The sequence below is a fragment of the Gossypium arboreum genome, chromosome 5, assembly GCF_025698485.1.
Source record: "Gossypium arboreum isolate Shixiya-1 chromosome 5, ASM2569848v2, whole genome shotgun sequence".
Lineage (NCBI taxonomy): Eukaryota > Viridiplantae > Streptophyta > Magnoliopsida > Malvales > Malvaceae > Gossypium > Gossypium arboreum.
The window spans coordinates 23279393-23421488 of record NC_069074.1 but is presented as its reverse complement, the minus strand read 5'-3'; the positions used below and the strand labels follow the sequence as shown (position 1 = coordinate 23421488).

General features: G+C 31.5%; 17 protein-coding genes across 31 annotated transcripts in view; 8 read left to right on the top strand and 9 right to left on the bottom strand.

Annotated features, from left to right (window-relative positions):
- LOC108478044 (laccase-15-like) overlaps positions 1-2223 on the top strand; it is a 2652-nt gene extending 429 nt beyond the window's left edge. The window contains exons 2-5 of the mRNA XM_017780479.2: positions 3-154; positions 263-636; positions 722-1684; positions 1778-2223. Coding sequence (XP_017635968.1) covers positions 3-154; positions 263-636; positions 722-1684; positions 1778-1908 — 1620 coding nt within the window. The 3' untranslated portion in view covers positions 1909-2223. The remainder of the gene's footprint in view (positions 1-2; positions 155-262; positions 637-721; positions 1685-1777) is intronic.
- Positions 2224-6007: 3784 nt separating this feature from the next.
- Positions 6008-7609, bottom strand: LOC108478283 (uncharacterized oxidoreductase At4g09670-like). Its single transcript, XM_017780722.2, has 2 exons — positions 7025-7609; positions 6008-6828 (listed from the first exon to the last, which is right to left on the bottom strand). The coding sequence occupies exons 1-2, from the start codon at positions 7484-7486 to the stop codon at positions 6208-6210; spliced, it is 1083 nt and encodes a 360-aa protein (XP_017636211.1). The 5' UTR covers positions 7487-7609; the 3' UTR covers positions 6008-6207.
- Positions 7610-26786: 19177 nt separating this feature from the next.
- Positions 26787-27288, top strand: LOC108478045 (peroxidase 15-like). Its single transcript, XM_017780480.1, has 2 exons — positions 26787-26793; positions 26897-27288. Exons 1-2 carry the CDS (start codon positions 26787-26789, stop codon positions 27286-27288), a joined length of 399 nt encoding a protein of 132 aa, XP_017635969.1.
- A 1164-nt stretch (positions 27289-28452) lies between these two features.
- On the bottom strand, positions 28453-35439 carry LOC108479834 (cleavage stimulating factor 64). 2 transcript variants are annotated; one of them, XM_017782650.2, is made up of 11 exons: positions 35020-35439; positions 34750-34828; positions 34077-34251; positions 33033-33066; positions 32717-32949; positions 32558-32635; positions 31887-31922; positions 31678-31788; positions 31300-31578; positions 30481-30729; positions 28453-29007 (listed from the first exon to the last, which is right to left on the bottom strand). In XM_017782650.2, the coding sequence occupies exons 1-11, from the start codon at positions 35048-35050 to the stop codon at positions 28855-28857; spliced, it is 1458 nt and encodes a 485-aa protein (XP_017638139.2). In that variant the 5' UTR covers positions 35051-35439; the 3' UTR covers positions 28453-28854. The 2 variants fall into 2 exon arrangements, with proteins under 2 accessions (XP_017638139.2, XP_017638138.2); XM_017782649.2 differs by having other exon boundaries at positions 31300-31788.
- Positions 35440-36503: 1064 nt separating this feature from the next.
- Positions 36504-38708, bottom strand: LOC108478767 (GDSL esterase/lipase At3g27950-like). Its single transcript, XM_017781229.2, has 6 exons — positions 38607-38708; positions 38032-38313; positions 37651-37854; positions 37285-37460; positions 36924-37194; positions 36504-36834 (listed from the first exon to the last, which is right to left on the bottom strand). Exons 2-6 carry the CDS (start codon positions 38282-38284, stop codon positions 36587-36589), a joined length of 1152 nt encoding a protein of 383 aa, XP_017636718.1. The 5' UTR covers positions 38285-38313; positions 38607-38708; the 3' UTR covers positions 36504-36586.
- Positions 38709-40461: 1753 nt separating this feature from the next.
- On the bottom strand, positions 40462-44110 carry LOC108479598 (NAC domain-containing protein 17-like). 2 transcript variants are annotated; one of them, XM_017782309.2, is made up of 5 exons: positions 43570-44110; positions 42685-42962; positions 41688-42590; positions 41459-41612; positions 40462-41113 (listed from the first exon to the last, which is right to left on the bottom strand). In XM_017782309.2, exons 1-5 carry the CDS (start codon positions 43766-43768, stop codon positions 40767-40769), a joined length of 1881 nt encoding a protein of 626 aa, XP_017637798.1. In that variant the 5' UTR covers positions 43769-44110; the 3' UTR covers positions 40462-40766. The 2 variants fall into 2 exon arrangements, with proteins under 2 accessions (XP_017637798.1, XP_017637797.1); XM_017782308.2 differs by having other exon boundaries at positions 41459-42590.
- A 4994-nt stretch (positions 44111-49104) lies between these two features.
- LOC108479626 (co-chaperone protein p23-1-like) lies at positions 49105-51525 on the top strand. The gene is made up of 6 exons (XM_017782340.2): positions 49105-49219; positions 50388-50574; positions 50668-50833; positions 50941-50978; positions 51066-51117; positions 51242-51525. Exons 1-6 carry the CDS (start codon positions 49215-49217, stop codon positions 51340-51342), a joined length of 549 nt encoding a protein of 182 aa, XP_017637829.1. The 5' UTR covers positions 49105-49214; the 3' UTR covers positions 51343-51525.
- A 137-nt stretch (positions 51526-51662) lies between these two features.
- Positions 51663-56951, bottom strand: LOC108479625 (probable F-actin-capping protein subunit beta). Its single transcript, XM_017782339.2, has 8 exons — positions 56536-56951; positions 54878-54948; positions 53968-54081; positions 53672-53754; positions 53518-53591; positions 53214-53330; positions 52123-52218; positions 51663-51942 (listed from the first exon to the last, which is right to left on the bottom strand). Exons 1-8 carry the CDS (start codon positions 56662-56664, stop codon positions 51859-51861), a joined length of 768 nt encoding a protein of 255 aa, XP_017637828.1. The 5' UTR covers positions 56665-56951; the 3' UTR covers positions 51663-51858.
- A 1276-nt stretch (positions 56952-58227) lies between these two features.
- LOC108476933 (uncharacterized) lies at positions 58228-61569 on the top strand. Its single transcript, XM_017779306.2, has 2 exons — positions 58228-58674; positions 60923-61569. Exons 1-2 carry the CDS (start codon positions 58306-58308, stop codon positions 61133-61135), a joined length of 582 nt encoding a protein of 193 aa, XP_017634795.1. The 5' UTR covers positions 58228-58305; the 3' UTR covers positions 61136-61569.
- A 4322-nt stretch (positions 61570-65891) lies between these two features.
- Positions 65892-67528, bottom strand: LOC108479108 (WRKY transcription factor 71-like). Its single transcript, XM_017781520.2, has 3 exons — positions 67217-67528; positions 66929-67084; positions 65892-66348 (listed from the first exon to the last, which is right to left on the bottom strand). The coding sequence occupies exons 1-3, from the start codon at positions 67405-67407 to the stop codon at positions 66180-66182; spliced, it is 516 nt and encodes a 171-aa protein (XP_017637009.1). The 5' UTR covers positions 67408-67528; the 3' UTR covers positions 65892-66179.
- Positions 67529-77546: 10018 nt separating this feature from the next.
- LOC108450191 (ras-related protein Rab7) lies at positions 77547-83377 on the top strand. The gene is made up of 7 exons (XM_017747706.2): positions 77547-77941; positions 78030-78056; positions 78270-78369; positions 78484-78630; positions 81603-81683; positions 81767-81912; positions 83025-83377. The coding sequence occupies exons 1-7, from the start codon at positions 77889-77891 to the stop codon at positions 83086-83088; spliced, it is 618 nt and encodes a 205-aa protein (XP_017603195.1). The 5' UTR covers positions 77547-77888; the 3' UTR covers positions 83089-83377.
- A 1164-nt stretch (positions 83378-84541) lies between these two features.
- LOC108450402 (uncharacterized) lies at positions 84542-87139 on the bottom strand. The gene is made up of 5 exons (XM_017748009.2): positions 86885-87139; positions 86146-86217; positions 85674-85840; positions 85267-85378; positions 84542-85077 (listed from the first exon to the last, which is right to left on the bottom strand). Exons 1-5 carry the CDS (start codon positions 86927-86929, stop codon positions 84859-84861), a joined length of 615 nt encoding a protein of 204 aa, XP_017603498.1. The 5' UTR covers positions 86930-87139; the 3' UTR covers positions 84542-84858.
- Positions 87140-87764: 625 nt separating this feature from the next.
- Positions 87765-94596, bottom strand: LOC108489853 (sister chromatid cohesion 1 protein 2). Of its 4 annotated transcripts, none has more exons than XM_053028170.1 (13): positions 94283-94596; positions 93276-93540; positions 93156-93193; positions 93031-93077; positions 92387-92436; positions 91091-92256; positions 90636-90747; positions 89689-89822; positions 89132-89613; positions 88756-88792; positions 88618-88642; positions 88371-88503; positions 87765-88135 (listed from the first exon to the last, which is right to left on the bottom strand). In XM_053028170.1, exons 1-13 carry the CDS (start codon positions 94404-94406, stop codon positions 88016-88018), a joined length of 2733 nt encoding a protein of 910 aa, XP_052884130.1. In that variant the 5' UTR covers positions 94407-94596; the 3' UTR covers positions 87765-88015. The 4 variants fall into 4 exon arrangements, with proteins under 4 accessions (XP_052884130.1, XP_017650023.1, XP_017650022.1 ...); XM_017794534.2 differs by having other exon boundaries at positions 88618-88639; positions 91091-92253; XM_017794533.2 differs by having other exon boundaries at positions 88618-88639; positions 94283-94590.
- A 2292-nt stretch (positions 94597-96888) lies between these two features.
- Positions 96889-100382, bottom strand: LOC108451919 (probable choline kinase 1). 5 transcript variants are annotated; one of them, XM_053028920.1, is made up of 9 exons: positions 99903-100332; positions 99662-99726; positions 99071-99455; positions 98856-98977; positions 98568-98763; positions 97678-97795; positions 97529-97576; positions 97357-97457; positions 96889-97267 (listed from the first exon to the last, which is right to left on the bottom strand). In XM_053028920.1, the coding sequence occupies exons 3-9, from the start codon at positions 99419-99421 to the stop codon at positions 97163-97165; spliced, it is 1041 nt and encodes a 346-aa protein (XP_052884880.1). In that variant the 5' UTR covers positions 99422-99455; positions 99662-99726; positions 99903-100332; the 3' UTR covers positions 96889-97162. The 5 variants fall into 5 exon arrangements, 2 of the variants coding, with proteins under 2 accessions (XP_052884880.1, XP_017605116.1); XM_017749627.2 differs by lacking the exon at positions 99662-99726 and having other exon boundaries at positions 99903-100134; XR_008283339.1 differs by lacking the exons at positions 96889-97267; positions 97357-97457; positions 97529-97576; positions 99662-99726 and adding an exon at positions 98130-98261 and having other exon boundaries at positions 97702-97795; positions 99903-100382.
- A 10678-nt stretch (positions 100383-111060) lies between these two features.
- On the top strand, positions 111061-116757 carry LOC108450455 (probable S-adenosylmethionine carrier 2, chloroplastic). Its single transcript, XM_017748091.2, has 12 exons — positions 111061-111257; positions 111580-111687; positions 112843-112925; positions 113226-113302; positions 113422-113512; positions 114081-114134; positions 114200-114295; positions 114602-114691; positions 115551-115602; positions 115992-116053; positions 116143-116223; positions 116432-116757. The coding sequence occupies exons 1-12, from the start codon at positions 111203-111205 to the stop codon at positions 116561-116563; spliced, it is 981 nt and encodes a 326-aa protein (XP_017603580.1). The 5' UTR covers positions 111061-111202; the 3' UTR covers positions 116564-116757.
- Positions 116758-125611: 8854 nt separating this feature from the next.
- On the top strand, positions 125612-138524 carry LOC108453051 (protein GIGANTEA-like). Of its 6 annotated transcripts, none has more exons than XM_017750940.2 (16): positions 125612-126059; positions 126481-126637; positions 126756-126934; positions 127908-127979; positions 128131-128185; positions 128291-128433; positions 128621-128898; positions 130632-130687; positions 131825-132065; positions 132798-132948; positions 133968-134177; positions 134336-135871; positions 136332-136400; positions 136704-136922; positions 137481-137573; positions 137763-138524. In XM_017750940.2, the coding sequence occupies exons 3-16, from the start codon at positions 126848-126850 to the stop codon at positions 138057-138059; spliced, it is 3507 nt and encodes a 1168-aa protein (XP_017606429.1). In that variant the 5' UTR covers positions 125612-126059; positions 126481-126637; positions 126756-126847; the 3' UTR covers positions 138060-138524. The 6 variants fall into 6 exon arrangements, with proteins under 6 accessions (XP_017606429.1, XP_017606427.1, XP_017606430.1 ...); XM_017750938.2 differs by having other exon boundaries at positions 126750-126934; XM_053027940.1 differs by lacking the exon at positions 125612-126059 and adding an exon at positions 126103-126333 and having other exon boundaries at positions 126750-126934.
- A 1009-nt stretch (positions 138525-139533) lies between these two features.
- LOC108450107 (40S ribosomal protein S18) lies at positions 139534-141759 on the top strand. The gene is made up of 4 exons (XM_017747575.2): positions 139534-139687; positions 139967-140127; positions 140398-140586; positions 141435-141759. The coding sequence occupies exons 1-4, from the start codon at positions 139685-139687 to the stop codon at positions 141538-141540; spliced, it is 459 nt and encodes a 152-aa protein (XP_017603064.1). The 5' UTR covers positions 139534-139684; the 3' UTR covers positions 141541-141759.
- Positions 141760-142096: the final 337 nt, after the last annotated feature.

The following is a 142096-nucleotide window of genomic DNA, read 5'->3' as shown; positions in this document are numbered from 1 at the left end:
AGGTGAAAGAAGCTACATACACAAGATTGTGCAGTACAAAGAAGATTTTAACTGTAAATGGACAATTTCCAGGGCCGACTATAGAAGCTCAGCATGGAGATACAATTTATGTCAACGTTTATAACCAAGGCAAACAAAACATCACCATTCACTGGTATGTCTCCACTTGATCACCAATTCAATGAATATATATGTGTATATATATCCTTGTTGCTAGAGAATGTTGGAGCAAATCATTGTGTTTATGTAAATCCTGGGACAGGCATGGAGTTCTACAGCCGAGGTATCCATGGGCAGATGGACCGGAATACATCACACAATGCCCTATCAAACCTGGAGGAAGATTCAGGCAAAAGATTATATTTTCAACCGAGGAAGGGACCCTATGGTGGCATGCTCACAGTGACTGGTCAAGGGCTACTGTTTATGGAGCTATTATCATCCACCCAAAGGTTGGAACTAGGTACCCTTTCCCTAAACCCGATGCAGAAGTGCCCATAATATTAGGTGAATGGTGGAAAGAAGATATAACAAAGGTTCTCCAGCAAATGCATGACGCTGGAGGGGACCCTAATATCTCTGATGCCTTTACTATCAATGGTCAGCCTGGTGATCTTTACCCTTGCTCTAAACAAGGTACCTTTTTTTCCTTTTCGGGTTTGTATTTAATGCATTTGTTAAAAGAGTATAAATCACAATGTCACCTCGCTTATTGCTGCAGGTACATTCAAGCTAACGGTGGATCGAGGCAAAACTTATCTACTTCGCTTGATAAATGCTGCAATGAACATCATTTTGTTCTTTGCCATAAAAAAACATAATCTCACAGTTGTGGGCGTAGATGCAGGCTACACCAAGTCACTCAGCAGTGAATATGTTACCATTTCTCCTGGACAGACCATAGATGCCTTGTTATCTGCCAACCAAAAACCCGACCGATATTACATGGTTGCTAGGGCTTATTCTACTGGTTCCAATCATCATTTCGATAACACTACGACCACTGCCATCGTTCAATACAAAGGAAAATACAGCAATCCAACTTCTTCTTCTTCTTCTTCTTCTTCGTTGCCATCTCTTCCTTTCTACAATGATACAAATGCGGCCTTTTCTTTTCTTGGTGGTCTCAAGAGCTTAGCCGATAAAAAACATCCAATTGATGTCCCATTACACATCAGAAATCGAATTTTCACCACGATTTCCGTTAACTCTTTCCCTTGCCGAGACAATAACACTTGTGCTGGTCCTAATGGAACTAGGTTTGCTGCTAGCATGAACAACATAAGCTTTGTTAATCCATCGACTGCTTTGCTCCAAGCTTACTATCAGCACACCAATGGGGTGTATGGGGATAATTTTCCCGACATGCCACCATTTTTATTCAATTTCACTGACATATTTCTTCCCTTGAACTTAGAAACTCCGAAACGAGGGACCGAGGTGATGGTGTTGGACTATAACACCACGGTGGAGATTGTTCTTCAAGGGACGGCATTGATGGGCGGGATTGATCATCCTATTCATCTGCATGGTTACAACTTTTACATTGTTGGATTTGGGTTAGGGAATTTCGACATATACAAGGATCCTTTGAAGTACAACCTCAAAGATCCCCCGCTTCGAAACACGGTGAGTGTACCCATCAATGGCTGGGTCACCGTGAGATTCAAGGCAGACAACCCTGGTAAATTATTGCTTTAGCCTTTCTCCATTATCATAATTATAATAACTACATGTGATTGATGTTACTAATTTGATTAAAGGGTGGATATTGTAGGAGTTTGGTTACTGCATTGCCATATAGACCGGCATATGACTTGGGGGATGAAGACTGTTTTCATAGTAAAAGACGGAGACCAGCCCGAAGAGAGGTTACTGCCTCCGCCACCGGATATGCCACGGTGCTGATAAATCTCTGCTGAAATTTCATCTTTATAATTGTTATAATTATTATTATTTTTTTAAAATTGTAATGCTTTTTGGGCTAGGTCATGGTTTAAATTCAAAATTGTTGTTCGAACTATGGTCATATACGCCGTTAAATAACTCTTGGTTGACAGGCACAGTTAAACTTAAATGAGCATTAATTCAGTTGATTAATTCAATGGACGAAGGTAAAAAAATTGATAATATAATTTTGTGTGTGTGTGTGAAATAAGTAAAATTAGATTTAAATTTTGAGATTATCTCACATTATTATTTAAAATTAAAAATTTATATAAATTTTCAAGTAATGACATGGTATAATTTTAAAGTGTCGCATACAGTTTTTTAATAATCGAATTAGTGGTTGAATCGATCAAAACACTGGTTCTCAATTCAATCGATTTGATTGGTTCAAATGCTAGGACAACAATAATTAAATAAATAATTTAAAACTATTAAGATTAAAAAAGAAAGAATTTTATTAAACTAGTCCAACCTTTTCAACTACTTATTTTTGTTCTAGTTTTCGATGTTTATTAATTCCATGCACTTTCTAATTCAATTTGTTCAACCCATTTGTTTAGACCAATATACCAATTGATTCCTAGTTCAACTGGTCCAATCAATCAATCTAGTCATGCTCCAAGAACACTGGTCACATTATCAAATCTTGAAGAAATCAAAGTTAAACTATCCCTAAAAATTACTAGATCATGATGGGAAGATATATATATATATATAAATATATTTATAAAAACTTATACTAAAATTAAATGAGATTTTGGTTGAAATTGGTAAAGTTGATTTTATAATAGTAATATTTTATTAAAAATATAGAAAGATAAAATTACCCTTATATTAATATCGATTACTTTGTAAAAGTAAGTTGCTTTTAAGTATTTCCTAACTAATTAGCGTTAGGTTAATTCGTGACATAAATTCAATCAAGAACTTAAATAATAATATAAAAATTATAAAATAAAAATATAAAATAGAGATAATTAGGCTTCATTTGGTTTTAGAAAATAGAGATTGATTTTGTTTTCATGGAAAATGGATGATACTGAACAATGTATTTGATTCAAAATTTAAAAAAATATTTTTAAAAAATAAAAATATGTGAAAATAGAAAACAACATTAAACAAATGTTTTCATTCACTAAAAATATTTAGTAAAATTGAATAAAAACAAAAGCCATTGTTTTCATTTTGAAATGAATTGACTTTAATTCAAAGTAATATAAATACAAAAATATTTTTTTTTTTCCAACAATTTTTAACTTACCCAATAAGTTATATATAAATGTAGGAATTTTATTTTATTTCTACTGTTTTTATAATATGTTTACAAACATTTTTTTAATAAAAATTAAAAATATTTTTAAATTTTATATAATACTTTTAATAAAAATTAATTACTTTTAAGATATTAGTCCATTTATCTAACATAACTATTCACTTGTCATAAAACTAATGGAAATTATAATAAAATGAGATAAAAGGAAGACGAATAATTCTTTCTTTTTTAAACATAGATACCATAAGTTTATGCATGCCATTTATACATATGCATAATTAAAAAATTAAGGTACCCTATATTCTTTAGGGATGGTAAGAAAATAAGTTTTAGGGTTATGAGAGTTGAAAAATATTCATTTATGAAAATATGTATAACACTCTGCTTTGGATATTTATAAATAAAAATGTGTATTGTTAAAATTTTATTAGGAATTTTAATTTGTATGAAGTGGTGGTTAGCTCTTGCCGAACACTCATTTGGCACCGGGTCAAACCACTCCCACCCATATATTATATAAATAAAAACCTTATTTATATAAAAAAAAAACCTATGGAATAAAAATATAATGAAGGAAAAAAAAGTATAAAATATCTCATTATAAGTTGTCTCGTTAAAAACCTTTACGAAAAACGCTAGTAGGACAAAATCTTGGTTAAAGGAAAAGAATATAACATATTTCAAACTTCCTCTAATAGCAATATCACATTATATCTTTGAGTTGATATATTTTAATATTTCAATTATTTTAATTATTTCAAACTAATTAATGTTTGTTTTGTTGAACACTTGGATATGGTAGTACCTCCACATATATATAAATATCTTATTTGATATTGACATTTACGTAGATTTAATAATATCTAACATTAGCATAGCTAGTTTATAGAGATGAATCACTTGAATAAAATAACCACATATCAATGGTTTCTTTGAGATATTTAAATATATGTTTAATTACATTCTAATATCTACGTGTTAGAAAAGAGCTAAATTTTACTAACAAGTTTACAATAAATACCATATCAAATCGAATGTTATTTGCAAGATACATCAATGTTCATATAACTCTTAGATATGGTACTTCAGTAACTAAGAAACTTTTCACCATTATCATAAAGTGAAATAGATCTTTATTTCCATCTAATGATCTTACAACCATTAAGATACTATGCTATTGATAATGAACAATGAAATTTATGAGATGCAGTTTCGTATGTTCCTATAGTAGTAGTGATATCGATTGTCAAAGTTGATAAAAATGAGTAATGAAAGGTCACAGTTTTGTCATCTTCTCACTCTAGTGAAGCTCTACACTCTATGTTTATCTTTGCTTCGTGATCAACAAAACTTCTCTAAATAAGGTTTAAATATTACTATTAGAGTTGTTCATAAATTAGGTGACTCATTGAGTCCAATTAGCTCGATTAGATCCCACTTGAATTTAAATAAAATGAATTTTTTTAAAAAATTATTTAATTTTAATTATAAAATTATATTTATATTAATACAAAAATATATATTATAATATCATTATTTGTTAAAATAGTAATGTAAGCTTTTTGGACAGGTTAAGCTCATGCTCAAGTCTTGGAATTTTCTTAAAATCAAGTCTTGTTCAGTCCAACCAAATCCATGAACAACTCTAAAGGTTACACATCTTTTTTTGTAAATATCTATTTTTTTTTTGTTATTTTACTATACTCAAAAGGGTATTTGCCACCCATTTGCTCTAATTTTTTAAACTCCACTAATTGTGTATGAAACAAATTTTCTAAATTATAAAATAATTTTTAATCATAAAATTACAAACAATTAATCAAAAAATGACATGAAGCAATATGATGTGGTTGGGTTTGGCTCGGCTCTTTTACTTTTTCATTCATTATTATTTAATGCATGTTTAATCACCATTCACATATTGATTTTCATATTTAATAGATGAGTCCTATATAAATACTATAGACTTAAATGATGATGATCATTGTATTTTACATTTATTAATTATAGATGTAACCTATGTTCATAATAGAACTATTTATGGATCAGATCGTAGCTTGATTCAACAAAAATTCAAGTTCAAACAATCCGACCAACTCACTCATTTTACAATTTAAATATCAATAATTATTAAATATATAATTTTATATTAATAATTACATATTTTTATAATTAAATTTTAAAGTAAAAATTGAATTTATAGTAGTTGGAAATATGAAAATTTTATGTAAGCTTGGACAAGACTAATTGATAGAGGTGAATGTTAGTAAGCACTCTACTAGTTTCATCACCAAATCCTCTTAAATTTTGAGCGAGCGTTCAGGTCTGAACGGGTAGCTCAACCTATGAACAATATCCCTATTTTTCACGTTTTAAAGTTCAAAGAAATGAGATTGATTTTTAAAAGAATAAAAACAAGTACCAATTAAATTAGTTTCTACAACAATGAAATTAGGTATTGTAGTGTTGAAATTAAAATCAATCATAGATTATAAAGATAATAAAATAACAAGTGATCATAAAGTGATTAATTTAAATTATTATTTTATATTACATGAAAAAGTAATTTAAATATATTTTATATAAATTAACAAGAGTTAAAATGTAAAAGATTTGAAAGTTTTTAAGCTTAGGTTTGAGAATATGGATTTGAAAACTTAGATTTGAATTTCATTATTATATAAATGGTAAAAATAAAATGTATAAATTAATTGTAAAATCAATATAATGCAAATATAAAACTATGAATTTATCGAATTTAAAAGTACTCGAAGCATTAACAAATTCATAAAATTAAGCTACATTTCTTAAATAGTTTATTATCAAAATCCATAATTCCAACCTGGCATTCTGAGGTTGTCCTCTGGTTTATTATTGCACAAACCAAAATAGTTTGGAGTTACCCACTGAATGAAGTTCACGTTTGGTGCAAAACTCTCACTCTCAGGATACAAGAAAATTGAAAAATGATAGATTATACCACATTAATTGACAATTTCAACAGGTTCAAAACCTTTCTCAATGGATGCCTTGACAGCATCCAAAACCAATTGTGTCTTCCTGCTGATCGTAGGCCACTTCATATCCGGCTTCGCGCCCTTCTTTTTAATGTTTTGAACCAAGGTAGCAAACTCCCTCACCATGCATACTTCCTGGGGCAGATCGACGGTAACCGTATGCTCGCTCGGAAGCGGCTCCCATCCTGTTACGAGTTCGTTGAATCCGGGTTTCGCGGATGCAGTATAAGAGGCCTCCTGCTCTTGGTAAGGAATGACGAAATCCGTGAGGTGCAAGGTTCCATGTGTTCCTATAGCAGTGATATTCATTGTCAAACTAGTTAAGAAAGAGCAATGGAAGGTTGCTTTTTTGCCATCCTCCCAGTGCATTGAAGCCCCACAATCTAGTATCACCCCTGCTTCGTTAAGAACAGCTCCTCGCAAGGCTGTTACGGTCTTGGGCAGCTCGTAGTCGGCTGCCCACAGGATCGACCTGATCCCGTACCACCCCGCATCACCGAGAGCACCAAGTGCGTCGAGATCGGGCTTCACACGGATGTCGTTCTTGAGAAAATCGAGGTCGGTAAAGAATGTGAAGCAGCTGTTCACCTGAGGAAGGCCAAGGTTATTAAAATAACATTGTCAGTCCATCATAAGATAAGTCATACACTGCAGCAAAAAGGAATTAGATGTCAATCTGAGTAAACTTAAGTTATGAACAGAAATGGTAAATGCATAACAAAAAAGTTATGAACAGAAATGGTAAATGCATAACAAAAAAGAAGGTTATGAAAGAGAAGTTTACAGTTTTAAGTTGACCAAAGCGCTGCTTATCTTGTAAAAACTCCTCCATTTTGCGGGTCCTTGGATGATGCATCCACATGGTCCCATCCATAATCTGAACCCCGTTTTCCTTACAAGCCCTTAGTATCTCATCAAACTCTGCCACATTGAGAGCCACGGGCTTCTCGGTTAGCAAATGCTTCTTCTTCTGAGCTATCAATACAGCCCACTTGAGGTGAAGGGTTGTGGGTAAGGGCATATAAACGGCGTCAATGTCAGGATCGCCCAAAAGGGATTCGTAAGAGCCGTAGATCTTGGCTTCAGGGGGGAAGCCATTGGACTTGGCGAAATCGGCGGCTTTGTGGAGGGAGCGGCTGGCGACGGCAGAGAGAGTGGCGTTGGGTGCACGTAGGATGGCTTGGGAGACTTTGCGGGCTATCCCGGCGCAGCCAATGATTCCAAACCTGATTGGAGTGTGAGTCATTGTCGGGGGGAGGAAGAGAGATAAGTGATATAATTGATGAACGGACACTATTGCTTTGCTTTGTTTGATGAAGTCAGACAGAAGACTGACGTAAATGAATCAGATAAGACAACATCTTTTACTTACTTTTTACGGGGCATTTCATTTCTATTTTTTACAGATAATTCTACACTTTGCTATAGATATATTTTGGGTAAAATTCCCAAATAATCTCTCTAAAATTACCTCCTCTCTATTTAGGTCACTTTAAAATTATTTTTTTCAATTTAAGCACTGCGGTTAGAAACTTTGAGCATTTTGTTCACTCCTCCATTAAACTCCAAACAAAATGTTGACTGTACCTCTATGGAATGCTGACCGTCCTACCACGTGTGAATTTATATTTACATGCCATTGAATTAATTTCCCAGAAAAGGGCAATTTCTTATATTCATCTCTTCATCATTTCCATTTCTCTCTTGTAATTTCAAAAGCTTAACTGGAATTGGAGCTAGTAGTTGATCTTTTAACCCTTCAATCGCAATAAGAATCGGGTGTTATCCACTTAAACAATAAAACCATCTCAAAATTCATCAAGCCCTCTCAAACCTCTCACCTTTTATAATTATTTAATTTTTAGTGGTATCAGAAAAATCAGTTTTAGAACTCATTTCCATAAACTGAATCTGTAAATATTAAATAAAAATATTTACGGAGTTGGTATAAAATTTTATTAATGTTTGATCCTTCAATTTTACCTATTAATTATTTAACTAGGATATAAAGACTAAATTGTAAAAGTCTTATCGTTATACCTTTTAAATTGGTCAAAGATTTAAAGACTTAAATTGCAATTAGTTAAAAGTCCAAAATGACAATTAAACCAAACTATAATGTGCTAGTGGGAAATGATGGAAGATTCCACTTATTTTAATCAATGATGATTAAATTTAGTTAATTAAGTTTAATTAAGATAATTAAGTAATTAATTAGTTATAAACTAAGTATGAGAGCCAAAAATTAATTAAAGTTTTTCATCTTCTTCCTTTCATTTTTGCTTGCCAGAAAACCAAAGAAAGAAAAAACCTTTTGAAGCTTTAGTATTCAGTCCTAAATTGTAAGGTAATTCCTCTTATAATTATTACGTTTTTGAGGTCATGGGAGCTTAATTTAGCTAGCCCATGTATTAATTTATAAATCTGTTAAAACTTTTGAAAGTTTTTATTGATGATTTTTTGAAAAAATTGATATTAAATTGATAGATTTTAAGCTTAGATGTGAAAAAGAACTAGATTGTAAAGTTTAATAATTAGTTTTGTTTAAAAGGACCATAGTGAATAAAATGTGAAATTTATATGAAATTTCAATAATAATATATAGTAGAGGGTCTCTAAAGGATGTAATTGAGATCGGTTTTAAAATCAAGGCTCAAAATTGAAAGATATTGTTATTTCGGTTTCAGAGACTAAATTAAATAAAATGTAAAACCTAAGGGACATTCAAAAAATAGAATTAAATCGGTTCATGCATATCATGGAATGATATAGAAATATTTGGTATTGACGAAATGTCTAAAATAATTGTTGAGATCAAGAATTGGATTAAATCGGGGATAATCGGGGGAAAGTAAAAAATTGTCAAATAGTCCTTGAAGATTCGACTTGTTTGTTATTTTTTCAGGTAAGTTCATATGGTATAATTGTGCTTAAATTATTATGTATTTTATTTGTGTATTTATGCTTGATTGTGAGTTGATTGTGGTAAGTTGATATAAAAGGTGAGAGTTGGACTAAATTGTAAATAAATGTTTAAATGTATTAAAAGCTGCCCGGGTGAATTTAGTAAATGTTAGGATATGATTGGAATACCAATAGGGCCTTGTTCACACTTGTATGGACTGACTTTAGATGATTACTGAGATCCATCATTTGTTACGGACTCAAAGATACACGTGACACAGGTTTAGCCTAGATTGGTAACCTGATTCGTTTTAAAGGTTTAGCTCGAACATGTAAATTGACAAGTATAATTTCAGCTTGGATAAGCAAACTGATGAGTCATTATAAAGATTTAGTTTGGACTGGTAACCTAACACAAGTATACTTAGCTCGAACGAGCAACTAGTGTATCAAAGATACTTGTGTATCTGAGTCCGTTTACTAGGGTTCATCGGACGAAACGTGCTAAATGAAACAAGAAATTGAAATGAGATGAGATGAATTAAGCCTGATATTCAAATGAAAGATTATTGAACGATTTGAGTACAAATCCTTGATATATATATGTGTGTGTACGATTACACTACTTTTGGATTGAATGAGATTTGAGTTTGTTACTTGTTATGACACGAAATGACATTTTAAATACTTGTGATATTACATGGTTTGATTATATTTTTAAACTCACCTTGTTGATGTCATGAATTGTCATGTCTAGCCAAATAATGTCAAGCTTAGCAGCTTATTGTGTTTAATTGGAAGTTAAGGTAAGTTGTTGTTTAATACCTATGAATTTACTAAGTATCGTATATGCTTACCCCTTTTATTTTCCCTTTTCCTGTAGATCGTCACCTTGCGGAATGCGTCAAGCTAGATCGTTCGAAGCTCTTACTGTCCTATCATTGAACTGATAGATGTTTGATCATTTTAAAACCTAAGGTTGTGGCATATATATAAGTGTCTTGATGAATATAAGTCTTTGTGATTTGAGTAACTTATTAAACTTGGTATATAGATGTGATCTATTTGTTGGTTTTACAAATAGTTTAAAAATGCATGATTTGACATTTGTGATGCCTAGTTGAATGGATATACTTTGACTATTATGTTTAAGGTATGTATGGCATATAAATTGGCATGTTTTAGAATGGTTTGGTATAGGTAAATGTTAGGTATTTGGATAATTGATAGAGATGTATGCCATGGAAATGAAATGCTTAAACTTAATTGGTGAAATTGAGTTGAATGTTTAAACTTGTTTGGTATGGTTTTTGGGTATGTTTTGGACTAATTGAATTTGGTATTTGATGTATAAAATGTTAGGTATGGTTGGAAGCATTAAAATAGGTACCAAATGGTTCATTTTTACAAAAAAATAGAGTCCTCGTCTTGATGATCACTCTTCGTCGTCGTAACGCCGACTGATAGTAACTAACATCGTGACGTCAAGTAGCCTGTTATTGTGACATGAGATACTATTTTGGTAATATCTCGATGTGGAATTGATGGTGTCACAACATTGACTCTGAACTTTTAAAACTTTACAATTTGGTCCTATTTCGTACTCGAGTCAATAAAGAGCTTTCGTAATCTCGATTGAGACCTAGAAATGATTGTTTATCATATTTTGGGTATGATTAACACTCGATAACATGTATAAATGCATGTATGTTGACTGGATGACTGTAATTGCTTCGACAATGACTGTAGCATCCCATAGCTCAAATCCGACAATTGGGTCGAGCGAGAGGTGTTACACCCTTACTCCTATCTCATCGTCTTTGACACCATCCAACTCTATGATAAAACCAACCTCAGCCTCCGTGAGCTCATTAAGTACTTCGCCCTTGTCGCCTTTTCTTTCATCGCCAACCACAATGGCTCTAACACCAAGCTGTTGTTCTACGACTTTAAGTTCTGCGAATCCCAATTCTTATTCAAACTCTTCGGCATCAATTCCCTTCCCAACATCTACCTCGTCAGCCTTGAGGCAGAATCCCTTAAAGACAACTTGGAACAAATGGGCCATGGCAGTTTCACTAGACTGACCGAGTCGCGGATCAAGTTCATCAAGGCCAAGACTCAACTCACCGTGGGTGTAACGACCCAAATTTAAGTAGTGTCAGAAAATACAGTTTCAGAACCTTATTTTTATAAATCAAGTCCGTAATGATGAAATATAAAGATTAATGAAGTTATTAATAAAATATGTTAAAGTTTGGTTAAGTAATTTAACCGAGAAAATAATTAATTAAAGCTCATGAACTAAATTGTAGAAGTTCAACCGCTGTTGAGTTTTAATCTAAAAATGCTTGAGAACCTAGATAGCAATTATCCAAAGGACCAAAATGATTATTTAACTATTGAGTAACATGAATAATGGGTGATGATGATGATGGATTCCACTTAGTTTAATTAAGAATTAAATTATGTATAATAATGGCTAAATTAATTAATTAAACAAGGTTAATTAAACATTAATTAATATATATGCTAGTTAGTGGAATGAAAGATGAAAACATTCTTATCTTCTTCATTCTATCGTCTAGCGTTGAAGAAAAGAAAGGAAAATCTTAAGTTTAGTCCAAGCATTCAACCAACCAACTGAACAAGGTAACTAAGCTATTTTCTTGAAATTTTTATAGATTTATGATCATGGGAACTTGAATTAGCTAGCCCATGTATCAACTTGTTCAATTGTCAAGTTTTTGAAATTCATGAATTAGGCTTAAACTTGAAGAATTTGATAGTTAGTAAGCTTAGATTATGATAATGACTAAATTAAAAAGTAAATTGAACTTGTTAGTTAACTTTGATTAGGGGCTAAATTTAATAAATTGAAAATTATCTTGAAATTATGCTATAGATAGAAAACATAAGGTTCTTAATGAAAGAATATGAAATTAGATTTTGATTCGATGTTAGACATTGAAAAATACGAGTATCTTAGATATAGGGCCTAAATTGAATAAAATGTGAAATATGAGTGGCTATGCATTTGAATATGAATTGGATGTAAACTGATTTTTTTTTATTGAATTATCGAATCTAGTTAAAGACGACGTCAGGCCATCACTAAAGAAGGGAAAGGCTAGAGTTTTAAACAAATAGCAGAACACTTAATTGCTTTATACTTTTATGATTCGAGCTCAATACATAAATATATACATATAAATATGCATATATACATACATGTGATTGTTGCAAATATATCGATTGAGGAAAGTGTATTACTATCGCATGATTTTGTTTATACATGATGATATTGAATGTCGAGAACTGGACTAAATTGAATATAATAGAAACAAGTATGTTATAACTTGTTAAATGATTTGTAATATGAATTGATGATGGAAATGGTATGGAATTATGATCTTGAATATGTAATGATATGTAATGATATGTAATCGGATCATTGGTACCTTATTAACTATTTTAGGTGTTGTGAATTGGTACCATATGGACCTTATGAAAATAGTTAGTCATGTCACGACGTTGGGTCCTTAACTTCATGACGAGGAATGGACAATGAGTGGCATCGCGACCTGGAACCCCCAAAGTTGCAACATCAACCCAATAGTTTTAAAAACTTACAAGTTAGTCCTCAACTGACCTCGGGTTATTGAAAGAGTTTTCATAAGCTCGATTTAATCCTAGAATTGTTTATATAGCATGTTGTAATGATGTAATGAACTTAATAGTATGTATAAATTGTCGAATTTAACTGCAATTGAAATCGTAGCTGCTCCAGCAACAAATATGGCATCTCATAGTTTGAACCTAACAATCGGGTTAAGTATGGGGTGTTATAGTGGGTCTCATCCATCATCCACCCATCATTTTGAAGAAGCAAATAATTCTAATGGTTGGGTTTTTGTTTATTTGGTCCCCTTTTGCTGCCAAAAAGATCTTTGCTGACGTAACCCTGTTTCACAATCCCAAAATTTAGCTTTCTGATGCCATATTCATTTATTTCTTCAACATCTCGGGGAAATCAATTTAACTTTTTTGAGAAATTAATTTAGTTATGTGTAAAAATAAATACACACGTGGCAGCACAATTAACATTCTGTTTGAAATGGATCTTCTTATTGTTGCTTTCATGCTTCCACTAAGATTTTTTTAAATATAATGTCCTTTAATTTTTGTTAAAAAAAATTATAATTTTTTTTGTTAATAATCAAGTAACATAACTTTAGTAATAAGAGACATAACTCATAACTTTTAAATAGTGACAACTCTTGATTAGTAACCACTGCAGCAAAATTGATTTTTAGTGGCTTTTTTAAGGTCTTTAGCGACGCTTAAAAGCGCCGCTAAAACTATTAGCGACGCTTGTAAAAGCGCCGCTAAAAACGCCGCTATAGACGGCGCCACTAAAGTTTGCGGCGTTTATTTGAAAAAACGCCGCTAAAAGTCATGAAATTCAAAAAAATATATTACAAAATATTATAAAAGTCATGAAAAATATAAAAATTTAAAATTCATTATCAAATTAAATTTTCTATTAAAATTTTAACTTTAAAACTAAATACAAAAATTAATGAATTTAAATTTAGAATTTAAATTTAGAATTTAAAATAATAAATTAATAACACAATTAAAATCCAAAAGTATATGCAAAATAAAAATAATTAATAATAAATTTTCTTCTTTCAACTCAAATAAAAATAAAATGTTGAAACAAAACAATTAAATAAAAATTAGAATAATTAGTTGACACGAGATTATTATTAAGTATATGCAAATATGCAAGTAGACGATTACAAAATAGGGTATAGCTTTTGATCAACTAATTAGTTGATCCTCCCGCAGTTCTATCTATAATCTTAACTAACATACAAACATAAGACACTCTAATACTTTTTACACATAAAATATCTAAAAGTCACACCGAATTCGGATTCATAGCACATACGGTGTCAACTGCATGTTATCATCCTTATTCGCTCTCGCAATGCCTCCCACAAGCATTCGTAGAGGTAGGAGCTAGTCATTATGTGCCTCCCGCAAATTGTTCTTGGACCGCAAAGTGTAGTTGGTTTTCCTATTCCATTTGCCACCAGTCAAAACATAAAAGAGCTATTGCCACACAAAAGTAATCATCAAAACGATATCCGAAAAACAATATACGCTTAAATTATGAGAATGCAAAATACAAAACGATACACTGTGAGTATATCCATGTAAGCTTTCGTGTTTTGTTTTTGTTTCATAGAACCCTTTGAAAACTTCTACACACTTGACTGAAACAATGATGTTAAATATAAATAATGATTCTAAACACACAAAGGAGAAATAAAGTTAGTCCCGTCATCAAGGAATATCATCTTCAATCATTACCATCTTGGCGGGGAGATTGAGGTCAAATGATTTATAACTTGGCGTAATCCTTGTAGAGAACAATCAACGCCAAATCAATCCCAAGATGTGCAAATGAGTTTAGATATTAGAACAGTCATTGTCAAATCACCAGGATGTTTTAGATGAAATCATTGAACACGATCCTTATTAAAATTTAGATATTAGAACACAAACCTTGTGGAGGAGAGTATGGTTTTGAAAACAATGGTCACATATGCCATATACTTGTCGTGCGACTTGATTATTTTCCTTATAAGGACCTGATGAGTAGAAGATAATCAACATCCATAGTGATTTCAAGAAAATCCATAGCTGTAAAAGTTGGGATGTTTACCTATTCCCGCACACCCGAGCATTTGAAGCCCGTGTAAATGAGTGAATATCGATTACTTAGAACCGTAAGGTTAATATTAGAAACAATTAAATTATGCAGATTATCATCTATTCCATCAAGGGTTGGGAAAATCATAGTCTAAAGTAGTTGGTGCATCAAAGGCATATCAAACTTAACAGTTAGGAGAACGCACAAGCACAACAATAATGATGATAAATAAACACCTTGCCGACTTGAAATGCTTAAATACTACTTTGCACCCATTTTGTTAGTTTAAGAAAAATATTCCACCCCTCAATAAATTGCTATCCAAGAAGAACCTTCATGACTTAGTTTAGCAAAGAAAAAAAACCAATAAACGTATCCACCATAGTTACTCAGGACAAAATGTTATAGGCTACTCCATTTTAAAATCTGCAAGAATGAAAACTAATTTAAAATGATATACGGTGCTATTATTTGAGGAGACAAATTCGACTATTAATCGGGACAAAATGTTTTTCAAATTAAAAATATATATATTACAACTATAAATTGCAGTACAAATAATACATAATTAACCATCCAAATTTAATTTGGAATCAATTTAGATTAGAAATTAAAAAAGTAACCAAACTCGAAAATGGCTCAAAACTCATTCAATTTTGAAACTTCCATTAATTAAAAAATAGCAAATGATGTAATTTGCCAACTTTTGAAGATAAATATCATAAAAATTCAAAGTGTGAATGTAAGAAGATTCTTTGAGAGCAACCCTAATGGTTTAGATAACACCAAGACATTAATAGTTATTGTAATAAAAAACCTAAAAACAATAACCCACTTGATGATGTAAATTAATTAATTATTATGAATCTTCTTTTTAAGTATATAACCATTGAACTGTGGTGCTAACATGTTGACAACATTTATTTATTTATTCCAAACACTTCTTTGTTTCTTCCAAACACAATGAAATGCATGAAAAGTGAAATCATGAGCATGGTTTTAAAATAGATAAGACTATTTTTAGAGAACACTCCATGGGGGAAAAAAAAAAGAGTGCATAGCAATGAAATACTTACACCTTATCAAAGAGATAAGCCTTTCCATGCCCACAGTGGAAAGACTGAAACACAAGTTAAGGATGGGGTTAGTATGAAGAGAAAGATCAGACAGAAAATGCACTTGGTAACATAAGTGGCTTTGCTCCTAGACTATGCAAGAAGCCCTCTATGAACGCTGGAACCAGTCACTGCATCCACAATAACATTGATGATAATAGTCCCGAAAAAAATAGGGGTAGGTGGTTTTTCAATATATGATACTGATGTAAAACTAAACATGATAGGCTGACATACAACCTACTTATTTTACTCTTCCTTATGTCTCAACTCTTAAATTCCAACTTCACAAATATCAAACAATATCTTAGGCTTAGACAAAAAATAACCTCCAATTGAACCAGCCATTGTTTATTAATCCTACTACTATTTCAGAAATAGCAAGCCCAAAGCATACTGAAATCAACATAAAAGCTGGAAGCTTGTCTTCTACATCAAAATTTTCACCTTTTCTACAAAGCACACTGCACCTATGAGCAGTTATACGAGTAAACTAAAGGTGCATAATTTTTAACATAATCATTAAGTTAATGAGATACGTTATGAGACAAAAAAGTAAAAACAATTTACAAAAACATTCTTCTAAGAAAGGAAAGATCAACTTCGACTAGTAAGATCTACAATAAAATACATTTCCAATGAAAATCAATTCATATATAAATAATAGTATAAATTTTTGATTCATGAGGCCAATAAAAGAATACTTTAATGCTATGTTTCTTTTAGCTTAAACATTAATGAGAAAAGGCTACAACTATATACAAAAATAAAATGAAAACTCCAGTAACTCAACATGAACCTATCAACCTTAGAAGTTAAAAGAGAAGTTCTCTTATTCAAACAGAGGTATCCATCAAAGATGAATATGCAAGTATTTTCTCTTAAAAGATTTTCAATTATTTTGAATTTAAAAGATGGATTTAGACCCAGCCAGCATGGCAAGGAGGAGAGAATAACCTGGCCTCGGGTATAGACACCCATCTCCAATACCATGGGGTGTCGACACTTCATCTAATGGTAAGGTCCCTAGGTGACAGCATGTAACATTTCTTCCCACTCCCTCTTTCTAGCTAAAAACTCTGTTTCATCAATATTAACTAAATTATATGTAAAGAACAAAAGAACTAAAAATAGATATAAACAACATAGGAATTGTTAAGAAAAAGATTCAGGCAACAATGGCATAGTTCGTAATTAATATGTCAAAAGCTTCTCCAAAGTACTTTCTAAGCTTCTTACTTCTCTTAGTTGCCCTTTTTTTCTCTCTCTTTTTGGTGAATCGAAGTAAATCCCCAACAACAAACACCATTAGATAAAAGCAAACATATAAGGGAAATATTAGACAAAATTTCCATATAAATTAAAATAATATATCTTAATAATTCAATTATTTAAATTTATTCTTGTTTTATCCCAATACTGTGACAGCCCAAAATTGACCCTAGTCGGGATGTGGTTTTGAGACCACAAAACCGAGGCATAAAAATAATTTAAAATTTATTTTGATGCCTATGATATGTGTTAAATTGTGTGTGACATTTTTGATGATTTGATTTAGTGTTATAAATGTGAATTTCACTAGAAAGGACCTAGTAGTAAACTTTGAAAGTATGATGGGGAAATGTGTGATGACTAGTTGATAATGCATGCAAAAATAAGGGATTTGCATGTCAATTTTCCCCCCTAACATGAAGTGGCCGGCCATGGCAAGAGAGGATGGGCAAAACATGTCATAAACATGTTTTGTTGGAGCATTAGGGAGAAATAATAAACAAAGGTGCATGGGTAAGAAAAGAATGAAAAAAAAATGTGTGTGAGTATGGTATCCCCCCCCATTGCCGTGAGTTGTAGAGAAAGAAAGAAAAAAATTTGTTCATCCTTTCTTTGAGCCAAAACTAAGGAAGAAGGAGGGATTTTTGCTTCATTTTTTTTGGTTTAGAAGAGATCTAGAAGGAGATTTGGCTATACTTGCATCAAGATTAAGGTATGTATGAGGTTGTGTCATGAGATTCATGCATGTTTTAGTTGCTAACTTGATGTTCATGTTAGCCATGGTTCAAATCCTTGTTATGCCATGGAAATGGTATTTGGCCAAGGTTGGTATTGTGTTGAAGCCATTGCATGTTAAATGTGAAGCTTGCTAATGATGCATGTAATGATGGATTGACCACTCTTGAAATTTCTTTTTAGTACTCTTGAGTAGGACATTGAGTCCTTTGTTTAACCATGACCAAAAAATTAATAGGAGCATGGTGTGTGAGGTATTCGCCATGGTATGCTCATGAGAATGGTTTATGCTTCTTGCATGATAGTTAAAATTGTGTTTTGGATGGTTGTGAACACCTTGAGAATTCGGCCTTGCACCTATATGTGTATATATGTTTGCACATGATGTTTTGGTTATGAAGTAAGTGATAAATATGTTTGTTTAAAGAAGAAAATGTTGAAGAATGTTTGTGAAATTGCAAGTACATTCGCCTAGTACACATATGATGTGAAAATCTTGGAATTTATTGTTGATTTGGTGTAAGTATGACTAAGTATAATCGGCCATATGAGTGCTTGATGCTATATTATAAGTATTGAGCTACAATATGTAAAGCATTAGCTAGTAAAATGTGTGCCATTCATGTGTGGTGTTAAACATGTAATTGGCCTCAACATCAACATGCATAATCGGCCATGAATGAGTGCCTAAGAGGTTGTGTTGTTCGCCATGAGTAAGCATGTTGAAGGCTTTGTGTGTTGAGTCGATTCATGAATTCCGTACTTATGTGACTTTAATGTCTAGTGAATATATGTGGGCTAAGTGCCTTGAGTTCCTCTTTTCGATACTCAAATGATTGAATCAAATTATTTGTTAAATTAAGCTCAAGAGCAAAGGGGGACCAAATCCGATAAAGGGAAGGAAAAAGTAGTCGAATAGCCATCGGAATCGTTCGACAACATCCAAGGTAAATTTTCGAGTATCGAAACTTAGATTTTGATTCGATTGAACGAAGTAATAAGCAATCGAAATTGTGCCCTTGTATGTGGCCATTGAGCCGAAATGATATTCTTGATTAAGTAAATTGTGCATAAAAGTTTGTTATGAAATTGAAACAAAGATGTGTATGAATGTACGAATTGTGATATCCGGGCTAAGCCCGAAGGCAATTGTGCGAGTTGTGATATCCGGGTTAAGTCCCGAAGGCATTTGTGCGGGTTACCATAACCGGGCTATGTCCCGAAGGCGTTTGAACGAGTAGCTATATCCGGTTAAACTCCGAAGGTATGTGATTTGAAAATTATAAGCTTGCTGTAAAATTTTCAGTTAATGCACTTGTGAAGTTCCCAACAACAAGGTATGTTTTGTGTGTGCTTTGCACACTATGAGTAAGTGCGTATGAATATTCGCTCCAATGATAAATGAGCTATCGGCATTAACTAAGCCGTTATTTGTGTATGAACATGAGAGTTGGGATTGTGAAGTAAGCATGTCTTTGAGAAATTGTGCATATGAATTATTGTTTAGCTACTTGAATGCTATGCTTTGGTTGTGTGTATATTATGGCTCAAACTTACTAAGCATAAATTGCTTACTCCGTTTCTTTGTTTCTCTGTTTATAGATTTTGCTCGTTAGCGATCGGATTCGGGATCATAGAAGTTGAAGTCAACCACACTATCAAAGCCCTTTTTGGTACTCCTTTAGTTGAGTTTTGGATATGGCATGTATAGGACTACCCTCGGTTGTTTTAAGTACTTTGTGATGTATATGTGTGCGGCCATGCGAAAATGGTTCGTAAAAGTGGAGTATGGAATTTGACCATATGTGGTTTGTAATTATATTTGGTTTCATGATGTGATTATGGTTTGAATGAGAGAGTTGGTCACATGATCAGCCATTGGAATGGCTAAATATGATCATATGTGGACCTAAGTATGACTAGACTATAGTTGGTCCATGGGAACTACAATATAGGTAAAGCCTACCTTAAAAACAGATGCTGCCAGCTGCAGTGACGTGGATGTGAAAAATCACCAAAATTTGTAGGAATGGTGTTAAATAGTGAATAAATTATGCGATCGAACCTTGACGAGTCTATTTTCATATGAAAGTAACGAAACGATCATATGAACAGTATACCGAGAGATATTAAAGTTCTCGTGAAACAGGACCAGAACAGTTTCTGGGTCCCCTGTCGCGAATTTGAAAATTTACCATAAATTATCCAGAATGAATTAGAAGTCATGCATTACATGTGCAGATTCCTTTTTGAGTCTAGTTTCATTAGAAATAAACAGAATCAGTATTGAAACCCTGAACAGAGAGATATTCAAGTTGTAACGCGCGAAGGTCAGTGTAGTCGACCCCTGTAACATGGGTGACTTTAACTAATAAACTGTACCAATTGGCCTGACCAAAAATTCTAGAAATAAATCCATGGATGGATATATGACTCTAAATTCAGGGAAAATTTACGGAATCAGTTTCCGAGTCGTGAAACTCGAGATATGATTTTTAAGGCGACAGCGATGCAGTTTTCCAGCTTGCCTAGGAATGTCAAATTGGTCGGTGCCATAAGTGGTTTTGGCTTGTTAACCCCTCGTGTCCGACACCGGCAACGGTCTCGGGTTCGGGGTGTTACAAATACAGTTTTTGCCTTCAAAAATCAAAAGAAAAAGAAAAACCAGATAAAATTCCTTGCTGTTTTTTCCCATGTAAGGGAAACAAGCCATATTCAGATCAAAGGAAAATAATATTTCAAGAACTTAAAATTCACAATAATAATATGATTGGACAAAACAACATGTGATATTAATAGGATTATAATGATTTTGCTTTCAAAAAATGAAGCATCCAAAAGCTAAATATGACTCTTAGATTTTCAGATTTTTAACTTGTAAACCCTAAATGGACATTAAATTATATAACAATGCTAGGGAAATTTTTATTACAACTTGAAAGAGAAAGGATGAAATTACCTTTCGTCCAGCTTCAATGAGAAGGGGATTTTCACAGAGGCTAAGATAAAGTTGTTTCTTGGACGAGAAAGAGAGCGATGAGGGAATTAATGCCTGGTATTGGGATGGCAAGAAGCTTTCCCAAACAGCATCGGATTCAGTAGCCGAATTAAAAGCAGTTGAAACAAGCGACAATCTACAGGCATCTCGAGGGGAGGTAAAGGAAATAATGAGGGTGATACAATCTAGTGGGAGAGCACTCAGGTCGAGAGTGTCGCACATGATCTTTCCCTTTCCTTTTCTTTCTTCCATTTCAGAAACCTCGGTTTTCATGAGATCCGAAATATCGATTTGTAGTAAGCGAGATACCAAGTATACATAAATATCAATTTAGTATGTAAGTATGCATAGAAAGTATGTAAGAAATAATACTAAGAAAGAAAAAGAAGAAGAAAAGGAGTAGCTATGGTGGGTGAATTTAGTGCAGTGAAATGAAAAAGAAAAAGGAAATTTGGGGGCAAATTTTGAGAGTAGAAGGGAAAAAGAAATTTGGGGGATTTGGTTAACGAACGGGTAACCAAAAAATAACTTTTGAGAGTCAGTGGTGTTTTGCATTTTTTTATAAAAAAAATAATGTCCTTTTGCGGCGTTTCTTAAAAAAACGCTGGTAATTCATAAATTTTATTATTTTTTAATTTAATTTTTTTTATTTTTAACATATTTTTTCTATTTTTCTTTCAAAATTTTTATGTTGAGATTATCATTTTTTGAATTTTTTTCATTTTGAATATTAAATTTTTAATTGAAATATAGACTAAAATTTTAAATATTAAATTTTAAGTTTTTATTTTTGATTTAATCATAGACATTTTAAAAATAAATACATCAATATATTTTTATATTGAATAAATATAAATATTTATGTATGCAATATAAATATAAAGTAGTGTTATATCAATAATTGTGTTAATAATTTACAAAAACTAGATCAAATTAAAATTCATATATACAATTGCACCCGATCCCTATATTTATCCCTAAACACTAAAAATTAAACCCTAAACCATACACACTAAACTATAAACCCTAAACTATAATGATAATTAATTCAATATTTTAAAATTAATATTAATATTATTAATATAATTACTGATATAGCATCATTTTATATTTATATATTGCAAACACAAATAACTATATCGCTTTTTAACATATTTTATTTGAGACATTCTATTTAATCTAAATATATTTAAACAAAAAAACAGATAAAAATACACTCTATTATTTATACAAAGTTACATAACTTTAATAAAACAATTTCTCTATTGGAACACTCTAGTTATAATGTCCACTCTGTAAGATATTTCTATGTTATATAAACTTGGAAATTATACATAGTTCAACAAATGCTGATTAATATTTAAGCTTGCCACAATCAAAATCACCCTTTCTTAATAGCATCCTAGGTAAGAATCTGGAAAGGAAATTATCTCTTAAGAAGTTAATAATTGTCCCATTGTAAACTTCAACCCTAACCTTAATTTAAACCCTAAATCATAATCCCTAAACCCATAATTCATCATAAACCTTAAAATACTAGCTAACTCTTAAATCCTAAACCCTAAACCGTATATCTTAAACCATAGTTAACTCATAAACCTGTTTAAACTCTAAACCATATATCTTAAACCATAAACCTTAAACTATAATGATAATTAATTCAATATTTTAAATTCAATACTATATCTTTTACGATTATATAAGAAAATATTTAATATATTGTATAACCATAAATTTTAATAATTATTATTTTAGGGTTATAGATTAGTGTTTATGATTTTTTTGGGGCTTAGGGGTTATATAACTTTTAGCGGCATTTTACCAAAAGCGCCGCTAATGCTCCGGTCTTTAGCGGCGTTTTACCAAAGGCGCCGCTAATGCTCCGGTCTTTAACGGCATTTTTTACTAAAACGCCGCTGTTGCTCTGTTTTTAGCGGCGTTTCTGTATTTTAAAATTTCTGCAGCGTTTTATGATAAAACGCCGCTAAAGCCCTATTTTCCTGTAGTGAACCAACTGTTAGAGGTACTATATATATTTTGAAAATGTTCTAAGAATCCCCCCTCATTGTCAAAATATTCTAGACTTTGATAATCTTAAAAATCAAATGCATAAATAATGTGTCTTATGATTGAACATTCACATAATGAAAACATGTTAAAGTTAATCGAAATTACATGGTAACGATCTCATTTGATTAATCAATCAAACACATCTCATAGAACAATTTCAATGCCAGCAAATGCTTAGTATTTAGAGACACTATTATAGTCGTGTCTATAACTTCTTTTCATGAGTGTTGTTAGAGCCAAACCTTTAAGCTCCTAAAAACGACAACAATTCATACTTGTATTGATAGATCCCATTAAAAGTATTTTCGTAATTTTAACACTCTAACATATTTATGTTATGGATCTACTAAGATATGTTACTCATTCGCTCCCTTATCATTATGATTACCTAACATTTTTTACCCTAAGATGATACATATTATATTATTTTATAATGTTAGCACTTTTTACTCATCCACCAAACTTGCTTGCATAGGAGGGCCTTTTTCAACAAATCAGCTCATCCGATTCTAAGCTCACCCTTCTCCCAGTGAGCAATAACATATCCCAACTACACGTGTAATTTTCTTTTATTCGGGTCCTCGCCCCACCAGAAGTTCCGAATAATTTGATCAATTTTATCCAAGACATTTTTTGGAGTCCTGAAGCTAAACAGCACATAATTTATGCAAGAACAAACTTTAGTAGTGTGTCTTCCACTCGCTGATAAACATTCTGAATTCCAAATAGCAGGTTTATTTTGTAATTTTTCAATCAATGGTTGGAATAAACTTTGCTTATCTCGAAAACATCTTGAATGCCTAGATATCTCCTTGGATTGTCTACTTTTTTCATTCCCAAAATACTTGAAATCCAATGTTTTTGTTACTACGTCCTATACGGCTTAGTAACAATTCAAATTAGGGTCAACCTAAAAAAAATTTAAGGCGAAATTAAGTTATAAATTTTGATAACAGTTAAAATAAATTAATTTTATAATTTTATTAGTTAATATATTTATATTTTTAAAAGATTAAATTAAAATTTTATCATTTTTCAGAGGTTAAAATGTAATTTCGTAATTATTATTTTATAATTTTATACATTTTAAAGGGGAAAAAAATCAAATTTCTGCCCTTGAATTCAAATTTATTGATGTCGATCAAAAGGCCACACAACACACATTACCTCTTTATAATCCAGTTGATAGCTCTAGCTGAGTGTACATTGGCATTAAAAAATAGAAAACTATCATATGTGAATAAGAGATGGGAGACTGTCAAATCTTTCCGATCCATATGCCTTGAATTTCCTAAACTGCCTCTACTTGTAAAAGCTATTTAGACATGGCACAGTGATAATAAATGTCTTTTGACGAAGCCCAGATTTGGACTTAAATGGTTGGGTAGCAATACGAATGGTATATCATGTTGCATTAAGGTATGCGATATCTTTAATGTGGAAGTAGACTAATTTTTTTACTTTCAAATATGACTACTTATTATTTCTTAACTTATTAGATTCCATTAATTTTACGGTTTGGAATGTAGAAAGCATCAAAACTTCTTTTGAATTCATTCAAGATATAATAATATAATATTTATAATAAATTGATTTGAGAGAATATTTTACGTTGATTACCATATAATCATCGAGATTTTTCTAATATAGTTATTGATGATTCTTTTCTTGAATTCATCAATTTGTGCTCGAAGCTGGCCTTGACGAAATATTGATCGTGAACATATCTAAAGTAAGGTACTTCACACTGGTTCCAAGTCTTGATGTTTATGATCTATCTTTGCAGAAGAAATAGATTTGAAATATATATCATTATAAACACAGTCGTTACTATTTGATGGGAAGCATATGAGGTTCAAAGTCTATATCTTCATCACTTTAAATTTGGTTTGAAGTTCATGTTTTCCACTTTCCACTTTCAAAGAATATCATATCATTATTATTACTGCTAAATATATCAATGCTTAATTTCAAATGTGTAGGCAACGAATATATATTGTGTCCACATTTTATTTATTAATGTATTAAGGTCCTTATGAGTTATGTCTCCTTCTTCTTTTCTACTTTCATCATTTAAATAGAAAGGAAATTTCATAAGCACTATTAGTAATAAAAAAAAACTCAAGGATCATTCAATATATTTAACATTTTTCAAATATAAAATATATATTTTTTAAATTTTTAAGGTATTTAATGGAATGAGTCAAATAATTAGTCAATCATATTCTATAAATATGATGATTATGAATTTTAAAACTGCTCCATAAAATTAATATATATGCCAAATTTTCATATTTAATAAGAAGAATTTGTAAAAGTGAGAAATGTTCTAGTCTATTGCTCTTAGAAAGTAAGGTGTAGGGCAATCAGCATTAATTGAGAAGTGTAGAATATTAGATCCTCTGATCAATATTGAGAATCAAATTTCTGCTTAAAAAAAAGTAAACATAGAAAGTTCATGTGTTTAGCACATCAGCCCTCCAGGTATGATATAGTCACCTGCCAAGTTGCATCAAACAACAGTCTAACTAATACCTCTAATTTTATTCGTGGTACCTTTACCCTTAGCACCTTCAAATTTAATTTGATTAAAAAAAATCGAATTTTAAGTTAATTGTATTGAGTTATTCGAGTCAACTCGAATAAGTAATTTGAGTTTCAAGTTCAAGTCCAGTTGAATTTTACAATTAGAATAATTCAAATAACACATTAGTGTAAATATCCCTTTAATCCCTTTCAATTTTGAAAATGAGCAAATTGATCTCTCTCAACAAAATTACAAAAAAAAAGAAGTTCAAAATAATTTTAAAATTCAAATTTTTATAAAAATTCTAAAATTTATATTTTTTAAAATATTATAAAAAATTAAAAAATCTAAAGAATATATAGAGAAATTTTAATTTTTTAAATTAATAATTTTGGACCTATATAAGTTAATTAATTATTCAAGTTTTTTTTTTTTTATTTTGCTTTGAAAAAGTTTTCAAATATATATAGTTTTAAATTTATGGGCTATAACATGGAATTAATTATACTATACCAAAATTTTAATTTGACATGTTTAATTTTTATTTTAACTCGAATAATTTTGCTCGATTCGATTCAACTCGACTCAGATTCCATTTCACTCGACTCAATTCAAAAAAAAATTCAAATCAAGTTAAAATAATAAAATAGGACTCGTCAACTTGATTAACTCAAATTTTTTTCATTCAATTCGATCGAACCCTCACCCCTAATTGCATGTTTAGTCTTTATATTTTAATTTGATCATATTTTTAATCTATATAGTTTTCAAATTTTGAAATTTTAGTCTTAATCCAAAAGGTAGCATTATTTGCAAAATATCATGCAACAAACATATTATTATATGTTTAATGTCATGTTAACTTATTATTTCAAAGTCGCATTATTTTAGTTAATAGATTTAAAGTTACGGTTTACGTCAAGATTCAAAATTTCAAAATTCGATATAAGACTAAAATTGATAAAATTAGAAAATAAAGATTAGATCCACAACTTAAACATAGTGTGAGACTAATAACAACATTTGACCTGTCAAATTTAACTGTTATCGTTTAGTTCAAAACTAAAATTTAAAAATTTAAAAAGTATAAAAACTAAAATTGATCAAGTTAGAGCACAAGAACTAAACCTATAACTTACTAATAGTATAAGGACTAATAGCAAAATTTGACAGAATTAATATCTCTATAAAAAGGTCGTCATGCAACGTAACATGATATCTCTCACTCGCAAATAATACGATATAGAAGTTCAGCTTTATCAGCAGTCGAATGATGCCTTCATTCCGAATAATTAGCTAATTATTCTCAGGTGCACATACATTTGGCCGTGCTCGATGCCAAACTTTCAACCGTCGTATCGGCACGGATCCGACTTTGGACCCGACGTTTTCCGACGTACTTGCACAAATATGTCCCCAAGGAGGGAACGGTAATGCTTTGGCAAATCTTGATTCATCAACTGCTGATGACTTTGACAACAACTACTACACAAACCTACAGAACAACCGCGGCCTTCTCCAAACTGATCAGTCATTGTTCTCGACCACCAACGCAAGCATCGTGGCCATTGTCAACAGGTTTGCTGGTAGCCAACGCGACTTCTTCGACGCCTTTGTTCAATCCATGATCAATATGGGAAACATAAGCCCATTGACAGGAAGCAATGGAGAGATCAGGACGAACTGCAGAAGGATCAACTAGAAGGATTCGGTTGAAGTATACAAGTTATCTATTAAGGGTATAATGACTTAATATTTCCCAAATATTTCGTCAATTGTTTTGTGTAATAAGGGGAATGGACAGTTTTGCTGAAGTCTAGCCAAGTAATACTTATTTTATTTTTTCAATTTTAAGAGTGATTAAATCATGTTTAAATATACTTGTGGAAGAATTGATCATACACGTTTTTATTTAAGAAATGCTGACTTGAATGCTTATGTGAAACTTTTTATCATTTTGACATGAATAAATAATTTTATTTAATATTTTATTTATAGTATATACAATGTAGTTAATACTCATGAGTCAACTCGATCAAAAAATTAGCTACAAGTCTTTTTTAATAAAGGATTGAATATTAGTATAATGATGTTTCCTCTTTTATATAATATATATAAATAAAACAATTAAAAAGTAATAATATCTAAAGATAGTTTATTCATAAACACTACCCTTTTATCTATAATCCAGTTGTTGATTAATTTCTTTATAAGGTTTTCTTTCTCCCCATTGTAGGTGTCGATAATAGAATCGATTATGTTTTTCAAAGCAATTTTTTTTAATCATTAGAAATTTCTGAAGTTTAAATTCAATTTAAAAATAGAAGAGTTTGCTATTTAAAAACAGACATATAGGTAGGTTAAGTTAAGTTTTTAACGAAGATTAAAAACTGTTTTATTTTATTTTGATTCCAAATTTAGGGTAATGCCTATACTACCTCCTTTAAATTTTACCAATTCACCCGATCAACACCATGAATTTGAAACTTGAAATACGATACCAATTTTTACTTCTCTATTATATTGTTATATTGTTCAATACGTTCACGGAAGATATTATTAATTTTATCGGCTTTACTACATGCTTTATTTTTAAATAGGTTATTATTGTTATAATTATTATGAAGGAAAGAAAGAGAAAAGAGGTGAAAAAAAAAAAGGAGCGAATACATATTCATGTTACATTCATATTTTCTTTTCATGTCATAATCATATTTTATATGTTAATAATCAATTTTGTATATAAATTATTCTGGAAGGGTTAAATTACCAAGACTGCATATCATTGCTAACATAGCTTAACAAGAGAGACACTCAAACACATGCATCCAACATAATCCAAGAATGAAAATGAAATTCAGAAAAATTTTATCAAATCCCAAGTTTATCTTTCCAGGCTATAAAAAGAAGTTAAAAGAGAAGAAATCGCCTGTCCCCATGTAAACCACAGGCCAAGTTGAAGGCAAATAATACATCACTAACACTAACAAGTACTCCAGGGGCATAGAATGAGAAGATAAGACAAAATTTTCATTTCCTTTTTTTTCTTTTCCTTTTTCCTCTCACCGATTCTTTCATGTATTCAAGTAACAAGCTCATAATGTGACATCAATGAGACACGCCATTTTCTAAACGTATCTAGAATAAATGGTAATTTTACAAGCACCGAGAATTTGAATGAACCCATAGCAGAGCACTTCTTCCAGAAAGTTTAAAAAATGATGGAAGATGACACTGTTGACAATAGTTGGTGTTGGAAGCCTACCTGCTATGATGGCTGCTGCATATGCTCTTGCCGAAGTGCCTGTTGGAGTTGAATGACCTGTTGGCGTTGTTCAGGTGGCAATGAACTCAGCTGTTCTGGTGTTAAGTTTAACACCTGCTGCAGTAAGACGGACTCAACATCAGGTGCGAGCTGTGGCTGACATACAAACAATGGTGTGAATCGTGAGTTTCAAAATTATTATCAAATCAACCACAAATTGCACAAAATATTCCAAAATTTTAAATAAATAAATAATGCTAAAGATTTCTCCTATAGGTAAGCAAAGAGTTTCACATTGGCCACTGTTGTGGTCAAAAGCTATATTGACATTAACAGAGAACTGGCAGAGAGATTGCATAAGCTTGTAAAGCCATGCACCACGATTATAATAACTTGGTTATAGAAACTTACTGCAGGATTTTTTAAATGTCTACCAAACCAAATCATATACCAGATGTCCATAACTGCCCCCCAATCAATTTGGTTTGTCAAGCAATTAAGCACGCATTTGGCTATTTATCACCGTACAAAGTAGTTTCAAGAAAGTATTATTTGAACCACACTACAAGGATAGGTACCTTCAGATTTTTGAGAATTGATGATCTAGGAATCAATTCCATTGTCCTTTAAACTAAAACTTACATCTAAGCTCTCACGCCACTACTATAGAAAATTTTCAAGTGCCAAAGATCAACTAGAGACTACTAATTTTTACCTTCCAAATAACTGGATTGGTGTTCACCTGACAGTCAACTATAACATGTACCAGTGATCAGCCATTATGTATCCAATCACTCGCAAAGATACACATTACAGTGAAAAACTACTGGAAAAACCCTATTGTCTCAATCCAATCATACTCAAAATATCAGATGTGCACAACTAAACAGTTAAACTTACTCTTGAAGAAGACTGCAAGCATTTACAAAGTCCTCCAGACCTAACTATAACCTTTAAATGTATTTCGGTAAAGATAATGAGACAAATCTTATCTCTGTTATTTGGTCAATAGTGAAAAGAAGAGAAGACAGAAGAAAATACCAACAACGTTTTTCCTTAACATGGAGACTTAGGTTTAAAGGAAATTAAAGATCAGATTTGCATTTGATAACTAGACAAAGCACTAAACTTGATGGTATTAAATGCTACAAGTACCTCAAAAACTATACATTCAATAGCAGGTTGAACTTTAATACGCTTTACTTCCCCATTCATTAGACACAACTAAAGCAGTACACATTCAAGTTTTTGGAACAATGAGATCAAAGAAAATAGCTTAACATAGGATGACATCTAAATTACAACCCAGCCATTTTCTAAGTAAATCATTAGCAAGATGATATTCACTTCTCAATCAAGATGACTGGGATGTGTAATTTTTTATCACTGTTTCATATTAATATTTCTGGGAATTGCCAAAATGATTAAATAGATATCAGGAACTAAATCAATAAAAGATCATTTCAGGAACTATATTTCTTTTGCATGAAACCTATCTAATCCCTGCCATTGAAACTCTGAGAATGATCTTTCTGCTGTTAAGGCTGAAGCAATGATGCATGAGAAAATGAGCTCACAGCAAAGTATTATATAATTTAAAATGTGATATTACCAAGTATACTACAGTACCTGAGAAATCTGCTTTTCAGCATATTGCACCTCTTGTGCTCTAGGCATTTGATTAACAGGAGCTGAATCAACACCAAATGTTTGCAATGTTTTAGATCCACTTACATTGGTCACATTCAACCCAACTGAGGAAGAACCGCTCTTTCCCCCATCTAATTTCACCATTTTTGCTGGCTGACTTATTGCTTCAGAATGATTTTGAACAATGTTTGATTTCTCCGCGATGCCAGGTGTTATTGAGGGACCAGGCTGTTTTTTTTTTTTTCAAAAAAGAAGTTAATATGAAATACTAGGACATTGAAAGAAATAAAAACCAGTGTTCTACTAATTTGAGAAAGATACAGTCTACTGCAACAAACTCAAAAAGATCACAAGAGAGAACTGGAGTTTGTTTGCAGAAAGGGAGGGCAAAGAAGGGGGCAAGGATCCATCGATATGTTTTCAACAATAGGAAATAGAAAATATGTGTTCAATGGAGACCACTCACCATCTTTTCAGTAATTTTTTTTCACATGTGCATAAGAGAGATTTTCTTAAAACCTAACTTGAACTTAATATCTCTTGGAAGGATTTGACTGATTGAATTTCAAAACAATGGAACTAACAATGTTTTATTATTAAATATTCAAAAGGGAACCTAAAAATACATGTGGCACTGTTAAATTATTAAACTTTTAAATTTAATAATTTGATGGTTTCTCCAAAAAAAAATTATATTAAAACAAATCAGAACACAATCTAAAGACGCATGCTTGTAGTTAACATAAACCATTGCTAAAACTTCTCTAGTGGCATGTACTGTGAAAGAAGCTTTTGCACCTGGAAGCTGGTATCTGATAAGGAAGGATAAGGCAGAGGAGCTGATTGCATGACAACATTTGGCGAGACCATCCGACTGCTGTGACTTAAATTAGCAGTTGCAAGCTGTCCTGAGTGCAGCAATGATGGCTGCGATTGCTGGTTCAAAGATGAAGAATTTGCTACCTGAATTTGTGGTCTAACAGAGGTGTTTAAAGAAGGAATTTTGGGAACTCCAGAATGTGCAGCGGCTGGTGGTAGATCATAATTGCTGGAATGTTGTGGAAGCTGTGTCCGAGGCTGCAAAGTTGATTGTAGGGTAGCAGAAACTTGGTTGCGAGCTAAAGAATTAAGAGGCACAGAAGCTATTTGACTTTGTACTTTAGGAACCAAGCCAACCTGAACCATTGGAGAAAGAGTCTGTGCTGTTGGCTGCAGACTATGCTGGCCATCCTGTAATGGAATCTGTGCAGGTTGACCAAGAGGCTGTCTTATGTTTGGCATCTGCAACTGCAAAATTCAAAATAAAATTTTCTTTATGCAACAAAATTTCAAAGCACTGAACAAACAGCTATCTTTTTTTCTTTTTTTGAGATAATGAAACAAACCACTTGAGGGGTAACCATTCCAAGCATAATTTGAGCCTGAAAAGCAAAAGCAAAGGCAAAGAAGTAAGACCAAATCTATATCTTTATCAAATAAAAGTGTCTTAAAACGTGTAAAACTTCTGTGAAGACAAAGAACACCTTTCTATTTTGATAGATTTTCTAACATCTAGAGTTTCATTGTTATAAAAATAAAGGGCATAATTCAAGACCATGTGATGAACTATCAACATTATTACATTTTGTAGACTAAATTATCATTTTCTTAACAAAAATACTTTGATTTTCTTATATATTTGATAGTTCAATAAAAATGATCTCAACACAGTTTGTGAAAAAATGAAAACTAAATTGCATAATAGTCATATGTAAAATGAACATGTCAGAAAACTAGCAGTAATAAATGATAACTTGAATGCTATGAAAAAATACATAACATATACTCACAAAACACATTAGATGCATTCAAGAACTCTCTTCATGCAGCTTATAAACATAAAAGGTTTGAATTTATTACAATAAACTCATTTCCTTTTTGGAATTTGGAGTGTTTAAAGGACCATTTTTAATTAAGGGACACTAGATGAAAATATATGAGATAGATATTAAATGTCTAAGATAAATATTATCTCTTCATAGTTTCTTTTAAAGAAACACCAAACAATGAAAAATACCTGAAAAATAGCTTTCAGCAACTGAGGTTTTGAAAGCAATAGCTCACGAGCTAGTTCCTTATTTTGTGTAGCCATTTTCTGTTGAGAGAAGACATGAAAGAATACAATTAATTAAAGGAGCAAAGCTCCTTATAACAGTATGTATTGCTCAAAGCTTACCTTCAGCTCAGACATAATTTCATTCAGCTGGTTCCTAGACATTCTGGCAAGATGAAGTGTTAGTGGGTCACTGGTTGGTACTGGCTGACTCGGCAAAGCATTTTGATTTTGCTGCACACCACCAAGAGCTTCAGCCATGAGAGCAGCAGCAGTTATAGCTGAATGCAGACCAATAGGCTGCAGGTGAAAAGATTCGCCGTGGACTGCTTGGCCTCCTAGTTGTTTTTGAGGGTCTGTGATGTGTCAGTTAAAAAGGGGCAAATCAGCTTTTATTCCTCAAAAAAGAATATATTCTGAAAGAAACATAACTACTAACCAAAGTTTGTTGCCAGTCCAGGTCCACCACGGCCCTGCAATAAAACAAAATTCACTGTTTAAGCTTATAAATAAAATCTAATTTTGAAAAACCAAAATATCAAACCAAACAGAAGGAAGAAAACCATTATATTGAAGAAATATAATCCAAAGCAGTAGGATAGTGCATGTACATGGGCTTTTGTTGCATTGGAATAAACCTCAGTTACCACCAAGGTTATAGACCAGAGAGTTAGATTGTCAGTATGAAGCATGATAGTAGATCTATCATCCAATAGAATGGTTCAAGCCAAATAGCAAACTTTAAAAGTCTCTGAAATATTTAGCAAACATATCCTTGCAAGCACATCACAACTATGCGTTTACATAAGCATAAATAACTTTATCACAATTTGAATTTTCCTATAATTTCTGCGATGACAGTCTAATATAGAAGGCTGAAGGCTTGTCCTAGATTTAATGATTAATCTCTCTTTCTTTCAGCAGGGATGTGAATGTGGAGGCATTAGTCCATGACATCAAGTTCATTGCAGCTTTTTTGTCCTTTCTATCACTTTTTTTAAGAACTAGAATATATTACCTGATAAAATAATAAACATACAGGAATTCAAAAATTAAAAACCTTATAAGCGTAACCTGAAGCACCAAGTAATACATACACAAAAGCAAACATCTTTTTATATCATCCAACAGATCAAAGTAAATTTCATGCATGAGAGCCTAGGCATTAGCATAAAAATTGCATAGACCATCCATTAGCCCCAATTCAGATGTATAGATATCACATAGGAAACATACTCTGCCAAGGTAACTGAAATTACACTTTAAAATACAGATATAAACAGTTTGGAATGGAGGGAAATTGGGTATTTGTGGGCTTAAATTAAATTAATCAATACTAAATAGCCACCTACACTGCCTTTGTCATCAAAACCAGTGTTCATATAATCACATCTAACCAATGTCACTGTGAGAAGAGAAACTATGACGGTGCTAAATTATCACCCTGATGAAAAAAATAAAAGATGCAGAAAAAAGGGTACACCTGTTCTCGATTTCGATCAGAGCCTTTGTCATTTTCAGCAAAATCAACTCGCAACTGCCGGCCATTGATCTCATAACCTTGAAGATTCCTTCGTGCACTTAGAGCTGTCTCCTCATCCTTGTATTCACAGAACCCATAACCTTTTGGTTTACCAGTTTCTCTATCAATAACCAATCTGAAATTAAGAGGGTTAATTAGAAATGAAGAACATTAATATATATATCTTCCAAAAAGAAATTTCATCTCAAATTAAGTTAACAAAGATTCTTAATGAAGATATTTTGTAGTGCATGCACCCAAACTAGTTTGCAAAGGGAGCTAGTATATATCAATGTTTCTATCTGCATGTTTAGTGAATGAGTGTGTAGGTTTTTTTTCCCATATTCCTCAATAACTTAGATCCCACCATATCTGTCAAGTTCAAAAGGTTTTAAATTTTCAACTATCATATCCTCATAACTACGTAGCCGTTGTACTATTCCCAATCATCATAATCAAATATGAAAACTAAGCAGTTAAAACAATCAGGGATTTGCATTCAATAACAGGTACCGGTTCTTTTCTGGCATAGTTACAAACCTAAAAGATTTGAACTTAAAGAGAAATTGAAGCCGAATCCCTTTAAGCAAATTGATTTTCAAATGTTGAAATATTAAAAATGAAAATTCCAAACCTGAAAGAAACAACCGGGCCAACCTCCCTGCAGATTTCTATAAGCTGTTCCTCAGTAGCATCATATGGTATATTCCCAACTGCCAACCAAAAAAACAAACACCAAATTTCACTAAATTCATTAAGAGGGGAAAAAAAAAAGCCTTCCAAATAACATCAATTAAAAAATGAAAACAAAAATAAAATCATGTGATTAGTTGTTAAAAAATTTCTCAGCAATTAAACAGAAAAGCAATCTAAAAAACCAGAAGCAAATCAGAGAGAGATTGACCGAAAACGCAGCGATGCTGAGAAGAGGCCATGAAGAGGGGGCTGGAAATCAATAGGAGAAGAAGGTGAAGCGGCGCTGCGGCTTCATCTTCTTCTTCCTTCACATCGCTCTTTCTCCTCCGCCTCTTTTTGAATTCAATGGGCGGACGCTAAATTGGTTTCTCCAAAGATTTGGCTTTCGTTTTCTCTGTATTTTTCAGTCACGAGAAAGTGAAGAAAAATGAAAAAAGAACTTGATTTCTTCTTCCCTCTGTGAAATCTGAACGACAAAATTTTCAGCCAAAAGGAAATGAAGGCAGGCTGCTGCTTAATCACCTTTTCAGTAATTTTCGTTTTTTCAATTTTTGGAGGCTTTGCCTACTTTTTATTTGTTTTCTGTTTTTTTCTCCTAAAACGATAATGATTGTTTAATCATAAATAGTATTGGTATTTAAATGCAAAAAGTAAATGGAATATAATTACGAGGAAGAATTTTTTTCAATAATCTCGTTATACATTTTTATTATTAAACAATCAGATTACAACATGTTTTAGCTTACGCAAACCTAAATTTTCTTACATTACAAATAATATTATATCAATCCAGTAAAAATTAAATCAATAATTACAAAAAAAAATAATTAGATAGAATAATTTTATATTATGGTTATAAAATACAAATATTCTATGGCATGTTTATTAGAATAGAAATTAGATATTTAGAATACAAGTTTATATTTAAAATAAATCATACCTATAGTTATTTAATTATTAAAAAAAATATTTTAGGCGTCCAAAATAAAAGTTAACAATTTAAGTAAATAATTCGGTCACCCTCGTTAAAATCACAAATGACAGTTAAAAATAATATAATAATAAATTAAACTCTCAAATTTTACATATTATATCGATTTAGTTATAATTTAAAAATGTTAACCCTCAAAATTTATAAATATTCTCAATTTAATCTTAATTTTAAAAATTCAAAGAAATATAGAAAAATACATAAATATTTTCAAAACAATATAATAATAAATTTAAAAAGTATATAAAAATAAAAACATGATTGTTGACAAAATTAATATATAAAATTTTAAAATATATAAAAAGATAATAATAAATTTAAATTTTATATTAATATTAATATTAAATAAAATAAAAAATATTTTGCTCTCTCTCACACTATTCAAATTATATTTAGTTTAACTTTGATATTCCTTTAAATTTATAATATCTATTCCTTTGAAGCAAACATAATAATACATTTACAACACTTATTCTATTTCACTAAACCAAACTAACATTATACTCATCCTATTTTAAACGGCTTTATTTCAATATCATATAATAATATTTTGTTATATTCTTATTCTATTATAGCGCAAAAACATATCATAAAAGCACGGAAAAACTATAATCGCTTCACAATTATTCAACAATATTAATAGTAAACGAAGGCACTTATTTCTCAAAAAGAAAAATACAAGAGTTTGATAATAACGCATATTAAGAGAAATATTTTTTTATTTTGATTTTGTAAGACAACTACAGTTAAAATATTTAATTTGAAGCCTATTTTTAGCAACAACCTATAGTTGTGGCCGATGACAAGCCTTGTCGATAGAAACCGGGGGATCGGAGAAAAAGCCATTAAGTGTGCGATTTGCAACCCACAAGTTGGCTGCCTCTGTGAAGTGTATTCCATCCCAACTAATGTGCCTTGATGGGTACCTACATGAACTCCCATAAACTGTTCCATTAACTTTCTTCCCGCAATCAACATGGTGACCATGGTGTTCGTAGCTGCCACAGCAAAACGTTCGAGGATCTACGAACCCTGCAATCACCAAAACCATGGCAGTTAGACCACCATCCCATTGCCAACCACTTTGATCGGTGTGAGTGTGACAACTTTCGGACAGTTACCTTGTTGTTTGGCGTTGCTAATTAGAGCATATTTGGCTGAATAGACATCGACGTAAGTGAAAGCCGCTGAAGGAAGTTGTGTCCTCAGCTGGGACACTTTGTCCTTAAGCTGCCTGTTGAACTCTTTAGCCATCTCATTTTGAGGCATCACACACCCGTTTCGGTCCACATTGTGAGCCTTTGGTTGGTACATCATAACACTGAAAGGCAAGCACCCCATTGGATCCATGTTATGTATCCAAAATATCCTAGCCCCTTCACTGTACAATACCTGGAACATAGACAAATGTAAGTAAATACTACTACTACTACAAACCGTACATTTTTTGCAAGCCCCAAGAAGCATTCCATTTTTTCTTACATGGACTGCTTGGGAAAACAGGGTAAGCATATTGGGAATGGAAGCTCGAATTCTTCCTTCGGCTCGATGTTGAAGATAACCATACGCTAGGTCATTATGTCCAATATCCAATGTGTATATAGATTTTGAGAAGTCATCAGGTCTTGGAAGATCAATACAGTGTGCTGGTATCTTTCCTGTATACCAACGTTCACAAATTCAAATATTTCATTTCTTAGAGATACCAACCTCTCCATCATGACTCTGCCAGCTACCCCGTCCCCAAGGGTTTCGCGTGAATGGTCACCCTGCATACCTCACCTGTTCTCTACTATCTTCTATATGATAAAGTGCTTTATGTACAAAAATGCAGAGAAGAAGACTCACGGTTGAGGCAGAGTTGGTTGTAGAGGGCAGTTGTGCGAGCTTTGAAGTGTATGAATTGAGAAACTTGCGTTGCAAGGTTGAAGGGGCTATATCCACATGCAGGTTGAATGCAAGACCCACCTGTTGCAAAATTAGCACCATGCCTGAAATTTGTCCCAATTGAGTCCAGGTAGGCACTCAGGTATGGTAATCCCAAATTCTCAGCTGCACAAGGTAATATAATAAGAAACTGTCAGTAATATATGAATTGACTAGTTCTACTTCTAATATAAGCTGCAAAGAGCCTAGCACTAGCCAACTGAGTTCGGGCCGATTCTTAGAAAAATTCAGGGATAATGTCCATTTGCATAGTAGTGGGAATATAATCAGCAAACTACTAACCTAAAAAATCAATGATGAGACGACCATCAGAAGCTCGTCCTGAAGGTTGCTTGAAGAAGGTTTGGCGATATGGTGACGGAATCTCAGCCACTGCCGCATTACAAGCCCCAGTGTCTGAATTAGAGTCCCCAAAGTTGTATATTGCTGGAAATCTGCATCTTTGCCAACCGCTCCCAATACTCGCCGGTATCATTAGTGCCACGAGTGGCAAAACAAAAAGGCCAGACATAGAAAATAACCTCATAGACTCCATACTTGCCTTGCCAATAGCACCTTTACAATCTTATTATATTATAGAGTAAAAGCGGGATGTATGAGGCGTAGACTATATAAATTGAAAGATGAGGAATTTATTCTTTAAGGAAGTTAAATTAGAAGTTGAGAAGTTTTATCTAGAGATATATATTATTGAGAGAACTCATTAAAGTAAGCATTGAAATGGGGGGATAGAGAGGCATCCATAACGGATAATTCCAAGGTGCCTGCCTCATCTCTTCCCTTCGTAAGCTGTGAAACGGGCTTAATTTAAGCAACTCTATTGAGTGGGAAATGCACCAAAATATTAAAACTTTTACCTGCATCATGATACGTTAGTCAGACCTAATCAGGTCCTTTGCCCTATGTTGATTTAAATGCTTTCTTTTGTCTGTTTTTTTGCTCTGCTAAAATGTGTTTCCTTCTTTCTAAGTTATTTTTGGAACAAAAAAATATGATATGCCACATAGCTTTGGAGTTATAATTACCGGCGATTTCCGCGGATCAAAAGCAAGAACCCAAGGACTATAACTTACAAGATTTATTCAAGAACCAAGATATACGTCTCAATAAATTATTTAAAATGAGCCCACACATCTAGAAATATTTTCATGGAACAGATCAAATAGAAGTGTGTCATTTTATGCCCAAACCTTAATTACCTTTATTATTATCGTTATCATCATTTAAAAGTTATTTATATTAATATTTTTATAATTTAAAATCAAATTAAAATAAATTTTATTATTGGATTACAGTTCGAGTTAAATCAGACCCATCCAAATCAAAACAAGACCTTTACAGGTAAAACCAACTATCCAACCTAAACCAAACATAATATCTCCTATATTTCTCAAGACAGTACACCAGATCTCTATCAATTACAGACCATTAATATTAAGGGTGAGCAAAACTCGATTCGACTTGAAAAAATTAAAAAAAATTTAAATTTCGAGTTAAACAAATCGAGTTATTCGAGTTATTCGAGTCAACTCGAATTTTTTTTCAAATTTCGAGTTCGAATCGAGTTGAGTTTTCAAATTCGAATAATTCGAATATCAAACTATAATATTTTATATTTTTACCCCAAACTTCCAAACTTTTTTACTTTTCCCTCAAAACTTTTACTCCTCATTTTCTCCTAAAATATTTACTCTCATTCCATCCCAAACCCCCCAACCTACCCATAATCCATTTCCCACCAAAATTTTACTATCCCAATTACTTTTTCTCAAAATTTTATTTCTAAAAACCCTCAAAACTTTTTATTTTCTCCCAAAATTTTTACTCCCACTTTCTCCCTAAAATTTTTACTTCTTTCCCATCCCACCTCCCATCTACCCAAACCCATCCCTCCCCTAATTTTTTTAATATTTTTCTCCAAAATTTTACGCCCCTATTTATTTATTTTCCTCAAATTTTAATCCTCAAATTTTTTATTTTTCCCTAAACTTTTACTTCTCACCCTTTCAAATAAAAAATTAAAATTATCCAAAAAATCACTAGACATCAATAGTAATAATTTTATTTATATCTACTATTTATATTATTAAATTAAATTTCACATTTTATATTATTTATATTATTGAATTGTTTAGTCATATTGAATATTTATATTAAAATTAAATTATTAATTATGTCATTAAATATTCATGTTAAAATTTTATATTGATATTAATTTCACATTTTATCTTTAAAATAACTTTTATTAAAAATCACATTTTATATTTAATATATTTTTAATTCCAAAATATATGATGACAAGAATTTAAAGATAATTGAAACAACTAAGCAAGCAAAAAACTAACTCATATATAAAAGTTTAATAAATAAATTATGAGGTGATGAAAATTAATAAAATTTTGATTAAGGTGGACGAATTTTATTACAATGAATGACAATAGTTGCAAGGACCTAAAATTATTTTTTAAAATTTAACTCAAACAAATATATTCGATTTTATTTAAATTTCATCTCATTCGACTCGATTCAAGAAAATTTCAAATCAAATTAAAATGATAAAATATGATTCGTCAACTCGATTAACTCGAAATTTTTTCATTCAATTCAATTCGATCGAACGCTCACCCCTAAATTTAACACCTCTTCCCCAAGGATGCCATGCCATATCCAAACAATTTAATTACCAGTGTTAAAGATAAAGATGGTGTATCATAGTAGTTAACTGGCCGCGCATGGCAGCTAAATTTGCTTGACTGACTGCTTCAGTTCATATTTGTCAAAAACAGAGAAGAGGTTTCAACATGATAACTACATATAAATACGGTATTTACGACACACAAGAACGCCTACTAGAAAGAAATTTCAAGGTACCTATTATGCTTTCCTTCTACTAACACTTCTTCCTGAGACATTAAAAACTTTTTAATTTAATGACAAATTTGGACTTCACTATGCAACAATTTCACCAACTTCCCAGTAGAACATAACTAACAAAACTTCCCACTTACATTATATCTTCATGAGGAGATCGAACTCCTTACGACCCTAACCATCCCTATCAGAAACCATAATATAGCGCACAATGCACCTAAAATAGAAAATAAAAAGAACCCCTTATTCCTGCTTCTCCTCCGAGCAGTTGTGACACCATTGACTGTCAACGCATTGGTGTTTCTAACATTCATTCTCAACCTACTGAAGCTAGACATTCGCTCAAAGGCTCGGTTTACCAAAGGACTCTCAGATGCAGAAGCAGGAGTAGTAGGTATTGAATCCACAAATGACCACAGTGCAGTAGAAAATCGGCTTGCACCCTCGCCCTTTTTGTCACCTTCATCTTGATTATTACCATTGTACACCAAACCTAAAGATAACCAAAATAACCATATATAAGCAAAATTTTACAGTAAAGCAGTAAAGGAGTGACTAGCTTTTCCAATGACAAAAAAGTAGTTGAATATTAGCATTCTAGTCACTATAAGTAACTATAAATGAAAATAGTCGTATCAGAAGAAGCGGGCTCAAATTTCATTTTTAAGAAAGGTTTTTTGCCACGTGGACTTTTGGCATGTCTACCAAACCAACCATTTCATCAAGAACTTTGCAAGGAAAGGCTAAGACAACAACTTTGTCCAAAACAAATAAACAGTTCAGTGAATGCAAGATAATTTCACAAATGAATGCACGTTGATTTCCGCACGTGTTCTACCTGAACTTGAAGAGGCATTCCCAAGATTCGATCCTGATGGAGTAAAGACATCACCACTCTGATCATTTGTCCAAATTGAACCATTGATCTGATCCGCTTGGAGCTGTCGCTCCATCTCATTTCCAAAAGACTGGAACGGCAACTGGTAATCCACCTGATCCACAGTTGAATTGGGTACCAATTGCTGATCCATCATGTTATTTGTAGAGGAATGAAATTGATAACCAACCTGATTTAATATACCATCCTCGAAGGCATTCAATTGAGGCTGATTATCACTGATTGTATTCAATTGAGACTGCACCTGTTGATTATTCCCAAAGGCATTCGGTTGAAGCTGCAACTGCTTATCAACACCAGTGGCATTCAATTGGAACTGTAGTTCTTGATCCATATGATTGGTATTTGACTGGTGTTGCAATTGCGGTTCCAATGGGTAACTTACCTGATTTATCATATTTTCAGTATATGAGAATGGAACTATTCCTTGTTCAATAGGTCCAATGTCCTGTAGAAACATTGCTGCATCACAGTAGAGATCAAATTCACACAGTCCATCCCAGTCATTGAACTGCAGCCCATTCTCCACAGGTTTCTCAACATTGGAGGTGAGATCATCAATTTCCAGGAAGTCCTCTTCACATATTTGTGGAATTTGTTCAAACTGATCAGAAACAGAAGTGACCTCAGGTGCCTCTTGCAACTGCAAACGAGATGTAGGTGACTGGGAGAGTTCAAAGCTTGCATGGTCATGTACAACCTCAAGTGGCTTAGGAAGGAGTACATCCCTCGGAGATGTGTCCAGCAAAGTACTTTGTATCTCTTCTTCACCAGCAAGCCGAGGCAATATATTGTCAAAATGAGCTTGTGCCTGGGGAAGTGCAGGCTCAGCAGTGAATTGCCTCATAAACTCTTCAATATCATTCAATGGCGATTGAATTTGATTTTTAGCTTTTACGATGTCATCAGGAATGGCCTCATTTGGTTGTTTGACAGGGGTGATTACATCTACTGCTTTACTAGCATATTCCTCATCTGCCCATTCTTCCTCTTTAAATGGTGCCCCATACTGCTCTCCGTTTTTAGGGCCAGGTCCACTTTTTTTGTACAACTTATAAAGAGCATAATAGTCCTGAAATGCAAAAGAGAAACAGAGAAATAATAAAAAGAAAATATACAGGACTAAAACTAGAAAAGTTTCTGGGCAAACTTCTTCAGCCGCATACCTTTACGTTCTGGCATCTCTTGAGCTCCTCTTCATCAAGGGTATACTCATGCATCACCCAATCAGTTCGCTCACCAATAGGTGCACGCCCTCTGTAGAAAACCAACGTTTTCTTGACTCCAACTGTCCGAGAATTACAGGTAACAGTACGATCCTTTCCTGTTGCCTTCCAATACCCGTGTCCAGTTGCCCTGTTTGACCTTGCTGCATTAGGATATTTCCTGTCTCTTGGACTGAAGAAGAACCATTGTCTATCTCCAGACTTCAGAATTGATTGTGCTGTATAACATATTTTTCGCTCATTAGAAAGCCGCTAATACAACAAATAAAGCAAAATCGGAAAGTAGGAACCAACAAACGTTAGCTACTGCTTGAAGTTTTTCAAACAAGCAGTCCATCTAAAAGACAAATAGAATCAAGAGCCTCGAATAGGAACAAAAAACAAACCACTGTTCTAACGAATCATTGAGACATCTGAAAACCCCATTGGTTAATCTGATTTAAGGACTATGGAGCCTGAATAAATCATTTAGGCCAATAGTTCCATCATAAAAATTCATACAAACAAACAGTAGAATTATTGCACAAACCCAAGTCAACGTAATCCAAGGATGTTCTAAAATGAATAAGAAAAAAAATGAAGAGATAAAAACAGCAATTTCAACATACAAAAACGAATAGCCCACATATTCTTCACAATACAAACCCATACGATAAACAAAACAATAACAAATAAAATCAAAACAAACCCACAAAAAAAGAAAAAGCAATCTAATAAAAGGGAAACGAAGTCAACGGATATATTTGCTCAATTATCAGTTAAACTAAACATGTAGCCAAGAATCAAATAATAATTTGAGGGTTAGAAAAAGAGAGAAGAATTTACCAGGCAACTCCTCAGGATCCCACTTGTAAACATCAGTTTCCCTTATGATATCAAGCTTGAGCTTTCTTCTACAGATCTTTCTCTTTAAATAATAAAGAACCAGCTCCTCGTCAGTTGGGTGAAACCTAAACCCCGGTGGCCACACTTGATCCTCGCCAAAACATGAATCAGTCGTCGCAGCTTTCGCCGCCACTGTCATCTCTCTTGATGATAAAAAAATTCTCTTTTTTTTTTTTCTTTATGATTGAAAAAAAAAAAGCTTTCTCAACAAGAAAGCAAAAATTGATCACAAAACAAACTTTATTTCACATGATTTAGAATTAGAGAAAAATATATATTATATTAAAAAAAGAACTGGAGCAAATTTGGGGGTTGGGTAGAAAAAATAAAAGAGAGAGTGGCAGTCAAAGAAGAAAATTCGAAGGAGACTTAATGGACCAAGGCGTTTTCCATAAGAAAAAGAAGAGATTAGGTTACAAAAAAACCGGACTAATACTACTTCGAACTTCCTTACCTGGAAACTTCCTTCCATTGAAAATATAATATGTGACGTAATGGTGCGTGAATTAAGTTTACATGTTAAAAAAATTATTACTAGTAAATTACGATTAAGTGCATCCAATCCAACTATCGTTGAAAATTGTAATTTTTAGAATTGAGTAATAAAAAAAAAGTCGTTATTTGATAAATTCTTAACTAAGAGGGTAAATACATTCAAGTTTATTTAAAATTATATTTTTTAATAGATAATAATATAATATTAATTGAGTTATTCAAATATTAAAATTAAATTAACTAATTTTCATAACAAAACAATCATAAAAAAACTTAACTAAAATGGTAAATTACACTGCAAGTTCCCCAAATACTTAATTTCTTTTTGATCACCAATTTTTAAACTTTCAAATAGTTACTTGATTAATTGAGTTTGGTTTTATTTGTTTTATTTCCGTTAAGTGTGGTTAAATTTTTAAAAAGTGTGATGTGGTAGTTCAAAATCAATATAATAATATATTTAACTATCAACTTTTACATGTGTCAATTTAGCCATAAATTTTAAAAAGTAACACTTTAACATTTACATATTATCTTAATTTGATTCTAATTCTATAAAATTTAATATATAATACATAAATATTTTCGAAAAAGTTATATTAAAATATTATTTTTTCAATTATATTATAATTCTTTAAAATATTTATTTTATATATAATTTTAGAATTAGGACAATTTTGAAACAATACGTAAACATTAACATATAATTTTTTTAAAATTTATAATTAAATTGACATATCACGTTAAATTCGATGGCGAAATTTGTTATTATACTAATTTTTCAACTATTAATCAATCCTGTCAAATGCTTAACAGTACTTAACAAAAATAAACAAAGAAAACAAACTAAATTAGTTTAATATCCATTTTGAAAGTTTTAAAAGTTGAGTTATCAAATTGAGTTACTTACTGAATAGTTTACCCAAAAATCATGAAAGAAAAAAATTAAAATTTAAAGTACTCCACTCATAGGCTGTTAAAGTATGCAAGAAAAGCTCATTCTACTATTAAAAAATAAAAATATATTAAAATATACTCTTAATTAATATGTTATATATTTTATAATTAAATTTAAATTTAAAATACTTTTTAATATTTCAATTGAAACCGGATCGATTCGTGTAAAAATTTTTATCCGAGCCCAACTTTTGGACAAAAAGAAATGTAATTATATAAATTTTCTCCTTTATATTTTCATTGACATGCATTTTTCTTTGTTAATTTTCCTAAAATAATGTAATAATAAATGTTTAAAAAACATGCTATAATTTTGAATAATAATAATAATAAATAAAACTAACGAAACAAAATTAAAACAGAAAACATAAATGCTGAGTTAAAACTTTCACTCACCTCTAATATCTCTACAGAAAATATAACTTGAAAGGGAAGAAAAGGATATTTTATTTTATTCTATTTTTCAATTAGAAAGAGAACAAACGTACTTTGATTGAACTTGTAGGAGAAATTAGTATTTAGAAATTATGATTTGCACCAAAGTGATGTTAGCAGTTTACACTTATTTATATTATGGATCTGTTGTTTAAAATAAAAATATAGTTGGATGTCAATTTCCTCGAATCTTGACACATTTAAAAGTGAAAATTAGTATATCTAATAGGAGTAAGATCTCCTTCGAAATACACAAGCATATAATCTCTCGTTCTCCATAAATACTTGAGTATATGCTTAACAATTTGTCAGTGTCTTGGTTTTGGATTTGGCTGATATCGACTTATCAACCTCACTACAAAACAGATATCTAGATGTATGTATAACATACATGAGACTTCATACTACCGAAGCATAAAAAACCTTTCTCATGTTCTCTCTTTCTTCCACTGTCTTAGGATAATTCTCTAAAAAAAGATGAAATCCTGCTACCGAGGGTTGATTTCCCTTCTTCAAATCTGTCATTACATAATGCTCCAATATCTTATATATGTATGAAGCTTGAGACAGTAATATTACTTTATTCTTTCTATTTCTTAGGATTCGAATGCCTAGAATAAAATTAGTTTTTACTAAGTCCTTCATGTTAAACTATTGGGTTAACCGTAATTTAATTGATAACAATGTCCGTATATAATTCCCAACAAGTAGAATGTCATTGACATATAGAACGAGAAATACCACATTCATCCCATAAACGTTTATAAACACAAGATTCATCTACGCTTTGCTCAAACTCAAAAGTCTTGATCACTTGATCAAATCATTGATTCCATGAGTGAGATGTTTGCTTAAGCTCATATATAGATTTAAGCAAGTTATGCTTGTTTCCTTTAGCTATATATATGGTATGTTACATCATATAGATGCTCTTTTCGAAAAAATTATTCAAAAACGTTATCTTAACATCAATTTGTCAGATCACGTAATTGAGAGTCACTGCAATGGATAACAACATACGGATTGACTTGAGCATGGCAACCAGAGAAACAGATTCTTTGTAATCAATACATTCTTTCTAAGTATAACTTTTTGCTACAAGTCTAACATTTATACTTGAAGCCTATACCTTAAAACAAAAAAGATAAATAATATCACTATAAAATTCTATCTTAGGTAAATCAAAATAATAAGAGAAACAAAATCAAAGTGAAAGTGATAGATAAACTCTTTGAATTCATACTAAACAAATGTTTGGTAATAACTTTAAGCGTTGCTTCAGATATGTCAAGAGATTTTATTTTTTATATTTTGTGAATGTCTTAACATCTCCTCATTAGTTTATTAAATTTTGAATTATAAAATTTTAGATTAATTATTTAAGTATAAAAAGATAATTTTACATAAAATACAATTATTTTATACATTTTATATTTTTTATGTTAATTTGAGTGTAGATGTTTTACTGAATTGGACAGCAACTCCTCATCCACCTAGTAAGTTTAAAATTTAAATCTTGCATCTATTTTTGGGTGTTTGGTAATAAATTTAATTGTAATTTAAAAATAGTTTAATCACTTTTTAACCTTTTAATTTATAAAAAAATTATTTTAATTCTTTATTTAAATTTCCGTCTTTTTAGCTCTTAAACTTATTTTTTTGTCAAATCACTTCAAAATTTATGGAAACATTAACATTGTTAACTTTGCTAACGTTATAGCTTCGTGGATGACATGTCAGCACTTAATTAAACTTAAAAAATTTAAAAATTTTAATAAATATATTTTTATACCTTTTAATAATTTTAATGGTTTTAAATTTTAAAATTTTTAATTTTTAAAATTTTAAAAAATTAATAAAATACTGATATGTCATCCACAAGACAGTTCACGTGTGTACCACATCAGCAAACGTTAATTTTTCCATCTATTTTAGAATGATTTGATAGAAAACGTAAGTTTAATGGCTAAAATAAGTGAAAAATTAATGAAGGGCTAAAATGATTTTTTTTTTAAATTTAGAGGGCCAAATAAGTTATTATGTCTTTTGAATTTTATTTTTTTTACAATGTAAAATTAAAGGGCTAGTATTCACACATCCGAAATAAGGTTCTACCACTTCTCTCAAACCCTACGTGGGTTTTGTCGGTGACTTTTTGAAATTTGAAGTTTAATAAATTGATGAATTACAATTTTATTTATACTTACTTTATATGTAAAATAAACATACCACATTTACTTGACCCTATTATATTATATTTATATCAAAAATTGAAAAAATATTTCTTAGGGTGAATATTTGATCGAATTGAGTCGAATTAAGTTAAAAATTTTGAGTTAATTGAGTTAACGAGTTATATTTTATCATCCTAACTTGATTTGAATTTTTTTCAAATCGAATCGAGTGAAATAAAATTTGAGTCGAGTTGAATCGAGTGAAATCATTCTAGTTAAATTTAAAAATTTAAACATATCAAATTAAAATATTGTTACAAGATAACTAATTACACGATAGAGTGAGTAGAGCACATAAATTTGAAATCATATATATTTGAAAAAATTAAAGCAAAATAATAAAAAATAATATACTTTATCATTTAGATCCCAAAATTGTTCTTTTAGAAAATTGTTAAAATTTTACCTTTCTTTATATATTATTTAGATTTTTTTAAAAATTATAATTTTTAAAAATATAAATTTTGGATTTTTTATAAATATTTTAAATTTTAAAATTATTTTGAATTATTTTGTAATTTTTATTGAGAGAGAAACTAATTTATTCATTTTAAAATTAATGAGGGACTAAAGAGGTATTTATATTAATCAGTTATTCGAATTGTAAAGTTCAAAATAATTTTTCAAATAACTCAATTCGATTAACTCAAAATTTATTTATTTTTATTTTTTGAATTGAGTTTTACTCGATATTTATATAAAATTTTGTTTTTAATTAATTAGTAAAGAATATTAAGATGAAATAACAATTCACGTTTTATTTATAAAATATTTAAATAAATTTTAATTACTTTAATTCTTTATATACAACTCAAATTTAATCTTCCTGGATTCAGACTTTTCATGCTTGGAATTTTTGAGTTCATATATTTTATCATCGTCATTTCGACCTAGTAAAAATCGCCATAAAAGATAAAAAGCAAAACCCAATAATAATAATAATAACTTTTGGTAAAAGTATAGTAGATATCATTGTACTAAGTGTTGGATTGTATTTTTCCTCATCAATTAAAAAGAAAGCAAATTAATTCATCTTCGTTAGATTAATAAGCATACTAATCATTCTATTAAAAATTCTATCTATTTCCATTATTAAATACTAGTTTCGTATGTCTACATAAGATATATATATATAGCACATCACATGTCACTTTTCGGTTATTCCATCAACCAAACCTATTTGTAAGAGTACAATGGGATAAAATTTTTATGTTTGATATAACATATAGGGATTAATTTGTCTATTTTTAAGTAGATTAGGCGAAATACAAACTAACTACTAGTATAAGGGCCTATATGGTAATTTTACCATAACATCTTTTTTCATTTTTTTACCCAAAGAGCCTATAAATATATTCCAAACCTCACTATGCACTTTACCAGCCTGCTGCATCAACATCGCTTATCACTCTTTGAGGAACCAAACAAGCTAGTTATTAAAAGTAAGCTGTGAATCGCCCAAACATGAGGTATTTTTCTCTTCACCTTCTCTCTCTTTTTTTTTAAAATTTTTTTTTCTTATTTTCCATTACACGCTTTTGCTTTTAGTTGTTTGGTCGCTTAGATTATGGAGGAAATGAAAGAAAAAAAAAATTGAACATCGACTTCCATTGCAACTATTGTTTGTTTACCCTTGTTTTTGGGCTTTTCAGGCTATAACTGTTCTGGGTTTTTTTTTAATAATTAAAAAATATATTTAGGGGTCTTCTCTGGGTTTCTGTTATTTTCATTCTGCTGCAAAGAGAAGTTTTGAAGGGATTAAGCCTTTTTTTTTTAATTAATATTAGTTTTGTGGGAGGTGTTGATATGAAGATGATACTAGGAAACTATTTAATACTTGAACTTTCAATTAAATGACAAGAACTTTATGATAATGGGAAACCAATTTGTTAGATATGGTTTGAAATTGTAAATCAAATACTCTCATTCTCGTATCCATTGTTTGTGGTGTTAGGTTAGAGGAGGTTGATGATGGATGTTGCTTGTTTTTTTGAGTCTCTAGGGGTTTGGAGCAATGGAGCGTTGGATATCTATGTTCTTTCTGCTGAAAAAGTGGGGATATTTGGGATTGCTTTGGTTGTTTATTGAAAATTTATTCCACTTTTAGTGTATTTTTATTTTAGGAAATGACTCATGGCATTTATGTTCAGTCACCTGTGTTGCCAACCTGTTCTGATTCTTGTAAGAGTGCCTTATTTAACTTTTGAAACTTTTTAAAGTCTGATGATGCTATCATTTCAATGAAGGAACTTGCTCATAGATATTGATATAGGGCGCATAATCTTGTATGTTATGAGGTTTGAACCTGTTTGATTGTTTAAGCGTGAGTATAGACCTGCCAGATTTCCGGAATTTTGGATGTTGCCATGATGGATGGATTCTTTGCTGTTAGATCATGACCTCATCTTAGCGTCTACCCGTTGTTTTGTTTGCATATCTTTTATTTCAGCTGTGACACCTTGTGCCACTTGTCTCTTAAATCGTCAATTTTTATTGAACATATGTAATGTAGATTTTCTTGTTTATGCCAGACGAATATGGGCATTGTTTTTCTATATGATAGTGGTGTAAATATTCGAGTTGGAAGTAAGTTATCTATGTAGTCTTTATTTAATTTGGACATACTTTATGTTGCAGCCGACATCCCATCGTGAAATGGGCCCAGAGATTGGATGATGTCTTCATAACTATTGAGCTTCCTGATGCTCAGGACGTGAAGCTTAAACTAGAGCCCGAAGGAAAATTCTTCTTCTCTGCCAAAAGTGGAGCAGACAAAATTCCCTATGAAGTTGATTTGGATCTACATGACAAAGTCGACGTTGATGTATGTCAGCAGCTATAGTCTCAATTCTTAGGATTGACCTTTAATACATATTGCCTATATAGTTTAATATATGTCATTCTGATATGCTTGCAGGGAAGCAAGGCTAGTGTTGGAAATAGAAATATCTGTTACCTTGTGAAAAAGGCTGAGAGCAAGTGGTGGAGCAGATTACTGAAACAGGAAGGGAGACCTCCTGTGTTTTTGAAAGTTGATTGGGATCGATGGGTTGATGAAGATGAGGACGATGTGGATACTAAGCGTAAGACTTATTCCCTCAATTCTCATATGGTTTTTTCACTGCTTTGTTTTCATGGTGAAAGGGGCTCATTTTTTTAGTTTGACTCACTGGGGAATTTTTGTTGCCAGCCGCACCTGATATGGACTTTGGGGACTTCGACTTTTCTGTGAGTGCCAATGTTATCACTTAATATTTAATTATCAAAGTCTAAACTGGACTAACACCATTTGCTTCTATTTCCCTTTTGTTACAGAAGATGAACATGGGTGGTGGTGAAGGCTTTGGTGCGGTTGAAGGTGAAGATGGTAAGTTTTGTAATCTGTCCAGTATTGATTAGAGTGTGCGAATTTGCTGTCAGGATCTTGACTTGGTAGTTTGTTCCGATATCTCTATATTAATTCAATGAATCTCGATGCTTTATCCTTGCAGATGATGACAGTGACACTGAAGATGAAAATGTGGAAGAAATACCAGCTCCAAAGAAAGATGCCTCATCATCTGGTGCCGAGCATGAAGTCAAAAACGTTTAAGGCCGTATGTTGGTTTGTTCTCGTATTTCTAGTTGAGTTGCATGCTTTTAGATACATAACAACATTATTTATTAATGTTTCCTTCACTTGTTGAGCCCCCCGTTCTTGTGGAAAACTCTGGTCATTATGAGATTGTGAGAGTTATCATAGCCTTTTATCGGATATGAATTAGTGAAATTAAAATCTTGCTTGTATTGCATTCCCCATATGAATGGTCTCTTTATATCATCTCCTAGATGAGTTTGTACTTCAAATACAATTAGGGCACATGCACTCACACCATCTGAGCAAATACCCAAATTGAAGGATAACGCTGGATATTTGCAGATTGAAATGTTATTAAGCAAAAATCTCATCAAGAACATCATGTATTGTTGTAAAAGCAGACTGGAAATAAGTCAGTCGTACAGTGTCATTTGTATTTTCTCAACACATACCATACACAAAGCATACTCGGGTCAATCTAGTAATGCAAATATGACACAAGCTTCAATTTCTTATGGCATGGAATCCATATTAACTGTCAGGCAATCTCATCGGCAGCACCTCAGAAGGTGGCCGTAAAGTGCAAACCATCTCTCTCGTCTTTCCAAAGTAGACCTGCAAAATATGTAGACATATGAATGATGGCACTGAAAACAATTATCAGGTAACGTGCAAAGGCAATTCAAACGAAGAAAGTAGTACCTGCAAAATATGTAAACATATGAATGATGGCACTGAAAACAATTATCAGGTAACGTGCAAAGGCAATTCAAACGAAGAAAGTAGTAGACATACCTGATCCAATGAGTTCCGGAGCTTGCCCTCCATTTCTTCTATCATCTTTCCCATATTACAAAGATGACCATCAGCAACTGGGAGATTCATGTTCATCTACGGACAAAAAAGGTTAAAGGTGAAAAGGGAGTTGAGACCCTGACCAGAGCTTCACATATGAGTGCACAAACATACACAGAAAATAAGCGTTAAGGTAACTGTCAAGTAAATACATTCAAGTAAACAAGAACTTATGCTCAGTTCATAGCACATCAGTGTCAAAGAGTAAAAACCGAACCAGACACCATATTGTAAGACTCAATCTGATTTTTTAGGGGCAAGTGAAAACAAAAATTTAAGTCCAATTATCATGGATAGCAAGAGGCACTTAATGTTCTGCCTGCAATTTATACAGAAAAGCATTATAATATCAGAGACAAATTAGCTAAGTTTTTTGCTCTAGAACTATTTTGATCCGACTCTGTGGTAACATAGTTTCAGAGATCTTGTTCATTCTAAGGGTTTTTCAGGTAGAGGTTACTGTTTGTGAAGCTGATGATAAAAATCTTGCCTTACCCCATCCAAATAGTCCACATACATCAAGATAGCAAATAGAGGGAAAACATGTAAAATCAACAATTTAAAAAAAAAACTGCATTAATAAGGCAAGTTAGCCTTTCAAACATAATTCTGATTGTCCCATCTTACTAGTCTATGGTTTGGAATGCAACGTCTCGTTCATATAAATAGGACAAGGAAAGAAGACCCATGAAGGACTCACACAGGATTTCAGATGATCAATACTAGTTATGCACCTTTTTTCCTATTAGATCTAAACAATCATCGCCCCTAAGTCCAAGGTCATTAATTCATTGGCACTTGGGATGAAGAAATTCCAAAACCTGTTTCAACTTTCCAATGTTTCCAAAATAGAATGGATACTAATGGATTGTAAAAAAGAATAGTTAAATATCTATGAACCACTATCAACCAACATAAAGCTGCGTTACCACTATCAACCAACATAAACCTGCGTTCTCCAACAATTTATTTGCTTTTCACTAGGTTGAAAGCTTCACCCCTTCATGTTATAAAAAAGTCCCACCAATTACCTGTCGTCTGATAGATCCAGACAAACTGAAAGTGCCTGATGACACGTCATCTGTAGTCAAAGACAGCATGACTGTACTAGTCAAGCAATATCGAGTTGTTTCTTCTTCTGGTCCAACCTAAATAAAAGGTTAGAGTGCAACATGAGCAAGAGAATGCAGAATAAAGTAACGAACTTACTGTCCATGGAGGAATAAATGGTAAAATAGATACACAAAATAAACCCCCAAAAAGAAAGAGGAGGATAGAAAGGCCTGAGATAAGAATAGAAGTTCTACCCTAATTGTATCGACCCATTGATTTTACCTCTATAACATGAATAGCATCCCATGTTCCCTCCTCCAAATAACCTCTCCGCCCTTGCCCAGTCTTTGAACCATCTTTCTCCAATAGCCAATGACAGCAAATTAGAACTGACAACGCTCACTAGTTTTATTTAGGTTAAAAATAAGCTGCTTACCTTTCTTTACCAAAAAGCAGGCTACAAAGCCTTCATTGTCATCTTCCCACATATAGACAGATGAGATGCCACCTTCATAATACCTATTCTTTTATTGGTTAAACATAAATAAATGAATGGTAATAAAGCAAATACTGCATAAAGTAAATGCATTAAAAGTCGATTGAGTTATGCCTTAAAACCCCATATCCAACCACAATAAAAAGAAAATCATAACGCAGATAGAAATCAATTGCAATCAAACCCACACTAATAGCATATTAGTAAACAAAGCACAATGTAAGTAAGAACCTTACTGGTCACAATAGACTGTAAAGATATCGTTAGCTTCAATTTCCAGTTGCCTCAATTTTGAAGATGGATAAGGTGCATCTTCCAATCGTGGGTGGTATTTATTTGACCAAGGTGATCTACAAACAGTACAAAATCATAAATTATGATTGAAAATTGTCATTCTGCAAGTGAAAAAGAACTCAATGTAACTGAAAAGATGGCCTTAAAGCATCATACAAGACATGAAACGGAAGGAGCAGCATTTGATGTAAGACTGATTTGCTGCTGACATGATTCATAACATCTAAAAAACAGTACCGACTTTGGAAAACTCTGATTCTGGAGCTAGTGTTTGTATTTAGGTTGGAGTAAATCATATATAGATAATGAACAGGCAAATACGTCTAAACACACACAGAGGAGAGAAAACACTGTGGCATAATTCCAATATTCTATATGTTTATTCAACATCATGCTAACATGTGCAGTGCTCTGGATTGTAGGTGCAAGCTTCTTCCACCATTAAAACTTTACAACTGTTTCACCATAAACATTTTCGAGGGCAAATGCCCCCGGAGAAGCCAACATATTTAAAAACATACAGTGCTATGGATTAGAGGTGCAAGATTTTATAAACAATTAGAGGGAGACCTGGAAGTGGCCACATCTATAATCCTTTACCCAATTTCAACATAGGAATTAAGAGAAATAAATAAATAAAACCTACAAAAGATTGTTAATATAGTCATTATTGTTTAGGCAAGATAAATGAGGAGAAGGACCTTCCTTTTCATTGACGTCAAATCAGAACAAAAATACAAACAGGCAAGAACATAAAAATAGCTTAAGGGGCCTTAGGCTACAATAGGGAGGGCAAAATAAGTTCAGGATATAACCTATATATAGATATATTAATCAGAAGCGTAAAGCTACCTATATGAATCAGCATCTCTGTTGTATTCGCATAAAATGAACCTCTTCCCACTGTCATCATCGCTTAAAACCTGTTGTCAAATAAAAAAATCCAATCAACTTATTCATCTAAATCAATGGAACAAAACTCATTTGTTGTTACATGTGCCATATCAGAAGTTTTTCATGGCAAAAAAACCAATAGGTCAGTGAATAAGATTGTATGTAACAAATTGGCAAGAGGATACCACAAAATCAACTGCTAAAAAACGGGAATTGAAAATTTTCAGCAAAGAGATGATTATATATGATATAAAAACTAGTAAAGCGACTAATTTATTTGATTGGGGAACAGTACAAATAGAAAGCTACTAGCTTTGAAGACAAAATGAAGAGCTCAAAGTGAGAAAAAAATATTGCTAATAAAGTTGAACTCAAGACACAAATAGCCAATCATTATAGTGTGTTTTACTCTTATAGCTCACATCACATCATGACAACCAATTGCAAGGAGATCAAACCAATTACTGTTCCAGATGCAGACAGAACCAGACACACACACATATCACAAATTGAACAAAATAATGGATCAAGAGGGGAAAAATGGAGCTAGGGATCTATAACATGGCAATTCTTATGAATGATAATAAATACACACACATTAGTACAAAGAAACTCAAACAAATTGCAAAATAATGGATTAAGAGAAAGAAAAATTGAAGTACAGTTAGGGATCTATTACATGGCAATTTTTATGAATGATGAATAAACATTCATCATGAGAATAATTTTTTCTTTAATATTCACAAGACCAATACAATGAGCTTATAACATGAAATTATCAAGGAGGAGTATCTCTTGGAGAACAATTTAAGTTCATGCAGCTGGTGACAAAAATGAGAAAGAAGACAAAGATACTCTATCCCGTATTTGAATGTAGGGTGAAATCAAGGTCCAAAAGAACTTAAATCCCCATTCAATTGTATCTTCATCCAATTATTTGGTCAAATTGCTCGGTTCCTCCCAGTAGATGGGACAAGAGTATCATTTGACAACAATGGCTAAATACATTTGTTCCACAGCTTTAAGAAATTAAGTAACCAAAAGCAAAACGGTGAAATTTATTGCTTAAAAGTTCAAAGCGACAGCCATGACTTCAAACTAGCATAGATGGATGAATGCGTACAGAACAATCAATAATTCCATTTAAAAAAACACAATTTGTCAAAGAACTTGTCAAAAAATAAAATTTAAGTGTTTGTTCACTTTAATACTTCAAATAACTGAATCTTAAATAAAACTCATACTAACGTAAGCACTCACGGAAGATCATTAAATTTTTATTTTCTAATGCAGATCATTGCTATGGTTTCCAGACACTTTCTTTTGGTTAAAAAAAAAAAAAGCAACACCAAAAACATTTTCGCTTAAAATCTTATACTCCATTATCGATCTTTCATGGTACATTTTCCATAATGATCTCAACACAGATTTCTCCGGAAAAAAAGAACCCTAAAACGATTCATATCTTAAACTTTACTCCATTCTTTTACCAGAAAAATTATTAAGCCATTTAAAAAAGGAAATAATCGATTCGAGCAAGACTAACGGACGAAATTTACAAAAATGGAGAAACAGGGAGAAATTAAAAATGAAAAAACACACACAAAGGATATGACCTGGAGAGGGAGATCAACTTGAGAGAGGAGATCGGAGGAGTTGTGAGGCAAAAGGCTTAAAAGAGCAGAAAGTGCTGTCTCTGAGTGACGAGGCGGCATTCTTCGCATCAGTCCCATGGCTGCCTCCATGTTTTTTCCTCGCCCGCCCGACTCAATTTATTACGGTATAATCCAAACAGGGAAAGTAAAAGAAAAGCAGATATTGTAATGGATATTAGCAGCAATATTTGAATTTTGAGAGATGAGGAAAAACTTTAAAGAGGAAAAGCATAACAAAGGAGTGGCTTGTTTGTTTGATCCGAGTCTCTCTCAGGGTAAGGGGGTACCACCACCACCACCTCTGTTTACATCAAAAAAGTTTTATGATAATTTAATTAGAGCGCTCTTGGATTGGATTAAAGAGCTGATTATTATCATTACCTTCAAAATGTATTTTTATATTAATGTTTATTATTTTTTAAAAATTAATAAAATTTGGTCGGAGCCTATCCATGTAGCATTCTATAGATCCGATGAGATAAAGGTGAAAGGACTTATAAATTAATCTTTATATTATTAAATTGATGAATTTTATTTTATATTATTAAAAAAGTAATTACATACATGGTCAGTTATTATTTGGGTCATTTTAAAAAATTCTTAATTTAATTACTTTACATAAAATAATTATGCGAATTAATTACAATATCAAAATTTTCATTTTCTTCTAACCAATTATTTATAATGACTAACACATAATTTCTTTTATTACTTTTAATTAGAATTTAACAACTTTTCTATAATTAGTTCAAAATCTTTTCCATCTCCTTCTTCTCATCTATTCATTGCCACTATCATACCAAAACCCTCCAAAACAACCAGCTCATTGATGATCATATATTATGCCATCACCATCTACATGCCTCAAAGCCAGTGCTTACCATATAATATATTTCATGAATTTTTATTAAATAAAAAATAGAAATATGTTTAAAAATGGAAATTAAATCAACAAAACTAAAAGATGTATAACAAGTACATATATTATTATTTTTATACCTATTTTATTTCACATGATTAATTATAGAAATTATAAATCTAATAAGTTTAATTAATCAATATAAGTTATTAAATTAAATTAATTAATTTATTATATTCAAGTAATCAATTTATAAGTTTACTATATTCTAAATTCATAATAAAATATTTAATTAAGAAACTTAATAGTTTATTAAATTGATGTTTTAATTCCACTTATTGAATATTTTATTTTATTTAATGAAATATGATTGATAGATTTCTTCACATAATATTTAATCATTTTATTGAAATATTCATTTAATTATATAATAATCAATATGTTTGCTTATATTTTTTTTTGTGTTTTGCATTCACGTTTCAGTGTTCGTAGCTTCAATCTTAATAATATAATTTTTAAAGTTCAAATCTGTATTTTTCTTTAGGAGTGCAATGTATTTTACCATTGCAACTAATCACTTATATGAAATAATAAAAGTATTATGAGAATCTTTGATTGTATTTTAATGAGTAAATTAATTATTATATGTTAATTTTAATAGTAAAATGGATAAATTTTTTATAAAATAATAAGTTTATGTTTAAAAATTAATTTAATGAATCACTAAAATAATTTTTTATAAAATTAAAGAGTGGAAAAGAACATTATAAAAATAAAACGAAATCTAATTCCTAGTTTACGATAAAAAATAACTTAAAGAAACTATAATAATTGCAACCGCGAGTAAAGTGAGCGGCCTGCCTCTGACAAAAATGGAAACAGAAAATTCTAAAGAAACCGGTGAAATCGAACCACTCTTACAGGACCCAAGGGATGAGCCTAAATCCGAAGCCAACCCCAACCCGAATCCGAGCACCGTGAAGACGAGAGTCCCCGAAGTAGAGATCCGATTGTATCGACAAGGCAAGGGTCCGATGGACGTGTTCAAGTCGAGCTTGGGTGGATGGGACCAGAACCAGCTTGAGGTTCGAGACATACTAGACAAATACGGCTTGAAATCGATTTACGCTTTCAGTCCCCAGTCGGGTCGTGGCGTCCCAATCCGCTTTCATCCCAGAAATGGGAGGTCTATTCTTGGATACAAGGACGGATCGGTGGTTCACATTGACGGCGAGCCACAGGTAATTTCGAATTTCTCACTTTTAACTATTTTTGGTTTTATACTTGCATCTGATTTTTTATATCATAATATTGTTGATCTTGAGTTGAACAAAGAAGTTACTTCGAGTATAAAGTAGTACATGTTTCTGAATAATTAAGGATCAAAATTTATGTTTATAAGTAATCTTTGTTTTTTCACTTGAAACTATTTGCTTATTTATAACCAAATCTATACCGTATAAGATGTCCAAGGAGAATGCCGAATTTCAGTTTTTGGTGATTATTTTTTTAGAGACAAGTAAAGTAAGTTTGGGTATTAGGGTTTGAAGGGATTAGATAGGGTTTTTTCTTAAGGTTTTAGAAAAGAAAGTGGGAGAAAAAAATTGTCGCGCATTCATGATAATGTTATTTATTTAGTATGTATTCATGATATTTTTTGTATTCAAAATATTTTAAACTTATATAAATTGTTACACAATATTAACTTGATTTTTATAAATTTTGGCTTGTTCACATATTCATGTTTTCCTAAGGTTATTTTTTTCATGTTCAAATTAATTTCTTGGATACAAAAATATTATCAATTTGTATAAAATTTTAAACTTTGATAATTAGTTTGATGATTTTGATACATTCGTTATTTATATTGTATTTATGTTATTTTCTTGTTATTTTGTGTTTTGATAAATTTTCTCTTGTTATGTTTGAGTATCCTATATTTTGTCATAATTGTTATATTTAGAAAGTAATATATATATATATGTATGTATGTATTTATTAGCAATGGTGTTGCTTGTATTCTGATCATATGGTCATTTAAGCCATTATGATTCTGTGCTATTCTGTATTTGCTTTATAGCAACTTGTTAAAAAAGTGAACTATTGAAAAGCTGGGTCATTAGGATGATAAACCATTTGAGATCCGCACCCAAGCCTCATCCAAATAGATTTTCTTTTATTATTATGTACATGTAATTATGCTTGTCTGTGTAATTACTATTAGCATAACCAAGTCATGGCTTTCAAATCCTTGGATTAAACCTTTGGGTGATAAGGCTTAAAAGTCATTTAACTTGTTTAGCTAATTTCGAATCAAGTATTTGATTACATCCCTAAATTTGGAGGTTTAATCAAGTCTAATCTAGTTCAAGCAATAAGAAGTTCAAGCTGGAGTTAGATTCAAACTTCAAACTTCAAGGTTCAAAGTTCAGCTCAAGCTTGAGCTCTATAGCTTGATTGATTTTTATTGTTAAAACTAGGAGTATGAGATAATGATCAAACTAAGTTCACTTGATTAGGTTTGTTTATCTAGTAAAAAAGGAGCTCAATTATTTGTGCTTGAGGTTGTGTTTGAATCTAAAATTTTCAATACTAATTTGAAATAAAAAAATTGGACTCAGAATTGGATTCACTCAAAGGTTGAGGTTAACTCTACAATGATCTAGTCAGATTAGACTTTTATTCTAGACTCAACTTGATTAACTTGCAAGTGCAAGTGTCTCGTTGACACCTCTTTCTAAACCTACTTAAACATTGACTGAGGTACCAGTATCAGATACTTGTATGTGTCAGCTTGTCTTTGTTTAAATCTTTTGACTCATAGCAGCAGCTAAATGGATCCGAAAATTAGGCATAAGTGCGTGGATGCATGTTATAATAATGTCTTATAACAACGTCTTAAAAATATATAAATACAAATAATACATTACTATTTGTAAGTAAATATATTTATTTACTTGTACTTTTATTGACATGATTTTATATAAATGATTAATATTTGAATATCTTTTGTTTGTTCTAATTAATTTCATTGAAATGTTTTATATCATTGTATTCATATCTAAATACAATAATCTTTTCATGAGAAGCTGACTACTTAGGAGAAATATATTAAAAGAAGAAAGTCAAGAGATAAGAGAGTGAATATTTGGATGAAAAAGCTTTCCTATACAATCAAGTAAAAAAATTGTCATTTCCTTTACGAGTGTGCCCCTAGAATGTGTAAACCTTTCCATGCACATGATTTTGATCCATTTTGCTGATTCTAACTAGCTTTCAGCATCTCCAATGTTCCAATATTTAATTTATCTAATAGAGGGTCAATCAGTTGTTCATCTAAAGCAATTAAATAGATCTTCAAAGTGCAGATAGACATTGAGTTTCCTGCATATTTGTGTATCCATGGAGCCTGGACTGCTTCAAATGTATTGATCTTGGCTGATGGTTGGAAATTGTGACACGTGCCTCTTTTCATTCTCTTGATTTCAGGATTCATTAATCAAACCTGTAACCAAGGTCTTGGTAGGAGTAGCAGCTATTACACTTCTGATAACTCTGGTAGCAAAGGATACTCCGGAATGGATGAAGAAACTAAAGATTTCGGGCGGAGATTTCCCTCCTTGGCTCCTCGCTTGTGTAGTTATCGTGTTTACACGCATGAGGAAGAGAACGAAGGATTTCTTTAAGAAGTTTGGTTGGTGAATGGAGATACCCTTGAAGCCATTTCATAGCCCAGATACGATACTCATCATTATTAAATCTTTGTGCTTACCAAAAGTTTTTTCACCTATAAAATAGGTTGATGTTGTGGAACACTTCCACGCATATGTAATAATAGTGCCAGAAAGATGTTGTGGTAATTCCCTAAAATTCCATCAAACTCATTTTCCGAATCTCGTGAGATTTTGAAGTAAAGGGGGATTCAGTTACTTCCATCATGAGATATTTACCTCCTTTCTTTCAAGTCCTTTTTTTAAATAGTGTACCACCATTGATGAGCTGAATGCTGGAAAAATATGTGTTAAATGTAGTTCGCATGGTCTTCACATGACAGGGGGATTACATTGGACTCAAATTTTATTTCTTTGTATGAAATACAATTCGTCAAAAGTAATTACAACTTGGAATTCTATGAATTTTTTCAATTGTATTTGGACCCAAACAGAAGAAAGGGAATATCAATAAAATGCCCTAGTTGTTGGTTACCTTGGGACTTGGCTAGCTTATGCCTTCATGAAATCCTAAAGTTGAGTTTGATTTAATCTTGTATTGGATTCATTTAACTTATTTGCAGCCCAGCATTGTACCGAGACAGATGTAATGATGCTTATATGAACAATTTGACCTTCATATTAGAAAAGATTTTCAACATTTTCAGCTTCAAAATTTACCATTTCTGGTTGCTTAGGAAACTGAACTAAAGAATGTCAGCAACTCGGCATTCCATACGCTTCATACGAAAATAATCTTTTTCCTTAAATCTCAACTTTAAACTCTAAAATCCCATGCTTCCCGTATTAATTATTTTATCAAATTATAGTGTAAAATGTTGAAAGATATGCTCTATACATTTTACAAATTTGAAATTTAGTCCCTTACTTTTATTTTTATGAATTTAGTCTCCCTACTTTCTGAATTTAAAAATTTAAGTGTGGTAGTTATCACTGTTAAATTTCTTCTACTAAATTCACTTGTGTGGCATTTTAAAATAAAAAAAATGTCCACTTGTAGTTATGTAACAATAAAAATAATGATAAATTACACCAACAATCACTCAACTTTAGTTCCAATAACAGAACAATCACTCAACTTTCAACTTAGTCACTAAACTTTAGAAAAATAACAAATCAGACATTAATATTGTTGAAAAGTGATAAATCAGTCAACCACTAACATTTTCCGTTACAGGTCTAACGGGACATGTGGCGTGGCTTGTTAATTAGTTGACGTGACTAGCTAACTTGCTACAGTGAAAACCCAATTAACCCAATTAGCTGACATGACTAGTTAACTTTCTTTTGCCTCTTTCTCTACCTTCCGATCCTCCCCATCTAGATTTTGCCAGGACAAAACCCAAACCACAACTTCCAATCTATGCCCTCATGGCCGCCATTGTTGTTTTACTTCAATTCTCAGAACCTTTTGTCGCCAAAATTATAAACAAATATTGCAACCCAACTGCTTGTGGAAATGTCACAATGAGTTACCCTGATAGATTTTACGTCCAAAGCATATGTTACGAATACTCTATGATCCGAACTATCGATCGTGGCTAATTAACAGTAGAAGAAGAAGAAGAAGAGATGTCAAACAAAAGCTATGACATTTTTAAGGTCGCTGACTCCTATCACTGCCATAGACGCTACCTCTGCAATGTATTTTCACAAAATCAAACTTGATTTTAAATTAATTCTAAGAAATAATATATTAAAAATCTTAAAATTAATTTAAAAGAAGCTTCCCATAAACAATTTTTTTTTCAAAATGGATAAACCTTATATAAAACTTTAATAATTATGCTTTAAAATTAAGAGATATAGTCAAAGATTACAATTAAACCATTATACATAAATTATATTGTCTTAAGTTTTTTTTTTAAATCCAAGATCACAGTAATTTACGTAAAAAGATTTTACAAATCATCCTAAATTGAAAGTAGACAATAGCGTTGGTACACAACGTCAAGAAAGAAGATGTCATATTTTTCTTAAACTAATTTAATTATTTGTTCCAAATGTAATTTATTAATGTTATTGAATTTAGTTAATATTTTATGACTTCTAATTGCTAATGTTTTTGCATGTATCAAGTATTGTGTAATTCGATTAACTTGGTTATTATAAATTTTTATTGATGACGATTTAGATGATTATAACATTTAAAAATTTTGGGTCGATGATATATAGTTATTTTATTAAGTAAATTTTTTTTGAAAAGGACCCAAGAAATGAGAAAAATAAATAAATATAATATTTATACCATTTATATTTTCATAATAAGCACTTTTACCCAAATCAATTTGTATAATGAATTCATCTGCCTTTTAATTTATACTACCTGTATTTCACATATATCACAAATTTAATCTTATTTTTAAATTTTATCTAATTTTTAAAATTATTTTAAAATTAATATAAAATGTTATAATATTTGAATTAAAAGTGTATGAAAAGTAATTATGAAATTTAAATATATTGAAAATTTATTAAATATTTAATATTAAAGAGTTTTATTAAATCTTAATATTTTAAAATATAATTGTTTAAAATAAAAATATCACTGTACATTCAATTAATTTAATTTCGACAACTTAATTTAGACCTTAAATGCATTAAAATATTATAAAATGAATATATTTCCTAAAAATATGTATACAATTTTTCCCATTTATTTCCCAATTATAAATGAATAATATTGTCCATAATTTTTAAATTTTCTATAGAGTGTAACATTTAATTATTTTAGTAAATATGCATAATTTTCACAATTAACGTTATATACATAATGTTATTAATGATAAAAAAACCTTTTTATTTTTATATTAAAATAATATTCTTACAATTTACAATTATTTCTTTTATTTTATATGAAAATAATAAATATAATTTTGTAAACTATAATATAATAATATCATACGTTAAACACTTTCATATTAAAATTAATTTAAAATTTAAATTATATACACTATCAATTCATACATCGTATGAGAATGCAAACTAATATATATGGGCATACACCAATTTTATTCCAAGGCTTAGTAATATTTTCATTTATTATAATATAATTTTAAAATTACATATCTATGTTCACAACTAAATTATTCATATTTGAGAAGATTTAAGAAGAAAAGGAAAAAGGACAGCCACACCAAATGATATTGACCAACAAATATGAGGTCCATTAATTACTCCAATCATTAAAGTTGAGCCTAAATCAATTTTTGATTATATCAATGTATTATCTATATGTATAATGTAACTTATATATAAGAGTAAATATATATTATTATTATTTGGGCGTAATATTTTTTAGTCCTCTAATTTTATAAAAAATCATTTTAGTCTTCAATTTAATTTTTATTTCTTTTAACTCTTAAATTCATGTTATTTGTCAAATCACCAAAATAGATGAAAAAATTAATGTCTGTTAATTTTATTGGATGCCACGTAAGTAATTAATTAATTTTTAAACTTTAAAATTCAAAAACATAAAAAAATATTTTGGGGTGATTTGACAAATAATACAAGTCCAAGAGCTAAAAGAGACGGAAAATTAAATGAAGAACTAAAATGACTTCTCTCTAAAATTAAAGAGTCAAATAAATTATTATGCACTTTTCTCGTTTATTTAATTTTAATTTTCTAAAATTAATTAAGTACATATGTTATCAAATAGTTATCCAAATATATATAACAATGTCATGTAAATGAAATTTTATGTTTCTTTTATAGTTATGTTAAATATATTGTAGTATAATATAGAACAAATCAATGGTGAAATTAGGGGCTGGCGGCTCCCTAAAATAAAAAATTTCATATGATCTCTTTAAAATTTTTAAAATTTTAAATTAATAAAAGTAAAATTATACTTTAGTCCCTTAAAATATAAAAATTTGATTTAATCTTTTAAAAATTATAAAGATATAGTCTATTAAAATGGTGAAATTACATTTTTCTATCGTAGAAATTACAATTTAATTTTAACCCTAATTTTTTTTATTTCTCCCTAAAATTCAAGTTTGCTATAGAAATTTTACTTGAACAATTTTTTTCATTCACTTTGATATTATCATTGATAATTTTTTCTTACTTTTCATCACCTAATTATTTCTATGAAATCAATGTTTATTTTCTTATAAAATTAAATTTATATATATGCAATTCAAAATTCAATTTTAAAGTTTTATATATAATCAAACTAATATGTAAAATTGATTTGATAATTTGAGATCATAGTTATAGTATAAATCAAATAAATAATAATTGATGCATCATCGGTGTGTATATTTCATGTATCATTAGTGAATAATAATATAGCACCTCAACATTAAATAAAACAAAAAAAAATGAAAGGCTTATAAATAAATACTAATAAATAATTTCATTTAAACATAAATAAATGTTAATTATAACAATTATAAATGAATACTAATAGCTTTCAATTTATGATATCTAATATTATGGTTTAATATTTAAAATTTAGAATTTAAAATTTTAGTATTTATTTATTTTAATTATATTTAAAGAAATTATCGTATTTATTTATAAATCTTCTAATTATTTTTATTTTATTCAATAATAGTAAAACTCATACGGTATATAAAATATTCTCTCTAAATCAAAGTTCAAGAATGATATATGATACTAAAATCAACCTTAATCCCCAAAACTCAATCTCACTTGATCCATTGACAGATATGTATGTGTGTATATATAGAGAGAGAGAGGGAGAGAGAAGAGGCATGTAATATACATATATATATACCAAAAGTTATTTGACAAACATACATATCTAATTAATGTTCTCCATGCCAGAGTCCTCCATTGCCACTTTCACCAACTTAATTGAGCATCATCAGACGATATTAATGAGGAAGATAAGAGCAATATATATGAGAGAGAGTGATGGATTAAACAAGTGCATGTACGGATTAGCAATATTAATTCTAGTCATATATAGTTTATTAGGGTTGATGAAGAATACTGGAAGGGTGTGTGAAGTGCATAAGAATAAAGGTTTTAAGGCATTAATGGTAGCGTAGGAGATTCTGATGCGCAGGTAGAGAGGTTGCAGCAGCTGGGTTTTCATGGTTATGCTTCCCCTCGTAGGTTGTTATCACAAACTGCTCATCTTCTCTTTCCCTTTCCACCCTTTTCTTCACCTTGCATCCTTCCATTGAGCACCGGTAATAGTGCCTGCGTTTCGACATATACATCGTCAGCCCCTCCATCAATATATATATATATATATAAACTACTCTTCTATTATGATTGCATGCATGTGGATGTGATATTTATACCAGTCGACTAAAATCTGAGACCGGAAAAACCATACAGTATATTAATATTTCCTCTTAATTAGAGCCACGAAATTCATTAGAATATCAAGTAAACCGCCAATAAACCGCCCGCCCCCCCCGGGGGATCATCAATGTTTACTCGCTTGCCTGATTTCATCGGTTGCTTTAATCACTTATATATGCATCTTATATATTGCGATCTCTCTTTTTTTTTTTTTTTGAATAATAATATGTTGTGTTTCCAGAGGAGTTGGAAGGTGAGATATCTATGAAATATGATCATTCTGGCAAATTAAGCATATATTGGATGTTGGATGATAATGAGATGAGAGGACTAATATTTTCTAACTCCATGGTTATAAAGGACTGTAGCTATATCATGAATTAATAGGTTCATATACATGCTTAAACTTGAAGGTTTGCAACTCTGAGAGTACCATAGCTAGCTAGCTAGCTACTTGTACATAATTAAATACCTTGGGTTAGGGTTATTCTTAATCTTCTTCTTCCCATATTTTCTCCATTTGTACCCATCATCCATTATCTCAAGACAAGATCTGGTTCTGAATGCAACTTTAACCTTCCCCGCAGCCTCCCCCTCCATTCTCTCCATAACATAACCCTCATAATTTCTACGCACCAAAAAGAAATTAAAAGAATCAGTAAAAGAAAGAATTACATAGACATAAATAATTAACATAAAATTATGCTTCCCAACACTATCTACACATTATAACATAGATATATGAAGGAAAACTAATTACTGTTGCAACATATAATCTACACATAAGGTATTGCTTGGAAGGTCCCGGCAGCTGCCATTGACTGGAGAAAGAGTGATGGAGGGTTTAGCTTTAAGAGAAGAACAAGCAGCGGCAGGTTCCTTGTGAGTTTCAAGGTGAGGTAGAACTAGAAAATCTTCAAAGTCTAGGTGATCATCCCTGTTAAGCTCCATGGTGTGAGTGCAAAGGGGGGTTGAGTTGGGTGCTGCTGATAGGAAGGTTGGAGCTTGACGTATTATAGGGTGTGAGTGGAAAAAAGAAAATATCTTCGAAAATTGAGAAACAACATGAAAGGAGCTGGAAATTTCTTCCTTTCTCGATTCAATTTATAATGACAGTCCTTAATTTGGGCTCATTTAAGATGCTTGTAAAAAAAAAAAAAAAACATAGATAAGGAGGGGTTTCATGGGAACTTCCTTGCGGAAGAAGTTAGTCGCCCTTTTCATACTTCCACGTATTTTAGACTTTTTGCCTTTGCATTAAAATTTTTTTTTGATTTGTATTTAATACATCATTATTTTTACCAAGCGTCACTAATAATAAAAAAATCATTTAAAATGCCCATCAAAATAAATACTGAGGTATATAAATTTATAATTTTTATTCATTTAGATTTAATATTTTATTTGGTATCTCGATTAAATGATATTATGTGGCACAATAAATATTTGATATGTGTATTCTAATAAAAAATATAATTACTTAAGTGGAAGAAAAAAACTCAGATATCATAATATTAAAATCAAACTCAACTACTTAATTGGGATAAAATAACTATATCAAATTGAAAAACAAAACTGAAGATACCAAATTAAACTTTGAAGACAAATTTAGATACCAGATTAGGATAAATAAACTCAAGTATCAAATTAAACATTGGAGCCAAACTAAGATACCGAATATTATATTAACCAGTAATTAACAAACATAGATTTTATAGGTTAAAATATACCATCAATCCCTATATTCTTCCCAAATCTAAAATTTAGTCCATATACTTTTATTTTTAGGAACTCAGTCTCTTTATGCTTTGATTCTAAAATTCAAGTCCAATTGTTAACACTGTTAAAATTATTTATTAAATTTAGGTTTATTACAATGCTATATATTTTTAGTTACATGGCTACTAAGTGAGTATTTTTTATTTCAAAATATCACACTAATAAATTTAACAATGTTAATAATTAAACCTAAATTTTTAAATCTAAAAATAAAGAGATTAAATTAGAAGTACATAAAAGAAAATTTAAATCTAGAAAGTTTACATGAAAATTTTAACCAATTTTATAATCCTAATAAATAAAATTAAATAAAATTTTATTTTAGTAATCAAGAAAAAAAATTGTAATTAATGTTTCTCTATCACAAATGGTCTCCACATTTCATTTTGAAAGCCTAAACTTTTCAATTTCTTATGGGTTTGTGAAGGAACCTTTTCAGCATGTAATATTAAAGTGATACTATAATGTAAGATAAAAAGAAAATTTTAAATGCACCATATAGAGATTAAATTTTACCCGGGTTCAATAAGCAAAGCCCAAAACTCCAACCATCCAATTAGCATCCCACTAAACTGACCACTAACTCCATCACCCCACTTGCCACTAATTCTATCACCCCACTAAATCACTTCACTAATTCCATTACTCCACTTGCCTGCAAAAAGAAAGAGGCAATAAATTGTAAAATTTGGCTATAAAAGCCATTTAAAACTATTGTAAAATGGGCGGTTTTTTTTGAAGAAAAAGAGAGGAGATACTAAATATGAATACAAAAACAGTGATTGAATATCGGTTTTTATTTCGAAGGATTTGCGCATCGTTTCAATTTGCTCCTCATTTAAATACTGCCTTTTGTGAGTTGGAATATTTGTATTTTAAATCCCTATTTATTTGGGCGCATTTCATTCTAGTTCTTGTCTACGTTTTAGGAATTCTATTTGTCTACAAATTATCCCTTAATTTTATTTTTATTTTCATTGAGTTCTTTAAAATTCATGTTTTTATATTCTTTATAAGTCATTCATTATTTCTTTAAATTCATTTGGCATTCATTTTTTTTATGTATACATTTTAAATTACCTTGATAAGTTATGCGTTGTTTTTTTATTTTTGTTTAAGTTATAAAATTATTATTTTAAAATTTTCTTTTATATAGTATTGTTTAAAAATTTTGTATGATATTATATACTCTTCTATATGTTACATGCATTATGAAAATTAGCTCTATTCTATATACATTATCTGTGAAAATAAAATAGAATAAAATAAAGAAAAATAAAGAACACATAAATTTTACGTGAAACCCTTTCGGAAAAAAACCACAGGCAGAGAGAAGAAAATTCACTATGTCGAAAAATTTTTTTACTCAAATACAAGAGGAATAGACTATGTCTATTTATAGGCTTGCAAAGCCATATTCTAGTAGGATTGAAACACCTTATCCTAATCAATATAAAATAGATGGAGTTTAATAAGGTTTAAAACCTTATTCTAAAATAAAATAAAAGAAGTCTAGTTCTATATGGATTTTACTTTTATTTTATTTTCCATCGTATTTTATTTAAATAAGAATTTGGGTCACTTAATTCTAACAATCTCCACCTTGACACAAATTCTCAATGAACAAGTTCTTCATCGCGAACTTTCAATAAACAAGTTCTTCACCTCTTCCAAAAACCCTTAAGGGTTTAACTTCAACAATGAACACCAACCAAGTCTAAGCAATGCTCAAACTTGGTTATAGGAAGTGACTTAGTCATCATATCTGCAGGATTTTTATGAGTGCTAATTTTGCTCACAACAATATCACCACGAGCAATAATATCACGAACAAAATGATACCGAATATCAATGTGTTTTGTTCTCTCATGAAACATTTGATCTTTTGTAAGAAAGATGGCACTCATCGTCACAAAATATCGTGCTGATTTGAAGGTCTTCATTGAGTTCACTAAATAGTCCCTTCAACCAAATAGCTTCTTTACAAGCCTCAAGAATCGCCATGTACTCACCTTCGTGGTAGACAAAGCGATCGTAGTTTGCAAAGTGGCTTTCCAACTAATTGCACAACCTCCGATTGTAAAGACGTAACTCGTGAGAGATCTTCTTCTATCAAGGTCTCCAGAAAATCAGCATCAACATACCCTATAACTCCATCTTTAGTTCTTCCAAACGTAAGCAAACATTAGTAGTGCCTCGTAAGTATCTTAAAATCCATCGAATCGCTTTCCGGTGTTCTTTACCGAGATTCGCCATGTATCCGCTAAGCGCACCGATGCATATAATAAATCGGACGTGAACAAACCATAGCATACATGAGAGATCCTCTGCACTAGAGTATGGAACATGTGACATGTACTCAATCTCATTATCGATTGAGGAGATAAGGCCGATGAAAGTCCGAAATGGGTCGCTAAAGGAGTACTAACGAAGCTTAGCACTCTGCATATTGAACACCGCAAAGAACTTTCTCAATGTACCCTTCCGACTTAGGTACAATTTACTTGCTTTTCTATCTCGAGAATCTCCATACCAAGTATCTTCTTTGCTGGTCCTAAATCTTTCATCTCAAATTCTTCACTTAGTTGGGCTTTAACCTTTCTTATCTCTCTTTTATTTTTTGCTGCTATCAACATGTCATCAACATAAAGAAGTAGATACACAAAAGAACCATCACTGTTTTTCTTAAAGTAGACACAACTGTCAAAACTACTTCTTTTGAAATCATGAGAAGTCATAAAGGAATCAAACCTCTTGTACCACTTGTCTTGGTGATTGTTTCAAACCGTAAAGGGACTTTTTCAAGAAGCAAACATAGTCCTCTTTTTCGAGACTATAAAACCCTCCGGTTGTTGCATGTAAATATCTTCCTCAAGTTCTCCATGCAAAATGCGCTTTTACATCTAATTGCTCAAGCTCCAAATCATGCATGGCCACAATACCAAGCAAAGCTCGAATCGAACTATACTTAACAACCGGAGAGAACACATCATGAAGTCCACTCTCGAATTTGATCAGTAACCCTTTGCAACAAGCCTTGCTTTATATCCGGGTTCTTCAACTCCTGAGTCCCTCTTTCTTTTAAACACCCATTTACAACGAATGCCTTTTTACCTTTAGGAAGTTTTACAAGATCCCATGTTCATTTTTTGTGGAGTGATTCCATCTCCTCTTGCATAGCAAACATCCACTTTTCCGAGTCTTCACACTAATCGCCTCGAATAATTAAATGGCTCTTGATTCGCATCTATATCTTCACCACATTTAAAGCATAAGCAACTAGATCAACCTCGGCATACTTCTTTGGAGGTTTAATTTCTCTTCTTGTCCTGTTTTTGGCGATAGAGTATTGCGGTGAAGAAGCAACTCTATTCTCAATTTTGTATTGGCTTAAGGAGTTGATTCTCATTAATCGATGCTCCACCGCTTTTGGTTTTCTTTATTGGAAGAGTCTTTAAGAGATAAGTTAGGTAGCATAGCAGTTTAATCAAAACAACATCTCTGCTAATCACAACTTTTCTATTTTCAGGACACCATAACTTATAGCCTTTTACACCAGCTTTATAACCAAGAAAACGCATTTAATGGATCTCGGTTCCAATTTTCCATTATCAACATGAGCATACGCAGGATACCCAAAAATCTTTAAATCGAATAATTAGCGGGATTACCGCACCATACCTCTTGTGGAGTCTTTTCTCAATGGCAACGGATGGAGATCGGTTGATCAAAAACATGCAATGAGGTCGCTTCGCCCAAAATGACTTGTAAGTTGGCATTTGACAACATACATCGAACCTTCTCCATGATCGCTTCGTTCATTCGCTCGCAATGCCGCTTTTTTGTGGAGTATGACGAACTGTCAAGTGTCTCATGATCCTTCCGACTTGCACAATCTATTAAACTCATCGTAATGTAACTCTAAGCCATTGTCTGCATGCGGAGGTATTTTATCTGCTTTTCCGTCTGTTTTTCAATCATAATTTTCCAAGACTTAAATGTGGAAAACACATCGCTTTTCGCTTCGGAAGAACGCCCAAACTTTTCTCGGAAAATCATCAATAAAGGTTAGCATATAATTAGCTCCACCTCTCGAAGGCACTCTGGGCGGCCCCCACGATCGAATGGATATACTCCAACGTTTCCTTCGTGTTATGGATTCCTCTAGTGAATCGAACTCTCTTTTGCTTCCCAAAACACAAGGCTCACAGAAATTCGGTTTGCAAATTCCTTGCCCATTAAGAAGTCCTCTTTGCTTAATTCGCCATGCCATTCTCACTCATATGCCCTAGGCGATATGCCAAAGTTTAGTAATATCATCATCGACAAGGAAGAGGAAGCGACAATGCATCACCAAGATATGATAGAACCACAGAAACATATAACTTGACAATCTTTCTTTGCCCTTTCATCACAACAAGGGACCCTTTGAAATCTTTAAAACCCCACTTTCAAATGTGTATCTGCACTTTTGAATCAAGAGTACTCAACGAAATTAAATTTCTTTTCAATTCGAACATGCCGCACGTCACTAAGTGTTCGACAACTCCATCAAACATCTTAACTTTAATTGTTCCAACACTGCGATTTTACATGAAGCATTATTTCCCATCAAAACAACACCTTCAGATCTCGTTTCATAAGTTGTAAACCAATCCCGATTGGGACTCATGTGGAAGGTGCAGCTGAATCAAGTATCCACTCCTCGCTTACTTTAGAATCATTGATGAAGCAACTAGAAGTTCACCATCGTTGTAGTCTTCTACAACATCGCCTTCACCAAATTTTTCCGGTCATTTTCCTTTTGATTCGCAGCCTCCCTTTTAATCTTATTTTGTAGCTTATAGCACTCAGATTTAATGTGCCCTTTCTTCTTGCGAAGTTGCAAGTTTTACCTCTGCTTGAAGATTTCGATCTACCCTTAGATTTACCACGAGGATTCCGTTCTCGTGTTCTCGCCACGATCATCATCAACATTCCGGTCTTGTCTCCCACGAACAATGAGACCCTCTCCCGAGAGTTGGGTTTAACCACAAGATGCTTCATCTTATCATACGAGGTTAAAGAATCATAAACCTCATCAACTGTGAGAGACTCGCGGCTATATAAAATCGTGTCTCTAAAGGTTGAATAAGACGGGGCAACGAACAAAGTAGAATCAACCCTAGATCTTCCTTATCATCTCGAACCTCCATGGCCTCCAAGTTTGAGAGAATTTCTTTAAACACTGTTAAGTGTTCGTGTCTGACGCACCTTCCTCCAAACGATGAGCATAAAGACGCCGCTTCATATGCAACTTGCTTGTTAGAGTTTTCGACATACATATTTGTTCTAGCCTCTTCCATAATGCAATGGCGGTTTTCTCTTTCATCACATCCTGCAAAATTTCGTTGGACAAATGCGATGTAATTGTGTTAATGCCTTTCGATCCTTACGCTTCTTCTCTTCATCTGTTAATGTCGAAGGCATCTTATCTATCCTAGCAGGGCATCCTCTAGATCCATCTGCAAGAACGCTTGCATCTTAATTTGCCACAACGCAAATCTGGTGTTGCGATCCAACAATGAATTTCATACTTCAAAGATGCCATTACCGTGATCGAGATGAATAACCCTAAGCTCGATACCAATTTGTGAAAAATAAAATAGAATAAAATAAAGAAAAATAAAGAACACATAAATTTTACGTGGAAACCCTTTCGGGAAAAAAAACCACGGGCAGAGGAGAAGAAAATTCACTATGTCGAAAATTTTTTTTTTACTCAAATACAAGAGGAATAGACTATGTCTATTTATAGGCTTGCAAAGCCATATTCTAGTAGGATTGAAACACCTTATCCTAATCAATATAAAATAGATGGAGTTTAATAAGGTTTAAAACCTTATTCTAAAATAAAATAAAAGAAGTCTAGTTCTATATGGATTTTACTTTTATTTTATTTTCCATCGTATTTTATTTAAATAAGAATTTGGGTCACTTAATTCTAACATTATCATTTTCATATTATTGTATGTAAATATTTTCTTTTAGATTTATTATATATATTTTCTTTAAAATTTATTTATGTACAATTTAGCTTTCTTTTAGGAATCTTTTTTTATTGTTTATTTTGTTTATTTTAAATACTTTCATATATTAGTATTTCGTATATGTATATACGTTATTTACCTTATTTTTTCATTTTACATATATATCGCTAGTCAACTTAATTGGTTTTATTTGAAATTATGTTGTATGTTATTTATTTCTAATTTCTTCTTGCATATTATATAATTTAATAACCGTTTATATATTATCGGTTTTATGTACATATGAGGTATTTCAATTCTAGCGTGTGTTATTCCTTTGTAAATTTTTTCATATAGGTTTTAAATTGTTTTGTGTTATGTCGGTTCCAAATTTTCATATTGTTTTGTGTATTATGTGTCATTTTTGTTTTCATATTATAGTTATATATTATTGTTTCATGCAAGTAATTATGTTTGTATTTCTTGTTAATGCATCATGATTATGATTCTCATATTCTCTAAATATCGATTGTCTTTTATTTCCAAACAAACTGAACAAGTATATTTTGATACGGTTTTTATAATTGTTAACTTGAGCCCCCCTCAACATGAGGAAATCTTTCGTGTTTGGAAGTTTGAGAGATCGTGCCCAATCGTGCTAGGTTTCGATTTTTCATTCGACTAAAATACAGAATATCCTTTTGAAAATTTGTCTATGTTCTCTTAAATTAAAGCGAGGCAATATTTCGTATTTTGAAGTTCGATAAATCGTGCCCAATCGTGCTGGGTTTCGATTTTTCATTCGACTAAAATACGGAATATCCTTTTGGAATTTCATCCATGTTTTCTTAAATTAAAATGAGACAATATTTCGTATTTGGAAGTTCGATAAATCGTGCCCAATTGTACTGGGTTTCGATTTACCGTTTGGTCAAATAGCCAAATATCCTTTTTGAAATTTCAAATGTATGAGTTTTGGAAATTATGGGATGATCTCGTATTGAGGGTTTGAAATGTTGTATCCAATTGTGCTGGACATGATATTTTATCCCTTCTGAGAGAATCTCGACATCCAATTCAAGCTATCTAAATGTTTTTAAAGGAATTGTATTTTAAAATCTTTTCAAAATTTTCAACATTAGGACGTTAATTGATCAATACGGTACCGATTTTGGGTGTTGCGAGGGTGCTAATCCTTCCTCGCACGTAACCGACTTCCGAACCCGTTTTCTAGTCTTTCATAGACCAAAATATTGTTTTAATAAACCAAAATGCTTTTATTAGAATGATTGATCACAATGTGACCCGATCACACCTAAATAAATTGGTGGCGACTCCATACCATGTTTTAAAGTCGATCCCCGTTTTTCCAAATTAAAAATGACTTCGACACACCACATTAAAAATAAATGTTTATTTAAAAAGATTTTTATTAAAATTATCGTATTTTCATTTTAGTTACAAAATTTTTAACATTATTTGTTATTATTTTAAATTTATTATTGATTATATTTAAAAAATCGAATTAGTCTCTAAATATATTTATTTTAATAAGTTTTAATTTATTAAGATATTTGAAATAACTGAACTCGCTATTTTAAGGTTTAACTCAAAAAAAAAAAAGTCAATGGTGATATTTTAAGTGAGGCAGAGAATATTTTAAACGTGTAAATGGTTGGTGGGATGTTTTCTCCTTGTTTTTCTTTCCTAAGAAAAAGAGTTACACAAACAGACAAACTCAACCCTACTCTACATTTTAGTCACAGTCTAACAAATCTATTATATTAAAAAGATGACAATGTAGGTGACATCATCATCTAAATTTTTAAAAGAATTAAAAATAAATTAAATATATATATAAATACAAACTTATAAAAGATTATATAAATTATATATTTTTGAATGAGGCCTTAGTAGTGTTGGTAATGGTTGAGTTCTATCAACTTTGAGTCCTTTTATACTATATATCACGTGTGAGTTTTTTTTGGATTATTTTAAGTTTAATCTATCATATGTTGGTATTGCTTATATATATATGTTGATCTTCAATTCGTTGTATTTTGTATTGAGTTATTTCTAATTTCGCTTGATAAAATATGTATAAAAATTATATTAAGTCAATTTTAATTTTGATTGATTGAATATGTATTATTTGATGGTAATTTTAATAAAAACTATTAAAATAAGAACTCTAAGAGCCACATTATTTTAAACCCTTAGATTAAATTAGATAAATTTAAGTCATAAATTTAAGATTTAATCTACCTCACTATTATTTGGATAATCTTTCGCTTTCAGATTTTATTTTCTTTTGTGAAAAGAGAAAGAAAGGAAAAGTTGAATGTTATGCTGTTTATTTTAGCGAAATAAATTAAATATTAATCTCAAGACTCAAATTTATTCATTTACTTCAAAAATTAAAAACATTTTAATTCTCATAGTAGTTATTACCTTTAAGTATTTATTATTGAATTCTCGTAATTTCTTTTAAATAGTTAAATGGTTATACGGGAGATATATTAAAATATATTATAATAAAATCTTTTGGTTAAAAAATATTGCAGTAGTCCAATAGCTTGGATATACAGTTGTAACTATACGTAGATTGATTAAAATATTAAAATATTGCAATAGTCCAATTCCAACAGGTATCAATCTGACACCTATTTTCTTAAAATAAAAATATTGATATCGTCAATAAGAATGATAATAACTATTAAAATATTTTCTTTTCAGAATATGAGTATTTTTAATGAGGGTATGCCTATATATATTGGTTTTGTCAATCGCAACGATGGAGAAATGATTATATAAAATTATAATTTTATATTATTTCTATATTTTTTAATAGAAAATGATAAATAAAATTTTTAAATTTTTAATATTTTTAGTTAGATTTAAATTTTTCATGAAAAAAATTAAATATTAAGAGAAAAATTTGATTTATCATTCTCAAATGATAAGAATAACATGAAATCATAATTTCATATAATCATTTCTAGATGACACTCGAAAAATTATTATTTTTAAATCGATTAATGATTGGATAATTATTAAAAGTGATGTCATCAATAGTAACAAAAACACTGAAAGTTTTGTAACAAATGAGTTGTTTTCATTTATAATTTTGTAAGTGGATATTTTTATAATTAATAAAAAAATTTGAGGTCATTTTCGAAAAAACCCTTAAAATTAAGAGAAAATAAATAAAAAAAGCAGCCACTTATGAGTCGAAAGTTGAAACTAGTACATTCGGAAAGGGTAAAGAACAACATGCGCAGTCACTTCCTTCACGCAATTGGCAACCGTCCGGCACCGCAATTCCCAATTTTTAGTTTCCTCGTTTATTTATTACTATTTAACCAAAATTTTAATTAATTAATTAATTAAATAAGCGCTCGGAAAAGTTCCGTGTCCTTTTCAATTTAAAAAAATATAATTTTATATTTTTACAATAGAAAAGAGAGACAGTACAGAAAAGAATTTCTTTGCATCTACAGTACTATAAAGCACCCAAAAGGGCAAAACAATTTTTTTAAAACAAAAGTGTAAAAATTAAGTTTTCTGAAAAAAGATTTATAAAAAACGTAAATCAAATTCAAATCAATCAACCACAACTGGAAATTTTCCCTTAATTTTACCGCCATGTCAATGAGAAGACGAACGTTGCTCAAGGTCATTGTTCTCGGCGACAGCGGGTATGTTAGTTTTCAATTTTTATAGTTTCTTCTTTTAAATAAGTATTTTGTATTATTTCTGCAATTGATGGGTTATTGTCAATGTCAGCGTGGGCAAGACGTCTTTGATGAATCAGTATCCTTTCAACTGTAATTGTATTTGAATCTTCTTATTTTTGTGTAAATTTTCTCTTATTTTTCCGGGGGTTAATTTTTGGATCTTAAATTTTGTATTATGGGTCAAGTTGATTTTAATGTTAATTTTTATCTGAATAATCTCAGTTCATTTATAGGGTGTTTATTTACTGTAAAAGGAGCATTCTTGTTAGAACTAACTGCTTGAATTTAGATATGTTCATAAGAAGTTCAGTCAGCAATATAAAGCGACCATTGGTGCTGATTTTGTTACTAAGGAACTCCAGATTGACGATCGCCTTGTCACTCTGCAAGTAGAGATTTTATTTTATTTTTATTTATTTCTGGATATTTTTATGCTCTTATGGCTTGATTTTGAAGTTGTCATGGAAGGCATGTTTATGGTTTATTTTGATTGCATTGGATAGATATGGGATACCGCAGGACAGGAGCGGTTTCAGAGTCTTGGTGTCGCTTTCTATAGGGGTGCAGATTGCTGTGTGCTAGTTTACGATGTTAATGTTATGAAATCATTCGATACCCTTGATAATTGGCATGACGAGTTTCTTAAACAGGTTTCCTTTCCCCCTTTCTCTGTTCTTTCCTTTTTCTTACTGGTTTTAGTTGTTTAGTGCATTATGCTTTGCATGTCCTATTGAACGATATGCTTCACTTTAAATTGTTTTTGTGCCTCTATAACATCAACTTACTTAGTTGTAACACGTCGGAAGAATGTGTAACGCATGTTGAACTGCTTTTATTACCCCTGCCATGATAAATATATTCCTTTTTGTCAAGGGATGTCAGCTAGCAATACATTATATATTAACTTATTCTACAACTACTGGTTAAACCTTTCCAACCTTGCTGAATATGGAATTTATCCTGCTTCACTGCAAGTTATAAATAAGCTATAAAAAATGTATTTATTTCTATATTTTTAATATCTTTTAAGGTATCTCTCCTCTCCGTCTCCCTGGTATGCACCTGCCTTTAACAGTAGCCTACTTAAATGATTTAAAATAGACCAGTGGAAGGCTGAAGTGTGAGATAACTTTTTAGTCATATATATCTTGAGAGTCTAGAAAAAAGTCTAACCCAAGGCATTCATCCTTATCACTTGTCTTGTTAAGGGCACAATGCACATTTGATGTGCTAGAACCTGTATATTGCACAGGCTGCAAGGTGCAAAAACGAGTGTTCCCTAAGTGAGGTAATGCGCAAGATATGTTTGTTTGTGTGTGTGCGCATATAGAATACAAAAAAGCTTAAGATATATATGTAATTCTATTAATAAAGTCTAAGGAGCCGTCCACCTTTTTCCTACAAAACATGCACAACTTCCTCTTTAATGGCTAATATGCATGATTTGTCTAGGATCCAAAGTTAGCTGTTAAATTTACGCCAGGAACTACTATTATTGTGCAATTTCACTATTAGGTTATTTTGTTATTTTAGTTCTTTTTTATTAGTTGCTACTAGACATACAGACAGACGGTTAGGATTATAAGTTGATCTTTAGGGTTTAAATATAGGGCTAGAATTGAAGCTTTATTCGTAGCCCTATATAAATAAGCTGTAAAATAGCTTTGACAGTCACATTATTTTTTCCTTTGAATTAATATATGGAACAACTAGAGGTTTTATAACCTTATGTTTTTCTCGAGTTCTAACTTCAATCTTATTTGTTTTTCAGCCTTAGTTCTCTCATCTCTGGATTTATTGCTATTTTCTCCCTAAACCTCACCAATTTTATATCAAATGCCAACTAGATCCTAGAGTTTATAGTAGGATTTGCTTTTAAGCCACTGTTCGATGCGGTAGACATTGAGGAAGAGGAAATCAGGGTCAAGAAACAAAATTGGCTGTAATACGATGTGTATTTGAAGAATTATCATGTGCCATTTATGCTGAACTGCTATAGGAACTAGTCAGAACCCAGATGGATATTACAAAAGGTGCAAACAACCAGTTTGATGTACCAAAAGGCAGTCTTGCTGCTGAATCTGATTATGGCAAGGAAGGAAACCGCCTTCATGATGCCTTGTCCCACAAATTGTGCAGAATGAGGTGGATTGGAGGAGCTGATTTACATGGAAATCTGCATGTGGAGGATTACTTAAGTTGGGAAGATAGCTTGGAGAATTATATTGAGTGGAAGCCTATGCTGGAGGCTGGGAAAGATTGGGAAGCTAGCTTGGAGAATTGTATTGAGTGAAAAACTATGGTGGAGGCTAGTAAGATCTTGTATGTGAAACCAAAATTGAAAGGCACTATGCTACAAGGGTGGAAGAGAGTTGAAGAGCAAAGTGAACATAAAGTTAAGCCTAATATCAACATGGGAATCCATGGAAGCAAAATTGCTGAGCAATTCCTACGAGCTGATTATGCAACGGAGTTGTTTAACAATCTCCTTATTTCAGTTGGGTTGTATAAATAGCTCTTGTTAAGGCCATTTTGCGCCAGAAGATACAAGATGTGTGCACAGCAATAGGCATGGAATAATTTTTCCGTCCAAAGGGAGCATTTTATGAAAAGAAATGCTATCTTTCAATATCCTTAGAACTGAATCATTGAGTGACCTTGACCAAAGGCTTGTTTCTTTTATTTTCCAAATGGAAGAAGAAATGCAGGGGTTTACTTCTTGTTACGAGTGTCTGATTTCAAATACTTATGATATTGGAATTACCAATGGTTTCATAAGTTCAAATACATTATTCAGCCTAGCTTTGGCACATTATGGTTGCACTCATAAATTCTTTTGGATTGCTTCCTTTTATCTATCGTTTTTGTTGTAAATACAGTAAGCAAATATTTTCTTTGCCTAATTATAGGGCTGACATTAGATGACTTGATTTTAGGACATAGGTTGATTTAATTTTATCCTCCACTTTAAGGGAAAAATGGGTCTCATAAGTGGTTTTTTGTTATCCTTGTCAATTTGTCTTCATCATTTTTTATTTCACAGTTATTCATTTTTGCACCTGGAAAGAATATGTATGAAACATACAATTTTATTTAGAGAAGTGTTGGATAATTGCCTCTAGCCGCTAGAGCAAGTGATATAACCTCAAATGTGCATCCTGATTTTCTGACTTGAGCTAATTTTTTGCCCTTCTGCTGTTCTTTTGGTCATCAATGGGCGTATTTTCCCAACACTTCTTTGCTTAGTCATCTGGTCAAAGCTGGTTCATAGAAGCAGTATGGGTTTAAGTAAGCAGATCAAAAGAGGATCTTAGTAATTATGGGCAAGGGAACAGCACCTTTAAGGATTGGTGACGCTCATGGGAGTATCAATTTTTTTCCCTTCTGGTGCCTAGTTGCATCATGCTAATATTTGTCTAGTTAGGAATTGATTATCAGACATCTGACCTGTTGACCTTTCAATGTGCATGATCTTTCCTAGCAGCCCATTTAATTTCTGAGGTTGCTTACTCTTTTATGTTTATGTTTTCATTCCTCTAAACTATATCTTAGTTTCTTTGAACAAGTGGTTTCCATCTGTTTTGAGTGCTGAATATGGTTTCTGTTTTCATTTTCATTCCAGGCAAATCCAGCTGATCCCAGGACATTTCCTTTTATATTGCTTGGGAACAAAATAGATATAGATGGTGGTAATAGCCGAGTGGTAAGGAAATATAGTATCTACACTTAAAAATTTTCTTTTACCTTCACACAGCTGCCTAAAAGGTGATGTCTTGAGTCATGTAGGTCTCAGAGAAGAAAGCAAAAGACTGGTGTGCATCAAAAGGAAACATGCCTTACTTTGAAACATCAGCAAAAGAAGATATCAATGTTGACGCTGCATTCCTTTGTATTGCCAAAACTGCTCTAGCTAATGAGCGCGAGCAGGACATGTAAGTCTATTCCCTGGTTGGAGTGAATTTTGCCAGTTACATTAGTATTTTTCCAACCTGGTGTTACTGACAAAAAAGATGCATTGTTTCATTGACCACTGTTGATTCAGAGATAATTATGCTCTTGTCTTGCATTTTTACTGCACACTGTGATCATTAGCTTTTGGGACATTATAATTGTTAGGGAAAGAGGATGATGTTGCCAAGGAAGAATGGAATATGTCATTAACATTTCAACATGTTTTTTAGAGTATAATTTGGGTTACGTTAGGAGCGTAAAAGGTACAGTTGCTTGTTAACCTGTTTAGGATATTACTGGATTTGCCTCATCTTATCTGATTGGTTGTGTGAAAGTCTCAAACTTGACATATATATCTTTTGTTCGTAGTGTGAAAGTCATAAATTTAACATATATATTTAGTGAAAAGAACAGGGTATGCAGTTTTAGGTAGACCCATATTCCTTAACAGGGTTTTCATTTGGACATTGGTTGATTAATAAATAGTGGAAATGTGCTACTATAATCCTATTTGTGTGCTTGATGAGGAAAGATGATATGTAATTAAAGAGTAAGCTGCTTCTAGACAGTTCAATGTGGTATGCTGACCTAAGCCCTTTAAGTGAGCAGTGGAAATCACAAGAATTAGAACTCCACAGGAAATGGTTTTCATGAGAATCATGATAACTTCTGCTGTCTTTAGTCAAGGTTAAAACCTATGACAGTGATGCAATGAAGCATGTTGCTTTTATCATATGCCTACTTATTACCAGCATACTTATTGTATAGATGAAAATTTACTTGTATACTGTTTAGTAGGATATAAATCTTCATGTTTCTTCTTGTGATGTAGTTATATTCAAAATTTGATAATGCGATTCCTTTTTATCACTCTTTTGTATTAGGACTTTTGTTTCTATACTATTTGTTCAATGGTGCCAAAATACATATTAAATTTCAAGATTACCGTAATAAACTGTTTCTTCTTCCACTTATTCACCTTTAAAAATATTGGGTCTTGTGTAGATGGTTTTAACATTTTAAGATTGACTACAAGGCTATGCGGTTTATGATTTAATTTTTTGACTGATATCTTATGTGCATATGATTGCAGATATTTCCAGGGCATACCCGAGGCTGTGACCGAAACTGAGCAAAGAGGCGGTTGTGCATGTTGATTACAAGCCAAACTCTTTTTATTTCTTGGTTGCTTGATGCGTCTATTTATTTTGGTGCCAGTGATTCTTATCCAATTTTTTTGAATACAATGTATTCTAAATTCCGTTGACTGAAAGCAGAATTTGCCACTAGCCTTTTATTTTGGTAGGAAGGAACTTTAAGAATTGAAATCTGTAGAATTGCAGGTGAGTTTGATTTTAGTTTTACATTTTAAGGATTGATTGAACTTAAAAGAATTGCAATGTTGGTGGGAGATGCTTTGAATATAAAATTTGTGGATTGTCTTAATTCCTCTTCATTTATGTCATTGGTTATATGGACCTTTCGTGCTTTGAAGGAGCAGCACTATTACTGTTTCTGCCTTGGTGCCGGTGCCCCCCGCCATTGAATCTGTAAAAGAAACGCCATTTTGAGTCTATTCGCCCGTAGTTTAAGCTCTATTCGGTTTCATCTTATGGTTTTTTGTTTGATTCATGATAGAAAAGTTATTCAAATCTATTCAGGTTTTGTTTACCATTGAGATTTCAAATTAAAAAATAATTTTTTTAAGCCAAGAGTTTAACCCAAGCTAAATAGCTTTCAATTTTTTTGAAGAAGTGCCTTCGGATAAAATTATATCTAAAATGGATATTTTATTTTCTCATACATCTTTTTACAACAAACTTTTTTAAATTAGTTTTGCATTTCGTTTTTCCAAAACCAATATAGATTGGTTATCAATACGTTGTTTTTAATATTTACTTACAATATTTATATTTGAGCTTTTGAGTTTTCCAAGTTTATCCATAAGGTGAAAAAAGGAGAAAATGATCTAGCTTTGATAGCTAGAGGGGTTTAATAATATATACATGTTAACGTTATTTAACCTCTCTGAAGTTACATTATCAATGCTTCAAATATCATTCACGAACTCCAATTCTAGTTGTTCAGTTTAATACTTTGGCATCTGAGAATCAAAAAATTCGAATTACTACACATTTGTGTACCTCAACATCTTTGTTTGTTATTGAATCATTCCATCATAATAACCAAGTTATAACTTCATTTCAGTTTCTGGAATCACTTTGCAGGGACCTTGGGTTATACAGCAGTTAAATCCGAGGGTACATTCTCAAAAATTTTCAGTTCATGACGCCATGGTTGGTTTTTCCAAGCAACAAAGAGGCCTAAAATACCTGACGCCTGTTGTGTGAGTGGTAAAGAGCTCAATACCCATCAAACAAAGTCTCGTTCTCAAGTTGTGAAAATGAAGAAAGTAGGCACCGGAGTTCCTCCCGTTTGGAGCTCAACTTCTGAATCGTCAGGATTTAATATGGCTACCGGATATAGGGGGTCTTAAACCTAAAAAAAGACATAGGATATAATTGATAGCTCAAAGACCATGGAATTTTTCAACCAAAAAACTATGAAAACAACAAGTTCCTACATCACACAATGCCAGTGGAGTGGATATCAAATCAAATAGAAACTGAAGTGTGATATTGTCTTCAAATTATAGGCTAGGCGAATGGTACTAAACGAAGAAATAGTTTAATTTATGTTTAAAGGAGTTCAGACTTTGGGGAACCAGAGGGATGCAGCCAATAAATGCAGGCAAAGGCCACGTCTTTTGCTGCACCTAACTATTAGTACCTCAAAAAGCAAAACAGTAAATGCTATGTTTGAGCTATAAAGAAACTTTGCTAAACTTTGAGTAAGACACTATTATTCTAATTAAAGTGATCTACACCCGCACTTGCGGTTCTTCCATACTGAACACAAATCACTTTTCATGCTGCCACTTCTGTTTTGGCCTCCCTCTTTCTGCCTTTTCTTTGGCTACCACCTTGTTCTTGCTCCTCAGCCTTCTTTTGAGCTCGAATCAAAGCTCTTCGTATACGAGGCCTCATTTCTCGCACTTTTCGGGGAGGCATCATGTATGGTTCAAGGGGCCTATCACCAAAGGGGTGTTCACTATCAGCAAATATCCTCAATTTTCGATCTCTATCCTGCATTCATAAGATGCAATAATCTATAAGAAAACAGAAATCTGAACTATACTGAGCCACAAAAAAATAATACTAAAAGAAGGCGGGCTAACAGAAGTAAATGAGAATTTGAATATCACAAAGCAAATAACAGAACATGATGTTTACAGATAAGGACAGGTCATAGTTTAATCAGGTCTAAGTACTTACATCACGCAGTTTGTTTCTAGGAAGCATACGCAGAACAGCTTTACGTATGACTTCTGTAGGATCCTTTGCCATCTGGTCCTTTAAACTTCTTTCTTTGAGGTGGCCGACATAGCTGAAGGATAAATATGATTCATAAATAGAAGGAAATGTAGTAGAACATCACTAACTGATGCATCCAATCTCAAGAACCATATAGAGACTAATAAAGGAGGAGGATCTCAGAGAACTACATTAAGAATGTCAAATTTTCCTGTTTTATTTACAGAAACTCAAAAAGTAAGTATGTTTTGATATTTGTAATTCATAATACCATCTTAAACTCAAAAACATCATTAATTTCCATGTAGTCACACTACGCAATCAACTTCAATTCATTAAAAGAAACAGCAGAAAACAGTAATACTTGCCCTGTATGCCAGTAATAAACCTTGTCTGTAAGTTTTCTCCCTGTAACACATACATCCTTGGCATTGATCACAATGCACATATCCCCATCATCACGATTTGGAGCGTAAGTAGGCTTGTCCTTTCCTTGAATAACAGTAGAAATTTGAGATGCTAATCTTCCGAGAACCTGTTAAAATAAAGTATGCAACTTCATTCTAGTTGCTTTCAACCTCAGGCAGGATAAACATGTTAAAATAAATGGTTCAACATACTATTAAATGGGTTTGCATTGAGAAACCACAATGAGTAAAACCATAAAATCACGCATGTTTTAATCATTATCACTTCTCAAAGAGAGGTACAGGGATGGAGGGTTCCAAGCCCCCACATCTCTGGCTTCCAGAAAATAAGTTTCACAAATTTAAGTCCTCCTCTTTACAATACCAAAAGGATTAATTATCTTTGAAAGAACTCAGAAAAGGATAAAGATACCTGGCCTTTAGCATCGAAAACTCTCCATCTCAGACCTTCCAGATTAATTCGCCTCAGACCAGCAAGTGCTTTCTGCACGAGTTAAAAGCAAAAATTAGAAAAATAAAATAAAAAAGAAGCCAGTGTTTATCATTGAGCAGTATTTACAATTTACATTGCACTACAATCAGAAATCCTTATCTAGAATAATTTCTAGTTCAGAAATTTCTAAGGTCCCTGACACATTTTTTATGGCATAAATTTTAGAACTACTGGATTAGACTAAATCACGCTCCATAAATGAAGGTTAAAAGCTGAAGAACCTGAAATACGAAATTGCCCAGGATTACAAACCACTCATTCATCTAGAACTTTTTGGATAGTTGACAATTTAACTCAATGGGATCACAGCAAAATCACATAAAATCCATAGAAAATGTTTTTTCATGTTTTCTCTTCGCAGCATATTCACTCAACTAAGTACACTCTATTTCAGTTGAAAACGTTACAGCAAAGTTTCTCTCTTCCAACTATCACCTCCCTACACCGCTTGTATGTAAACAATCAAAATGAAGTCGGAACTTCTGCAAACTACGCATCATATTGCCAAAATAAGTGATAATTAAGTCGGTAAATATTACTAACAGTTAGCGTGCATTGCCATGTAAGGTGATTTTTGCAACAAAAGTTGAGCTAAATTATGGATTATTTGATTAAAAATGAAAGATTAAGCAATATAATGATGAAGATAAAAACTAGCCTTTAAGTTCCCATTGAAAGTGGTTGCTGCTGCTTGGGCTGCCATTTTTCCGTAATTTTCAGCCACAATAAAAAGATAATAATCGAAGAAGATCAAGAGGGGAATTTTAGTTGAAAAAAAAAAAAGGAAAAAATTCTTTAAACCCTGATCTAGGGTTTGAGATGACAAAGACGAGAGAGGGAGCAGAGTTGTTGGATATGCACTCAATCATTAAATTGGGCTAATGGGCTTGACTTGGACTATCATTATATACAGTGACCCAAATTTAAATATGACAAAAATTTATTATTTATGATGAAATCCACAAATAAAAAATCAAGAATTGATTTTTTTTTACAGAATACACTACCACACAAACAAACTTATGGATCGAGTCACACCAGTTAATGAGCCGGTTGCTTGAGTTCGGCAAACCTACGAATCCAACCTAGATAAACTCACACCAATTAATGAATTTACTGCTTGAATTCAAACAAATATTCTCACTTGAAACTTTTCTTACCAGTTTATTGAATCATCCTGTTACTTGAAAAGAGTTAAAATAAAATTACAAAATATTGAAAATGAATCAATAAAGCAAAACCTTTTTCACTCTACCTATAATTTATATAATGAGCAACACTTTTTTTTTTTTTTTTGCAAAACCAGATTTACACATAATTTAATAAACCCACTCATAACGTGGTGAAAAAAAACAAAATTATATAATAAATGCATTTATAGAGAAACTGTAAAACACAAATGTTAAAATTTACAAACTTAAGCTCAAATTTCACTATATATGTTTATTTTTATTTTTCCGAATTACAAAAACACTTTTAAAGTAATATAATTTATTCTGTAAAATAAATGCATTTTCACCTTTACTCGAGACCCAAGCTGAATAAAAAATTTAATATTAGCAGAGATAATTTTCTCAGTAAACTAGGACCAAGTCCAAAATTTTCTAACAGCTTTGCGGCTGAAGGGGAATGGCACAGTAATTCGGGGTTAAGTCTATACAATAATTAAAAAGGGCTGTTAAAGAAAACAAAGATCCTAACAAAATAAGTAACAAAGTAGTTGCATCCTATATTTTCCAATTCACATATCAGCTAAAATAACTACAACACACATTTACAGAGTGAATCCTCATTTAACATGCCTTCCCAAGCAAAAAACCATTTCCTCCCACTTTGGACCTTTCACAACAACAATGTCACTAAAAGCCTCTTCTTGCTGCACATCCACAAGCCCTGTACTTTTCAACACCTGCAAATTTTGCACCAACAAATCTAACCTACTTAGCTTTCAGTTTGAACATTTCCATCACTCACATACTTGGGTGCCAAATATGAATATACTTTAAGCAAAGCAACATACGCAAGCTTAAGCATTCCTTTAATGGCAAGTTAACCAGTCAAGTCAGTGCAACCAGACTGAACAAATGAGTAAAAATGACCATTGCTAGAGAATTTGATTTTCGTTATTGGACATTACAACGTACCAGTATCTCATAAAAGAGTCTCACACTCGCTTTCTTTGTTTTTCCTTCCAGAAGCTGTGATAAGTTCACCTTTTCCTCCTCCTTTTTTTCCCTTTGATCTAGAAAACTCATCTGCAATCTCTCTGCCACCATTCTGTGCATCAAAGATTCAACTTTGTAATAAGGAACGTTTTGCAACAAATTGTACAGGGTTCGCACTAACTGCTCAAGTTGAACAAGAACATTGCAAAGGCCATATATATCTTACCTGGTTCTTGAAGACCATCCATCTGCTAGTCATGAAAAAGTTCGGGTAAGAATACCGCATGTGAACAAAAAATATTCAATCTACAATGAAGCCAAAGAAATCAAAGTTTAAATTAAGAACATTATGAATAGCTCTTACCCTGTCCCTGGTTATCATCTTCATTTGAATGCATGTCCTGCCCAAAATCTTAACGAAGTAAATAACCAATAGAGGATGTTCCAAATAGGGAAGACAACAAACAACAAAATGTAATGTGATTGATACAATTATATGGAGCACCCCAAATATGGTTTGTGTTCCAAAGTCCAACCTTATCGTGCATTAGATGATTTAAGATCTACTTTGAGAGATGTTACGCGTTAAACATAACAGAATAAGTTGATGCAATGCATGATTAACGGTTAAGTGTAAACCAATGCCTGTGTGCATCAATATAATTGCCCAGTCAGATGGTTATTCTAAATCCATATCACAGTAAGGCAGCTACTTGTAATCATAAATTCACCCTGCTCACCAGATTGAGATCAAGGTCTTCATTTTTGTTCAGGGAAGACTCCTCTACAATTTCATTCAGAGAAGGCTCTTTCTTCATGCTTTGAGTAGGATCCACATTCTCTGGTCCTACATCTAAGTTATAAAATTTCAGGTCCTTAGGGCTCCCAAAATGCCTCAATGATTTAGAGTACAGAACAGGTGTTTGTGGAGCAATTTCTGTCTGTTCTCCAACAACAAGGGAAGTTGACTGCCGAATAGGTGTTTGTGGAGCAATTCCGGCCTGCTCTGAGGATCCATCAAATAGAGGAGATTTTGAGAGGTTCAACATAACTGGAGGATCCCTCATTTCAACAGTTGCTGGAGTAAGTTCTGCTGGCTCAAAAGATCCATCAACTGCAGGAGGTTCAGAAGTGTCCATCTGTTCCGGAGGTTTTATGATATTAACAGATTTGAGAATTCGCAATCTCTTTCCAGAGTAGATAGATTTAAGCTCCGACGTGCCTGTCAAGAGGATGATTAACAAAGAAGCATAACTAGAGAAATAACATGTAGAAATATATCTGATAGAGCAATTACAGGGAACCGAAGGCTCTAAGAAACCCTGGGGAAGGCTGGAAATCCAAGTCCTCCTTGCACCCAGAGCAGTATGACCATCCTTTCTCCCCTTAGAGACCAAATCACTTGCATCTTTTATCCATTGCCGCATTATGCTGCAAAAAATTGAACATGAAATCAAATGATAGAAGCTGTGTGGTTTATTATTTCTATCCCTTAACTTTTTAACCAATAACCAATGTCCAAATTACAAAGTGATACTGTATAACCCATAGAAAGGTGACACAGCTATTAAATCAATTGAAAAAAGACGGCACAAATTGGGACGTTGAAATACAAATATATATGTATAGTGTGTGTATTCTACACAATAGCAGAATCAACTACCAGACCAAGGCATGAAAAAGTATGCTAAGATTTACCATAAAATTCCTTTTTGTCTTGCTCATACTGCAGCAGTAAGATGTGCAACTCATACGAAGAAACATCATCATGTTACAATATCCAGGGCTTAGAGATCAAATTGGGACGTGAAAATACAAATATATATGTATAGTGTGTGTATTCTACACAATAGCAGAATCAACTACCAGACCAAGGCGTGAAAAAGTATGCTAAGATTTACCATAAAATTCCCTTTTGTCTTGCTCATACTGCAGCAGTAAGATGTGCAACTCATACGAAGAAACATCATCATGTTACAATATCCAGGGCTTAGAGATCAAACCAAACATCACCCAATTTTAATAATCGGCACCATTCATTACAACACATGTTATTTCTAATTACATCATAAATTCCAATCCATACTACTCCAGAATGCAACAAATACATACAGCTATCATATGCAACAATGATGCGTGGCACAATATATGATGTTACCCCACAATGTCTAGCCTATAAAGTAGATTAACAACATAAAACTACTTGAACTGACTACATAGAGTTTTGAGGTAACCATAGCTTACTCATTAGGGAAAACTATCACTTCATCAAACAAACATTTTCTCTTCCGAGAAAACCGAGCACGTTCCCTTTTAGCAGGAGTTGGGATAAGCATAAAATGAGGGGTAGTAGCTCCTGCGTTAAAGGAAAGAAATTGTATATTAGACAAATGTTTTAACACAATTTATGACCCAAAAGGAAGTTTCAACTTGGGGCCAAATATTGTAAAGGGAACATTATATTTTTTTATGATGTTCCCTTATATATGACGGTTAGACCTCCATACAACATCCTTTGGATATGTGTTAGACATGGGGTAGATCATTGAAAATGAAGAGTAAGAGTTTGAACAACAAAGAAAAAAATTGTAATTGTCAAAAAAACAGGAATCGCGTTAACTGTCCACCTCATCAAACACAAGAAAGGTTATATTCTTAAGGGGGCCTAGAAAGGATACCATCTTAATATTTCCTTGTACCTGAAGCATCTCGCAACATGGACAGAGGATTTGTGTCCAATGTAACAGACAAAGGATGGTCTTTAGCAGCGACCTGACATTTTCCATCCTTGGAAGTTCTCATTGCTGGAAACTTCCCATTCTCTGCATCAGTTTGATTCTCTTCAGCAAGTGGTCTAACAAGTGTGGAAGGTTCCTGAAGGTCCACGTCAGAGAAACCTTCAGCCTGGAGCTTCTTCACACTGGCTCCCGAGTTGCAACCTTCCTCCATAAAATGGTGTACTTCATTTTCTGGTTGCACCCTATTCGAACCCTTCTTCTTCTCTCTGCTAGTTTGTTCTTCACCAAAAGATTTCATGAAAGCTGGAGATTTCTCCTCAACCTCAACAATAAGATTCAAACATTCTTCTTGACAGAATTCATCATTATGATTCTCCCTGCTTGCTTCTCTTCCTATACGGTTTTCTGAGCTTGCAATGCCTGGAACCTCCTTACTTGCTTTCATGCTCACATGATCTTCCTCCAATACCTGGTACACTTCATTTTCGAATTGTGGCAGAAGCAAACCCATCTTTTCTCTATTAACTAGATCTTCAACAAGTGATTCAACAGGGATTAGAGGTTCCTCCTCAGCCTCAGGATGCAGGTTCATCCCTTCTTCTGAAGAGAACCTATCATTGCTTTTCTCTCTGCTTGATGAGCCAGCAAGGTCCGGAACCCATGCACTTGCTTCCAGGACACATGCATGATCTTCCTCCATAGCCTGGTTCAATTCTTTTTCTGATTCTAATAGATCTGGACCCTCAATCATTTCACTAGTAGTTTGATCTTTAGCAAATGGATTAAGTTTAAAAGGACCAGAGGAATCCTCCGCAGCCTCAAAACGAAGGCTCAAACATTCTTCTGACAGTAATCTATCACTGATTTTCTCTCTATTTGCTTCTTGCACTGTACAGTTCTCCAGACCAGACATGTCAGGAACCTCCAAATGCTCTCTCTCATTTTTATCAAAAACTTTAACAATGTTAAGAGGTTCTTCCTCCACCCTACAAACCATTTTAAGATGTGAAACCTCCTCGTGAATGGAGGTATCACACCGAAGCTTTTCCATGCTTGCTTCTGATTCACATACATCATGTAATGCTCTTGCTTCTGTCTCGAAGGTCATCAGGTGGCATGAAAGACTGCTGAAAAAATAATATGATTAGAAAAAGTTTTTAACAACTTTGAGGCTTTTAGCTTCTTTCAGAAAGACATGATAGAACATATCTAAACATATAGAACTGAGAACCTAACAACTGAAATCGTTATGCATACTGTTCAGGTGGAATGTAATCTATCAAGAAAGCATCATCCAATGCCGCAATCTGCACAGAATGGAAGAGTCAAGTTGAGCAAATCAGGTGTTTATGCCGCAATCTATCAAAAATCAACATTGAAATATTAGCAGGAAAGCCACTGTTAATAATCTAACAATTTGTAAGAACCATTCGAGTATTTATGTTGCGTGTATAGGTCACATATGTTCCATAATAACAATCTTTCATAGTGAAAGCTTACCCCTTACAGCCTAAAAGCAGAAAAGAATGACATGAAAACCAATAAATCCGACTTTTCATCTATGCTCGGTATATTGCAATTACTACTATGAGCCCCTTCAGGCTTCAATGCAACAATAGCTGAGTGAACTTCTATCTTGTCACTAGGCCAAGAGGTTGTTGGCAACTGAATGAACTTTCAACAAAGTAATAGAAAAGCAATGAACTTTTAGTGAAAATAGAAAGGATTCAACATAAACAATTCCAAGTAGTTGAGATCATCTAACAAATTGGACTCGAGTCTTCTAAAAAAAATTGAAAGCAAACCACAAGCATGAACAGTATGAAAGATTTATATAAACCTGTTAAGCTCAATAGACTTCGATCAAATTACGATGAATGCAATATGATCAAATTACTTACCCTATCTAGGGAATATTGCATTGTTCCAGCATTTGTCCAAGCTACATCTGTTTCATCAAAGTTTAGTTAACAAACAAAGAGCAAACAAAACGAGGTAGAAAACTATTTCAAAGCAAAACCAATACCTTTCAGAGTTATTTCTTCACGAGGCACCTCATTATCTCTGGAAGAAGAACTACAATCTTGAGCACAAATAAAAGAAACAGAAATGACATGAAGCTTGTAATTAAACTAGATTAGTTTACCTACTAGTATCTTCAAGTACCTCCAGATCAAATGCATCCAACTCAAAGCACACAGGTCTAGTAATCGAGAAAGAAGCCGATCGGAGGGCCTCCTTCTTTGCTCTATTTTTTTCTCTAACCACAAATTCATTTATCTTAATCAGCAACTCTTGGCAATCATCAAAAAGATATTCAACCTTTTTGGAGTATATTCTGACAACACCAAGGAGGAGGTAGGCTAATACTCTATATGCCAGAATCTCAAGCTGGTTTTGCAAAATATCATCTGCAACACCATAAAAACATGAACACAACAATATTCCATTCATAAGTTTTTGTCTCAACAAAGATGAGAACAAAGGCCTTATTTGGCTTATTCTTGTATGCACCAAAAGAAATAAAATCCTGATAGAATGTCTAACCGAAAAAAAGAAATTCAATTAAATTGCTAAAACATGCATAATAGAAGATAGGAATCCAGAAAATTGAAATGCCTAAATTACCTGACTTCTACTAAGCACAAGATAGTTTGATATCCTTTTAACTTGAATCACAATTCCTTTAACTAATAAATAGATTTTAATTGTTTTTTTTTTTTTTAAATAGCATAGGATTGAGAATGTGAAATCAAGCACCCAGAAACAAGGTCACAGTGATAATTACTTTCAAATTTAAAAAAGAAAAACCCTTTGCGGCAATTTATCATACAATTCCCATTAACCACCTAATATTTAACTTACCTTTATACATTTCTCATCTCATGTAAACAACACAAAAAAACCAACCAAAAAGAAGACAACAACAATAATCTTTTATTCACTTCATATGTAACCAAAAAAATGAAAAGACTGAAACAAGCAAACAAACAAATAAATGAGACTGGAAAAACAACTCTGTTAAAGTCTCAGCTTTCTCTTTTCTTTTTTTACATGCCAAGGAAAAAGGTTACATTTTTCACTCAAAAGAAGCAAAGATAAAAGCAAATGAGTAATGGGCATTTGAAAAGGAAAAGAAAAAAAGAGACAAACCAACAGAAGAGGAGATATTAGTCCCAGATATTTGAGATTTCTTGAGTTTCTTGAAGAAATAAGCAGCTACCCATATGGCACCTAATGGCCCTTTCTTTGAGACTAGGCACTTTGAAATAAACATTGTTTTATTTCATTCACTTTCTATCCCTTCTTGTCTGCACTATTTTGGGTTTTGATTTACATAAGCATAGCACTTGGAAGTTAGACAACTCATTGTCCAGCAGAAGAGGAGAACAAAGCGAAGGCTATTTAAGAAGAAAACGGTCGGGTTGTGTACCTTGCAAGCCTCTTAATTATAACCCTCTTTTTCTATTTATCGGTTATTTTTAATGAGTTTTATAGAGGTAAAATAACATAGTTCTTTTCTGGGTCTTGTGTTTTTAATTTTATTTTCAATATCTTGGGGTTTTCATTCTTCAGTTTTTAAAATTATTTTTTAGGACTCAAACCTTTTTTTTTTTAAATCAATTAAACCCTTTTAATTTTTTTTACTAAATTGAGCCTTGAATTAACAAATAAATCTTTTTACTGATGTTGATCTTTAGTATTTAACAAAAACGTTGACATAATCTTTAATAGACATCACTACCATTATCTATTGTCAACATAATTATCATATCATCACTGATTAAAGACAATAACATAATCATAAATAAAATAATTAACTCAAAAATTTCAATTATATGTATTAATCACTAATATATCATTAGTTTTACTACATCCTTATCAAAACATGTTTCTATTATTAAATTGTTTTCAAATGAAATAATTTAATCCACAAGTTAATCCACAGGTTAATTTTTTCATGATTTTAAGATGATTTAATAAATAATGTAGATTTAAAAATTAAAAAATAAAATTAATTAAACTGTTAAAATCACCTTTTTATAAGTTAGAGAGGACAAATAAATGTTTATGCTATAGAACAAAACAGTACAATAACAAAAAGAGAAAGAATTTGAAATTCAATTTAGAAAACTAACCCACTGTACAAAGAGGAACAGCTTGCTTTGCTAAGCACGAATATGAAACTTATATATAAAATTTTGAACTAAATAAAAAGTAAGTTATATCAAACGTAAAATCATATGTAACCAAATCATAGTATTAAATATTAGTATTTAATTATAATACTAAATACCAATAAAAATTAAATAATTTGATATATTGAAAAATAAAATTAGAAAAATAATATGTGCTTAGTTTAAGTTTTAATATTATTTACTAAAAATAATGTGTTTAATGTAAATTTATTTTTCATATTATGAAAACTAAAAGAGTTATAATAAAAAACAAGAAAGGATAGTAGAGAAAATGAAAAGATAATTCAACTTTCATTTATACATGTAATTTGGTGTCAATCAATATAGGTTATAAAAATATAAATAGAGGAATTAACAAACTCTATAAATTCTTTACGAGTTATAAGAGAATAAATTCTTTGAGGTTTTGGGTGTTACGTATACATCCATTTATTAATAGATTTATAACAATTCAATAATATTAAATATTGAATATTTTTATTTTGCCCTTATTTTTATGGTAAATTATAAAATTAATTATTAAATCATGGGTAAGTTTTCATTTTGGTCATTTAATTAAAAAAATGTTACAATTTGATTATTGAATTATTTGAAAGTTTTCATTTAAATCAACGGGCTATTGAAATCAATGTTATATGGCTTTCTTTTTTCGCACTGTCTTCACCAATTGAAAGCTCTCTTTCCCTTTCTCTTCTACAATTCAGATTTTTTTTTCATGAAACAACTTTGAACATCACGAATCTAAACCAATCATCTGGAACAACTTCTATTTTAAACTATTGTGTTTTTCTCGAAGTGTTATTATTTAAAATAAGTTCTCCCAAGAGAAGCATCACCACATAACAAATTTTGTGCGGAACAACCTTAACATTTGAAATAGCCAAAATAACTTTTATTCAGGAACAACTCTTATTAATAATAACTCTTGCAATGCGTAAGTGTTTTTCCTCCTTTCAAAAACTTAAGTGAATTCTTTCTCACTATTCATCATCACTAACAAAAACTTTTCACCATCCTTTCTTAATTATTAATGCAATTGTAGCTGAAAAACAATTTCATTGATATTAATTATCTAACATTGTAACTCATATTTTCTAAAATCTATAAATAAGAGTCATGAATCAACTTTTGGCACTCTAAAATTTCTCAGACTTTTTACTCTAAAATTTCTCAGACTTTTTTTTTCTCTTTTAACCTTATCATCATCGGTCATATTTCCCATTTTTCACCTTAACGACCACCACTTGTCGATGCACTCAATGTTACTGAATTTACTCTGAAACTTTCTTTCCACCTTCTTTCAAAACATCTTATTTATCACGTCTTTTTTTTATTTATAAAAAGTATTAAAAATTTATATTTTGCCTTTTTAAAATTTCTCTATTGTTTTACTGTTTCATTATGTGGTTATCAACCATTAAAGGTACATCTAATACAAGAATATAATAAAATCAATAATTGCAGATTAATTAGCAAAGATTAATCTTATATGGCAGGCAACCTTATAGATTTTTGAAGTACCTCTTGATACTTTATCTATGACTCTTTAATAGGACAAGGTTTCTAGTGTCTCTTAATAATTGATTTGATGTAATTTTGTTTTAGTTTTCACCAAAAAAAGAAAAAAAAATACAAGAACATAGAAGAATTTGAATCATTAAATAGACAATACTTCAAAAGTGATTATACACTCATGGAAGAAGTAACCTTACAACAGTTATTTACATATTCTTTTTCACCAACCCCTTCAACAGGCTAGGTTTATTCTAAGTAATACTGTGTAAACCTATAGCTGTTCCTTGTTAACCCTGCGGCAATCCATGCTTAGGCTGCCTTAAAGAGTGAGGGACTCAAGCGCAAGGGTTTTCTTAAACCAGTACTGCTGAAACCTCTGCCTTGCATACTCCAGATAGTTAAAGTCTATCTTGTTTACATGACCCTGCATGTACACCCCACCCCTGAATTAGTCCACACAGCCCAGACAAAGCTAACCGATATGAAATGAAAGATAGTGCTGAAAACAGTTACCGAGATTATTCCCCATAAGCCCCAAAACAGATGATTAGCAAGAGTGTATTTCTCTGCATCAACAAGTAGCTGCTCCACTTCAGCATCACTGGGTTCATTACCTGCATTCAAGTATGTTAAAACCAATTACATGTAAATGGTGGCAAATATACACACAGATTGACATGATTACCTGAAGATGCTACATATGCACGGATGAATCTTCGTCGCTCATCTGTATCTGTTGTCAAAATACGGAAGAGAGGTACAATTAGACCCGAAAATGCCAGATAGTTTTTGATGTCAACGCACAGTTACTTCTAAATTAAATCAGGTACTCACCAGGGTATATGCTAAAGTCCAAAATATGGGGTGTCTCAGAATGATAATTTGCTGCCATCTCACAAAAGTGATTTGCAAGATCATAAGCAATAGGGTTGTAACTTGCATACTCGTAGTCCTGAAAAAGATGGGGAACAAATAACTCCTTATAACTATGCATAGTCGGAATATGGAAGTGGAAGAAATATATATGCTAAAATGCTGTGAAATATGGGTCAACAAAGAACATGTCCTAAGCAAAGCAAGTAAAAGGAGAGACCCAGAAAGTTCAACAGTACTATAAAAAAAGCAGACGAATTTCAGGAAACATGGAAAGGTCAACAAATAATAATTTTCCTACTGCATGCACAGTTAAGGGGTTATTTAGATATTGAACCATATTGCCCATAAAATATTAGAATTTTTTAAATCATTATGTAACAGATAGTCTTATTTAAGAGATAAATAGGAACCTCACAAAAGAGGCTGACCAAAGTCCCTTGGCTTCTCATCTTTTGCTTTTCTTTTTGTTTCATATGCTCAGTGGACTTGAAGCTTCACCCCACATACAGACCCCTCATCTGCAATTTCAGTTTACAAAAAATCTAGAAAATAAACAAGGTCTTAAGACGCATATTATTAACAGGGCATTTGAATACTATTTTTTAAAAACATGTATAAACAACTCAATTGACTATTTCCAACTTGGCCAACCATTAGCATACAGATGAAACAGCATTACCATTAAATCAAGCAGAAATGTTGCAATAAAATGCATAGATATGAACATGGTGGCTATATATATTCAATTAATATGCAAATTTAGCAGCCTACCCTTTTACAACGCTAACGGGGAAGTGCTGTATAGAAGATTGTATTAGCAAATGATAAAAACCAAATCAGAAACTTACGATTAAGGTAATTACTCTTGTTTCTTCATCCATCATTATGTTACCGTATTGCAAATCATTGTGACAAAACCCGATTTCTTGATAGCCCTGTGATAACTCTTTCTCTAGGATGCTGATTTCGTCTCCGAGAATATCCAAGCCGAACTCTTTTGCGGCTTCTGGGGAACAGAATTTCTTTGACAGACTAAGCCATGTCCTGGTAAGGAACAAAAAGGGTTTTACATCTTTCAACTCAAGAGTACAAAAGCAGTGAACCATACATATGCATATTGATATTAGTAATAGTACCTCAATCGCTTCCAGAGAAGTACATCCTTGGGACCAGGCATGTCAAGATTGTGGAACTCTCTTAATTTGGCTGCTACAAGGGAAGATATTTCAGGGTCACGGAGGTCGGCCGCAGAGAGTGTCTGATAAGATTAGACATCATAGAGACCATTAAGTAAAACAACAGTTGCAAAAGTGAGACATGATAAAGACAAAAAGACAAAGATTTGACATACCCTGGCATGAATGAACTCCTCAATCCTTCCATCTGGAAAGCGACCGAGAAGCCTAGGTCCTTGCCCATGCTTGGACATGCACTCAAAGGTCCTAATCTCATCGTCCCTATTGAAAAACACCTCCACACCTTCACCATAAACCCGGACCAACACTTTCTGATGAAGATCGCCATGTTTTGTCGGCCAGTTTATCTGGAAAACCTCGTTGGTCAGAGCTCCTTTCAACGGAACCACGTGAAATTCTTCCATATCTTTTATCATATCTCCCCACTCGGATGCCACTGCTTTCAGAACTTTCTTCAGTTCCTCTGGGGCACAGCTTGGAATGAACCCGTTCTTCTTTATGGCCATTTGTGTGTGTATCAATAGATAGAATTCAAGAGACCTGTAATCCAAATTACACAATTATGAACTGAAAGAGAGCTTTATAAATGCAAACAATTATATTCATGGAAAAGAAAACAGAATTTTATCCAGAAAGATCAAAACAAAACTCGGCAGAAATAGTAAATATAAGCTATAAGGATCCAAGCTAAGATTATACTTTAATCAATTTCAAATCTTTATCAAGAGGAGTTCTTGCAAATTAACCTTAGAGAATCAAAGAATCCATTTGAGTAAAGCCTTCAAAGTTCTGATATAACAAACAATTCCACCTTCAACCAATACAGAATTCCCACAAAATATTTCAAATCTTTAAGCATATTCATAAAAAAAGGGAAATTTATGTGAATGATCCCCGTGCATGCAATAGAACTTAATAAAAAAACATCAAGAAAACAAGCAAACGACATGGAATTTACAAGAAAGAAACAAAAAGAAGAAAACCCACCAAAGAGACTGATAAAATCCAAGAAAGTTGCAAACGGACACTCCAAAACTTTTCTTTTTCCTTAATGTGAGGTCTAAAAGTCTTGGAAGAAAACAATGCTTGATGAAAACTGGGGGTTGATTGTATGCTTTTATTTATAGAGGCGAAAACCATAAAGTCGTTTACTTTTTTCACTTTTTTGTGCTGTGATGCTGAAAATAATCATAATAATAACAATAACCTCTCCCGCGGAATCTCTATAGGGAGGAGCAACTTCTAAACGCGCTGTCTATCACACCTGGAAATGCGTGAAATTTACACGGACCAGTCACCGAAAGACACGTGGACAGACCGGCTGGAGTTTGCTTTGTCTGGTCTTCTCCCTGTTAATTTCGTGTGCTTGAAAAATTGGTATCAATTACGAGTGTTGCGGCGGTTGGTTTTGTCCATTTGCTTCTTAATTGGAATTTGGTCGGTTCAAATCTCCCAAGTCTTCCAACCTATCAAAATCTGTATTTCATTTGGATAAGTTTTCCCTGAAAAAACAAATAAATGAGTTGTTGACTGCAAAGTCAAATGGCTTTTTCATTCAAAAAGACCTCGAGAAATATGTATATAATCGTTGCAAATACTGAAGTCGTTATTTCTAAACAAATAATAATCTTTCACATCTAAACGCTTTTTATTATAAATAATTAAACATAAATATTAATTATATAAATAATCATTTTATTTTCTCCACATTCATTAACATATATCATAATCTTTTTTTTGGGTAATTCATTTAAGGTGAAATACATACAATTCCAAAATCGAGTTAAATATCTAAATATGTTATGTTTAACCTTATATAAATGTTTTAGGTAATATATAGAATTATCCGCAAAGAGTGGGTTCGAAAAATGTCAAGATTTTGGTAAAAATATAGGTTTGAAAAATGAGTCAAGTCTAGGATAAGATTTTTTTTATTTAGGTCTGACCTAACATGAATTAGCAACAAGACAAAAAAAAGGTACTATTTTCTAATTGTTTTCTCATTATTTTATTACTATTTTACTATTATGTTATTACTATTTTTGTTGTTATTGTTTGGATATTATATAACTATTATTTTATTATTAATTTTATTATTATTTTAGAGGTATTTGCTTGTTAAGTTACACATATTTTAATGTTATTTAAGTATAAATATTTTTAAATTTATTTTTATTTATTAAAATATTTATTTTAATATTTTAGTATTTTTGTTGTATTATATTTTAAAAATTATATAAAAATTAATTCGCCAAGTCCTATCATGCCCATGTTTTAATATTTTTATTCAAGTTTTTTGGACAAAATGTTAGGCCCATTTTAGAGCCAGGCCAAGCCCAAACCTGACAAACAAGCCAAATTTTTTACAAGGCCTCACTTATAGATAGGTCTAGTAATATATATACAATAATCTATTTATTTACATTTAATAAGTGAAATCCAATTTCACTTATCAAGTAAAATTTGATATAAATATTGAATTGATTTGAAGTTTTACATGTATAATAAATATGAATATAATTATCTTGTTTAATTCAATAATCAATTTGTTAAAATATTAATATTTATAAAATGTGACAGTTTAATTTATTTAAAATTAATTTTTTAATATTCAAATGAGTTTATCATTTATGATTATTTTTTGTCTAAATTTATTTTTTGTTGAGTAAATAATTCCCAATTAATTACAATTAATTAATATTTAAATACATATTTTGTAACTATTAGATTTAATGAAATTTAAAATTTAAAAGAAATCACACATTGATAATCTTGAACATTTATAGTAATAAAAAACAGTTGTTGACATAATTCCTAGAGATTTTCAGTGTTCACAACTTCACATTCATTCTGTGTTGAAAACGTGCGTGCAATATTAGAGAGGACATCGTCAGCATTAGCTACCTAAGCAAGAAAACCAGCAGCGTCAAAATTGTCGGCACTGCAACCATATTTGTCATATTATTTAGGGTTAATAACTATTTAATACTTAACCTTAGCTTTAATATTCAGTTGGATACTTAATTTTTATTTTTATTTTGTTTTAATTTAGTATCTAGGTTTGGATGTAATGCTCAATTTAGTATCTAAATCAAATAATTCAATGAACTTTTGATATATATATTTTAATTTTAAAAATATGTGTACGTAATTGAGACAAAAAAATTTAAGTATCAAATTAAATATTTAAATGAGATAAAGAAAATTTTAAGTATCAAATTTTAAAAAATTAAAATATGAAAATCAACATTAAAATCCAACTCCAACACCAAATTAAGAGAAAATTTTAAATAATAGAGATTGTAAGACTTTTCAAAAATATTTATAAAAAGGTGCCACAAATCTCATTATTTACCCCCCACTTGATGAATAATTAAATTAGTTTGAGGAGCCAACAACCATCCCACTCTAAAACAGTAGGATTTTGATTTGGAATTGTTGACCTCTTCACTTTTCCCTTCTTTTTCTTAATTTAAGAATATATTCATTTTTACGTTTTGGTCATGGCTCCTCCTTACCGGCAAATATATGCTTTTCATTTTCCTTCTTTTTCCCCTATTATTTTTTCTTGTTGGAACCCTATTAAATTGATAAATAATATTATAAATATCTGTTGTTACTTAAGACCGAACCTAACGAATGGAACATTTTCTTTTCCTTTTCTTTTCTATAATAAGAATATTCACCGCTAATAATAATTTTTATTCTAATTATTTTTAAAGTAATAAATGACCGATTACAATATATATTTTATTTTCAGAAGTAAGAATTAAACTCTAGATCACATAATTAAAAATAAAATAAGTAATTATCATGCCGTATCTCATACTTAACGGTTTATCTTAATTTTATAAAATTTATTCATATTCAATATGACAACAAATTTTAAAATATCCATATTTATATTTTAATAAAAAGTTTTTAAAGTTGGAGGGTATTTGGTGTTGTTTTTAACTAATGATTGATATTTTGTGCACATAGAGGTACCTAATGCAATGATACAAACATATCCCTTCATATCTCAGTAGTTTATACTATTTTTTTTTTTTTGTACAACTTCTCAATGCCTAAAAATTTTCTCACGTTTGTTTAAAATTGTATCAAAGAATTTCTCTCTCTTTTTCAAATAAAATAACATTATGAGTTTGAATTGTAAATGTTAATATTCAAACTCTAAATTTAATCAAATATATTTTAAAATTAATTATATGAAAAAAAACTATAAAACAATATTTTTTTTGTTGAGAGAAAAACAATAGTATTTATAATTCTTCTCATATGGTTTAAAATTTATCATGTCATATGGGAATTTTATGAAATTAAGCCTAAGCACATTAAATGAAGGAGAATTGATGAACGATGTTAAATGAAGGAGAAACACAAAGAATGGAATATGGGCAATGGGTCATAATCATAAACCAAAAATATTAGTCGTATTATATATCTATATACTTATTATATATAGTTTATTTAATTAGTTTATTTAATATTAATTTAATTTAAAATAACTATTTAAATATTTTTTAATAAAAGAATGAATAAAATAATAATGATATATTCGTCTTTTATTATTTTTATATAAAATATTTAAAAAATGTTTAAATATTAAATTGAAGCCCAAATGGACTTATTTAGCATCACGAGGTCAAGGAAGATTAGTATCGTAATGAGGAAGTTGAGTCAACTTAAAGACGTCTTAATCACAATCAATGACTGCATCTGCACCCATTGCTTTTCTGTGGAAAGTTATAATTTCCACCCCCACAATATTTCGGTATTTTCTTTCATCTTTGAGTATAAATATAGTGGAACCTTTTGGCAATTATATGCTCTATTTGCGGCTTACAATATATTCAAAGTAGATTTGTTCAAAGATTTATTTGTCTTCATCTTTTTCAGGCTCCTTTTTTCTTGTTTGGTCCACTTGAACCTTCTCTTCTACCACACTTACATATTGCTCCAAATAAAAAATAGGACTAATTTGAATAAAGATATAAAGTTTAAAGAATAAATTTGAGATTAAATTATTATTTGGAGTCAGCGACGAATTTAAAGGGACAAGCAAGACCTTCCCCCAAATGAAAAAATTGTTATGCAAAGCTCCTTAAGATAGTTTTAAATTATAAATTAATACATGATCAAATTTTACTTTGACCCTTAAAATGAAATTTTTTATTAAATCTCTTAAAAATAGTGAAATCATAAATTAATACATAATAAAATTATATTTTGACCTCTCAAAAATTTATAATTCAATTCTATCTTCCTAAAAAAAATTTTGAATTTGCCCCTGTTTGGGGTCTGAACTTGACAAATATTATTATGTTGGGGTTTGAACTTTTTTTAGTCCAATGTAAGCCCTGAACTTGACAATTATCTCTAGATTGAGGCTTAAACTAAGCAGGGTTTGAATTTTTTTTTTGTCTAAGTTAGTCCTTAAGCTTAACAATTATTCTCATATATAAGCTTAAATTTAGGGTTTTAAAAGAAATATCATGAACTAACTTGGAAAAAAATTGAAGCACTAATGTGAAAATAATTATCAAGTTCAGGACCTAACTTGAACAAAAAAAAGTACAAGCCCCAAATGTTAGAATAATTGTCAAGTCTAGGGCCTAATTTGGACAAAAAAAAGCATAAACCCTAATATGAGAACAATTGTCAAATTTAAAGTCTAACTTAAACAACAATAAAAAACACACACACACAAACTCTAATATAAAAATAATTATCGAATTCTATCTAAGAAATATTTAACCCACTAAATTTATTATTATACTTTGTAAATTAAAAACTAGAATGAGTATTCAATGACACAATTTAATAAAAGAAATATTTTACTTTTTTTAATCTACAAAGAATCATTTAATCAAATTTCAAATAAAAAAAACAAAAATATAAGTTGAGTATAATATAAAACCTATAGGCTTAAGGGTGTAAAAGTCTTCAAACTTAAAAAAAAGTTAAGTCCCTATTCTTTTTTTAAATTCAATTGAGTACTTGAACTTCTAAAATGCATAAAAAGGCCCTTAAACTTCTTCAAAAAAGTAATTAAGCCCTACTTTTTTCACTCAATTGAGTACTTGAACTTTAAAATACATCAAAAGACCCTCAAATTTTTTCAAAAAAGCAATTAAGCCCCTACTCTTATTAAAAATTAGAAAAATTATAATAAATAATAAATTTTAGAAAAATTATTAAATTTTAATAAAATATAAAAATTAAATTTTATTAAAATTAGAAATTTTTATAAAAATCATGAAAAATTTATAAAATTATAAAATTTTATAAAAATCATAAAAAATTAACGACCCTAGTTTTTTCAATTAAAGTCATCACGTGTTGCAACACAGCGTGACATGTGGTGAAAAATGATAAAAAATCAATAAAAGTTATAGAAAAATTATAAAATGCTTATTTTAGTACGATAATTTTATAAAAAAATTTACAAAATTTATATTTCTTTACATTTTGTATAATTTTCTTACGACATTATAAATTTTATATTTTTATATTTCTATATATTTTATAATTTTTACTATTTTTATAAAATTTACAATTTTTATATAATTTTATGATTTTTATATTTTTTCCTAAATTTTAATATTTTCTTTGTTTATTAAAATTTAATAATATTTATAGCTTTTATTGATTTTAATTTTTATAATTTTAATAAATGCATGAGCTTAAGTTTTTTTGAAAAAGTTTGAGGATCTTTTTGATACTTTTTGAAAGTTCAAGTACTCAATTGAGTGCAAAAAAAGTAGGGGCTTAATTTTTATTTTTTTTAAAGATTTGAAGGTCTTTTTGATGCATTTTAAAAATTCAAGTACCCAAATGAATGCAAAAAAAAAAAATAGAAGCTTAATTACTTTTTTTTTTTAAATTTGAGAACTTCTTACACCCTTAAACTAAACTTATATAATGCTTTTATCTCAAAAATGGAATGAAAAAATGCAATATACTCTTTGAAACTTGATACAAATAATTATAACGCTCTTATGTAGACCTCTTATACGTGTCTTTTGTTAGACAATAAAATTTAATCAAAATTAAAACTTATTCTCAATTAAAAATATAATAATAAATTTACATTTTAAAGTTTAATTTTTTTATCAAATTGGTCTTTTTTTTCTTTAGTTAAATTTGACCTTATTTAAAAAAATTAATTAATCATTAATATTTTAAAAAACTCATATTAATTTTTTTAATAAAATATTGACTAAAATGTTAAAATTTTAAACATAACAATCCACGTAATAATGTAGTCTATGCTCAAACTTTTTATTTTTATTTTTGAATTCTGATTTTTTTATATTTTGAATAATATATACTTTATCTTTCATAATATGAATAATATATTTACATTAAACGTATTACGTTTTAGTAAATAATATTAAAACTTAACCACCTATTAACTCCAGCACTTAATTCAATAATTAATTTTTAATATTTATTTTTCAATTATCAAATTATTTAATTTTTATTTTCAATTATCTAAATTATTTAATTTTTATTTTTCAATTATCAAATTATTTAATTTTTATTGGTATTACATATGATTATACGTTTGATATATGTTAATTTTTTCAGTTACTTTTTATTTAATTCGAGTTTTATAATTAAGTTGTACTCATCTTTGTAGAATGGGCTAGTTTTTTAAATTGAGTTTGAAATTATTTTTCCTTTTGTTGTTGAACTGGTTTTCTTTATGGTATAATGATTTATTTGGCCTTTCAATTTTATAAAATATATATTTTAGCCCTCAATTAATTTTTCATATTTTTTAGTTTTAAACAATTTGCGTTGTTTGTGAAATCATTCCAAAATAATGAAAAAGTTAACGAGTGTTAACATTGCTGACGTGGCTATTTTGCTGATGTGGCTTACACTTGGATGCCACATCAGCAGTTAATTTATTTTTTAATTTTAAAAATTTAAAATAATTAAATTTATTAAAAATGTATAAAAATGTAATATTTTTAAATTTTTTTAAATAAATTAAATTGTCAATGTAGTATACAAGAAACTGCCATGTGAATGTTACCTTAGTAGAGTTAATAAATATTAAATTTTCTATCAATTTTAGAGTGATTTGATAAATAATGCAAGCTTAAAAACAAAATTTTAATGGAAGGCTAATTTGACTCTTTTTTTTTGGTAAAGTTGGAGGGTCAAAAAAGTCATTATTCTTTTATTTTGAGCTGAATTTGACCCTCAACATTTTAAAAGAATCAAATTCAACCATTAACCTTTCAAACAGAATTTGATTAAATTTTTTAAATGAAAATACTAACTAAAATGTTACAATTTTAAACATGACAACCTACAAAGCAAACTATGTATAATTTATATTTTATTGATGTGACATATAAGAGAAGTAGTATCATGTTAATATGAAATACATGTAGACTGCTACACGAGTTATCATACCAAGTTGATAACATGTATACAACATGAATGGCTAGACCTAATATCCCGCATTCTTTCATCTCCATTTCAGCAACTAACACCCAAATATGTCGAACTTTTATGCAGTGCAGTAATAAGATAGTAAACAGGTTTATATAAGTCTTTCTTTTTATGCTTTGGGTTTGCTTTCAATTTTTTATGAAAGACTCCAGTCCAATTTGTTTGATTATTTCAACAACTTGGAATTGTTTATGTTGAATCCTTTCTATTTTTACTAAAAGTTTTTCTATTAATTTGTTAAATGTTCGTTCAGTTGCCGACATCCTCTTAATCTATTGGTAATATAAAAGTTCACCCAGTTATAATTGCATTGAAGCCTAAAGGGCTTATAGTAGTAATTGCAATATTATACCGAGCATAGATGAAAAGTTAGATTTATTGGTTTTCATGTCATTCTTTTCTGCTTTTAGGCTGTAAGGGGTAAGCTTTCACTATGAAAGATTGTTATTATGGAACATGTGTGACCTATACATGCAACATAAATACTTGAATGGTTCTTACAAATTGTCAGATTATTAACGGTGGCTTCCCTGCTAATATTTCAATTTTGATTTTTGATAGATTGCGGCATAAATACCTGATTTGCTCAAGTTGACTCTTTCATTCTGTGCAGATTGCGGCATTGGATGATGCTTTCTTGATAGATTACACTCCAACTGAAGAGCATGCATAACGATTTCAGTTGTTAGATTCTCACGTCTATATGTTTTGATATGTTCTCTCAGGTCTTTCTGAAAGAAGCTAAAAGCCTCAAAGTTGTTAAAAAGATTTTCTAATCTTATTCTTTTTTCAGTAGTCTTTCATGCCACCTGATGGACTTCGAGACAGAAGCAAGAACATTGCTTGATGTATGTGAATCGGAAGCAAGCATGGAAAAGCTTCGGTGTGATAACTCCTTTCACATCTTAAAGTGGTTTGTAGGGTGGAGGAAGAACCTCTACACGTTGTTAAAGTTTTTGATAAAAATAAGAGAGAGCATTTAGAGGTTCCTGACATGTCTGGTTTGGAGAACCGTACAGTCCAAGAAACAAAAGGGGAAGGGGAAGGGGAAGGGGAAGGGGAAGGGGAGGGGTGGGAGATCAACACTGAAAAAAAAATAGCTTAGAATTTGAAAATCTTTGTGCAACACCTATATCTGACAAATTGGATCTTGTATAAAGAACCACAACCCCCAACATTAGCAATAATCATTAAAAACAAAAAGTCCCAAGATCAGTGGAGGTGCGTTGTTTCTTGTGGAACCCCAAGTCCGAACAAAAAATTTGATCTCCCTAAGCTCATTATCCCTCTGCATCTCTATTTTGAGTCCCTCAATTTTAAATGTATCCTTACAGCCCCCCTATCACTTCCGAATGTTTAATTTGTTTCTTCATTCAAGAGGCACCAACTCTTATGTTCCGTCGTCCTTACAGTCCTTAGATTTGTAACATATTCTATTGTATTATTATAGGTTTTAACTATTTTTCTTGTTTGCTGCCTGCAGGTTGTCTAATAATAAATCACAATCACAATCATGTGGTAGGAAAATTATTCGAGGACGTGAAAAGATCCATCCAAATAATGGGAGTGGGAGTGAATGCATATGGTTTCAGTTACCGGCACACTTAGAAATATTAATCTTTCAACATTTTCCCACATTAGCCGATCAAATCAATTTTCGAACAGCAACCAAAATTTGGAGAAATTTGATCCATCCCCTGGAGTGGAGGGCGAATAAAGAAGTGGAGGGTGAATAAAGAAGGTGTTCCATACAAATATCCATGGCTTTTGCTTCCGCAAGGAGGAGAAAAGGGAACAAGGTATAATTTATATGATCCCCTTACCAACTTGACGCATAGCATTAGTATTCCGGAATCTGAAGAATGTGAAGTTAGGTTCTCTAATAAAGGTTGGCTACTCCTTACAAAGCATCCAACTTCAATCTTCTTCTTCTTCGAACCTTTCACGAGAACAAGGATTCAAGTTCCTGATTTGTGGCAAATGGAAGCGGTTGATGGGTTTTGCTTTTCGGGTACTCCCACTTCCCCAAACTGGAAAATATTTGGTATCCGACATTTACTGCAAAGGGTAATAAATGTATGGTATTTGGGTCAAGGTGACAGCAACTGGATTAAGATCACAGTTCATTCTGCCACATTCCCACATCCTTCTTTTACCAACCCAGTATCTGACGGTAACTCCTGATATTGTTTGAGAGAAAATGGATCCGTCATATGTTTCAAACTTTTCACAGACGATGAAGACGATACACACATTGGTTGGCATATTGAATGTTCAGCATCTCGCTACTTCGGTAAATGGCGACAAAGGTTCTTGATTTGGTATGAAGAGGAGCTGATATCGGTGTTTGTGGATCAGGGAAGGAGCACGCATGTTGTAAAGCTTGATAAAGGGTTGGACAATGGGTTCCAATCAACAGATTGGAGAAAGAGATTGCGTATTTGAGCCAAACCACATGTCTGGTAGTACAAGGAAAGGAACAGAACATAAAAAACACAGTTCAGATGTCCATGTTTCTTGACAATGAGGATCGTAGTAATATTTCTTATATGCTGGAGAGAGAGAAATACCAGGTGTATAAGAGGGAAGAAGGAGGGTATTCACAGATTTCACATCTATATCATGCAAGGGAGTTCCTCTCTGCAACTTGGATTCGACCATTGCTGCTGCCTCACATGTTCCCCACTTTCTGATGGGGTTTCAGTAGATTTTCATCTGTTTTTTTTCATTTGGTAACTTCATTTATTAACAAACAGCAAATTGGTGGTCGATAAATTTTGATTCATTGAGAGTTTTTTTTTTCTTTGACTTATATGTGTTAGCTTAATTTATAGAACTATCGAGCAATTCTACTTCCTGTGCTCGCTTGACTAGCGATTTGATAGTTAATGCTACGTTAAAAAAAAATTGTTCGCGAAAATAAATAAGACGAATATAAGCAAATTATTTGAGGAAGAAAAGTTTATCAAAATATGTTAGAATTGCATGTTGCATATTTGACTGATTGATGACATTGGATGCAATTATGAAAATTAATTTCATTACTTTATGGTCAATAATAGCAAAAATCAACTAAATAATTTATTAATTGTTTTAAATATTGCGTTACGAGTATAAATATATTTCAATTTCGTTCATCAGTTTTATTGCCTGAATGATGTAAATTACTTTACATTTTTATCTTTTATATCCCATTTGAAAAATTAATTGAAATAAGTATTCGAAATTTTTTCGTATACAAGTGAATGAAAATTTTCGATTAAATTGAGAGTAAGCTACCCATTGATGAATGGTGATTCACCTGGTGCTAGACTCCGGTAGAAGGTTCTAGTCGTGGGGCATTTGAGGGGAGAAAGATAACTCTTGTTTTAGTAGGGGATTTGAGGGTAGTGCTAGTGGTGGAGAGGTCGGGTTTGAAGGACCCGGAGCTGCTGTTGGAGATGGAGTTAAAATTTTTTTATATTTAAAATTAAATTAATAGAATGTATAAATATTAAATGGTTAAATTTATTATTAGATGATAGTCAAATATCAACACTGTTAATATTAAAAAATAATTTTTAAATCGAAAAAATTAAAAGTTGAAGGCGGACAATTTAGTGACCATTTCTTTGACCTTAAAAATCTATAAATAAAATCAGAGAAAACAAGGGTGGTTGCGTAAATTCACTCCTTTTGAAAAGCCCCAGCCAAAACCCTTTGATAAGTACCTTCGTTTCTCCCTCGTGTGATTTGCCCACTTCAAAGTACACAAAGAAACCAATCCATTATTATCTCTGCCACTGGAAGTTGTAGAATTCAACCATTTGGAGCTAATGGATCCTCAAACGCAGTCGTCCAGTGTGTCAACTTCTCACACAATCTCACCTGGTTGCTTTTTCCTTTTAACTATCTTCTTGTTTTGAAATTATTTAGTTTTTCTTTTCTTTTCGTTCATTTTGATCCTTATTGATCAATGATAAATTTGAGTCCTTTAAGAGGACCCAAACCAGTAAACTTCGTGCTCTTTTGAATATTTGTTTTATTTTTCACTCTGGGCATGTCCCGGTATAATCAATGACTAATTTGAATCCTTTAAAGAACCCAAATAATAAAAAAAACCTTTGTTCTCTTTTTAAATTTTGTTTAATTTTTCATTCCGGCAATGTCCTATTATTCATTTGGTTATTTGAAGATATTTGTTGTTTTGCAGATGGATTGAACTATAAGAAATGTAAGCTGCTGAAAGAAGAAAATAGGTTGCTGGATTCAGTTCTTCTAAAAGAGGAAAACCCATTTGATTTTTTTCGTGTTTTTTTTGGTAATCCCGAACTATAATAACTCTTATTTTCTTTGATTGTTGTTCCTAATCTCTTTTAATACTTGAGAGTTGAGATTCATCAATGACGGTGCTTATTATTTGAACCATGTCTTCAAGCAAACCGTAATTGGTGCTCTTACAGGCATGGGTTATAATTTATATTCAGGAATATAAGGAAAAGTTGTTCATGTGGTTCAAACTGTCAAAACATGAAATGAATTCAAATTTAATTTCATTTGAGGTTTTAAGCTAATTTAATCTAAGGAACTTTATGAAACTTTCTTCTCACTGTCATAAGATATACCAACTTGCATTCAGTGCAGATATACCTTAAAAAGTTATGAGATTGAAATTTAAGTGCAAATAGACTTTTGATTAGTAAATTTTTTAGTCCTATTGAGATGTTCAGTATATTCTTTAATGGGATAGAAAAAGCATGGTTTCATTTCATCTAGGACGTAATGTTTTCAGGATGACACGAACCAGTGAAAATGTTTATCTGAGCCATAAATATTGTCCTAGGTAGTGGCAAGTCTACCGGACTACTGGTTTAAAACTTCGGATCCATCAGGTTACGTTTCTACCAAGGAAATGGAATTTACTAGCGATACAATACTGTATATTGAAATTAATATTATCAGCTGGTTATTATGCTCTTGGGAAGTCTAAATGGAACTGTAATCAAACAACAGGTATTTGTTGTGCTAATAATTTAGAATGTTTTGCTCATTTTAGCTCAAAGTTCTCTTTTGGAAAATCTAGTGCAAAATAAGTAATTAAACAAATGATTGGCTGACTTTTGTTATGCTAATTAGTTAAAATAGTTTGCTTATTTACATGATAATGCAGCTTCTTTATAGCTAGTTGTTGCTAAGTGGTTGAACTGTTTCAACGGAAAAGTAGGCATACATTTGTCCAGTGGTGATATTTTTCTTGAAAATTTGGGCACTATTTTACTGCTTGCTTATTCTACATCTTGACCAAGTGTCCTGAATTCCTTCCATCGCATTTAATCTGGTTCGCATCACCGGATTTTCCCTATGTTACCAGCCATTTGTGGGAATGCCCTTATTTGTTTTTTGAGAAATGTCTCTTTCTTGAACTTTAGCATGGTTGGAAGCAGATCTTACTAAAGATCTTTTGTGTATTTTGCAGAAAGTATCATAGCTGGAGCTATGGCTGGTGTTGTCGTCGAAGCAGCTCTGTACCCAATTGATACGGTAAAAACTCGACTCCAGGTAAGTTGACTTAATGGTTCTGTATTTAATCATTTCCAGAAAGGAATTTTATCTTGACACTTTTTTTTTTTTAGGTTTTTTATTATGAAATTACAGGATGGTATTTCTGAAATACATCCACTATCTGTGCCTGCATTATCTTATTAACTATTTTTTTAACAAATTGGTTTCTTGTTTGCCTTCCTCTAGTATTCTCTTTAACTTTTGGCTGTTTACTCTTTGAATACCTGTGATCAAGCGCCCATAATCAATTGTTTCCTCTTCGAATACCTGTGATCAAGTACCCTGTTCTTATGGTAGGCAGCCCGTGGCGGAGGGAAAGTTGTTTTAAAGGGTCTTTATTCTGGATTGGGTGGAAACCTTGCTGGTGTTTTGCCGTGAGTAATCTAGTTGCAAACTTTTGTAATCCTTGTTATTTCATGCATGGAATTTTGCATCTTCGACTTTGTATTTTTGGTTGATTGACATTTTGACCGATGGACTTTCTTAACCACAGGGCTTCAGCTATATTTCTTGGTGTATATGAACCTGCAAAGCAGAAATTGTTAAAAGCCTTACCTGAAAACTTGAGTGCTTTTGCTCATTTGGTAAGTTCTATTATTAATAAACAGCAAATTGGTGGATGAGTATCAGTAAAATTTGATTCATTGACTTAACAGTTTTAAACTATTTTTGGTTCCTTTGAGTCTTTTAGCTTCTTTCTAGTTTTTGGAAGAAAAAAATAATTTATAGAACTATTCTTCTTTTTCAAAATCTTCCCCTCTAAATCTTCTTCATCATGTTACATATATACTCACTCAAAATGTATACACCTGCATGGGGTCTATTATTCTTCTCATGCAAAAAATTAGAGTTGTAGATATCAGAAAGGAAGAGCTTCCAAGGTTGGACTTCATGAGCTACTTTGTTAGTCTAATGTAGAACTCATCTGCTGGCAACATCTTTGCAAACCTTTTTAACTAACCTTCATGAATGGGTCTAGCCTGGTACCAATATATTCTGTCAATCTGTCTAGTTGCTTAATGGTGGTATGGAATGTGATAACCCCACATTTCCCAATATTAGACCCTTTCTATTTAAGATATTGAGGGTTATCATGTTTTGATCTACTGATGATGCCTTTCTTTGTATATAATTTGTTAAGAGTTTATTCAGACTGCAGGTGCTCTAGGAGGTGCTGCTTCTTCCCTTGTTCGAGTTCCAACAGAGGTAGTTAGTGTCACTTATTTCTCTCCATTCAATTCTCTCTCTCCAGCTCATTGGATGTTTTCCAGGTTGTTAAGCAAAGGATGCAAACTGGGCAATTTGCTTCTGCCCCTGCTGCTGTACGCCTTATTGTTGCTAAAGAGGGATTTAGAGGTCTATATGCGGTATGGAAGCTTGTTTTCTCGTATTAAGCATCATTCTTGAGATTCAACCTGAAATTTCATTCTTATGGTTTTGAGCTATGCAATCTTGGCTTAGTAAAAAAGAGAAGGCTGTTATGAAGAGTGCTTTCTAAGAGTTGTCTGATATTGTGTTTTGAAGCGATACAGTCATTGGTTTCCAAAGTTATTTGTATATTTTCTGCATCTGATTGCTACTTGCCGAAATCTAGTTGTTAATCTGCATGTGAATGCAATATTCTGTGTGTTAAGCTTTGTGCATATGTCCTGACCTCACTTTCTGAAATTTAGGGATATGGATCCTTCTTATTGAGAGATTTGCCATTTGATGCCATCCAGTTTTGCATCTACGAACAACTCCGAATAGGGTATAAGTTGGCAGTAAGCACTATCTTTCTCCTGGAAATTCTAATAGAAAGTGCATACTTCTAAATCTCACTCAGAGTAAATACAATAAACTAAAAAAGTTTACAACTGCATCCCATATCAATTGAATTCCATTATTGTGTGACTGAGGACACTGTCTCTCCGCAAAAGCAACGGTAAAGGTGATCAGATCTGACCATACTCTGAAGTCTTCCTTGAGAATTTTAATCAGGGAAACCCCAACTCTGCTCTTTGTCAGAAAACACTGAAATATTACTCATAGAACTTCAGCAATTTCATTTTACTCATTTATGTACAATGTTTTCTATCATTCTTGGTGTTGTTAAAGCCTTAAAGGCATGTATCTAGGTGCGCTTAGGTGATGTGACTTAGTGTTAGACAACAAATGCACCTTATACCATTTCAAGCAAGGCACATTTGGTCACGTACACATATAGTATGCCTACGTGCCCTTTTCTATAAAGTGATAGGTGAAAATAAAAACACCATTTAATTGAAGTTCTCTTCAAATTTCTTTCTCTTTTCATTGTTTTCATTAATTGTACTTTAATAATGAAAAAAGGAAGAAAATTAAATTCGCTACCTCTCAGTAATTACATATTTTGTTTATTGTCATAATTATATATTTTGTGCTTTTTTTTATATGCACACTTATACATATCGCGCCTTTACTTAGGCAATGATTCTAGCACCTAGAGTACACCTCGTGGCCGTCAACTTTGATTGTTTTGTTTCTGATCAACATTGACTTTTATTTCATATACAAAGTACCCAAATGAAGCATCCTCTGCCATTTTTCATTTGTGGTAAACCGGGAAAATAATTTGACATAAATTTTATTTACCTTTTACAGGCACAAAGAGACCTGAATGATCCTGAGAATGCCATAATTGGTGCTGTTGCTGGTAAATTGTTTTCAGCAGTTTAAGATTTCTATTATATGTATATTTTAATTATTGTCTCACGTTTGAGTCAGTGATAGGCAATTACTACTGCCATCTTGGCGTAAATTTTGATCATAATTCCAGAAAACATACACTTTTATTATCTTATCACTAGAATCATGATGCTGAAGGGATCAAATTCCTCTAAGGATTTGAATCACATCTAATCCTTTTGCGTCGTAATTCCATTCTGCGGGGCTGCTGTTCCTTATAAGAATCCTAGGAGTTACACATACTTTCAGAATTGTTCTCATAAATCCATTATAACCGATAACTTCTGGTACAACACGTACTGTCTATACATAAACACAACGGTTTGCTGTCTGCAAGTCTAACGTATCCATATTCAGGGGCAATAACTGGAACTGTAACAAACCCTCTTGATGTGATAAAAACTCGATTGATGGTCCAGGTCAATTACCTTTTCCTTCTTTGGTGAAAGGCATTTGAGTTTCTTCCTACTGCTTCAAATCTATAACTTTCTTTTTTTTATTCTTTCAGGGATCATCAAAGCAATACAAAGGGATTCTTGATTGTGTAAGGACTATAATGCGTGAAGAAGGAACCCACGCTTTCTTGAAGGTTTGAACATCAATTTTTACTTTCCTCGTCCCTGCTGTGCCTAATGAAATTAATGTCCTTTTCGTTAACAAAAACTGAAAGGTCATCTTGGAGATGGAAATGAATGTCTTGGCGACTGAAATTGTGAAAGTTGCAGCAGATTCACTTCATTTTTCTTTTCTTTTTTTTTTTTTTTTTGTGTGTGTGTGTTCTGCCATCGTTCGTGCAGGGTATTGGACCAAGGGTACTGTGGATAGGCATTGGTGGTTCGATTTTCTTCGGTGTTCTTGAAAAGACAAAGCAAATGCTGGCCAAAAAGCGCCCTGAAAATCACAATTCATTTTATCTCAAGCAAGAGTAACTTTTATTAATAGACATGTTATCATTTTTGTTCTGCTTAGGTGACTGATATGTGTTACTTGAATTTTAGAATTTGGATTTGGATTTTAAGATAGTGTAAAATTGAGTAGTAGAATAGTTGGAAATGTAACATTCATTATAATTTCTCAATTCATGAATTTATTATTAGATGTTTATTTATTCATGATTTTGAAATTCTAGAATATTTTAGATTTGATAAATCCATATGTTCTATATTTTTCAATTAATGGTAAAGTGGTTCTGTTAATTCATAGCATGTTTTTGTTAATTCTTTTGAAGTGCTATTCAATGAGCCTTTTTATTTCTGTGTTCCCTAATTTGTCTATCGCGTTTTAATGATAGTGAGCCTTTTGCATTAGTTCCTCATAAGATCTTCCTTTTGATTATAGTTTTCAAATATGGTATAATATCTTGTAAAATATATAGGATTTACTTCAACTGTTCAACATTTATATTTTAAAAATGTAATAAAAAATAATAATAGTTATTTAATAAAATGATGAAGTTAATATTTAGTTAACTCGTAATATTAATTCAGTGAGGAGTTTTATTAATAATATATAGATACCAAAATTTTGTGGTAGAACATTTTATATTAAAAGTTATTTTTTTAGTTTATTAAAAAATATTATAGGCATAGTGATAAAGAATTTATTCATAAACTCATTAAAAGCGGGTTCAATATTTACATATATTAATTTTAATTCTTTTATTTAAAAACTATATAAAAATATGAAAAACAAAAAGTCATCAAAATAATAACAATAGTTATTTAATATAAGGGTATACTAGTTATTTCCTAATTGAATTACCATCGATTAATTCTTGATGACATTAACTTAATTAGGGTTTTTATTAATATACACAATGAAAGAAAATATTTTATGTTAAAAGATATTTTTTTTTAAGTTTACATAAAATTATTGTTAGTATAGTAGTAAAAATTTTGTTTATAAATTCACTTGAACATGAGTTCAATTAATTAATAGACATGTTAATTTTAGTTCTTTTAATTAAAATTTATATAAAAGTATGAAATTATAAAAAAGTCATCAAAATAATAATAGTAGTCATTTAATAAAAATATATATTAGTCAATTATTAATTGAGTTGTATTTAATTAACTCGTGACACCAACTCGTTAAACAATTTAAATAATAATTACTTCACCATTAAATAAATGCAACATGATGAGAAACAAATACTTGAAGTATACTGAATAGACTAAAATAAAAGTTTTCGAATTTGAATGCAAGGACGGATCTAGGATTTTACTTCAAGGGGAGAAACTTCTAAATTCAAACGACCTTTTTTAACATAAAAAGTATCAATTCTTCTTGGATATTTTTTCTTATCAAACAAATCAATTTAATATTTGTAAAAAAATTTAAAAAACACACTATATAAAATTAAATATTTCTTTCCAATATACAAAAAGAATAACTAACACTATATTAAAATTTTCATAAATATCATTATAATTCCAAAATTTAAATTAAAAAACTTGGCATTAGTCCTATTTCTCAATACTAGGCATTCTTAATTGCACCATCTGCTTTTTATAAGATTGAATTAATCAATTATAGAATCTGTTAAAATTTCTCGAGCTATCTCTTTTTTGATGTATGCCACTAAGTAAATTGAAAGAAAATCATCTTCCACTCTATTGTGAAGCATTGTCTTCATAATTTTTATGGTTGAAAATGCTCGTTTAGTTATTGCAATAGACACGGAAAGAGTTAGCACAAGATAAATAATTCTATCAAAAAGAGAATAAATACTTGACTTATTTGTCTTAGCTAGCACTTAACACAACGTGGCAACTGTGGAAGCTTTCTACAGCTCCGTACTTTAATGAGCATCAAGTTGAAAATGCTCTAATTGAATTTTCATTTGTTGTTTTTATTGCACCATAAAATCGTCCGAATAAAAATCATTTATAAGTTTATAGATATCTTCCATCCGAAAAGCTTTAAAATTATGTATGGGTATGGCCCAAATTAATTAATTCTAAAAATTGACTTTAAAGTTAATATTGGGCTTCTAAATTTAGTCTTTCAAAGTTTATTATATATTAATATTTAATTATTATTTAATTAAATGAGCGAATATTATATAATATGAATATTAAATTTAAAATACATTATAATTTATATATAAAATTAAAAATCTAAAATTTCAAAGGAGATGATGGCCCTGGCTTCCTGAATCTATCCCTAGTTGAATGAGATATTGCAATTATTTAAGAATTGATAAATGATATTGTAAATTTATGAAATTTAAAGTTTCGTCCTAAAATTGTGCCTACTTATATACGCACATGTATTTTGTAACGAGTACTATAGATGGAGTCGAACAATAAATAAAACTAAAAAGAGAAGAAAAAAAAAAAGTAAAACCCACCAATTACAAATCGACACCTTTCGAGCAATCTAAACATGCCCTCAGCTGACCGTCGCTCCGTTAGTCACATGGGATGCATGTATGGGATGGGTGGACAATGCAAAATGCCATCCATAACATGTGGAGTGGGACCCACCGGATAAAAAAGAAGCAAGGCAAGAAAGAACGAGAATAAGAGCACGTCATTCTGCCACGTGTATATATCTATTCCTTCTCCCTCATTGGCTGTTTTTGGTTTAGGTAAGGGAGCCAAAATATCTAAAACCGGTGTCCCTAGCAACCAGATATTTCTGGAGCTGCCCGTTCATACTGCCCCTAATTTTCCGCCACTGAGTGTTACACGTGGCCTTTTTATAATGGTTCGATGATTCGGGCAGGATCAACCCCCAGAGTTTTTTGATTTGCTGGGGCCCACCTAAATGGAATCTCAAGCATCCGATCTGATCTGATCTGATGCTTGCTTTGCTTGATGTCTGTGTATTTGTATCTAACTCGGTAACTCCGCTCATTACCTGCGACTCAACTCAACTCGGTTACTTTTTTATTTTATTTTTATTTTAATTTTCTAATAGCTTGTGATGTAATGCTCAAAAAATACAAATTCGCATCAATCAAAATTTATTTTTTTTAAATCCTAATTAATCTGAAACCCTCAACCCATTTTTATGTTTCCTCAGAAAATATGTTCATTTAAGCCAAGCATCAATGGAATAGTACAATTTTATTCTGAAAATATGGGGATTATATACATTTTTAAGTTATAGCTACACCGATAATTCAAATAAGAATCAATCAGAGCAAAATAATTAGTTGAACAATTAATTAAATTCCAACAAATTCACTCATTATATAAAAATAAATTAAAAAAAACTCACGCATTTTTATAAGATTAGACTCTAATATAAAATCTTAAAATTCCTAGTAGCTCAATCTTGCCATTTAATCAAGACCTAATGACAAATTTGATGATAATATTAAAGTTCACGAATTAATTAATTAAAATTTTAATATTTTAGTTACATTTTGTATTCAAAACAAGGTAAATTGACTAAATTTTAAATGTTAAAGGCTAAAATTTAAGATTAATTTGACAAAATAAATAAATGTTAAATTTTATCTTTACGTTTTTTTAATTTTCATCTTGACTTTCTCACTAAAAATATCTCTCTAGTCTTCTAAAAAATTGGAGTAATTTAATTTCTATAAATTTTAAAAAGCGAGCAATTAAAGACAATAAATTTCATCATTAGTTTCTTTTGTCAATTGTGTAAAATTTTAATTGGTATAATAATAAATTTAGCCCTCAATGTTTACTTATTTTGTTAATTTGATATTGATTTTAAAAACTCAATAAATTGAACTTCAACATTTATACATTTACAAAAATATTGCAGGTTAAATTTGTTAAATCTTGACCAAATTAATAGAATGTGTAAAATATAAGAGCTAAATTTGTTATTATACCAGTCAAATTTATGTAGAATTGATGAAAAACATTAACACTATGATTAATTGTCATTAGTTACTCACTTTTTGAATTGATAGTGATTAAATTACTTTAATTTTTTTAAAAATAACCAGCTTACTTAATATCGAAATTAAAATAGACTGAAAAGATATTTTATCGATTTTCTCTTTCTAAAAATATAATTCTCTATGAAACTTAATGAACATTCCAGCTGGAACATTTAAGTCTAGTTGGCCACCATTGCCGCAATTGTTTTCTTCTTCTTTTTTTCCCCTCAAGTTATTCCTTCCTGTTAATTAAACAAGACAAGGAAACCTATTGAAAATCAGCAAAATGAAGTAGTGGGAATATATGCCATATCAACCGATTAAGTGCCAATAGAGTCAAACAAGTTGACTTGGAAGGAATCAATGATGGGCTGACTGGCTAGATCGTGTCCACCAATGTCTTGCAACCGGGATGATATTGGAATTTCTGTATTGTCGGGCTAGAAGAATTTGAGAATTTACTATGTATAATACAATAATAAAAAATTTTGAATAATTCAAATAATAAAATACAAAATATACTAAGAACTTAAATATAATCGAATATACTTCGTACATAAGTGAAACTCTAAACTCACATACTTGAATATTCAATAACTCAAGACCTTCATTTTGTTAATAATACTAAAATTTAATTAACGATAAATTAAATCTACACACTTAAATTTAGATATTCAACCATTCTAAACCTTAACCTTTATCGAGAACACTAAAATTTCATTAACCACATATTGATATCTAATTAAAGTAAAAAGTTTGAAGCATGAAAGACAATAACAATACAACTAAAAGGTGAATATACTTAAAAATCATTGTATTATAGGGACATAATTAAATTAATTTTTTATTATTAAATAGAATAATTTAATAATTATATTATTAAAAGCAATCAAATTAAATTAAATTAAAATTAAAATTTACTGTTTAAAAAATCATTTACTAATTAACAAAGTTTTATCTTTAAGCCAACAATGATAACGGCTTACCTGTCCTATGCGCAATGGGTGGTGTCGAACCTTCTAGCTAAGCTAGATGTCTTCTTTATGTGCGATAATTTTCTTAGGCTTCCTTTGAAAACCATTGTTAATTGTAGTTCAGTGCAATCGCACCGTTGATAGCCCTTTGATTCGCAAACTTCCAATGCCATTTTTTTTTATTACCATAAAAAAGTTCAGTAAAGCCCATTGAAGAGCAACTTCCTTTTTTACCCTTATTTTGCTTTTCCCTTCTTTTTGTATTTGCTTTGAAAATTATAGTTTCATTTATAATTATTATTTTAAATTTCAATTTTTTAATAATTTGAGATATATTTAAAATAATTATTTCAAAGATATTATTTTTATATTTATTTTAATTTTAATATTTTTAAATATTTATTAACTTTTCAAATATAATACAAATTTTTATTTTACATAAATTTGATTTAATATTTCTAATAGGCCGTCACCTCTATGTTTAAATCCAAAAACAAATATATCACTATTATTTTTAATATTATTTACTATAGTATCAAATTTCACTGCTTTACTAAATTAATCTCATTATCATTACTATTTTCAATATTACCGAATTGATCTCACTAAGATTGGACAAAAAATAAAAACTAACTTAAATTAAAGTGTTTGAACAGTTTATAAAATGCAAATTAAAAACTACGGCTTCTTGAAATTAGAACAAAAGTTTTTATTTAATTTATAGTTACTTTTTGTGATATAAAAATATTTATATTTAAAATAGTTAAAATAACTTAAATGTTTAATATAAAAATATTTTCTAAAAAAATCATATAAAGTTATTGATTATTTTATATTTACTTGAAAAATTATTGTTTTATAAAGAAATATTTATGAATTTTTTTAAACTTTGTCAAAAATATTAAAAACTATTAAAAAGGCTTATTTTAATAAGTATATATAAAATAAAAATTAATTTTAAAATTGTATTCATTTTAAGAAATAAATCATTAAAATTATTTTAATTATGTTTATAACTATTAATAAAATAAATTTTTGAGAGGGTAAAATGGAGATTAACCTCCATTGTATTCACTAGATCTTATGAGTTGAAGTTTTTTTTTTTTTTGAATAATCTTATTATAGGTTATGACTATATCTGCTCTTTTTTATATAATGTCTAAAGTATTCATAATACATTTCCAACCCATAAATAGAAGGATGTGCTTCAGTGCACTCGAAACTACATTCTCTTTTATTGACAATAATATTCATGTCAATTAAACTAAGACTCAATCAACCATGAACTGAAGTTAAAATTTAGATTTCTCAATATAAAATTATGCTTTTAAGATGATTACATTATTCTAACCTTTTCTTTAGTCTTAATCTTATCTGTCTAACAACTTTACCCCTACATAAAATATATCTCTCAATGTAAAGAATGTGTTTTAGCTAAAGTTTCCAATAAAATAATGACACTCACTGCACCATCCCTCCAGCGTCCCTATCGGAAAATATGTCAAATTTTCGAAAAGAAAATAATATTAGCTACAGTTTTCTTTTAACATTAATTTTATTACAAGATTTTATAATATTTACTCTTAATACAATGTTTAAAACTATTCATAGCTATTTTCAATATTTAAATAGGAGGATAACATATTTTAGCGTAGTCAAATTCACATCTTTTACACTAACAATAATATCAATGTTAATCGAGTTAAAACTCAATCAATTAAAATTTTTTAAATGAATAAAAATATGTTTAAAAACTAAATAAAATATATATTAAATGACAAAAGGTATTACATATTTAAAAAAATAGCAAAATGTGTCAAAGTTGGGAACTGAATAAAATGAACTTTATATTCAAATAAAAACAGTAGTAAAGACAAGTGAATTAATTACCTGAATTTTGCATTTACTTAATTATACAACATCTCTTCTCAAATTATATAAATTGTAATGTAAGTCCATGAAAAAGAAACCATGCATTTTAAAAATAAATAAATAATCTGTATTTAAATTTAAATAAATAGAGTGGTTAAATTAACAAAATCTAATGATAATAGATGATGGATGTACTAAAATTCTAAACAATCATGAACTAAATTAGTAAATTACAATGTTTAAGAAAAAAGTAAACTGGGTGTTGTTCCCACTTAAAAGTGGAGAGTGATCGTTTACAGCATTTGAAGAAGTCAACTAACACTCACCATCATCCAAACTGGGTCGGTTGTGCATAAATTTATAGGGACTAATTTGAATAGAGTTGTATAAATGTATGTGTAATTTTAATTTTTTTATAGATAAAGTATAATAACGAAATTATTTTGCTGTGTAGTATGAGAGTTTGAGATCAATTTCCACCTTTTCTTAAAATATTTAACTTAAAAAAATAATTGATTTTAAACTATTATTTAATATGATATCAATGAAAATTTTAAAGTACATTAAAAAGAAAAGAGCCAATGACATTGTCTGTGGTGAAGAAAAGTACATAAATTAACTAAACTGAAGTTATAAATAGTAAAATAAAAATTAGGGTATTTAAATATCGATTGAATTTCCGACAAATACTTATTTTTTTAAAAAAAACTATTAGATTAGATTGTTTTTTTGGAAAATGATGAGATTAGGCCAAAATAATGAGTTTTCATTGTCTTCTGTTTCTTTAGGGTTACGTTTTTTGTTTTTTAAGTATGACTCGGGTTAGGATTCTGTGGTTTTTATAATTTAGGGTTTTGGGTTTTTCATATTTTTTATTATATATAATTTAGTTTATTTATAAATTTTTGAGATGTAAAGTTAATAATTATTTAATTTGATATTTACAAGTATAGTATTTACTCTAATTGTATATTCGAATTATTTAAATTGTAAATTCAATTGATTCATAATCGAAATTTGAACTACTCGACTTGATTAAATCTTAGTTTGTAATTTTTTTCGATTTTTTAAATGCAACTATGTTTTGATTAGTTTTTTTTTTACGAGAGGTTGAAGTCAATCAAAATTTTCAATGTATTATTTTCAAACTTTTAGTGCATTTTTCTTCAAAAAACATATCTATGAAACTCAGGATATCTAATGGGTGAGTGGGAGAAAGTGGAGACTTGAAAGCGTTTTCAACTCCCCATTCACCTAAGAAAATTTTATGAATTAATTGCCTCTCACCCTAGCTCTATAAAAGGGTGACATTCAACATTGAGTGACATAAGGTATTAACAAGCAAAACAAAATTGTAAAAAGAATCGAAAGAAGAGGAAGTTCACACATAAGGCATAATTTGGAGCTACCACGCAATTTGCATCAAATAAGGATAGATTTTTGTTGTTCATATATCTTATTACAACATTATTTTTTTTGCATAATGTTTTTATTTCAAACATGTGGAATAGGTTATTTCGTTGAAAATAACTAGATGAATTAATGTTATTATTTTATTATGATGGTGAAGTGCATGACACGTAGAATGAGATTATTTTTTTATCAGAGAACACAACATAGTTAGCTTTTAAACCGAACATACAATTGCCGGAGCTGCATGGAATAATTAGGTGAAAAATTTTCGACTCCAACTAGATGAGAGTATTGTCACTTAAATATCGATTTTGTGCTTCGATCGACCTTGTTAGATATGACGCTTTTGATATTAAAGGCGTGAGGGGTTGGAGGTGATGGACTGAATATTAATAAATTTAATATTAATTGTGACTTTGTTTAATTTTGTGTTTAATTTGTCAATATAGATGGATGAATGTTATTTTTTACTGATTTTAAGGTTGATTGATAAAAGTTAATTACTAATATTATTAATTAATTACAATTTTCATCAAATCAACTCTAAAACTAAAATCAAATACTAAAATATTAACATTATTACCTTCGGATACCAAAATATATAATTTTATCAAATATATGTACCTTATTAAAAATTAATATTAAATTAAGTACCAAATTATGTATTAGTCCAATTTTAAAATGGAAATTCAAATAGGTGTCCAGTGAAAACCATGGGATGAATGATTGAGCAAAATCTTAAGGTCATAAATAGTAGACGTACACAGCAAGAACAACAAGACACCTCACCAAACAATTCCCCCAAAATATCTTCCGACAAAACCATTTAAAAAACCCAGACTTTCAACCAAAATATTAAAATAATTCAAAGTCGGACAATCCCATCATTTTCTTTATTATTTTATTACAACTTGGTTTGTCTTTTTCTATTTTTTAATCTCCCAACTCCAACACGTTAAAGGCCAACACCGTAATTCTCAAAACCTCATATGTAAGCTATGTAGTATTCATGCCATCATCATGGGATGGATGGGGGTATCATGCATGGTGACATGACATGGGGAGTCTGCGAGACGAGAGGAAAATATCATTGCCACGTCATCAGCAATCTTAAGCGAACAGCCCTTCTAAAGATCTCCTCTTTCTCTCTCTCACTCGCCAAAAACTGTACCACCTCCTCATATTTTCCATAAATTTTATTTATTTTTCCTTTAAATTTACTGTCACATTTGTTTAAAACAGAGCGTTAAATCTAAATTAATTCAGGAAAATACTTAGCATCTGATAACCGAAGCCCAGGTACTTACTTAGTTTCCAATTTTTTTTTTAATCTTTTTAATTTCCAAGTTTGGAAATTTTCATTCTATTTCTCTTTATGTTTTTGTAAACTATTCTAAAAATGGGTCTTGGATCTAATCTTCGTTTTTTCTTTGATTGATTTGGTGATTTGCTGTATATGTGTATGTTCATCTTAAAATAATAATCGCTTATTGTACTTTTCTATCATTAGTAAAGTTTGAAGATTTTTTTTTAGTGTTAACCATCAAGTTCATGTATTAATCTGAGTGTTTAGGTAGGTTTATTGTATAGACAATGTTCTTAGCTTTCTTATAAACCCATGTTCAAGTGATTTGAATTTTTACTCATGTTAATAAAATTTTGTTTAATTATTATTACTATTTTTTAAATTCTGTTTATTATTTTCACTTTGTTTTTGCAGTCAAGTTAGAGATTCTGATTATAAGTTAAACAATAGTTGTCTTATAAGGCTTTGGACGGTTAAAGGCTGAGACGTTGTAGAGACTAATTATACTGTTGTGAATATACAGTCCTTTTAGAGAGAGATGCAATAGTTTCTTCTGTTGAATTTCGTACAGGTTCAATTTTTTCTTCTAATTTTCTTCTATTAACGTATATTTTGTGGGAATCTGAGGGCTTGACAGGGTTGTGATGTTGAATTACGAAATCTTGATTCTTGACTGGTAGCAGTTGCAGAGTGGAAGCATAGGTCCTGGTGTGTTGTTGTTGATTATTCTGGTGATTGATTCAAAAAGGTATACTTGGAAGATAAATATTGTTTACTCTAAATGGCTAATCCATCTAAGAGGTGGATTGACGGTCTTCAGTTCTCATCGCTGTTCTGGCCACCGCCGCAAGACCCTCAAGAACGAAAGGTACCGTGTGGTTCTCATCCTGTTGTTTGTTTTCTTTGCATGAACCTTTCTGGATTATTGAATACTTCTTGCATCTTCCAATCATTTTAAATGCCCCTTCTACTTTCATGCTTGGTTAAACCTTGGCTGGTGGAATAGGTGACGAAAGTTGAATATGTTACTGAATATTAGCTACAATAGATATTGAGTGGAACATACACTATGATATGGCTCAATTTGAAGCAAATAGAGGAAAATTAGTTTTCTACTACAGCAAAGAAGAAAACCAGTTTGCAATTTCACTTATTCTTATTAGAATTTAAAAGATATATTTAAGTGAGAATTAACATTAATTTGGAACAAATATGAAATCTGAAATGAGAAGATCAGCTATGTCTATTACTGGTTTAATTCATAGGAAGGGTTTGCCGTGTAGAATTCCTGGTATGTTTGGGGCAGATATTCTGAGTGATTTTACAAATCTATCTCATGCAAAACATTGGATTGATATGCAGACTGGATGCCCATGGCTAAACACTATACATCATGTTTATCTTTTCAAGACTCTTCTAGACCTCTTAACTACAATAAAACTTCATTTTCGAGACGGTGATTTATCGAACAAGGAATATATCTTGAACTTGAGTTGAATTGTTTATATTGGTATTAGAAGAGAATATGATAGAATTGGCTTTATGGTTGGAAGAGGTTGAGGACAATCTATGAAAATTTTTTATGGTTGGAAGAGGTTGAGGACAATCTATGAAAATTTTGGCTTTATAAAGGATCATTTTATCTTGTAATGTGCTTTAGGGATCATTGGAAAGTTCATGCATGTAAAACGTATCCTGGTTGAATCATATCATTTGAAACGCAAACATGAATTCTTTAAATTTTGTGTTGATACATCCATGTCTTTCTGGTTCTTTGAATTTACATGGTTATCTCTTGCTAATATAAATTCTTATGCTTTATTATGCTTCCCCTTGTTTAGGTTCAAATTACTGCATATGTCGAGTATTTTGGTCAGTTCACATCAGAACAATTCCCTGAGGATATTGCTGAGGTATGTTTGTTTTGTGCAACCTTTTCACGGTTTCTAACTATGAAGGAAAAGATGCTTAACAAATTTGTTTATTATCAATGTTTCAACAGAGGGAAGTCTTTTATGGTTAAAGATTTATATATCTAACAAAATTTGCTTGTTCTTGTAATAGCTTATTCGCAGCCGCTATCCATCTAAGGAGCAACGCCTTTTTGATGATGTTCTGGGTATTGATTCTTTCTTCTTCTTCTTCTTAAATTAACATATTCATATGATTTTATTTATGTTATTTAACTGAGAATAATCAATTCTTTAAAATAATTGGTTTGCAGCAACTTTTGTCCTTCACCATCCAGAACATGGGCATGCAGTTGTTCTTCCAATTATTTCAGGCATCATTGATGGTTCGCTGGTGTATGATAAGAGTTCCTTGCCCTTTGCGTCATTCATCTCCTTAGTTTGCCCAAGTAGTGAGGTATTATACGAAAGTTCTTCATTCAAAAAAGAAGATAGTCTTTGCTTGTCAAACTGTTTTTCTTGTTCCCTGTTTTCCTTTTAGATATTAGATTCTCTATGCGCTCTTTAATTTTCCTTTTTTAACTATATAAGGAATCATTGAGGCTGACCAAGGGCATATCTGTGGCATTTGTCTTTTTTCACAGAATGAGTATTCTGAACAGTGGGCTCTAGCATGCGGAGAGATCTTGCGAATTCTGACTCATTACAACCGTCCAATATATAAAATGGAGCCACAAAATAATGAAACAGATAGAAGCCACAGCAGCAGCCAAGCTACGACAAGTGAATCTGTAGATGGGGAACCATCCTTTCAGATACCTTTGATGCAACAGGAGAGGAAGCCTTTAAGGCCTTTGTCTCCCTGGATTACTGATATATTGCTCGCTGCACCTCTGGGTATAAGAAGTGATTACTTCCGTTGGTGAGTGCTTTCTACATAACTTAATGTTGACCTTTCTGAGTAGTTTGAAGCATCAGTTGGCCTCTATAAAGATGGAAATGGTGTTAGTGGTAACGTTTCAATACTAAAAGCATGTTGGTGGTTGAATTATAACTTTATCTGTTATTTTCTAATTGTGATTCTTACTGGTTTTGCAAGGGAAACTGGTATAATAAGCAGAAAAGTTTGCTTTGTAAGTTTGATGAAATATGAGCAATAAATAACAATCAGTAGAAGGCAGAGAACTGTGAGAGTAGTATGTTTTCTGGCTTAGAGCAGCAGCAGAAAAGTTTGCTTCATAAGTAGTATGCGTGGTAGTAAAGATTGCCATTATAGTTAGGCAAATGAGATGTGAGAGTTTGATGCATTTCACTTACACTTTAAAAAAGCTCATGGAATCAAACATGCCTTGTCAAATGCCCTTTGGTGGCAATTATTTCAATATTTTTCTTCTTCCTCGTGATGTCTTATGGTGCCTATGCAGGCCAAGCTAGGATGTTTTCAGGCATGGTTTTGTGTAGTTACGGACTGTCTCTTTTTAACTGTCTCAACTAGTGAATTGTGCAATGTGTGATTGAAAACATTTATTGGTTGTTTGGTTGCTGAGTATCATCTCTTGGATTTTCTTCTGTTTTTTTGCTCTTTCTTAATTTTATGGTCCAAGTGATTGGTGTGTTTGAGCCCTTTAGATTATTAAAAGTTAAAGGAAAAGAAAATGAAAACTTTTTTTCTTATAAGGGTAAAATATAAAATAAGTTTTATTTACATATAATATTATCTTATAAAATTTTATGACATTTGCATAACTATATCTTGTGTATGCTTTTATCTGCTTCTGCGAGTCCAAAAGTAGCAAATAACGAGTGACAGTTAGACACATACCTATGCGAGCCACCCATACCTAAGTCCATATTGTAGCTAATATGTTGCCAGGGCATTCTGGTAAATTTCTGTTGTCGTGATTTATGCTCTAGTCTTGGCAAATAAAAGAATGCATGTTGGAAGTTGACATAATATTTCTTATGAGAGTTGTTGGTGTATATTATCACTCTACAGTTCTTCTGTGACAGCAAATCCACAGTATGTTCAAAACAGGTTATTTAATGGAATCATTTTAAGAATTTGTTGAGAAAGTTAGAAGGATCTAGTGTTTTTGTGGACAGGAAACTCTAATTTTACTTTTCACGTTATTTTTTTCAGGATAAAATCAAACTACTTATTATTATATTTAAAAATAAACATGGAATCTCAGAAAAAAAAAAATACACATGTTGGGAGACGATTTTTGTTGATGTAACTTTTTTCATTTTATTGGTAGATACATATGAATGGACAGTCATGCTTGGATACAATTTCCATTTGTCTGCCTTGGATATCTTTTTGTTTTGCTGATGCTACAGCTTGTTCACATTTTATAACACGTATTACGTAGCTTAAGCACTATGATTATTTCAAACTGCTCTGTAACTCTTTCTTTCTCCCCTAAAATTTTTTGCCAAGGCTTCAGTACTGGCTTAAGACTTTTATTTGCTCATCCATGGATGGTATGCTTCTGAGTTATAAAGCTGCCTTTAAGTAACTAAATAGTACTTCAATTTATCATATAACTGTCATCAACTTTAAATGCCTTCGCGTGATTCATCCTATTAGTAGGTCTCACTGCATAGAACTTTATGTGGTTATGTCTGAAGCTGACAATTTAAATGTGTTAACAGGTGCAGTGGTGTTATGGGCAAATATGCAGCTGGAGACCTCAAGCCACCTACTACTGGTTAGTTACATATTTTGGGCTTAAATATAAGACAAGATTTTAACTCTGTTTGTGACATTTAAGTCAAGTGGCTATTTTTTCACATGCTTGCATGTGAACTTTTCTCCAAACTATAAATTTAGTTTCAAGCATTGGCCCTTTTTTTTGCTATAAACTTGTTTCTTTCATTGGGAAATTCAGGTTTTTAGATATGGATGTTTTCTAGATTTTATTAACTCGAGCCTTCTATAATGGTTGAAAAAGTTCCAACAGACATGAAAAATCAGAAGTGGTAGAAATGCAAGGTTAAGTTGAAACATGAAAAAATATATATTTTTTGTTTATATTATACATAGTGCATATATGCTACAAAAATCATCAATAAGAACAAGAATTACAAATGTGATTACAGTTAAAAAACCCTGCCAGTCAAAATTCAGGTATAACTGATAGGAATAGGATATATCTCACTTCTTAACCAGCCATATATAACTATAACTACAACTGATTATATAAACTATATTTGTGGTAATCTGTGGAAGGGTCATACAGGATGTAGTTTTGGAAATTCTTTACTGCAATGAAGCACTATATGCATTTTCTAAAGAGTAGTTTGCATGTGACTGGTTGATAAGTTGAAATTTTTGGTTGTCTCTATGTTGACAGTAAATATATCTTGACCACTGGTGCCCCAGCTTCTGTTGTAGAATGACTCAAAATAAATGTTCTTCTTCCCCTTGAAAAGACTGTAAAGAAAATTTATTTTGATGCACTTATTGCATAGTAGGAGCTAGTTTGCAGTCCAGTCTCTATGCTAATTTTTATAAGCAAACCGGGTAAATTTCCTGTCTTCTTTTGTTACCTTGAGGCTTAAGGCATAAGCGAGAATTCATTGTTTGGTATATCTTCAAAGTGTCACTAGTGGCCTCACTCGTTACTGTCTGGTTATGTTGTTTCCAGTTTCATAATTTGGTGCTAATTGGTGTGTCCTAACTGATGTGAGAAATACTAAAATAGACCCGTAATAATGGATGGACTTGTGGATGTGTATCAAGATATTCAAATAAAGATGGCCTTAAGTTGTTTTGTTTCTTAATAACAAATGATAAGATATTTTAGGCCTGAGGACTCATCAGTTGACTATTTTTTTCTCAATAGCTTCTTCTCGGGGATCTGGAAAGCATCCTCAGCTTATGCCATCAACCCCAAGATGGGCTGTTGCAAATGGTGCTGGTGTCATTTTAAGCGTATGCGACGAAGAGGTTGCACGCTACGAAACTGCTAGTTTAACGGCTGCAGCAGTCCCTGCACTTCTACTTCCTCCCCCAACAACAGCTTTGGATGAGCATCTAGTTGCTGGGTTACCGGCTCTTGAACCATATGCACGTTTATTTCATCGGTAAGTTGCTGAACCTTCAAGCTTTCTTTGACAACATTACTCAAGGATTTTCATTTTGTGGTAGGTGAACATAGTCATAGCTTGTAAGTCTTGGCTTTTGCTTTGTTTACTGGGAACTGAGCAATTCATTTCCAAATTTACATCAGGAATGCGGATGTTTGAATAACTGTTTCTTTGTGTTCTTCTGAGAAGGGGTAGTAGTTAGGTTGCGTGGAGATTGCAGTGTTAGTGTGTTTTTGTAAACATGCACCTTCTATCTGAAACTGCCTCCCACATGTTTTCTTCAAAAACCTCTGGACTTCTTAAGATTTAAGCTTAAGAGTTTTCTGTAGTGCAAACATTTGATATTCTTAAAGCAAATATGTAATACCTGTTACTGCTATGGAAAAAGCTAGGATTTTAGAATATCACGAAAAGGAAAGAAATAATATTTTGGGGTCTTTTGAAATTCAAACTAGTGTCACAGGCCAAAGTGGATCTAGCCCCGTGACACTAGGACATACATTTGGAACTGAAGTGTCTATCAAATGCAAATGCAATTGCGATTGCAAAAGTCTATGTTAGTGCGCAAAATATTAACATTGATTAAAATATGTGCTTGGTAATATGGTAACTGACAAAGGTATCATGTAAATGAATACCGGATATGTCTAGTTGCTAATTGGTATAAGTGTCCAAATGATATAGTTTTCTTCTTATTTTTCTAGCAATTATCTTGTATTTCCTTCTCAGGTACTATGCCATTGCAACTCCAAGTGCGACCCAAAGACTTCTTCTTGGGCTTCTTGAAGCACCACCATCATGGGCTCCAGATGCACTTGATGCTGCTGTACAGCTTGTGGAACTTCTTCGTGCTGCCGAAGATTATGCAACTGGTATAAGGGTGAGTTAAATGTTTTTCACTGCGTGTATATAAAATGACACTTTGCAACATCTAACTAGAATTTTATATGGATCTCATCTTCATCATCTTGAGTTTTTGCTATCCGTAATTGTGAGATCCAAGAGGAATTTATGAATATTAGCTTAATGAAAGTGCTAAATTTGTCAGCATATATTGTTCAACCACATGCTAAAAAGAATTACATGAAGTTGGTGGCTAATCTTAATGAGATTAATATGGATAAGAAAGATATAGTCCTTAATAACAAAGCTTGGTGGTTCTACCATTGGGGGTTTAGTGCTTTTTTTTTTCTTTGGGGGGGGGGGGGAGGGGTGTTTCTGTTATCCCAGTGAAGAAAAAATTATATCCACTAATCATAGTTTCTCTATTAGTTATTAGTAGCATTTCAGACTTGAAAATCAGTTTTCACCTCCAATGAAACACTTGTGTAAATGGGTTGAATACGTATTTCTAGATGCATGAGAACTATGTTTTGTGCATCCATTCTGTATAAAAGTGTTTTCATTAGAGGTTTAGAGGTTGCTGCACTATATAACATGGCTATTGTTCAGATCCAGCTTAAAAGCTTTTGACTATGGATTGAGAAGTGATCCTCAATATATGACTTCTTTTTGTCTTCTATTTTTTGAGGAAAACCTTGAATATAAGGCTTGCAAGAAACTTTTAACCTACCCAATGGCCGTTTGTCCAGTTAACAGTTGTGAAGCTCATACTTAAAACACCTATGGTTGTCACGTTAAACCTGATGGTTTTTAGGTGGGTGTTATTAGTCAATGTGGTAGACTGTAATCTTATGTGAATGTCAGGAGGTAAAGTACTAAAGTGTATGACATATGCCCTAATTTAGGGTTTTTTATGAGGAAGTATTCTGCTCTGATGCCAATTGTTTGTTAGGAAAATAACATATAATTATATTTCTTAAAAAATGATACAATAATTCTTTTAATTATCACCATTCTATTTGTCTTAGCAAATTGATTTTGTGGATGTTGTTGTAGCTTCCTCGAAATTGGATGCATTTGCATTTTTTGCGGGCAATTGGGACTGCAATGTCTATGAGGGCAGGTATTGCTGCTGATGCTGCTGCAGCTTTACTTTTTCGCATACTTTCACAGCCCGCACTACTTTTTCCTCCAATAAGACAAGTTGAGGGAGTAGAAGTTCAACATGAACCTTCTGGTGGTTATATCTCATGTTACAGAAAGCAGGTATTACTTGTCCCCTTCAAAATTTTGCATGTTATCTTCCAATCTTTAGCTTTTATGTTTCCTTTTGTTGCTAAGTAGTTAATATGCATGGGTCTGTACATTCAATGATGCATGTTCAGAAGTACTGAGAAAGTTGTCTCAAAATACTTTTTCATCAGATTGAGGTGCCTGCAGCTGAAGCAACTATTGAAGCTACTGCTCAAGGGATTGCATCAATGCTTTGCGCTCATGGACCGGAGGTGGAATGGAGAATATGTACAATATGGGAAGCTGCTTATGGTCTGATTCCCTTGAGCTCTTCAGCTGTTGATCTTCCAGAAATTATTGTTTCAACCCCATTGCAGCCTCCCATACTATCATGGAATCTATACATACCTCTTCTTAAGGTGCTCGAATACCTTCCACGTGGAAGTCCTTCTGAAGCATGTCTCATGAAGATATTCGTGGCGACTGTAGAGGCTATTCTTCAGAGAACATTTCCACCTGAATCCCCCAGGGAGCAAACCAGAAAAACAAGATACAGCATAGGTTCTGCCTCAAAGAATCTTGCTGTGGCAGAGCTTCGTACAATGGTGCATTCGCTGTTTTTAGAATCATGTGCTTCTATAGAGCTCGCTTCACGCCTACTTTTTGTTGTCTTAACTGTGTGTGTTAGTCATGAGGCTCAGTTCAGTGGGAGTAAGAGACCAAGAGGTGAAGAAAGTTATCCTTCTGATGAGGGCATTGAGGAGTCACAGGCACAATCTGAAAAGCTGAAAGACATTAAACCTAGAAAAGCAAAAAAACAAGGGCCTGTAGCTGCATTTGATTCTTATGTGCTGGCTGCTGTCTGTGCTCTTGCCTGCGAGCTTCAGTTGTTCCCCCTAGTTACAAGAGGAAATACGCATTCAACTGCTAAAGATGTTCAAGCTATGGCCAACCCTGCAAAAGTAAATGGATCTTCTATAGAGTATGGACATGGTATTGACTCTGCTATTCATCACACTCACAGAATATTAGCAATTTTGGAGGCACTTTTTTCGCTGAAGCCATCTTCTGTTGGCACCTCATGGGGTTATAGTTCAAATGAAATAGTTGCTGCAGCTATGGTTGCTGCTCATATTTCTGAACTATTTAGACGGTCAAAGGCTTGCATGTATGCACTCTCTGTTCTAATGCGCTGCAAGTGGGACAATGAAATTTACACCAGGGCATCATCGTTATATAATCTCATCGATATTCACAGCAAGGCTGTTGCATCCATTGTTAACAAGGCCGAACCATTAGAAGCACAATTGATATATGCACCTGTTAGAAAATATTCCCCTTGTTTAGATGACAGAAAACAAAACAAGTATTCAAGTGCCACTTGCTTTGATCCTGGGCAATTATCTGCTTCAGAATGTGAAGATTCAACTTGTTCAGACAATAATCTCAGATCTGAGAAACTGTTAGCATCAGATGAAGGCTTAGGAAATTCTTTGGGCAAAGGTATAGCAGGTTTCCCATTAGATGCCTCAGATTTGGCCAATTTTCTCACCAGGGACCGGCACATAGGATTTAATTGCAGTGCACAAATTCTTCTGAGATCAGTGCTTGTGGAGAAACAAGAGTTATGTTTCTCTGTAGTTTCACTACTGTGGCATAAGCTGATAGCAGCGCCTGAAACACAACCCAGTGCCGAAAGCACATCTGCCCAGCAGGGATGGAGACAGGTAATTGTCAAAATTCATAAAAAAGATTTGTTGTATCTGATTCCATAATTTTTATTCATTGTCTTTTAAATTTCTAAACAGAACATATGGTTTGGTATACTTGTGTGGATTGGTAGCTAGGGGCTAAAGTAGAAAATTTTTTTTTGGGGGGGGGGGGGGTGGGTGCGAAATTAAATTGTAATTTCCACCATTTTAATAGACTATATCTTTATATCTTTATAACTTTTAAAGGATTAAATCAAACTTTTATATTTTTAGGTGGGGCCCAAAGTGCAATTTTATTTTTACTAATTTAAAATTTTAGAAATTTTAAAAATGCCATATGGAAAATTTTCACATAGTTTTGCCACTGTTGGTAGCTTCTATGATGCATGTAATTGCCCGATGTTTCATCTGTAAATGCCTCATTATGGTTTTACAGAAATATATTTGTCTGACTATCCTCCTTGGATGGAATTAGGTGGTTGATGCGTTGTGCAATGTTGTATCAGCATCACCGACAAAAGCAACTACAGCTGTTGTACTTCAGGTCCAAATTTTGTTCATCTTATAAATTCTAGTCTAAAATTATAAAAACAGATGGCCTGCTTTTCTTTGTGGCTGCTGATTTGAACACCGCATGTTTTGTAAAAGGTGATGTCAGTTCATAATTAAGATAATAAAATCCAGGACTACCATTTGCTATAAAACACTTCCGTATAATCAGATGAAATCTCATGCAGATGGTGACCAAACCAGCAGCCATAAATAGCCTCATTGTCTACATTTTTTGTTTTTTAACTTCATTTGTTCCATCTGTTTGGTCACTTTCATGGCCTTGTGTTCTTGTCAGGCGGATAGGGAATTGCAGCCTTGGATTGCCAAAGATGATGACCAAGGTCAGAAGATGTGGAGAATCAACCAGCGAATTGTAAAATTGATAGTCGAGCTGTTGAGAAATCATGATAGCGCAGAATCATTGGTAATTGTGGCAAGTGCTTCTGATCTACTTCTACGTGCCACAGATGGGATGCTTGTTGATGGGGAAGCTTGTACTTTACCACAACTGGAGGTACTGTAACTATCTCTGCTTATAGAGAGTCATTCGCCAATCTTGGTGTCTTTCTAATTGAACACTTGTGATATTTTGAAGTTGTTAAGTGATAACATACCACATTTGTAGTCTTGGGTTTCATATAATCTTGTATTCTAGTTAGGCCTCTTCACTTATACCAATTGGTTTTGGATTGGATGCACATTGTATTATAGCTTATGTGTTTATGTCCTTGCGTTTTATCCTTTGTGAAGTTGTCTGAATGCAGACCCTGTAAAGCTACACATGGAGTGATAAGTGGTCTTATCTTGCATTTAAGTCTTAGGTTTCCTGTTTTGGTATGTAAAGTCCAGTTTTGTTTGTTGTCCACCCCTTGTGAGGTTGTACTTGTGTAGGCCCTTGTTGAAGTAGAGTACTTTATTTGTTTTATTTTTTGAGGGTTGTGGTCTTATATTTCAAGTTAGGCTCTCCATTTACGTGAATTAGTTTGGGTTGGTGTTTAAAAGAAGTCAAATGCATTTTATTTTATTCCAAAGTTTCATTAATATCTTTGATGTTCTCATCTAAAACTGGCAGCTGCTGGAAGCAACAGCTAGAGCAGTTCAGCCAGTACTCGAGTGGGGAGAATCAGGACTGGCAGTAGCAGATGGACTTTCAAACCTGTTAAAGGTGAGCAAATACCCGTTACTGATATACTCTCAACCTTAAAGTCGAAACATGCTTTGAACTTGTTCATCATAAATTCCAATGCCTGTTAATGTGGAGTTAAATGGGGCGAATAGTGAAGTAGTCTTTGTTCTTTCCCCTGATGTCACTGCAAGATCTTTGCTGATGTGATAATCTCTCCAAACCATGCAGTGTCGTCTACCAGCTACGACTCGATGCCTTTCTCATCCAAGTGCACATGTTCGAGCTCTCAGCACATCAGTTCTTCGCAATATTTTGCATATAGGTTCAATCAATTCAAAATCTAAGGTGGAAATAAATGGTATCTGCGGTCCCTCTTACCAGTTCTTCAATATAGGTGCCATCAACTGGCAAACTGATATCGAAAAGTGCTTAACATGGGAAGTTTATAGTCAGCTTGCAAGAGGAATGACTATACAGTTCCTCGACACTGCTGCCAAAGAATTAGGATGTAATATTTCCATATAACATCGATTAACTTTCGGATTATCAGTATAAATACCCTTTCTTTTTCTTCTTTTAAAACTGAGAATACAAAGAAGACTTAAGACTTGCTTCAAATTGCTTGAACCACATGGTTGGGGCAGAAAATGCAGCTCATCGAGTAGTCCTAGAGGATGAGGATGAAGGCTTTGAATGCCATGAAACTCTTCAAGCAAGGTTAGTGTATGATAAAAATGCCACACTGAGGTTTCATGTGTCTAATCTTACTTTGCTTTAAGCTTAGCTTTGTACGATATTTAGACTGAGTTTTCGATTTGTTTGTCGGATTACGATATATAATTTCAGTTTAACTTAGGATTTGATGATTCAGTTTATTTCATTAGAATGATGAACTGATTTGATGATTCAGTTTATTTCATTAGAATGATGAACTGATTGGATGATTGAGTTTCTTCTTCAGCATATATCAGTGCATAAAATGTTTAGTCATTGTTTTTGGCTGCTTTATTTATATTATTAACCTCGTTGCTTAATTTTCATTTTCCTTTTTTAAATTCGGAGTAGATGAAATTAAATTTTGAGTATTTAATAGTGAAATTCATCCCTATAAGATTAACCCCCCAATGTAATGGTTCAGTTCTATTTCATAACAACCGAAAAGGATAGATTTTTGATCGATAATGGTTTGCTTCAATTCCAAATGGACATAATTGTATAAATTATTCTGGAAAATTAACGTAATTCAATAAAATGGTATAAAATCTATATAAAAAAAAGTACTTTAGAAGGTTTCAATGGCTAATATATACTTTTAAGAGAGTGCAATAAAATATTTAGAGAAAGGAGAGATGTGAAGTAGTACGTGTAGGGTTTAATTAAAAAGTTACATGTAACTAATCGACTTCAAATTTTTACGTATAATAGGATATACAGCATATAAAACCGTGGTGTAAAACAACTTTTGAGAATTATGTAATTAATATTTTAATTATAAAATATATTATTTAATTTACTTAATATTAGCATTCGAAATATTAATATTACTATCAGTAAAGTAATTTTTAAAAAATAATCAAAGAAAATATTTTATTTGTGTTACTCAAACATTAAAAAGTTCATAATTTTCACTTCAGACCCAAATATATTATTTATAAAAAAATTTAGTGTTAATATTTAGTACATTGATTGTGTATTTTTAATTTTATAAACAAATTTAAAATTTTAAAATTTATCTTTTCTTCTATTTCAATATTTATTTTATTTATTTTTAAAATACTTATCAATCTCTTAACTTTATTTTTAAATCTAAAATTATAAGCACATTGTACCAAATATTTTTCTAAAAATTTAATAAAAGTTTGAAAATGTTGTGAACATTTTCAGAGTATGTATGTTTTGAAACTCAATTTGTGTAAAACAAATAAAAAATTGACTTCTTTCGGTCAAGCGGACTATTAATTTAAAAAAAAGAAAATGAATATTTTATTTTGAAAAATAAATAAAAATAAGAAAACGCAAATGTCCGTCACCCAAAAAAAACCTAGAATCATGACTATATAAAACCCTAGTTTGGCTCCCTAGGTTATTCTCCTCAGATCAGCAGCCCCCCAGAGTCTATTCCCTCATCTACCCCCAAATATCCTCACATTATGGTAATTAGGGTTCTATCTTTCTCTTCCAATTCTTTTACCATTAATTGCTATGTTTATCTTTACGCCACTTTTCAGATTCTTTATTTTTCTTTTATCTTATTCAGTGATCTAAATCTACTTCAATTTTTTCGGTTTCTTTTGGGGATTGAAGGAGGCTGTTATGAGAGTTTCTAAAATGTGTTTTACTTTATTTAAGTTTGGTTGTGTGTGTGTGTGTGTGTTTGTCTTTTCCCCTGAAGATTATAGCTTTTAACTTCATTTTAATGCTTGCTTGTGTAGTCTCTGGTGGCCAACGAAGATTTTCAGCACATTTTACGTGTGCTGAACACCAACGTTGATGGGAAGCAGAAGATTATGTTTGCATTGACCTCCATCAAGGGTATCGGAAGGCGATTCGCTAACATCGTTTGCAAGAAGGCTGATGTCGACATGAACAAGAGGTTTGTTTTTTTATTCCTGAAAATGTTAGACAATTCTAGGTCATTTAGGATTAGTTCCATGATGCTTTATGGCTCTAAAGTTAGACGATATATGTTTTGGCTCTAGGTGTTTCATGTTGAGATGATTAATTTTAGCATAGATGTGAAAGGATTTATTTACTTTAGATCAACTAGTTAAGTAAATTCTTTGGCATGGGGATGTTGCTGAATGGTATTTGGTTTTTGATAGTTTGTTGTGGAGGTGTTATTTGATTTACTTCTTGTTATCAGGGCTGGTGAATTGACTGCACAGGAGTTGGACAATCTCATGACCATTGTTGCAAACCCCAGGCAGTTTAAAATCCCTGACTGGTTTTTGAATAGGCAGAAGGATTACAAGGACGGGAAGTATTCCCAAGTCGTGTCTAATGCTCTTGACATGAAGTTGAGGGATGATTTGGAGCGTTTGAAGAAGATCAGGTTAGTTATGTCCTTAGTGATGTGTGCTGATGAAGATCTGTATGTGCCGACTCTGTGTTATATGCTTAAAATTATATGATCAAGCCAACTCTATTGGAGCACGAGAGTTACTGTTTAAATTGTGTTTATATGTTTCGATCAGTATATTATATATCCTTTTTTATTAGCATCATTTGTTTTCTTGATTTTGTTAATAACCATTTTCAAGCATATCACTATATAATTGGGGTTGTTTATTTGAGATTTCTCTTTTGCCTCCCTTGCATTTGAATCATTTGGTGCTTAAGACAACATGATCTTGTTTTGTGGCATTTCCTTTGCGTTATATGCAAGTGGGCAAGATTGTTGGAATTCACATGCAGTTTCTTATCAACTTTATATAACTTGTTGGTGGGCTGGTTTTTTGTCATCATGAGAGTTCATTTTTATGGCATCTTGGTGATCTTTTTATCTTGATCAAGTTGGGAACAGAGTTGACAAAAATTTATAAATCTGAACGTTGTAATATATTATGCTGTTTATTTCCCATGTGATTAGCCAGACATGGAATAACCATAGAAAATGAATTAAGTTTTTATAATTAAAAAATTTAAAGTCACATATGTTTAAATGTTTATTGGCTAAAATTATTTGTCTGTACTTTCTACTTTTTTCTCTTTGTTTCATTTGTGGGTGTTGAGATATAGTTAAGAAGTGTTTTGCATTTTGGTTGATTCAGTACAGTATCTTTGTTTACTTTTTCTGTACAGTATCTTTGTTTACTTTTTCTGTACAGTATCTTTGTTTACTTTCCTTTCTTTTGGGGAATGAGATGAAGATGGCAGCTAACGATTTACACTGTCATGCAGGAACCACCGTGGTCTGAGGCACTACTGGGGCCTTCGCGTCCGTGGTCAGCACACCAAGACTACTGGTCGCAGAGGGAAGACTGTCGGTGTGTCTAAGAAGCGTTGACGGCTTCATATATATTTTGGAAAAAATTATGTAGTCTTGCAGAGTGTTCATATCTTTGAATGTAAGCACTATTTGCAGGAAGACAAATTTTGGATGTGATTTTTTTTTGTTGTTTCTAGACAAGTGGTAAGACTAGTAGTGTTGGGTCTTTATCGGTTGCTATTAGGAATACTTGCGTTACTGAATTTAATTTGGTTTGAATGATAATTGTCTTTGGAATTTGTGTTGGTTTGCCATATTTCAGCTATAGTAAATTTTCAATTAAACTCCAAAGATGCTCCCAGATTGGGCTTAATTGAGTTGGTCTAGATGTGAGAGTTCAAAATTCTACTCTCAAATAAGGTACTCTCAAATTGAGTCTTCCTTTATTAAAAAAAAAAACCTTGATGGATGACTTGATCACATTCAGAGTTTTCAATTTAACTAAGGATTCAATTAGTGTCTCTTCTGAAAACAGATGAGCTTGGATTACAGGAAGAAATAAGAATTTTTTATTTATATACATCGACAAAGATAAGAACAGGTACGAAACAATAGTAAAGTGTACTGCAGACTC

Bases quoted from the DNA above. Each gene is read 5' to 3' on its own strand.
- LOC108478283 (XM_017780722.2), bottom strand. From the start codon at position 7,486: ATGACTCACACTCCAATCAGGTTTGGAATCATTGGCTGCGCCGGGATA. The intron at 6,829-7,024 runs GTAAACTTCTCT...GGCCTTCCTCAG, and splicing joins GCTTTGGTCAACTTAAAACT to GTGAACAGCTGCTTCACATT.
- LOC108479834 (XM_017782649.2), bottom strand. From the start codon at position 35,050: ATGGCCTCTTCTCAGCATCGCTGCGTTTTCG. The intron at 34,252-34,749 runs GTTTGGAATTTT...TCTTAATTTCAG, and splicing joins GGCCCGGTTGTTTCTTTCAG to ATTGGTTATTGATAGAGAAA. The intron at 29,008-30,480 runs GTACTGTAGTAT...TTTGTATGTCAG, and splicing joins CTGAAAAGCAGATTTCTCAG to CCACAGCTCGCACCTGATGT.
- LOC108478767 (XM_017781229.2), bottom strand. From the start codon at position 38,284: ATGGAGTCTATGAGGTTATTTTCTATGTCTGGCCTTTTTGTTTTGCCA. The intron at 37,461-37,650 runs GTGAGTCTTCTT...GTTGGTATACAG, and splicing joins CAACCAACTCTGCCTCAACC to GAAAGATACCAGCACACTGT. The intron at 36,835-36,923 runs GTAACTGTCCGA...TGGTGATTGCAG, and splicing joins TAGCAACGCCAAACAACAAG to GGTTCGTAGATCCTCGAACG.
- LOC108479598 (XM_017782308.2), bottom strand. From the start codon at position 43,768: ATGACAGTGGCGGCGAAAGCTGCGACGACTGATTCATGTTTTGGCGAG. The intron at 42,963-43,569 runs GTAAATTCTTCT...TATGTTATACAG, and splicing joins GGATCCTGAGGAGTTGCCTG to CACAATCAATTCTGAAGTCT. The intron at 42,591-42,684 runs GTATGCGGCTGA...TTTGCATTTCAG, and splicing joins AGAGATGCCAGAACGTAAAG to GACTATTATGCTCTTTATAA.
- LOC108479626 (XM_017782340.2), top strand. The intron at 50,834-50,940 runs GTAAGACTTATT...TTTTGTTGCCAG, and splicing joins GGACGATGTGGATACTAAGC to CCGCACCTGATATGGACTTT. The intron at 50,979-51,065 runs GTGAGTGCCAAT...CTTTTGTTACAG, and splicing joins TTGGGGACTTCGACTTTTCT to AAGATGAACATGGGTGGTGG.
- LOC108479625 (XM_017782339.2), bottom strand. From the start codon at position 56,664: ATGGAGGCAGCCATGGGACTGATGCGAAGAATGCCGCCTCGTCACTCA. The intron at 54,082-54,877 runs GTAGCTTTACGC...TACTGTTTGTAG, and splicing joins AGAGATGCTGATTCATATAG to ATCACCTTGGTCAAATAAAT. The intron at 53,755-53,967 runs GTAAGGTTCTTA...ATAAAAGAATAG, and splicing joins TTTACAGTCTATTGTGACCA to GTATTATGAAGGTGGCATCT.
- LOC108476933 (XM_017779306.2), top strand. From the start codon at position 58,306: ATGGAAACAGAAAATTCTAAAGAAACCGGTGAAATCGAACCACTCTTA. The intron at 58,675-60,922 runs GTAATTTCGAAT...TCTTGATTTCAG, and splicing joins ACATTGACGGCGAGCCACAG to GATTCATTAATCAAACCTGT.
- LOC108479108 (XM_017781520.2), bottom strand. From the start codon at position 67,407: ATGGAGCTTAACAGGGATGATCACCTAGACTTTGAAGATTTTCTAGTT. The intron at 67,085-67,216 runs GTAATTAGTTTT...TTTGGTGCGTAG, and splicing joins GTAGATTATATGTTGCAACA to AAATTATGAGGGTTATGTTA. The intron at 66,349-66,928 runs GTATTTAATTAT...GTCGAAACGCAG, and splicing joins AAGAATAACCCTAACCCAAG to GCACTATTACCGGTGCTCAA.
- LOC108450191 (XM_017747706.2), top strand. From the start codon at position 77,889: ATGTCAATGAGAAGACGAACGTTGCTCAAGGTCATTGTTCTCGGCGAC. The intron at 78,370-78,483 runs GTAGAGATTTTA...TGCATTGGATAG, and splicing joins ATCGCCTTGTCACTCTGCAA to ATATGGGATACCGCAGGACA. The intron at 81,913-83,024 runs GTAAGTCTATTC...ATATGATTGCAG, and splicing joins AATGAGCGCGAGCAGGACAT to ATATTTCCAGGGCATACCCG.
- LOC108450402 (XM_017748009.2), bottom strand. From the start codon at position 86,929: ATGGCAGCCCAAGCAGCAGCAACCACTTTCAATGGGAACTTAAAG. The intron at 85,379-85,673 runs GCAAGTATTACT...TTTATCCTTCAG, and splicing joins GTTTATTACTGGCATACAGG to CTATGTCGGCCACCTCAAAG. The intron at 85,078-85,266 runs GTAAGTACTTAG...TTATGAATGCAG, and splicing joins CTAGAAACAAACTGCGTGAT to GATAGAGATCGAAAATTGAG.
- LOC108489853 (XM_053028170.1), bottom strand. From the start codon at position 94,406: ATGTTTATTTCAAAGTGCCTAGTCTCAAAGAAAGGGCCATTAGGTGCC. The intron at 93,078-93,155 runs GTATTGGTTTTG...TTGATGAAACAG, and splicing joins TGAAGAAATAACTCTGAAAG to ATGTAGCTTGGACAAATGCT. The intron at 89,823-90,635 runs GTAAGCTATGGT...AATTTTTTGCAG, and splicing joins GTGATAGTTTTCCCTAATGA to CATAATGCGGCAATGGATAA.
- LOC108451919 (XM_053028920.1), bottom strand. From the start codon at position 99,421: ATGGCCATAAAGAAGAACGGGTTCATTCCAAGCTGTGCCCCAGAGGAA. The intron at 98,764-98,855 runs GTACTATTACTA...GTTCCTTACCAG, and splicing joins CTTCTCTGGAAGCGATTGAG to GACATGGCTTAGTCTGTCAA. The intron at 97,796-98,567 runs GTAAGTTTCTGA...CATCTTTTTCAG, and splicing joins CAAGAGTAATTACCTTAATC to GACTACGAGTATGCAAGTTA.
- LOC108450455 (XM_017748091.2), top strand. From the start codon at position 111,203: ATGGATCCTCAAACGCAGTCGTCCAGTGTGTCAACTTCTCACACAATC. The intron at 112,926-113,225 runs GTAAGTTGACTT...TTCTTATGGTAG, and splicing joins CGGTAAAAACTCGACTCCAG to GCAGCCCGTGGCGGAGGGAA. The intron at 114,692-115,550 runs GTAAGCACTATC...TACCTTTTACAG, and splicing joins GAATAGGGTATAAGTTGGCA to GCACAAAGAGACCTGAATGA.
- LOC108453051 (XM_017750941.2), top strand. From the start codon at position 126,848: ATGGCTAATCCATCTAAGAGGTGGATTGACGGTCTTCAGTTCTCATCG. The intron at 132,066-132,797 runs GTAAGTTGCTGA...TTTCCTTCTCAG, and splicing joins TATGCACGTTTATTTCATCG to GTACTATGCCATTGCAACTC. The intron at 132,949-133,967 runs GTGAGTTAAATG...ATGTTGTTGTAG, and splicing joins ATTATGCAACTGGTATAAGG to CTTCCTCGAAATTGGATGCA.
- LOC108450107 (XM_017747575.2), top strand. The intron at 140,128-140,397 runs GTTTGTTTTTTT...TCTTGTTATCAG, and splicing joins GATGTCGACATGAACAAGAG to GGCTGGTGAATTGACTGCAC. The intron at 140,587-141,434 runs GTTAGTTATGTC...ACTGTCATGCAG, and splicing joins GAGCGTTTGAAGAAGATCAG to GAACCACCGTGGTCTGAGGC.